Here is a 121,896-nt window from a genome sequence, read left to right as displayed (position 1 = left end):
TTAGTCAAATTTCTGACCTGCTAGAGCTACCCCGGTCAACTGTAGGTGCTGTTATTGTGAAGTGGAAACATCTAGGAGATAGGGCTGGGCGATATGACGATATATATCGTGTGACGATAGAGAAACGTCTATCGTTTCATATTGTGCTCTATCGTTTATTTTGTTTTGTCGCAAATCACACTCTTTACGGCAATATTTTTCGTCAATTGTTTTGCATTTTTCCACATGAAAATTTGCAACACAAACAAACGTGACACAGAGCACGGAGACACGGAACTCATGCCTGAAAGAGGGGCAATTTCAGTCGCATGGACGTGGTTTGGGTATGAAAAGTCTGACACGGACCAGTAAACCGTCCACTGCAAAATATCCCGCAGGCCGGTCCCGACAACAGGCTCAAACACCACTAACTTATTTTACCACCTACGCAAGAATCATGTGAAACAGTAAAGAGAGAGTCTACGGATGAGACCCAAAAAAGTACAGTCGAGTGCTCAAAACAAACCCCCGACTCAGACGTTGCAAGAGGCTTTTGCCCACGGCACACTATATGGCAAAGAACCATGAAGATGGAAGGAGATAACCACTGCCGTTACAACTTACATCTGCAAAGACATGGCCCCAGTTTACACGGTCGAGAAACGGGGGTTTCGTGAGTTGGTGCTAACACTCGACCCAAGGTACTAAATGCAAATTGATATGTGACACGTATTAATGCCAAAATAACATGCAAAACAGGCAAGCCCCCCCAAAAAAATATATATTTAATTTGTTTGCAACTATAACTTAAGTGTTTTCTATTTACCTTTTTTCTATTTTATACTTTCATAATTTATATTTTGTTACATGCTTAATTTATAATTTGCACAGGTTCTAAATAAAATAAATAATCAAATATGAGTAAGTACCTTTTTTATTTGTTGAGTATAATTCAAAATGTAATAAGAAATAGGCCTTTACATGTGGTCATTTTATATAAACTATTAATTCATTGAATTGACAGAAAATGTGTTATATCGTGATATGTATCATTATCGGGATATGAAATATGGCCAGCCCTCCTAGTAGGGCTGGCCATATCGCCCAGCCCTACTAGGAGCAACAAAAGGCTCACAGAACGGGACCACCGAGTGCTGAAGCACGTAAAAATCATCTGTCCTTGGTTTCAGCACTCACTACCAAGTTCCAAGCTGTCTCTGGAAGCAACGTCAGCACAAGAACTGTTCGTCGGGAGCTTCATAAATTGGGTTTCCATGGCCGAGCAGCCGCACACAAACCTAAGATCACCATGCGCAATGCCAAGCGTCGGCTGGAGTGGTGTAAAACTCGCCACCATTGGACTCGCGTTCTCTAGAGGGATCTGGCAGTCTTACACCATCTGGAAGTCTTACAGACAAATCTGGGGTTGGCGGATGCCAGGAGAAAGCTACCTGCCCCAATGCATAGTGCCAACTGTACATTTTGGTGGATGAGAAATAATGATCTGGGACTGTTTTTCATGGTTCGGGCTAGGCCCCTTAGTTCCAGTGAAGGGAAATCTTAACGCCACAGCATACAATGACATTCTAGACGATTCTGTGCTTCCAACATTATGGCAACAGTTTGGGAAAGGCCCTTTCCTGTTTCAGCATGACAATGCCCCCGTGCACAAAGTGAGGCCCAAACAGAAATGGTTTGTCGAGATCGGTGTGGAAGAACTTGACTGGCCTGCACAGAGCCCTGACCTCAACCCCAACAAACACCTTTGGGATGAATTGGAATGCCAAATGCGTCCAGGCCTAATCGCCCAAAATTTGTGCCTGACCTCAATAATGCTCTTGTGGCTGAATGGAAGCAAGTACCCGCAACAACGCTCCAACATCTAGTGGAAAGCCTTCCCAGAAGAGTGGAGGCTGTTATAGCTGCAAATGGGGGACCAACTCCATATTAATGCCCATGATTTTTGAATGAGATGTTTGACAAGCAGGTGTCCACATCCTTTTGGTCATGTAGTGTATTTTCCTTCTTTATTATTTTCCTCTAACCCTACCAACCCTCTCCCTAATTGGAGTAAACTAATGGAGAACAATACTTAGGCTTCTACTTCCAGGTTATACAGTTGAAGTCGGAAGTTTACATACACATAGGCTGGAGTCATTAAAACTCATTTTTCAACCACTCCACAAATGTCTTGTTAACAAACTATAGTTTTGGCAAGTTGGATAGGACATCTACTTTGTGCATGACACAAGTAATTTTTCCAACAATTGTTTAGACAGATAATTTCACTTATAATTTACTTTATCACAATTCCAGTGGGTCAGAAGTTTACATACACTAAGTTGACTGTGCCTTTAAACAGCTAGGAAAATTCCAGAAAGTGATGTCATGGCTTTAGAAGCTTCTGATAGGCTAATTGACATCATTTGAGTTAATTGGAGGTGTACCTGTGGATGTATTTCAAGGCCTACCCTCAAACTCACTACCTCTTTGCTTGACATCATGGGAAGTATAAACATCATTGGACCACGCAGCCGTCATACCGCTCAGGATGGAGATGCGTTCTGTCTCCTAGAGATGAATGTACTTTGGTGGAAAAGTGCAAATCAATCCCAGAACAACAGCAAAGGACCTTGTGAAGATGCTGGAGGAAACAGGTACAAAGTATCCATATCCACAGTAAAACGAGTCCTATATTGACATAACCTGAAAGGCCGCTCAGCAAGGAAGAAGCCACTGCTCCAAAACAGCCATAAAAAAGGCAGACTACGGTTTGCAACTGCACATGGGGACAAAGATCGCACTTTTTTGGAGAAATGTCCTCTGGTCTGCTGAAACAAAAATAGAACTGTTTGGCCATAATGACCATTGTTATGTTTGGAGGAAAAAGGGGGAAGTTTGCAAGTCGAAGAACACCATCCCAACCGTGAAGCAAGGGGGTGGCAGCATCATGTTGTGGGGGTGCTTTGCTGCAGGAGGGACTGGTGCACTTCACAAAATAGATGGCATCATGAGGGAGATAAATTGTGGATAGATTGAAGCAACATCTCAAGACATAAGTCAGGAAGTTAAAGCTTGGTCGCAAATGGGTCTTCCAAATGGACACTGACCCCAAGCATACTTCCAAAGTTGTGGCAAAATGACTCAAGGATAACAATGTCAAGGTATTGGAGTGGCCATCACAAAGCCCTGACCCCAATCCCATAGAACATTTGTGGGAAGAACTGAAAAAGCATGTGTGAGCAAGGAGGCCTACAAACCTGACTCAGTTACACCAGCTCTGTCAGGAGGAATGGGCCAAAATTCACCCAACTTATTGTGGGAAGCTTGTGGATGGCTACCCAAAATGTTTGACCCAAGTTAAACAATTTAAAGGCAATGCTACCAAATACTAATTGAGTGTATGTAAACTTCTGACCCACTGGGAATGTGATGAAAGAAATACAAGTTGAAATAAATCATTCTCTCTACTTTTATTATGACATTTCACATTGTTAAAATAAAGTGGTGATCCTAACTGACCTAAAACAGGGAATTCTTACTAGGATTAAAAGTCAGGAATTGTGAAAAACTGAGTTTAAATGTATTTGTCTAAGGTGTATGTAAACTTCCAACTTCAACTGTACATACTACATACAGTACATTTCACAGACAGCATATTTTACATGAGTTATCTTTTGTTTGTTTTTAGTCCTAGTCTTCAGCTACCCTCAACCCCTCCCATCTATCTCTGAAGGCCATCCAGTTTTAATTTCTAGCTGACATATTTTTCTACTGTGCTGTGATGTTTCTGAACCTTTCTCATAGTCTCTACAGATTGTAAATGAAAGAAACAATTTTTCTAAGAGTATTATTATATTATTGATGGATTGACTATGACTTTTCAAATCACCCAGCAGGGCTATTTGCAGAGTTGGCTCCAAGTAAATGTTGCAAAATGGTGGCGATCACACTAGTTGACTGTCCCTCATGTACTGTTTCTACAGCATTAGTGGATTCCGGTGCCGCAGGAAACTTTATTGACCAGACCCTTGCCTTCTCTCTCAACATCACCTCATATCCTCTCCTTTGCCGGTTCAAGCCCTCGATAAATCGGCCATTAGGTTCCGAGACCATCACACACATCACCAAACCACTCACCCTCACCGTGGTGTCCATCCATCAGGAGAACATCACCAGCTCACAAGATCCTCCTTGGCTTCAATGCCACAACCCCACCATCTCATGGTCATGGATGAAAATCAGACTCTTTACCCGAATGCCGGAGGACCTGCTTCCCCATCCCCTGTGGTTCCATGTCGGTTGAAAGTCCTCTGGTTGCCCTTCAGCCCAACATCCCGGAGGTAAACCAGGACCTGTGGGAGGTATTTTCCATAACACACGCCACCTGTCTCCCTCCTCATCGCCCCTGGGACTGTGCCATCGACCTGCTTGCAGGCTCTGCTCCCCCGCGCAGACGCATCTACCCTCTGTTGGTGGCTGAAACCCAGGCCATGGAAGATTACATTCATGAGGCGCTCCAACAAGGTTTCATCCGCACGTCCTGCGTCAGCAGGTTTCTTCTTCGTGGCCAAGAATGATGGAGGGTTAGGCCCATGAATTGATTACAGAGGACTCAATGAAATTACCAAGTACAGTTACCCTCTCCCGTTGATGCCGGCAGCCATCGAACAGCTCCACGGTGCCCGGTTCTTTACCGAATTGGACCTGCGGAGTGCATACAATCTCATCTGCATCCGGGAGGGGGATGAATGGAAGACAGCTTTTAGCACGATGTCTGGTCACTATGAGTTCTTGGTGATGCAATTTGGCTTAGCCAATGCTTCGTCAGTGGTCAAGGCATTCGTTAACGAGGCGTTCCGGGACATGCTCGGACGCCAGGTGGTCGTGTATATCGACGACATCCTGGTCTACTCGGCTACCTTGGAGGATCACATCGCTCATGTCCGAGTAGTCCTGGGATCAGTTTCAGGAGCTGAGTGAGCAGGTGATGGCTCGGGTGGATATGAGAGGGGATGTGGATAGTATGAATAACTGGGTGAGAACAGTGTTAGTGGGGGCATCTACTGAGGCTGTACCTAAGAGTTCAGGAAGGAGGAGGAAAGCAGTCCCATGATGGACAGAGGAGTGTGGGGCAGTGGTGAGGAGTAGGGACAGGGCATTTAGAATACTGAAAAGGACGTATAACTTCCAACATCTGATTCAGTATAAGCAGGCCCAGGCCCTGGTGAGGAGAACTCAGGCAAAGAGGTCATGTTGGCATCGGTTCTGTGATACTATTGGAAGGGCAACACCTGTGGGAGAAGTGTGGGGGATGATTAAGAGGATGAGCGGGGTCAGAAGGGAGTGCGATTATCCAGTGTTGACGAGGGGGAAGAATGTGGCAGTAACAGATGAGAAGGCAGAGACGATGGCCAAAGCATTTGTCCAAGTGCATAGCTCAGCAAATTTGTCAGAGGAGGGGAGAGAGAGAATGAGAGAAGAGCATCCCGGAGTGCTGGATAGGAGGGAGGATGTAAATGATGCATTGAATGCACCATTTCATGGTAGAGGTGAAAACGGCAATAGGTAAGGCTGGATTAACTTCACCTGGGAAAGATGAGGTGTGCTATGCTATGTTAGCCCATTTTAGAGATAAAGCACTGGATAAGGTATTGGTGTTGTACAACAGAGTGTGGGAGGAGGGGAAACTACCAGGCAGCTGGAAGGAGGCAGTAGTGGTACCAATCCGGAAGCCAGGGAAAGACCCAACGAGGCCAACAAGCTATCGGCCAATAGCTTTAGCATCACATGTCTGTACGATTATGGAATGCATGATTACGGAGAGTCTAACTTTCTTCCTGGAGAGCAGGGCGCTGGTACTTCCACATCAGTGGGTTCATGAAGGGTAGAGGAACTACGGACCCAGTACTCTGCTTAGAAGCAGAGGTCAGGAAGACTCGGGTGAACAAGGATACTTTTTTGATTATTTGGAGAAGGCGTATGATAGGATGTGAAAGGAGGGGTTGTTAATCAAGCTTGATATTATGGGGGTAGGAGGAAGAACGAACAACTGGATAAAGGATTTCCTGTTTGGAAGGTCTATCCAGGTGAGGGTGGGGAAGTCTCTATCAGGCAGCTACCTGGTGGATTATGGTTCACCTTAGAGGAGCGTGATTAGTCCTCTGTTGTTCTCAATCATGATCAATGATGTTTACTCTCAGGTACAGACGGATATTGGGAGGTCATTATTTGCAGATGATGGGGCCTTGGAAGAGGGGAAGAAATGTGCCTTACATAGTCAGGAAGGTACAGGAAGCAATTGATGAAGTAGAGCGGTGGGCATTAATCTTTACCAGGAGGAAGATGAGGTATGCTTGAGGTTATATGGGAGAAACTTGGAGAAGGTGACACTAGACTGACCTGGGCAGAACACATTGAGAGAGTGGTGGGAAAGTGTTAGAAGGTGCTAAATGTGATGCGCTGTATGACGGGGAAGGAGTGGGGCTGGGCGTTCCTCATTGAGGACCATGTATGTTGCATTAATCTGATCTGTAATAGACTGTGGCAGTATAGCGTATGGTTCGGGAGCCCAGACATCATTGGAAAGGCTAGATGTCATACAGGGGCAAGGACTCAGAATATGTAGTGGGGTGTTTCGGACCTCCCCAGTGGCTGCACTACAGGTGGAGATGGAGGATATGCCATTGAGAATTAGGAGACAGCAGCTGGCAATTAATTATTGGGTCAACCTACAGGGACATGGGGTGACTCATCCTGCAAAAGGGATTTTACAGGCATGCTGGGAACATGAGCGAAGACAGAACACAAGCTTTGGGTGGGTGGGTAATACCCAGACGAAGGAGATGTGACTGTATGGAAGGGAGTTTAGTCCAACAGTAGCTATTCCTGTAAATCCACCATGGCTACTCCTGACTCCAGTAGTTGATCTAGAAGTGTTGGAGAGACTACAGAGAGATAGGGAGGTGTTGATCCATCTGATCTGTTTAAGAGACATCTGGATACTGTGCATCAGGATTTTGTGGCCATTTACACAGATGGTTCAAAAGATCCAAGGACAGGATGTACTGGGTCAGCATTTGTAGTGCAGGAATGTGGGGTGGCAAAACACCAGTCTCAACTTCAACAGTGAAGAGGCGACTCCAGGATGCTGGCCTTCTAGGCAGAGTTCCTCTGTCCAGTGTCTGTTCCTTTGCCCATCTTAAGGTTTTATTTGCCAGTCTGAGATATGGCTTTTTCTTTGCAACTCTGCCTAGGAGGCCAGCTTCCCGGAGTCACCTCTTCACTGTTGACGTTGAGACTGGTGTTTTGCAGGTACTATTTAATGAAGCTGCCAGTTGAGTACTTGCGAGGCGTCTGTATCTCAAACTACACTCTAATGTACTGTCTTGCTCAGTTGTGCACCAGGGCCACCCACTCCCTTTTCTATTCTGTTTAGAGCCCGTTTGCGCTGTTCTGTGAAGGGAGTAGTACACAGAGTTGTACAAGATCTTCCGTTTCTTGGCAATTTCTCGCAAGGAATAGCTTTCATTTCTCAGATAAAGAATAGACTGATGAGCTTCAGAAGAAAGTTCTTTGTTTCTGGCCATTTTGAGCCTGTACTCAAACCCACAAATGCTGATGCTCCAGACACTCAACTAGTCTAAAGAAGACCAGTTTTATTGCTTCTTTAATCAGGACAACAGTTTTCAGCTGTGCTAACATAATTGCAAAATGGTTTTCTAATGATCAATTAGCCTTTTAAAATGATAAACTTGGATTAGCTAACACAACGTGCCATTGGAACACAGGAGTGATGGTTGCTGATAATGGGCCTATGTACATCTATGTATACATTCCATTTTTCTTTTAAATCAGCCGTTTGCAGCTACAATAGTCATTTACAACATTAACAATGTCTACACTTTATTTCTGATAAATCTTATGTTATTTTAATGGACCAAAAATGTGCCTTTCTTTCAAAAACAAGGACATTTCTAAGTGACCCCAAACTTTGAACGGTAGTGTATATTCTACAATAATCCTGAAAGTCACCATTTCAATATAAAAAATATATAAACCAAAAATGAACATGTTCACTCAGGTATCTTTACTCTCCAGAAAAAGCCATAATGTGTTTGATTCAATCGGTATGAAACATCTTGGCCGAAGCACTGCATTTGTCTGTGATGGGGTGGATCCCAGCCTGGATTGTTTGATGTATTTTTAATCAGAGAGGTGTGGCACCTGAAATGCTTAAATAAATATCTAGCTGTACAAATACAGTACATATGACAAAAAAAACTGTCAATGCCCCTGCACTGTCTCTCAACAAAAAATCATTTAAAATCCCTACAAGTACATTCATTATTGTGCCATCTTAGTAACAGATTTTTTTGATGATTCTGTCTCTTGATACTTTTTTGATTAATTTGTGATCCTTAAAAATAACAATAAAAACCTTAATTATTGGCATTCCTCAATCAATACCGCTCAGAGCACTTACGAGAAGAGCCAGATGACTTACACTATATATAGAAAAGTATGTGGACACCCCTTCAAATTAGTGGATTCGGCTATTTCAGCCACACCCGTTGCTGACAGGTGTATAAAAATCGAGCACACAGCCATGCAATCTCCATAGACAAACATTGGCAGTAGAATGGCCTTAATAAAGAGCTCAGTGACTTTCAACATGGCACCTTCATAGGATGCCACCTTTTCCAACAAGTCAGTTCAACAAATTTCTGCCCTGCTATAGCTGCCCCGGTCAACTGTAAATGCTGTTATTGTGAGGTGGATACGTCTAGCAGTGGTAGGCCACACAAGCTCACAGAACGGGACCGCCGAGTGTTGAAGCGCGTAAAAATCGTCTGTCCTCGGTTGCAACACTCACTACCGAGTTCCAAACTGCCTCTGGAAGCAACGTCAGCACAAGAACTGTTCGTCGGGAGCTTCATGAAATGAGTTTCCGTGGCCAAGTAGCCGCACACATGCCTAAGATCACCATTCACAATGCCAAGCGTCGGCTGGAGTTGTGTAAAGCTCGCCGCCATTGGAAACGCATTATCTGGAGTGACGCTTCACCAACTGGCAGTCCGACAGACGAATCTGGGTTGGGCGGATGCCAGGAGAACACTACCTGCCTCGATATAGAACATACTGTTCTATAGTTTGGTGGAGGAGGAATAATGGTTCAGGCTGGGCACTTAGTTCCAGTGAAGGGAAGTCTTAACGCTGCAGCATACATTCTAGACGATTCTGTGCTTCCAACTTTGTGGTAACAATTTGGGGAAGGCCCTTTCCTGTTTTAGCATGACAATGCACCTGTGCACAAAGCAAGGTCCATACAGAAATGGTTTGTCAAGATCAGTGTGGAAGAACTTGATTGGCCTGCAGAGCTCTGACCACAAACCCATCAAACACCTTTGGGATGAATTGGAACGCCGACTTGCGAGTCAGGCCTAATCGCCCAACATCAGTACCCAACCTCACTACTGCTCTTGTGGCTGAATGGAAGCAAGTACCCGAAGCAATGTTCCAACATCTAGTGGAAAGCCTTTAAATGTTTGTCATTTAGCAGACGCTTTATCCAGAGCGACTGACAGGGGCAGCTAGGGTTAAATGCCTTGCTCAAGGGCACAACGACATACTTTTCATCTAGTTGGCTCAGGGATTCTGCCACCTTCCCAGAAGAGTGGAGGCTGTTATAGCAACAAAGGGGGGACCAACTCCATATTAATGCCCGTTATTTTTGGAATGAGATGTTTGACGGGCAGGTGTCCACATACTTTTGGTCATGTAGTGTATCTTGAGCAGTTACTCTGCTGCTGCTGATGTTTGCTGCTCTCTGGATATCTGTCTGTAAACAATTAAAATTCAGGGAAATATTACACTTCACTCATCCAGTTAACGCCTATGCTGTTGCCCTAAATCAAATGTAAATTTTCAAAGCCTATGCTGTTGCCCTAAATCAATCACACAGGCACATATAGGTTTGTTTCTATTGTCCTGTTCCCTTCTGGGACCGTTTCTCAGTAGTAGTATCCTCAGATGTCAATGATGGCAAAGATCTCGGGCTTGTCGATGTCATGGATCTGCATGGCTGAGTAAGTGATGGCCTTCACTTCTGTCCCCTTTAGGGACAATATACACATAGTTTAGTGACACTTTCAAAAATACAAACTATTGTAATCAGATAACTCCTGAATCAATGAAAACAGTCTATGCTTACTAATCATGTATGTAGTATAATATTTCAGTAACAGAATACATACAGTGGGGCAAAAAAGTATTTAGTCAGCCACCAATTGTGCATGTTCTCCCACTTAAAAAGATGAGAGAGGCCTGTAATTTTCATCATAGGTACACTTCAACTATGACAGACAAAATGAGAAAAAGAAATCCAGAAAATCACATTGTAGAATTTTTAATGAATTTATTTGCAAATTATGGTGGAAAATAAGTATTTGGTCAATAACAAAAGTATATCTCAATACTTTGTTATATACCCTTTGTTGGCAATGACAGAGGTCAAACGTTTTCTGTAAGTCTTCACAAGGTTTTCACACACTGTTGCTGGTATTTTGGCCCATTCCTCCATGCAGATCTCCTCTAGAGCAGTGATGTTTTGGGGCTGTTGCTGGGCAACACGGACTTTCAACTCCCTCCAAAGATGTTCTATGGGTTGAGATCTGGAGACTGGCTAGGCCACTCCAGGACCTTGAAATGCTTCTTACGAAGACACTCCTTCGTTGCCCGGGCGGTGTGTTTGGGATCATTGTCATGCTGAAAGACCCAGCCACGTTTCATATTCAATGCCCTTGCTGATGGAAGGAGGTTTTCACTCAAAATCTCACGATACATGGCCCCATTCATTCTTTCCTTTACACGGATCAGTCGTCCTGGTCCCTTTGCAGAAAAACAGCCCCAAAGCATGATGTTTCCACCCCCATGCTTCACAGTAGGTATGGTGTTCTTTGGATGCAACTCAGCATTCTTTGTCCTCCAAACACGACGAGTTGAGTTTTTACCAAAAAGTTCTATTTTGGTTTCATCTGACATTCTCCCAAAAAAAGTATTTAGTCAGCCACCAATTGTGCATGTTCTCCCACTTAAAAAGATGAGAGAGGCCTGTAATTTTTATCATAGGTACACTTCAACTATGACAGACAAAATGAGAAAAAAAATCCAGAAAATCACATTGTAGGATTTTTAATGAATTTATTTGCAAATTATGGTGGAAAATAAGTATTTGGTCACCTACAAACAAGCAAGATTTCTGGCTCTCACAGACCTGTAACTTCTTCTTTAAGAGGCTCCTCTGTCCTCCACTCGCTACCTGTATTAATGGCACCTGTTTGAACTTGTTATCAGTATAAAAGACACCTGTCCACAACCTCAAACAGTCACACTCCAAACTCCACTATGGCCAAGACCAAAGAGCCGTCAAAGGACACCAGAAACAGAATTGTAGACCTGCACCAGGCTGGGAAGACTGAATCTGCAATAGGTAAGCAGCTTGGTTTGAAGAAATCAACTGTGGGAGCAATTATTAGGAAATGGAAGACATACAAGACCACTGATAATCTCCCTCGATCTGGGGCTCCATGCAAAATCTCACCCCGTGGGGTCAAAATGATCACAAGAACGGCGAGCAAAAATCCCAGAACCACATGGGGGGACCTAGTGAATGACCTGCAGAGAGCTGGGACCAAAGTAACAAAGCCTACCATCAGTAACACACTACGCAGCCAGGGACTCAAATCCTGCAGTGCCAGACGTGTCCCCCTGCTTAAGCCAGTACATGTCCAGGCCCGTCTGAAGTTTGCTAGAGAGCATTTGGATGATCCAGAAGAAGATTGGGAGAATGTCAGATGAAACCAAAATAGAACTTTTTGGTAAAAACTCAACTCGTCGTGTTTGGAGGACAAAGAATGCTGAGTTGCATCCAAAGAACACCATACCTACTGTGAAGCATGGGGGTGGAAACATCATGCTTTGGGGCTGTTTTTCTGCAAAGGGACCAGGACGACTGATCCGTGTAAAGGAAAGAATGAATGGGGCCATGTATCGTGAGATTTTGAGTGAAAACCTCCTTCCATCAGCAAGGGCATTGAATATGAAACGTGGCTGGGTCTTTCAGCATGACAATGATCCCACACACACCGCCCGGGCAACGAAGGAGTGTCTTCGTAAGAAGCATTTCAAGGTCCTGGAGTGGCCTAGCCAGTCTCCAGATCTCAACCCATAGAACATCTTTGGAGGGAGTTGAAAGTCCGTGTTGCCCAGCAACAGCCCCAAAACATCACTGCTCTAGAGGAGATCTGCATGGAGGAATGGGCCAAAATACCAGCAACAGTGTGTGAAAACCTTGTGAAGACTTACAGAAAACGTTTGACCTCTGTCATTGCCAACAAAGGGTATATAACAAAGTATTGAGATATACTTTTGTTATTGACCAAATACTTATTTTCCACCATAATTTGCAAATAAATTCATTAAAAATTCTACAATGTGATTTTCTGGATTTCTTTTTCTCATTTTGTCTGTCATAGTTGAAGTGTACCTATGATGAAAATTACAGGCCTCTCTCATCTTTTTAAGTGGGAGAACTTGCACAATTGGTGGCTGACTAAATACTTTTTTGCCCCACTGTATCACAACCACTGTTGGATAAACAATCTTCATCAGGTCATAAACAGTAATGATGCCTTATGGCCAGGAGGGAGTCAGACAGCAGACCTCTTTGTGGTCAGTTTGCTCACCTGTGGATGCTTGACCAAGTTGAACTCTTCTCCCCACCTACAACAGCAGAGGAAAACAATGTGAGGCATGGAGGGAAGCTGAGAACGAACCAGAACTCCAGGCATAGGAACTCGGGGAGGAAGTAATGATAACATGCAACCCTTGTCTTAGGGGTAGAATGTTCCAACTAAAACCAACCCACCAAATCCCCTCAGACTGTTTCATCTAGGAGTAATGTACATGGCTCAAAAGTCAATGATCAATCACATGCGAGTATAAATTAGCACCACCTAGTGAGCAAAAACTAAATCCTGACGTGTAACTTTAGATCAACTTACCCAATGGAGCGGATTTTGAAGTGCATCCTGTCAATGTGCAAAACTTTAACCTCCTAGAAGACATACATTAAGTTAGGCAATACCTTATTATTGTAACTGCTAAATGAAATTGGTAGTTGCCATGTCTTTTTGAAAGCTTATTACATTTGAAGCATGAGCTATTTGAAGCAAACAATAGCGCTTTGGTAATGAACTGTGTTGTAAGGGATACAAGATAAATAAACACTTCTGGTAAATGTAATGATATGTTATCTTTCAGTTGTAATCAGGTTTCAAACCCAATTTTTTTTTTGCAATGCAATTCTGTGCATGCTCCTTTGACATCATACAATTATACATACAGGCACCAAGAAATCTATACATCTATTGATCGGGGTTAGGAGAGAGAGAGCGAGCTCCATATAGCCTCACTGGAATTAATACGTTGAAGGCCCTTACTCTGGGAATGAAGAAAAGATCTGCACTGAATTTGAATAACCAGTCGTCTAGGAAGTGGAAGAGAAGAGATTCCATGTCATCACCTGGTCAGGAAACAAACAGACATAAGAAAGTATTCAATGCAATGGTAAGTAAAATATTGACCCATATGAAACATATTTACATTACATTTGTCATTTAGCAGACACTATTATCCAGAGTGACTTACATTAGTGAGTGCAAATATTCCCCCCCGTACTGGTCCCCCATAATGTACTCCAGACATGTACTGTCCCTATGAGTATTATGCCTGTTTTCAGTCTGTTATTCCATCTCACCTTCTGACTCCACTTCTACTGTGTCAATGGGCTCCACCGTCTCTGTATCTGTCATATACCCAAACATTGCCATGGCACACTGCTCAAAGGCCTCCTCCAGCGAGTCTCCCCAAGAGTGGAGCCTAGGAACATACATAAGAGTTATGACACAGATGCAAGACAAACACACTGGGTGTAACAGTTTAACTTTAGTCCGTCCCCTCGCCCCGGGCGCGAACCAGGGACCCTCTGCACACATCAACAACAGTCACCCACGAAGCATCGTTACCCATCGCTCCACAAAAGCCGCGGCCCTTGCAGAGCAAGGGGAACCACTACTTCAAGGTCTCGGAGAAAGTGACGTCACCGATTGAAAGGCTATTAGCGCGCACCACCGCTAACTAGCTAGCCATTTCACATCCGTTACACTGGCACAGACGTCAATTCAACGTCTATTCCACATTGGTTCAATGTAATTGAATTGAAATGACGTGAAAACAACGTTGATTCAACCAGTGTGTGTCAAGTTGGAAGCCACTCCGTACGGTCAAGTCACAGATTGCTGCTCTGCATTAACAGGTAGGCTTTGGGGATTTCACAATAAAGGTGTAACCACCACAGTTAAGGGTAGGAGCAGCAGTTGCTGTGGTTCATGGGTAGTCAGTCCACTTACTGTACATCAGCAGTGTGGTCCAAATCTAGAGAGAAACCAAATTACAAGATGAATAGATGGATAGATCAATTATTCAACTCATTTTACTACAATAAAGTAGAGTGGGCTATAGGTAAACATTCAATCCAATAGGTAAATATTCAAACCAATATGTGAGGGTATTAATCTACTAGGCCTGGCTACAATATAAATGTGTCAATGAAGCAATTTCTGATGGTAGAGCTGTCTCCTCCACTAAAGATACTCTTCCACTGAACATTTCAACAGAAACCCATTCATGTACTACCTGGTGAAATCTCAAATCAGACCAAAGCAAGCTAACTAGCTAAAGATGTAAGTATAGCTTGTTATCAAGCATGTTCATTACAGATTAGCTACACAAGTTCGCAACTCACATTCATACTTCTTGTTGATCGCCGGGTATTTCGACTTGGTAGCTTTCTGTGACTCGGTGAGATCAAGCTCACGATCATCCATTGTGATTTCTTTAGTTGATTTGAACCCTAAACTACTGAAACGTATACTTGCTGTTGCAACATGTATTGTTTCAGGAAGTATTGTCAGTGTAGTGACCAATCAGGTACCAAAGATTGCTCTCCTTCTACTTCTTTGATATAATGGCGTTCGCAACAATTATATGTGTATTCCGCCACCTACTGTGCGGGTGGATAATAAAGATCCCCGAAATGAAATAATGCGGGGTAAAAATATAGTTTTTTGCTGTGTCGTCACTAGTTACCACAGCCACGGAGCCATACCCCCTACCTTTTTAAAACAATTTATCTTATTAAGATTTGATTTTAAACCTAACCAATAACATTAACCACGCTTGCTAACCCGAGACTTAAACTAAGACCAAAAAGCGAATTTTGGTTTTCATTAATGTTTACTATATAGCCACTTTGTAGCTGTGCTATCTAGTGGAAACATTTTTGGTAACCCGGAATCCTGTCGGAGCCTTTTCTTTGACAAATACATATACGACATCTTCCGGTTTAGTTGACGGTGATTGGCTATTTAACCTCTATAGCGTTCCCGCCAAGGTAGCCCGGCTGCGTGCTTGTTCTCCGCGAAGCGCTATTTCTGAAAACAAAGCTACTTGTGTAATATTATCAACGCCATGGCTGATAAAGAAGGTAATTTCATGCTAAAGTGAATTAGCTAGCTACCAAGGTAGGCCAGGAAGGACGGGGGCTCCCGGCGTATTAATCGTGAAGATAATGAATTTATAATTGTATACAAAGAAAAGTACCTAGCTAGCTAGTTAGCAACCAAGGTAAATGTATTCAAAAGCAAAGCGTTGTTTAATGTCAGAGACACAACCTGTTTGGGGGAGTGTAATGAGTTAGCTAACTTTCGCTCAATTTGTCAGTACGTTTGCTAACATCGGGAAAACCCTACTCAATGGGCGTAACTATTAACTAGCTAAGTACGTTTGCTAACATCGGGAAAACCCTACTCAATGGGCGTAACTATTAACTAGCTAGCTAACACTTTCTCAATGTTAATAGGGTGCCCTCAACCACAACTATATTTCCTTTGAATGGGTTGCTGCTAGTATGAGTTACATTTAAATCTGTCTCGATTGACTTTCATTCTGTTTTACAGCAGCGTTTGATGATGCTGTGGAGGAGAGGGTGATAAATGAGGAGTACAAGATATGGAAGAAGAACACGCCCTTCCTCTATGACCTGGTGATGACCCACGCCCTGGAGTGGCCCAGCCTCACAGCACAGTGGCTGCCTGATGTCACCAGGTAAGGTTCATTTGGTACTTTCAAGACAACTGGGAACTTGAAAAAACGAGGTGAACACATGAGTGATCTTCAGGGAGGAAAGTCAGAGTTCTAGGAATATGCCAGAATTTCTGAGTTGGATGACCATTCAAAACTATTTTTCCCAGTTGTCTTGAATGCCGCAACTATCTGTGCATCTCAATATAGGAATACATAGCTAGCTATAGTTCCCATGAATACCAGATACTGGTGCTGATCACAAAAATGCCTTTGCTAGATTACTGAGAGTGCTAAGGTGTCTTTAGGAGGATTGTTTTTGGCCTCCATATGTGTTGCGAAGATATCCTTGTGTAGACCATGTTAAGTTTCTAATGCCCCCTATTACATGTATCTGTTTTGGAACACCTTTTTTCTATATTTTTAGACCTGAGGGGAAGGATTTCAGTGTACACAGGCTGGTTCTTGGCACACACACATCAGATGAACAGAATCACCTGGTCATTGCCAGCGTGCAACTGCCCAATGACGACGCGCAGTTTGATGCTTCTCACTATGATAGTGAGAAAGGCGGTGAGAGAATGTTTTTGATACAATTACAACCTTTCTGTGTAAATGTTTTATGGCTTTGGTTCATTCAAAATATTTTACTGTTGGTAATATACATTAGTCCTTTTTGCTGTAGCTCACTGATCTGACTCTCGCTCCCTTCAGAGTTTGGAGGCTTTGGCTCAGTCAGTGGTAAGATAGAGATTGAAATCAAGATAAACCATGAGGGAGAGGTGAACAGAGCCCGCCACATGCCCCAGAACCCCTGCATCATCGCCACCAAAACCCCAACCAGTGATGTGCTTGTCTTTGACTACACCAAACATCCCTCCAAACCAGGTGGGTCTGCTTACTGCACATTTAAAGTGTATGGCCAGGAAGTCCAAGTCCTGTTTTAAAAATGTTTGGTAATAACGTGTTTACCTGTGTACTACAGATCCATCTGGAGAGTGCACCCCAGATCTGCGTTTGAGGGGACACCAGAAGGAGGGTTACGGTCTCTCCTGGAACCCCAACCTGAGTGGCTGTCTTCTCAGCGCTTCTGATGACCATGTGAGTGACTTGTCACTTGACCCAGAGCAAGTGCTTGAACACTCTTCCTCCCTCCATGTCTTTTCTTTTCTCACCTTGTTTCCCATCTCTGCAGACGATCTGTATGTGGGACATCAGTGCAGTTCCTAAGGAGGGGAAGGTTGTGGACGCTAAGACCATCTTCACTGGACACACAGCTGTTGTGGAGGACGTTTCTTGGCATCTACTGCACGAGTCCCTCTTTGGATCTGTAGCTGACGACCAGAAACTCATGATGTAAGGCTCCATGAGTTAACTCCCCTACAACAACAAAAAACGACCTTTGAATGAGCAACAGCATTGTTTGGTCTTGCTCATTGAACAATAACACTGTTGGTTACTGTGTTTACTGTGCAGTTGGGACACGCGATCAAACAATACGTCAAAACCTAGCCATGCTGTGGACGCCCACACTGCAGAGGTCAACTGTCTGTCCTTCAACCCTTACAGCGAGTTCATCCTGGCCTCAGGCTCAGCAGACAAGGTGGGCTGGATCTCTTACTGCTCAATTCTTACAAGATTCTTTCATATTGTAGTTATTGAAGCAGTAGTGTGGATTTAACGGTTTCTCCCTTTTTAAGACGGTTGCTCTTTGGGACCTGAGGAACCTGAAACTGAAGCTGCATTCATTTGAGTCTCACAAAGATGAGATCTTCCAGGTATGTTAAGTCATGAAGAAGACAATTATTCCCTATGAAGTCTGTTTTGCACAAGCTGTGTGTTGAACCATCTATGACTAACTTGTGTCAAATATTTCTGCTCCTTTCCTCCCTTCAGGTCCAGTGGTCTCCTCATAATGAAACCATCTTGGCCTCCAGTGGCACAGACAGGCGACTCAACGTGTGGGACCTCAGTAAAATCGGAGAGGAGCAGTCGCCAGAGGATGCTGAGGATGGTCCACCTGAACTGCTGTTCATTCACGGTGGTCACACAGCTAAGATCTCCGACTTCTCGTGGAACCCCAACGAGCCCTGGGTCATCTGTTCGGTGTCTGAGGACAACATCATGGAAGTTTGGCAGATGGTAAGACCTTAGGGCAGACGGTGCTCTGTCAAACAGTGGGAGGCTATAGAGAATAGTTTATTCATTTCATGAGGCCTAAGTAACAGGTTTGCAGGGATGGCAGAAGCATTACCATCTTAGTACTACTAGTATTACCATCTTACTATAATATGTAGAATAATTGTTATTTTATTAGTAGGAGTACTAAGAATGTCTTTCCATTTTCCAGGCTGAGAACATCTACAATGACGAGGACCCAGAGGGAGCAGCAGACACTGAGGTCCAGGCATGAGTGAAACTGTTTAGTCACACAACAACCCTCCATTGATCACATCCTCAAATCACTTTTTTTTATTTTCTTTAAAAAACTAAATAGAACACAATGTTTAAATGTCTTTGAAAAAATACATGGTGCGTAAGAGTGGGTTGTTTTGCATTTTTGTAGGGGGAAACAAATGTAGGGGGGAAACAAATGATGCTCATTGTGTTAGTAACATTTATACAGTTTAATTTCATAAGAAATTACATAGATTTTCATTTCATTCCCTTGACAGCTGTATTGTAGGTTTCCCCAATCACCTTTGTATGACTAGTATCCCTGTCTTGCTTTGTATGCCACATCTGCATCGGATTTATTTTTGCTGTGTATGTGTATTCATAATAAACATTGTTTTTACAGTAGACCTTCCATGCACAGTGCAGTTTACAGTTAAGACATGCTGATCTCACAGCCAAGGCCAACTGTCATAATGGCAATGTTAATGTATTAAGAGCAGTTTAAGTAAACCAATCACTGACATTATTGGCTAAATGCACAATCAAGGACACTTGCAAACAATACAAGTTCGGTCTGGAGGGGTTGTGGATAGTCCAGCTGTTTTGTCAACTGTCCTGTACTTCCATGGAAAAGTTATGATTCCCCTTCAGCAAATGTCTTGCTTACTTCAATACAGCCCATGTAATAAAATCACCTTGAGACTCCCAGGAATGTTAATTGTACATGTCAGCCTATCTATACAGGCAATTGTAAGTAGTACAGTCTAAAAATATTAATTTGATAAACCTTCACCCTAAGGGTCAAACGTCCCTTCAATTCTTCCAATTGTCTGTTATGCCTTTTTCTAAAAATGAAGCTTCAGCTTCCTCAGTCTCCTGATGAGAAGAAATTAGAACAGTTACACTATACCTTTACTGGCTCAGGGTATCCTTCCCTGCGTCCTCCGGAGCAGGGCTAGCGGGCACGGCTCATACCAGCCTTCTAGATTCCTCATGCTGCTGCTGCAGGCACAGTGAGGCTTGTTGGCAGTGAGTGAAGTCGTTCACGGCCCAGTGATGGGATGGCGTCGCCCAATCCTTCAGGGTGTTCAGCTGGTTGTGCCGGGTCTCCATAAGCTGGGCTACCTCTGTAAGACTGGACATGGGCCTGGAGCTCCTCCTGGGGGCAGAAAAAAAGAAAAGCGAGTTTCCACTCATGCTAACAGTGATTAACTCAATGACAGGCAGCCGTTAACCGCAATAACAAATCTGTGGTAGCACCCATCAACATAACACATGTCAACACAATGAAACTTCACATCAAAGGGATGACAAAAGAAATCACAGGAAAATGCTGAGAAAATGTCAACACCCATCATACTGTAACCCTTTACTTGGGGTACATAAACTGCATTCTCACAACAGCTTACATGCAATAATGTTGTGGGGTTTCCACTCCACTTTACCTGTGTGACTGTACTGGGCCATCATACTGTTGTGCAGTCAGTGTTAGCTGGCTCTGAATACAGTCTGGCTGTGACAAATAGCTTACTCTTCACCTGTCCCACCTCTATCTGCACCTCTATGCACTCCTCAAAGAGCAGCCTCATACTGTCCATGCTACCCTCCAGCTGGACAAAGGTATGTTCCACCTCAATGATGCGTGCTTGAACCATATATCCGGCACTGTGCATGCTTCTCTCAGAGTGGGTTAGTGCTGCCGACAGGCTGCTCTCCACAGAATGTGCCTCCTACATATGCTCCTCTTCAAAGTGCAAGTCCTCTCTAGACTCAACTTCCCTCCCTCTCTGTAGATCCGTCATTGGTATCTCCATCACCTGTCAAAAGAAGTGGAAGTAGACAAGGATAGGAAGAAGAGGAAAGGGTAAGAGAGAGTTTGTGTTGCACTCACAGATCATCCAGACTGATAAGTCATGGGATCCACAGTGAAATAGCAAGACTTATGATTCATGGGAATCAGAGCTCTTTCAAAGCCAAACTTAATCTATGAAATTGCACAAGAATAGAGTGAGAAAAGCACAAGGATCCAGTCAACATTAAAGATCTGTTTTTGTGATTCCACCATCCTATGAGCTTCTGTCTAGACATACTGTATATTCTTCTCTTATCACTTCTACAGTACGCGTCTGTGCTCCTGATATCCAAGTCGGTCTATACTTACCTCTATCTGATCTTGATATGATATGGCATAGACAGTGACATTCTCAGACACTGTAATATACATGAAGTGTACAGGCAGCTGCATGTCAGAATTTTACCCATGTGTAATTCCAAATTGGACATGAAAACATCTCCTAAAATCATCTTTAATTCGCTTAGCGTATTTGTCAGATAAAGCTATTCTGAACATCGGTTTTATCTTTAAAGTTATTTGTAAAGTGAACGACAAACAGTGCAGACAAAAACAAAGTAAAAAGGTGTGCAGGTGAGGTTTGAAACCCAAGAGGGCTTATATGAAAACCGCACTCAAAAAATAACAATATACACTGTGTACAAAACGTTAGGAACACTTGCTCTTTCCATGACATAGACTGACCAGGGGAATCCAGGTGAAAGCTATTATCCCTTCTTGATGTCACCTGTTAAAATCCACTTCAATGTGTAGATTAAGGAGAGAATACAGGTTAAATAATGATTTTTAAGCCTTGAGACAATTGAGATATGTATTGTGTATGTGTGCCATTCAGAGGGTGAATGGGCAAGACAAAAGATTTAAGTTCCTTTGAACGGGGTATGGTAGTAGGTGCCAGGCGCACCGGTTTGAGTGTGTCAAGAACGGCAACGCTGCTGGGTTTTTCACACTGAACAATTTCCCGTGTGTATCAAGAATGGTCCACCCAAAGGACATCCAGCCAACTGTACACAACTGTGGGAAGTATTGGAGTCCACATGGGCCAGCATCCCTGTAGAATGCTTTCGTCACCTTGTAGAGTCCATGCCCCAACAAATTGAGGCTGTTATGAGGTCAAAGGGGGGTGCAACTCAATATTTGGAAGTTGATCCTAATGTTTTGTACACTCAGTGTATGCACAAAGGTTATAAAAGTGTCAGTGGCACCTTCAACTACAGTGGCAAGAAAAGGAACCCTTTGGAATTACCTGGATTTCTGCATAAATTAGTCATCAAATTTGATCTAAGTCACAAAAATAGACAAACATAGTGTGCTTAAACTAGTAACACACACATTATTGTATTTTTCTTGTCTATATTGAATACATAATTTAAACATTCACAGTGTAACTACAGTTGAGTTGTTTGGAAGAAACACACAACACTGTGTGGAGAAAAAAGGCACAGCACACCAACATCAAAACCTCATCCCAACTGTAAAGTATGGTGGAGGGAGCATCATGGTTTGGGGCTGCTTTGATGCCTCAGGGCCTGGACAGCTTGCTATTATCGACGGAAAAATGAATTCCCAAGTTTATAAAGACATTTTGCAGGAGAATGTTAGGCTATCTGTTCGCCAATTGAAGCTCAACAGAAGTTGGGTGATGCAACAGGACAACGACCCAAAACACAGAAGTAAATCAACAACAGAATGGCTTCAACAGAAGAAAATACACCTTCTGAAGTGGCCCAGTCAGAGTTCTGACCTCAACCCGATTTGAGATGCTGTAGCATGGCCTCAAGAAAGCAGTTCACACCAGACATCCCAAGAATATTGCTGAACTGAAACAGTTTTGTAAAGAGGAATGGTCCAAAATTCCTCCTGACCGTTGTGCAGGTCTGATCCGCAACTACAGAAAACATTTGGTTGAGGTTATTGCTGCCAAAGGAGGGTCAACCAGTTATTAAATCCAAGGGTTCACATACTTTTTCCACCCTGTACTGTGAATGTTTACACAGTGTGCTCAATAAAGACATAAAAACGTATAACTGTTTGTGTGTTATTAGTTTAAGCAGACTGTGTTTGTCTATTGTTGTGACCTAGATGAAGATCAGATCAAATTGTATGATCAATTTATGCAGAAATCCAGTTATTTCCAAAGGGTTCACATACTTTTTCTTGCCACTGTAAAAAACAATATAAATATACATATACATGTAAATATATATATACACATATAGAATACATATGTGTATATACAGTACTAGTCAAAAGTTTGGACACACCTACTCATTCAAGGGTTTTTCTTTATTTTTACTATTTTCTACATTGTAGAATAATAGTGAAGACATCAAAACTATGAAATAACAAAAATATAAATGCAACATGTAAAGTGTTGGTCACATTTTTATGAGCTGAAATAAAAGATCCCAGAAATGTTATATGCAAGGGCATTGAGACATTGCCCAGGCAAAACACAGACCAACAAACTCACCCATATGAAACAATTCACATTGTCACTAACTTTCAAGACAACGATCCAGAGAAATGTTTATCCCAGCAGGTAAATAGCCAGACTGTTTCCTCTTAGACCACCTTCTGTGTGGCTCGTATCTAGGCAAGCCTGTGCAGAGCTGTTACAGAATATTTAGGCTTTTTAAGGTCTGTCATTTATGATTAAGTAAGATAATCTTGATCTCATGGCCTCCATGTAGATCAGTATAAAGAATCATGCACCAATGGGACAAAATGCTGTCCAAGTTGTATGATCATTACCACACATTAGATTGAAGAGAAGCCTATTTGTGCTGATTTATCTGGTCCTTGTATATGCTGTTTTGGTGATAATGAGATTAGATAACTTAATGTATGGCACCTATGCTAAATAATTCAATTATGTGATGAAAATAAATCTAACCTTAATCACTCTGATAGCTGTCAAAATAAGAAGTTACACTATATTCATGTGTCAGAAGTATCTGTTATCATGCCAATCTAAAAGTCGTATCTACACACCAACAAGTGATAATGCAATCTTTAATAAACTTTTGTCGGTGGGCAATAATAGAGAAGAAAAGAGAACGATAACACGTTATATGAGGGATATTTTCCCCGCCACTAGGCGGCTGTCCTCAACATCATCGGTAATTCCTTTCATGTCCTCACCTGTGCGCGCACTACAGCCATAGGTAGGACAGCACAAACGCAAGCATTTTGTCATTTGTTGGAAACAATTGGAGCGTCCGTGTGCAAAACCGATTGCTGTAGTTTGTACAAAACAATTATTGTAGCGTCTCAGCAAAATATCACTAGTCTCCTCCTGTGGCACACTTTGCGGATATGGTTTACCTGGATTTTCAGTCCAGGTTCTGAAAATAAACTTGAGAGGAACGCAGTGGAAACGCTTCGAATGGAAAGCAGATAAAGAAGACGTATCTATCAAATCGGGACCTAAAACTTTTTTTCAAAAGGTAAAACGAATTCCTTTTGAATTCTTTATGTTTCTCATATTTTATGGTCAAAAAGGTTGTGTAACACTGCTGAATTTCGCTTGTGTGTGATAATGAGCAAAGGAATGCAACTTGGTGTTTTATCTCAGTCTTGATTTTATTTTAAAGAGTTCTGACAATTATTCAACTTGTAAATTCATAACTTTCATCACAGAATAACTTTCTTATTATATAGTGAGGAAACATAAGATCTCATTGAGGTATCAACCTTTTAGAATGTGTTAGGCTTTTTGAAATGTGCTACGATTGGCGGTTGATGGTACAGTACAGCTAGAGCGCAGACTAGCCTAAAGACCAGACGTTGAATACATTTGAATTCTACGTCAGGCATAATTGAACGTTTGCATAAGGAAAGTTTACTCTTATGACCTCTACAAGCAAGAATGTTGAATACAATTATATTTTAACTTACTTTACCGGCAAGAATGTTGAATACAATTATATTTTAACTTACTTTACCGGTTGTCTGTGTGGTTGGTCCCTTTACTGGTAGGAATGTGGAATGTGTGAGACAATATATGCACAGGAAAGTATAATTACATCAATTTTTCAAAGCACTGGTAGTGCATTCAAATTTCTAGCACAAGATAAAAATACAGAAATCTGAATGCGCTGTGAATGTTGTCTCACATTCCTACCTGCAAAAGGACCAACCGCACGAACAACCGGTAAAGTAAGGTGGATATTTTGTTTCACATTCCTACCTGCAAAAGGACCAACCGCACGAACAACCAGTAAATCTATTTTTATTCAACATTTTGTCTTGTGGAGGTCGCGAGAGGAAACTTAAAACGATCCAAACGTTAATTTATTTCCGACATTGAATCCAATGCAATTCAATGCTAGGTCTTCAGGCTAAGCACAAAAGAATCCTAGTCACTGAGTCAATACTTTAAAAAAAAAATAATAATCTTAAACCCTTACTGTGTACCTATGTTTGTCTTCTGTTGTTGCATGCCTTTCTGTGTTTTCTGAAATACATGCTTTTTAATTAAACGTTTCTCATACAACCACCGACTGTTTCCTCATTGCTGTTGCTCTAAAATGGCAACTCAGTACGAATGCGCAAATTGAATCTCAACAAGGAAACAGTCGGTGGGTGTATTTGATTAACATTTTATTATAAAGTTTGGATTCAAGCAAGGAAAGGCATGCAACAACAGAGGACAAACAGGTACACAGTAAGGGTTTTAGAATTTGTTTTAAGTATCGATGCATAGCAACTCAAAGGAGTCCGAGGTTCATTTAAAAAAAACTCCAGTCTTCGCTCAACTCAGTTGAGGTACTTGGCTAAGGTACAGCCAACCATGGGCATTTTTTATTTATTTTATTTAACCTTTATTTAACTAGGCAAGTCGGTTAAGAACAAATTCTTATTTACAATGACGGCCTAACCCGGACGACGCTGGGCCAATTGTGCGCCGACCGATGGGACTTCCAGTCACGGCCGGTTGTGATACAGCCTGGAATCGAACCAGGGTCTGTAGTCACGCCTCTAGCACTGAGATGCAGTGCCTTAGATCGCTGTGCCACTCGGGAGCCCAAAATTAATGTCAGAAGTGGGATGCAGGGTCAGAGGTGGTGGAGATTTGTGTAGCTTGGCCTTTGGTGATCCAGGAACAGTTAAACAAACGGGTAGAAAGACATAATCCTAAACAAGTTTTACTAAGGAGGTCTTCACAATGAAAGGCTAAATCAGAGTTTTTCTATTAATTATCTGAGCAGTACTCATGGACACTGACAATCTTATGGCACTGGTGATGTTGGTTGGTACGAGCTCTCCCAGTAAATGGCCACATGGCAGTCTAATTTATTTCCTATATCCTTTATCTTGAGTGAAGATAACCTGACATTCTCAGTTCCCCAGGGTCTCCCTCTGTTGACATACTGTACATTGCCTGTCCATAGACTTTGAACTGGAAGCTTAAAGCATAACATTGTTTTGACTGCAGATCAGTTGGGAAATGTATTGGTGTCTTTCCATGGATAAAGAGTCCTTTTGGAGACAAATTGGCCAGATTGATCAGTCGTGCTAGATGTCGTCACATAATGTCAGTTGCTTGTTCTTTCTCATTAATGTTATTATGGACAACTACAACCTGATAATTAGCAGTAATTACCAGTGTAGTCTGCTAATGAACATTGGCATATAGTCTCTTTCCTGACCATTTCACACAACCCCCCCCCCATCTAACATCTGCCCCTAATGAGTTCACCCTGACCTCTACTGAACAGTCTGAACTGTAGTAGAGACAATATACTTTTGTTTAGGAAGGGTTTGTCCTTTACTGGTGGTGCTTCCTTCTGACCTGGCCACAAGCCTCTGCACAGCTAGGGCCCTGACTTTCCCCCCAGGTTGGAACTTGACCATGAAAAACTCAGGACACTAGTAAGAGAGGGGTGAGGGCATGACAGACCGAGGGTGCTAAGAGGAAGAATAGATCAGTCTCTAGACTGTAGTCAGTGTTGGGAGTTTGCAGCAGTGGAAAGAGAACATCCCGCTATTATGATGGGCTGTAGACGTTCTAATCACAGTCTGGAATGGGCGACAGTCTCGTGAGTGTAGTGGAATCAGCAGTGACTCATGTCTGCAGTGTAGTGAGGAGCCTTCTGTGAGTAGACTGAGTGGCAGACAATAGGTTTAATCAGTGGGATTGGCTGAGTTACTCATCTGTCATCATTGAACCTTTTATCAATATTAATGATAAATCCAGTGAGTTAACTAATTGGCCCTCAATGTGTGTCTCATGTTCTCAGTCTGACTGTCCTTGACGGTGCATAAGTATAAGCTGGGGGACTGTGTTTCAGTAGTATTTGCCAAATGGGACATACTTTCTTTTAGTTGCCCATTTAAGCCTTCTGAAATGTAAAAAAAAAAAAAAACATTTACATAGAGAACATTTGCATCTTTCCACTGCTGGATTAGACTGTTCTCCTGTATTTCTGCATGTCCCATCTAGTTTCCACTATATGGTTTCCTAGTCCTCTCAGCATGCTCTCTGTGTGTGCGTGTTATTGTGGTCAGGGCACAGAGGGCTTGTTTTAACTGGCGAGAACAGAGGCTTCAGAGATGAGTGGCAGGAGAGGATGTATTTTAAGCCACAGCTGTGTTTTTTCCCAGTAGCCACTGTCACTACTGTCAAAATACTTATTCTCCCCTGGTTTTCTTCCAAAAATACAGAGGTCCAGGCTTAGGCCCACAGCAACACTGAGGAGGTCTAGAAACGGGCAGATTCAAGTGCCCAGTTGTGAGAAAGGAGAACAAGAGGAAGAGAGAGAGGCTGAAGGAGATTTGGAAAGGGGAGTTCCTCAGCAATTATCAATCTCTCAGGAATGCAGCCTCTACTCTTAGACAAGCTGCTGCATGGCTACAGTGTCCCAAAAGCACTCAGACTTGAACAAATTTGTGCTCGGCTCCACATATTCCCCCTTACAGCAACAATGACCCTGAATAAGAGTAGCAGAGGGGTGGGATTAAAAACCTCATGATCGGTAATAGTTATTACTGAAAACACTATGTATACTGAACAAAAATATAAACGCAACATGTAGTGTTCATTTCATGAGCTGAAATAAAAGATCCCTGACATTTTCCATATACACAAAAAAGCTTTTCTCTCAAATTGTGTTCACAAATTTGTTTACATCCCTGTTAGTGAGCATTTCTCATTTGCCAAGATAATCCATCCATCTGACAGGTGTGGCATATCAAGAAGCTGATAAAACAGCTTGATCATATACACAGGTGCACCTTGTGCTGAGGACAATAAAAGGCCACTCTGAAATGTGCAGTTTTGTCACACAACACAATGCCACAGAAGGCTCAAGTTTTACTTGAGCATGCAATTGTCATGCTGACTGCAGGAATGTCCACCAGAGCTGTTGCCAGATAATTGAATGTTTATTTCTCTACCATAAGCCACCAACTTCATTTTAGAGAATTTGGCAGTACGTCCAACTGGCCTCACAACCGCAGATCACGTGTAACCACGCCAGCCGTGGACCTCCACATCTGGCTTCTTCATCAGCGGGATCTTCTAAGACCAGCCACCCAGACAGCTGATGAAACTGTAGGTTTCATCAGCTGAAGAGTTTCTGCAGAAACTGTCACAGGGATGCTTCTCTGCATGCTCGTCATCTTCACTAGGGTCTTGACCTGACTGCAGTTCAGTGTTGTAACTGACTTCAGTGGGCAAATGTTCGATACTGGCACACTGGAGAAGTGTGCTCTTCACAGATAAATCCCAGTTTCAACTGTACCGGGCAGATGGCAGACAGCGTGTATGGCATCGTCTGGGCGTGCGGTTTGCTGATGTGAACATAGTGCCCCATGGTGGCAGTGGGGTTATGGTATGGGCAGGCATAAGCTACAGACAACTAACACAATTGCATTTTATCTATGGCAATTTCAATGTGCAGAGATACTGTGACAAGATCCTGAGGCCTATTGTCTTGCAATTCATTCGCCGCCATCCCCTCATGTTTCAGCATGATAATGTACGGCCCCATGTTGCAAGGATCTGTACACAATTCCTGGAGGCTGAAAATGTCCCAGTTCTTCCATGGCCTGCATACACACCAGACATGTCACCCATTGAGCACGTTTGGGATGCTCTGGATCGACGTGTACGACAGTTCCCACCAATATCCAGCAACTTCGCACAGCCATTGAAGAGTGGGACAACATTCCACAGGCCACAATCAACAGCCTGATCAACTCTATGTGAAGGAGATGTGTCCTGCTGCATTAGGCAAATGGTGGTCACCAGATTTTTAAGTGCTTAAAACTTTTAATTCTGTTACCAGATCGGTAATGGATTTTCCCAAAAAATCGGTAACAGAATTTCTGCAATTTAATTGGCTAAAGAGTTAAATCATAGTAGTCACAAACTACTGTTGGGTTCACAAGTTTGAACAATACAGTAGAGTAAAGAAAAGTAGAGTTCAGTATAGTAAACAGTAGAGCACACAAGAGTTGAGTACACTATAATGTACTGAACTCTACTGTGCTGTACTCTGATGTCTATGTTTCACAAATTTGGACGTCTATGATTAGTTCAGATTTGGTCCGGACCAACCAAATTTGGTCTGGTTTGGGGGAAGAGCTCAAATATGCAAAGGAGGATATTGCTTATTTCTACATTTGTGTACCTATTCAGGATACATCCCCATGAAGAGAATGACATTCATATCCATAACTATGCATTTCTGCGTAGCACAGATAAGGGACCCATGATGACATTTTGTTTCCGCTATTCCGTTACTGGGAGTAAATCTACTTAACTTACTGTAGTTCAATAACACTATTCTTTCTGCAGACACCATTGAATTCGGACCAAAGATTTGAGTTTTTTTGGAAAACGTTGGACTCATAAAAAAAAAACGGAGGGAAATTTTACAGAAATTCTGTTAACAACCTTTGCATCTGCACAGTTCTTCCAGTCAATGTGTTTTTTGTAAAATGTTCTGTGTAAATTAAGTCTTCCTTGTACATAGTTGTATGGTTTGTTAAACTTTGAAATCAATGGTTTTTGTTTGGCATACATTGTAAGTGAAAAATCTGAGTCTACCGTGGAATTGCCCATATGTAACAAAAATTTAAAGCAAAGTTACTTTTGTCCTCCAAAAAGGACAAAAGGATGGGCACCAAAAAAAGTACTAATAAAATAACAATGACCCTGATTCACTGTCGACGGACCTTATCTCACACTTCATTGGCATGTATTGTTGTGTTGCATTCTTATCACTATCCTGATCCACACATCCTTTAATAGCAACAACAAAACATACGTAAGGGATTTCCTCTCAAGAAAAATGCGTAGCTCTATACAGTATTCTTGAAATCCTGGCATTCAGCCTCTCTCTTTTGAAGGCCATTTGTGTCTTATCGGATGTATTTCAATGTTTCCTCTTTTTCTACTGTTTTGCACAAAAGGTAAATGGGAAGACCAGGAACTGCCCAGAGCCATGTGCACAACATAACAAAATGTTTTAGAAACCTTCACCTGCTGTTATTGCTTCGTGTGACTATCCTTCTTAGGAAATGGAATTCATTGGGTTATTCCAGTGTTCCCCTATAGTGGTGCCTCACCTACAGCAACCGACATACATAATGAATGCATGCACGTCTCTGGTTTAGAATGTGTATGGTGTTCTAATCGACTGCCTCTCTGTAGAATGCCCTTTACTTGAGTGCTGCTACTCTCCTTTGTTTGATAACGGCTACAGAATAAAGGCACACCCTGATTCATGAAAGAACAGTAAAGCCACTTTCACACTAATAAAATATTAACACTCAATTATTATAGCAGCATGTCACATTATTTCACAAAGTGTTACTCTATTCAAAACTGTAGCTTATACTACCCTGGGGAGCCGTTGGGTTGGAGGGGATGCTGTACTGAGTCTGACTAGATCTTAAACTCTGCGCTGCCACTTTAACTCCTGGAGCCCAGACTCCTATATAAAGGTGAATGTGCTCCTGCTTAAACCAAGCTATACTCACGCTTTAAACAAAGGTGTCTGTTTCACTGCCACACCCTTTTTGACTTGTCCCCACGGGCACATGTACCAGCCTGGTCTACTTCTTCACTCTGAGTCACTTTTGCAACAACTCCTGTAGTGTAAACTTATTCCAACCCTCACTTACACAATACTTCAGAAAGTATTCACGCCCCTTGACTTTTACAGTATTTTGTTGTTACAAAGTGGGATAAACATTTAATTGTCATTTTTTTGTCAACGATCTACACAAAATACTCTAATGTGAAAGTGGAAGAAAAATTCTAACATTTGTTAAAAATAAATACAATCATTAAAATAAGCCGCTAATATATCTTGAATAGATAAGTATTCAACTCCATGAGTCAATACATGTTAGAAACGCCTTTCGCATCGATTTACAGTTGTGAATCTTTCTGGGTAAGTCTACAAGAGCTTTCCACACCTGGATTGTGCAACATTTGCCTATTTTCAGAATTCTTCAAGTGCTGTCAATTGGTTGTTGATCATCGCTAGACAACCTTCTTTTCACTGTCAATTAGATTAATGTTGTGGAGTAACTACAATGTTGTTGATCCATCCTCCGCTTTCTCCTATCACAGCCATTAAACTGTAACTGTTTTAAAGTCACCATTAGCCTCATGGTGAAATCCCTGAGTGGTTTCCTTCCTCTCCAGCAACTGAGTTAGGATACCTGTATCTTTGTAATGACTGGGTGTATTGATACACCATCCAAAGTGTAATTAATAACTTCACCATGCTCAAAGGGATATTCAATGTCTGCTTTTTTTTACCAATAGGTGGCCTTCTTTGCGAGACATTGGAAAACCTCCCTGGTCTTTGTGGTTGAATCTGTTTGAAATTCACTGCTCCCTGCTCGACCTTACAATTATCTGTATGTGTGGGGTACAGAGATGAGATGGTCATTAGAAAATCATGTTAAATACTATTATTGCACACAGAGTGAGGCCTGCAACTTATTGTGTAACTTATTACTATTTTACTCCTGAATGTATTTAGGCTTGCCATGACAAAGGGGTGGAATACCTATTGACTCAAGACATTTCAGCTTTTCATTCCCCTTTGACGTTATGGGGTATTGTTTGTCACGGGCCTACACACAATCTTAATTTTAATCAATTTTAAATTCTGGCTGTAACGCAACAAAATGTGGAAAAAGAGTGAATACTTTCTGAAGGCACTGTATAGGTTGTGCTGTTGCATTACACTGGTCTGTATATGTCTGCCATAGCAGGTCTGGTTAACCAAACCAAAGTCGCACAAACTAGTCCGTCTTTGCTGTGTTACATTTGAACCAGGAAATATACACCCTTCAATAGCTGGATTGGGATACTCGTGATGAGCTGCACTGCAGGTTTACATACATAGTGGTGTATGGGTCTGATGGTTGCTTCAGGCAAAGCAGCTTTTCACTGCTTCACTCATCAGGCTTCCTCATAAAACTGGAGACCTACAGATCCCATGGAATTGATGTGGGTCGATGACATACGGTAGTGCAAACTGTCGGGGCCCTCACTGCTCCAGGATTTACAATCACAAGCCGTTCAGTTCTCAAAGAAGGGAGGCAAACACAACATTCTATCCTATACACTGTCTTGTAGTTACTGATGAGCTATTTTGCTGCTGTGTAGGACTGTTCAGTAGACGTTTCTCCTGGCCAATGTGAAAGCACCACATCTATTGTGAGGGAAAAGTAAACAACATGTCAGAGCACAGGCCTGCTCCAGCAGGATTGGGCTGGGCTGGAAAACCACAGGGGAGTCTAATGATTGCTCGTGTGTGTGTGTGGATGCAGGTAAATCAATAGCCACGTATTAATCAATGTTTATACCTTAGTCTCAAGGAACATGTGATTTTTGTCCTTAACCCTCTTTTTGTGCGTATTATTATGTGTGTATCGTTTGCGTCAACACCCAGCCACCATTGAGCTGTGTGGTTTGGAGTACTATAATTACAGTGCCAATGAAGCAACTGTGTAATTTTGGCAGGGGCAACTTTGTGTGACAGAGTTTTGGTGTGTCCTGATTCTTAATTTGTGTGTGTGAGAAAGATGGTCTCTATGGTAACGTCCCGACTAAAGTGTTCACAATAGTCCTAAGTGCTCTGTTGTATACTTAGGCAAACATGTATTTATCTACGGATTGGTCATGACTGCACAGCAACAGCATTGTGATTAGATCCACTGGAACGATATACAATGTTGTCATTAATGATCTCTTATGTGCAAATGTGAATGTGGTTTAGACTTCTTACTTATAAATGCATAAGCTAGTGATGCGCGGGTCAGCTGTTTGTTCACCTGCACCCGCCCGCAATTGCTAAGAACCTGTCCGCAACCGTCCAACCACAGTACCAGTCAAAAGTGTGGACACACCTACTAATTCAAGGGTTTTTCTTTTATTTTGACTATTTTCTACATTGTAGAATAATAGTGAAGACATCAAAACGATGAAATAACATATGGAATCTGTACTGCACCTGTCGACGACAAGTTGTTCTGCTTCCACGAGCACATCCAATGCTAACATCAGTAATTCTACATTTGATGTTAGCCCAGCTAGCATGGACACTGACAGTTGTGAATCTGATGCAGCCGAAGAGCTACTGCCTCCTTACCTGGAAAAGCGCCGAACAACAGACAGGGACGTTGGACCATCTAAGAGGCGCAAATATGATGAACTACATTGATTTGGGGTTCACTTATATTGGGAGTAGTGCCTTTCCTCAGCCACAGTGTGTTATATGTGCAAAAGTACTCTCTCACAACTTGATTAAGCCTTCACTCTTAAACAAAACATGCCAATTTGAAAAATAAGCCACAAGTTTTCTGTGCTAGAATTAAGATTACTTTTGAGTAGTAAGACTTGTATAAAAGCAACAAATACCATTAATAAGAAGGGGCTAGAAGCGTCTTGTATGGTGAGCTACCGAGTGGCTAGGACAGGCAAGCCCCATACTATTGTGGAGGACTTAATTCTTCCTGCTGCTGCGGTTATGGCTGGGGGAAAAGACCCCAAAAAACTATACAATGTCTTCATCAAACAACACTGTTTCACGATGCATCAGTGACATGGCAACAATTACTGCTTAGCATACAAGCCAGTGAATTCTTTGCGTTACAGCTGGATGAGTTAACAGATGTGGCGGGCCTGGCACAGCTCCTGTGCCAGGCCCGCCATGGCACAGGAGCTGTCCGTTACATATGTCCGTTACGTTTATGGGGGGTCAATTTAAGGAAGACATCCTCTTCTGGAAACAAGGACAACAGGAGAGGATATTTTTAAAGTACTGAACAGCTTTGTGACATCAAATGGACTTTGGTGGTCAAGATGTGTTGGCTTCTGCGCCATCAGTACAGATACCATGACAGGGAGACATAGTGGAGTGGTAACGCATGTGCAAGCAGTTGCTCCTGACGCCACTTGGGTACCTTGCAGCATCCACCGAGAGGCTCTTGCTGCCAAGAGAATGCTTGAAAGACCTGTTGGACACTACAGTGAAAGAACCACTTTCACCTCTACATGCTTTGTAAGTAGGAAAACATGCAAAACCGGCAGTGTATCAAATACTTGTTCTCCCCACTGTATATTCAATGTGCGGGACAAAATTGAGGCATGATTTAAGAAGTTTGAGCTCTTCTCTGTCTGCATTAACAAGGACTACACGGGTCTTTCCATCATTGTATGATTTTTTTTTTTGTGTGCAAATGCACTCAAGCTTATAGACAATGTCAAATGTGATATAGCGAAGCACGAGTGAGTTGGGTGCGTATTTACGCAGGTACTTTCCCGAAACGGATGGCACAAACAACTGGATACGTTATCCCTTTCATGCCCTGCCTCCACTCATCGATATCTGAACAAGAGAGCCTCATCGAAATTGAATTTAATCAGAAGCCACTGCCAGATTTCTGGATTGGGCTGCGCTCAGAGCATCCTGCCTTGGAAAATCGTGCTGTTAACACTGATGCCCTTTGTAATCACTTACCTATGTGAGAGTGGATTCTCAGCCCTCACTAGCATGAAAAATAAATACAGGCACAGACTGTGGAAAATGATCTACAACTGAGCCTCTCCAATACAACCCAACATTGCAGAGTTAGGCGCATACTTTTAAGCACACCCTTCTCATTAACCAGTGGTGAGTTATCCACAATTTTCGATTAACAAATAAGGTTTTATATGTAAGATGGTTAAATAAAGAGCTAAATTATTGATTATTATTTGTGCCTTGGTCCTATAAGAGCTATTTGTCACAACCCGGCTTGTGGGAAGTGACATACTCACACTCATTCTTATGTTTAATAAATGTATAGTGTGTGTGTGTGGCAGGTTTACAATGATGCAAAAAACAACATTTGAGTGCGCTGACCCTGGTGCTAGAGGGGGTACGCAGCTGGAGGTTGAATGTTTGAAGAGGTACGGAACTATAAAAAGTTTGCGAACCACTGCCGTAGAAGACTAAAACTCTTGCTCACCAGAATGTCATAAATCAATAGAATGCTTCTGTAACGGATGTGAAATGGCTAGCTAGTTAGCGGTGGTGCGCGCTAATAGTGTTTCAATCGGTTACGTCACTCGCTTTGAGACCTTGAAGTAGTGGTTCCCCTTGCTCTGCAAGGGCCGCGGCCTTTGTGGAGCGATGGGTAACGACGCTTCGTGGGTGACTGTTGTTGATGTGTGCAGAGGGTCCCTGGTTCACGCCCGGTTCGGGGCGAGGGGACGCCATAAAGTTAAACTGTTACACTTCAATCTAGTTAACATCGCTAAAGTTTCTCTTTCCTCTTTCATATCTGCTTCTCTCGCCCAGCAAAGACGTTTAGGGACCAGGGAGAAAATGCAATAACAAACAAAACGTGAAAGATTTGACCGGTTTAAAGATATTTCCTTTTTTTTTGTTGCATTTTAGACATCATTTCCAGACAGTTATGGTCAGAGTTCCATTCCTGAGATTTCTTTGGCTGATTTAGTTGCTTGCATGAGCCATGCAGTGGCCAGACTCACCCCCCCCCCCCCCAAAAAAAAAATTCTAAACGTCCCCACAAACTCGGGGAACTAGTGGTGTAAATGTGAAAAATCTGAGAAATTCAAGCCAAAATTGAATGTCTGTGCTGTTCCGATTGGAATTGATATTGCCAACCGAAGACACTGATGTCAATCACAGCACAACAGTCTGTGTGACAGATCATGCAGATCTCCTAGCCCTTATCAACCCAGGAGTAATTGAAATGTTTTTCCATGTTTTTCCAAATTAAAATAGCGACCATGTCCAGCTGTACCAAACGGGCAATGATTACATATCAATTTTAATGTATTATCTGTTTCATATAATGATCCATATAATGATCCCTTGTCCCTTGTTTCCCCTGTTCCATAGTCAATATTGTCTTGTTTCGCATTGTGATGGAATGGGCACTCAAGGGAGTAGCTTGGAAAAGGTAACAGACAGTATTACTCGTCATGCGTCATTGAGGCCATCTGTAGAAAGGATACTTTACCTTCAGGAGTATACGTTGGATTCAAGGAGTCTGCGGACGCACACCTGCTTCTCTGAACCACTTGATTCTGAAGAATGTATAAAGACTGAACTTGGTGTCATTACATGTTATTACACAACATGGGTATAACCATGTAAATACAAGGTGTATAACTGGCTATGTGTATGTGAACAACAAAGTTACTTGTTCTTCAACATAAAAACAAGCTTTTTTTGAACATGAGACAATTTTTTTCCCCAAATAAAGACACACTGTGCAGGTATGTGTTTTCGACAATACATTAGTAATATAAAGGTTATGAAAGTCAACACATACAACTAATAGAAAAATACACTTTTGAATAAGTTAAAGTACATATAAACATGTTATACACTACTACTTTAGCAATCCAACTACCTAATGTAGCTTCTTCGACATCTTGGCTATCCTTATCCCTGTCATAGCTAGGGACATCTAGGCTATCCTTATCCCTGTCATAGCTAGGGACATCTAGGCCAGCTGTATCCTTATCCCTGTCATAGCTAGTGCAATGCTGCCTGTTTTCTTTATCCGCTGTTGACAAGCGAGACATGACATGCCAACTCTGGAGCGTCATACTTGTTGCTCGTGCAAGCGGAACAACACTGGCAACGTACATCTGCTGAAATAGTTAGTCCTATATCACATTTTTCTACAGTTCCCCAGAAAACGTAATCTGTAGAATTTTATTTGGAGTCATTTTGAAGCAGGTTTTTGGGTGAGTCTCACCTCTACCACTATTTGGCTCATGCAAGCAACTAAGCCAGACGACACACATCTCAGGAATGGAACTTTGACCAAAACAACTGTCTGGATGATGCTTCAACACTAAAAGTAAACACTAAGAAATGAAATATCCCTTTTAAAGAAATTAAAAGCTGTTAAAACAACCCAACATGATTTATTTAATTTTTTATAAGATCTCAGTTCGGCTTCGATGCATAGTATTTCAACCATATAAAAATATCAGATTTTATGATGCTGATAAAGATGGCACCTTTACAGACGATCCTAACCACTCATTCATTCTCTCAAGATGCTGAAAGAAAGAAATATTTCTCCACTTCTGTTCCTGAGTCAAAATGTACGTTTTTGGTGTGTAATTTTATGGTAAGAAATGGTTCATTCTGCAGGAGTTCATATTAGGCTATCTGAGAGGTTATAGACCTAGAGTTATAGACCCAAGTGTTCGACAGCCATCCCATCTCTTCACTGCATCTGCACATTTGTCAAATGTAGCCACTGCTTAGATTAACGGATGTCACTCATTCCTAAATTACTGTGATTTGCATGGAGAGAAACACAGGGCTCACTGCAGATGGATGAAAGAGGCTGGGACTTTTCACTAAAGGATACCCACTTTACTGGCCTGTTGGCCTTTCACTGCAACTCAAAGTATGGCTTCTGAGTCTCATGTATTCTCCCTGTAATGTTTTCTTATGAGAAACATTTACTCATGAGCTCCTCCAGCTATTATCTTGATTCTTTCACAGAACATCCATGGGAAATTCCGCTCATTTCCGATTAGACAATCATGTGATATGAACTTGTATATGTCTCTTGACATTGCTTGTGAAATTCCCTGCTTGGGATGGCAGAGCCGAGCATGAGCAGTTTTGTCTGTGGTGTTAGTTCAGTGATGGTCACTGTCTGGGTGGGTGGGGATGAGATGTTTACCCATATTCTTACATTTAAGAGCAGTTGGAGGTTCCAGTGGTTGAATGCTGACGTTCCTCCAGGAAATTGGAGTGATTAACGGTTCATTTCTGACCAGTGTGAGGGGCGTCTGGCAGCCTGCATCTGCCTACAATCATTTAGTGTGTTATAGCCAAACCAGGGCCTTAATTACAGTACACCACTTCTCATTCCAGATCCTCAATACTTTATAACGGAGTGCTGTTAGAGAAGAGACCATTTTATCATCATTTTGAGACCCATCTTAGAGGGATTAGAGGCCTAAAGGCTCCTGGACATTTTGCTATTAGGGATGGATGTCAGTACAGGGACATCTTGCCAAGTGATTTTGGGGACTTATGTGTTGGTTTCATGTCTCAAGCACACATTCAATCTGAATAATTGAGATTTGGCTGATGTGCTTTGCATGTAACTTGGCTGGAGTCCCCAATCCTAGCCGCCAATCGGTTATAGTGAACTCCTTTGCCGCCTCAAAACCATCATCACATACGATAAAGGCCAAGGGTTGGGAGAGATTCTCTAATGCATGCTTCCCAAATCATAGCTTGTATGGCGATGAGTGTCAAAAAAAATCCTCAGCTGGAGTGAACCCAACACAATGGGTCACCAGGAGCAAGGTTGTGAAACCTGCCTTAGAGGAAAGAAGTTTGACAGGAAGGAAGAGGGGGTGGATGAGCTCATTGTATCGGTGTTGTTGAGAGAAAGCCAAAGAGAGACCATAACAGAGCGAGAAAAAGTGAGCTAGTTTTGGAGATGGATGCTGTCAGTTGTCTGGTATTGTGCTGGAGTATACGTGGGTGTGCATGTGTATATGTTTGTTTAGTGTCTGTGGGTATGTTTGTGTGGCTTTGGGTGGGGCACTGAATTATGACTACATGTTCAGGAATGAAGAGGGCGGTGCCAGTTCTTTGCAGAGGCAGTGAAGTTTGGTTGAGAGGCAGGATAGGAGGGGGTTGAGTGGGCTGGGCTCTGAGCTTCCCCACACCCTAACAGGGCATGATCAAATGTGTTGAAGTAAATTGAAACCAATGGTGCAATGCTTGTGTGCAATTGGAATAGACAATGGTGAAGTATTTATACAAAGGTTTTTCCTCAATGAGTGGAATTGCTAGTATTGTGTTACATTAATATGGTGGTGTTTGTCAAATTGACTCCTCTTTTCTCCATCTCCTTTTCTCTCTCTCTTAGGGAGTAAGTCCAGTGTGAGGTGGGATGTCTAGCCGTGAATCTGTGGGGGACCTGATCCCCCAGGACCTGGCGGAGGTATTTGCCCATGAGAGGCTCACCAAAGGGGGCCGAAGGAAGAAACGTCGGGGCTCCCTGGGCCGGGCATTCGGCTGGCTCAAAGGGAAGAAGAAGAAGGACGTCAATGCCAATGGACAGAGCCAGGACTTTAATCCAGGCCGGCCGATGACGGGCAAGACCTTGACACAGGGCCACAACCATGGTAAGATCAACCAGGGAACCAAAGAGATTATTGCCATGTAAATCTCACTCTCCACTTTGATTGCTATACAATGTTAAACATAGTCAATCACTATGTTTATTGCGCGCTCTCTCTCTCTCTGTCTCTGTTTCTCTCTCTCGACAGTATTTGAGGATGTGGCTATAAATGTTTTTTGTTTATTGGTATCATTTCAAGTAGGCTACATGACTATAGTCTAGTCTCTAGAAAGTGCACATCCCACAGTGGAGTTTGGTGTTCAGAAACAGTTCAATATCCTGGTCTTGCGCTCCAGGGCATGTTTGCTCTCTGGAGGACTGTTTGAACAGTCTCTGACTCACCAGCTGCCCTTTGACCTCCCCCAGCCATTGAATGCCGTGAACAAATCTCCATCGGTCCTGTTCTGTGTTACCCAACCACCCTCCAGCACTCAGTGTTCAGGTTACACACAGGTCGCGATTCCATACTGTAAAACAAGGAAGTAGACTCCCAGAGGGGATGAAATATGGCACGCACACACAGGTTAAAACATACAAAAATTTACACATTAAGACATGCGTAAACTTACACACGTTTAGACCATAAATGCATGTTTAAACATACAGAAACGTACCCCCTTTAAGACATAAACTAATACACAATACCTGCAGCTGGCTGAATATCCTACTCAGGCATAGTCTTATTCAGCAATGCATGTTGGAGCTTGTGCATGTACATTTTAAATGAGAGAATGTTGAATAATGTCAGTCCTTCAATGTTTTCTCAGTGTACTGTATCCTGTGGTATTGCCACGTTTTTAAGTGATGTTTCACTTTCAAATTCCGCTATAGGTTATGTTTTGAAAATCACACCTACAATCCAAATGATGCAAGCAGCACCACACAAACAAGTTCTAGTGCTGTTTCAGCTAATTGCTCCAAAGACTAGAGTGAACCCACCCTCCCTGCAGTCACACAGCTAGAAACGCAGAGCTGCTAGTTGAAGTGGAAAGGTGTTTGTGGATTTCCAGTGGGCCCTACGACCACACTGACTCACAATCAAAACATACTCACGCATGAACATAAATACACACACGGGTACGCACACTAGTGATGGGGTAAAATCTATAGTTACATATCACAGTATTATTTTGGGATGTTATATTGATATGACTCCAAGTAGGCTATCAATTTGTAAAAGTCTTTATTTTTGTTGCTACTGTAGGTAGCGTTACACGGAAACCAAACCGGCTGCGCTATCGTGCATACATTTATTTTGTCCCCCTACACCAAAAGCGATCACGACACGCAGGTTAAAATATCAAAACAAACTCTGAACCAATGACATTAATTTGGGGACAGGTCGAAAAGCATTAAACATGTATGGCAATTTAGCTAGTTAGCTTGCTAGATAATTTGTCCTATTTAGCTAGCTTGCTGTTGCTAGCTAGTTTGTCCTGGGACATAAACATTGAGTTGTTATTTTACCTGAAAAGCACAAGGTCCTCTACTCCACACATAAAATGGCCAACTGAATCGTGTCTAGTCATCTCTCCTCCTTCCAGGCTTTTTCATCTTTGAACTTATATGGTGATCGCATCCAAACTTTCATAGTATTACCATGACCACCGGCAAAACAGTTCGTCTTTCAATCACCCACGTGGGTATAACCAATGAGGAGATGGCACGTGGGTACCTGCTCCTATAAACCAATGAGGAGATGGGAGAGGCAGGACTTGCAGTGCGATCTGCGTCAGAAATAGAAAGGATTTCTATTTCATCGCAGATGCTCGAGCAGTGTGGGCGCAATAATTGAATAACATGGATTTCTACATTTATTTTGTGACGCTCGCGCACGCGATGTGTCCGGTCTGGTCAGCATGTTGGCTAGCGCCAGTCGGCTGTACTTGCGCCTCTTCATCTTTTTAAATATTGAGCTTTTTTTCCTTCACTGATTTATCAAAACTTGCTTTCTCTTGTCTCTGCAGCAGACATACACGCGCATGTTTGGAACGTTAAATCGAAATATAATCGCAGTATTGAATAGCAATACAAATAGAATCATGAGCCCTAGCGCGTGCGTGCACGCACACACACACACACACACGCACACACACACACACAGGCTCTTAGATGGTGTGCATATTAGGGGTGAATATTTTCCCGATTTTTTTTAATTTATTTTATTATTATAATTTTTTTTTCAAATGTTCCATCACGAGAATAAATCACTTTTCTCCCGGGTAACCTGGTATTTCCCGCCAAAACCGGAAGTGTCATTCAAAAGCATTATAAAGCATATAAATGTCTGGATTTGATTAGAGCTTTGATTAGCATGATCAAATTCTAACCTGATGCAACTGAGCCTGATGAGCCATATATTAAATGCGTTTTATGAGCCCTAGATTAACGGCATGTAATGAGCACAAGCCCAAAAAAGCCCAGATTGTGTCGTTATCCAAGTAACCCCCACAGTATGATATAGGCTACTGCACATTTTACGCATGAGAGAAAAACATAAACGCCAATAGATGTAACTAGCTATATGCTCTCTTGGGTAAATAAATGAAACTAGCTCCAGTTGGCTAATATTTTTTGAGTGTGAACTGTATCACTGTACTGTATGGACTGGAATTACGAGCATGATAAAGTATTCTGGTGAAGCACATGTGTATAGGCTAGCGAATTTGATTGTAATTTTTATATCTATGTCCTATTTGTAGTATAGTAAGGTGACGCATATTTACCTTTTCATAATGTTTCCCCTAATGTTATTAGCCTAACTTACTTCCCCTTTCTGTCTCTCTTGTTGCTTCATTCCTTCCTCGCTTTCAACAGTTAAATTTAAAAAGTTTCGTTGTCCTTATCTTAATCATTCTAATGGCATCCTTGAATAAAATAGGACTACAATTAGATGCAGAAGGCTTTCACTTCTCTTCACAAAGATTGAATGGTTATTGGTCTGAATAAATAACTGCTATAGCCTACCGCCATCGCCCGCGTTCGCTCTTCTTTCAAACTATTGGCTTCTGTATTTAACATTCAGCAAATAAGAGCTTGCGTCCCTATTCGAATAGTCTATTGGTATAAGAAATGCTAAAATAAAAATGTCCAGCAAGCTATTCTAATCTAGTTTTTCCTGCATTTGGACTCCAAGAGTTAATGAGCGTTTTTAACGGTGCTACAGGTACTTGCGTATTGAGCAAGACACAGATGCTATAATTTAGAAGCTTATTATGCGTAACTCATCATAATTAGCTAAATATAAGGCGAATACAGCATTGAATGTATTACCTGAAAGAGGTAGGCTAGGATATAGATAGATAGCGCTATATCTCAATCTAGAACAGGATTATTTATTTTGGATGCAATTTGAATGGAGTTGTTGGAGAGGGAGAGACTGCGAGAGAGTGCTCGCGCGCACACTGATTTTAAAGCAACGATATTTGAGTGATAGGCTGTTTTAAAACTCTGCAGCTGCAATTACAAAAATTAATCTTTACAATTAAAAAACAAGGTCACACTGAAAGCCAGATGGAGATTGGTAAATTAGACGCGCATTCGGTCTTTATATTACTCTAGCATCGGCTATGCTGCAGCAAATGTAAGCCTACCTGTCACAATAAAAAAAAGTTGCCATGAGATGATAGGTCTAACATGCATTGTGAACTGCGCTCCATACTGAGATGGGCTGCCTGTCCCCACCCTGAGCGTTGATTCATCATGCAGAGGCAGTAGAGAAGCAACATTTAGACATTGCATATAATTTAACAGTTCCATTTCACGCCATGCTGTTCACATAATTTATTATAATTTACCGGGTTTTCGCAGTTATTTATCCCGGGAAAATCCGTTATATCTCGGTAACCGGGTTCCTGCCATTAAATCCTAGTGCCTATTCATCATGTTAGTAGGGGGGTTGTTAATTAAGAGCTCTGTGAGAGAATGTAAACTGAGTGGGAGAGAAGGTATTTCTCCCCTGCCAAGGTCAGCACAGGATATCTCCCCACATTGTGCACAGCAGGGCACAGCCCTCCCATGGAAGGTTTTCCTCAGGTTTCCCCCTCAAATCTCTTTTAACCCAATTCAGAGCAAGTTTAGTGTTCTCATTTGTGTGTTACCAACAGGTGGGGCTACGAAATGAATGGACTTCTGCCATCCAGTGGTGTACAGCTGTAATACCTGGAAATGTTACATAATGTTTACCTATCTGTTGAAGGAGATTGAAAAGGGAAATTTCAAATTTGACCTGACATGTTGTGTGGCCTGAGCAGGGGCGCTGTTTCAAACGGTGGGATATTGCTGTTGTGCTACCTGTCTTGAGTGGATTACTCACAGATGCAGCAGTAATGAAGAGGTAGGCCTCAGGTAAAGCGTCCCTTCAGGTAACAGATACTATCAAAATAACAAAGTCTTTCTTTTTCTATGTAATTTATAGTCCAGATGTTATTACGCAAGTAAGCCCTCAGCGATGAACATGTGGCATATTCTGTGTTTGCCCTGGCAAGTAACTCCAAAAGGCAGCTTGCTTTTACCAACAGCGTGACTTGCTCAAATAAGAAAGCAAGTAACAATTTACAAGATAGCATCTAGAAGTATTGTGCCAGGCATCAGATACTGAAATGCTCCCGGAAAAGCTCACAGTATCCCCACAGAAGGTTAAATTCCTCCAGATAAGCCATATTAATTAAAATGAATGGCAGCTTATTCTGGAGGTGATTCACAGTCATACCAAAGAGGATGGAGCCTATTGCCTGGGCTGGTGTTGGCATGCACACAGTTAATTAAAACCCCAGCCAGAACACTTACAGTAAGTAGAAACAAGTGGTTCTGTTTCTTATTATGACCCAGCCCTCCCTCACATAGATCCCTCCCTCCTCACCCTCCTAGGAATGAGATGGAATGGGTTTCCATCAGAGATCAAAACGTGTCTGGCTGGGGATTGTGTGTTGTTGTATCCAAGCAATGTTACTATTATAAACCTCAGTCTAACAGACAGCTGATGTGTGTCCTGAAACAATATACTCCATGTAATGGGGAATGAGAGGGGATCTATAGTGGTTTGTTTAGCATTGTTAGGGTGTGATGGGCATATGGCCTCTTGTTCAGAACATTTGGTGAAAAATTGAGGATGTGATTTGTAAATCTTTCTTCCAGTGCAACTCCCTTAAAATAGTATGTTCACCCCACCTTTCCTCTTGGTGGGAATGTATTGGTAAACATGGACCATAGAGTTTGTCCCAGACATCATGTTTGAGTACATAGTAGCTAGCAGAGATAAGTGTGCTCCTGGACCCTCCATTGTGATGTGGGGTAACCCACTGGCCCAGTAAATGTGTTGACACAGCCTCCTGTGATGACCCGGACAATGCCTCACACGGTCCTGGGACACACAATCCCATAGGCTTCTGACCCTTTGTGTGTTTGCTGTACATGCGTGATTTACCTGTGGGTACTGCACACTTCACCTGCATGGGCCTCAGTGCTTCTACCGTGTGTTATTTGCCTGCATTGCTCTTGGCCCAGTTGATCCTGTAAGCCACCTAGTAAAGCCAGGCTGTTAGCTGGCCTAATGCTGCTGTTGTCGCTCATATCTTGTGCTCTCTACAGCTGAACTCTTTCAACAGGTTCACACTAAGCTGACTGATAGGGGTATAAGGAGAGGGGGAGTGATGCCAGAGTGATATGGTTCTACTGTTCACCTGGCACCTGGATTCTTGATCTGTAGACGTTATACTCTCACCCGGAGATTCCATGCATTCCTCAGCTCTAGACACACAACTCCTCTGAGCCCAGAGAATGGTCGCTCTTTGTACGGGTTTATCAAAAGTTATCACAGCGATTTTTGTCTTTCTAAAGTTTGCACGATTTTGCCACACCTGGGCGATGTCCTGCAATATTGTAGTCATACAGAAGCACAGGAGGAGTGCTGTACAGTATTTCAGCATGACTTTCAATGTTATCTTACATACAGTTGATTAGCTGCATTTATACACTGAGTATGGCATTACATATAGTTTCATAATGTGATGCTGTGTATGCATGGGTGTGGGTGACTCTGTACAGCATGAATAAACCTCTGAGCCTTGGATGAGCACATAAAGGCTGGGGAGAGCAGGAGAACCGGTTTTAGAGCCTGGATACTGTTTCTCTTTCCTCAGCTTATGGTGGGAATCAAACACACCGCCCTCCTCTGCATTGTTACATTGCCCCTGGCTGCTGCAGGAGTTTAACAGAACTTGCTGTGGTGTATGTGCTTGTCTTTCCTGCTTTGGTCTTATGGGAAGGCAAGGACCTCTGCCTTACCACTGTGTGTGAAATAAAAACACCAGTCTGCCTGAAAGCAGTCACCATGACACTTCCCAACGTCACCTCTCCAAGGTCATGTACAGGGGCAATGTATGCCTTGGCTCTTAATGACAGGGGCTGAAACACTCCTTTGGACATTGAGCTAGAGATGTCCATTATTTTATGTGCAACAGCTCAAGCACACCCTGTTGCTTGTAGGATTTTGCTTCCTGCCTACTATGCCAAGTAATTAACAATACAGATGAATGGGAAAAAGTTGTATGACCATAGCATGTAATAACATTTTCAATTAGAATAATTGGGAATATTAATCAGCACATCCTGATTTTTTAAAATAAAGTGCCAGCATGCATGTCCTCTAGTCCTATTTATATGATGTGTTGGATTCCATCACTCATTTCACTCTTTGTAAAAGTCTAATGCTTAGTCTAATCATTACCTGGTCAAGCCTCATGGCGTTCAGCAACTGTTATTATTCATGAAATAATATCGAATTTATTGTAATGTAACACAGATGCGTTATGTTACACCGGCTACTCACACCCTCCAGACTATTGTCATGGCAGGAAAACCATTTGAAACTCTGCCAGCCCACAAAAGTTGTTGATGATGAATGCATGACAGAAGTTGAGTGATAAATGGGTATTGTATCTTTTTGGATGACAGTATCTTTATACACGACTTCATGGCATGCTAGATGAATGGAATCATGCAGCTTTTGATCATGTCAGTTCCGCTTTGACAAAATGGTAGCTTAAAGTCAAGGTGGTTAAACTGGTAATAGTTTTCCCCTCCCAGAACGTCATGTTCTTTTCATGCCCTCTCAAAGACTGAGGTAGTGATAAGCAGCATGTGCACACAGAGCGAGACCTGCCCAGTGGAAACCACCTAGCACACCCACTGTGCTTATACTGCTACGCCCATGGTACCGTACTGAGCTTACTGCCTTCTGCAGGCGTTGTGCATGGTGGAGCAGGGGTCTCAAATCAGTTTTTGCTGGTCTTATATGCTCCCAGACTAGAGCTCCACACCATTTTCCAAACGAACAGGTAATATACTGTACGTAATAACATCCATAGACCTTCAATACAGAAAAAATGATGCTTTTTTTAATATAGCTAATATGAAGAGTTCTCCAAAAACCATATGTTCTTTACAGAACAGCTTGCCATAGGATATCTAGAAATCATGGAAGCCTAACACTTGTCCTTGAGGGCATAGTGTCTACTGCCTGGAAAATTCTCCCTGCTGGTCTAGTAATGTAGATTTTAAGCTCCTAATGTAGTGTGACCTGCCTGTCAGTAGGGGCCTACCAGAGCTGTGCCTTCCTGAAGTGTGCGTGCCCTAGCAGGTCTGACTCTGCATGTTTCACATTCTCTTTCATTCTCCTCCATTCTTTTTAATGGGATTTTATCCAGAGCTTATCACTAGCTAAGCCCTTGCTGTGGTGCTGCCTGGCAGGAAAGTGGGATACAGAAAGTTCTGTCACTCCTGACCTTTTTAAGTGTTTTTAATTCGAGAACCACAGGGAAGTACTCTGTACACATGACTTCTGGCCTTAATTGGTGTAATTACTGTGATTATTACATGTTTACTGTGCTTGGCTGCTAATTCTGTCTGTGTGTGTATACGTGCGCGGGTCACATGCGTTTGAGTGAAGTTTAATGTGTATGCTGTGCATGTGCGTGTACAGACGTGTTTAAATCTGAGGGATTGTTCTGATCTGTAGTGTCTGAAGGTGAAATGGACTGGAACGAGGCAGGACAGACATTTGTAAGTACACTATACAGTGCATTCGGAAAGTATTCAGACCCCTTCACTTTTTCCAAACAAAATATTTAATCCATCTACCCACAATACCCCATAATGACAAAGCGAAAACAGGTTTTTAGATATTTTTACAAAATAAAATATACCTTATTTACATAACTATTCAGACCCTTTGCTATGAGACTCGGTGCATCCTGTTTCCATTGATCATCCATGAGATATGTCTACAACTTGATTGGAGTCCACCTGTGGTAAATTCAATTGATTGGACATGATTTGGAAAGACACACACCTGTCTATATAAGGTCCCATAGTTGACAGTGCATGTCAGAGCAGAAACCAAGCCATGAGGTCGAAGTAATTGTCCGTAGAGCTCAGAGAAAGGATTGTGTCAAGGCACAGATCTGGAGAAGGGTAACAAAACATTTCTGCAGCATTGATGGTTCCCAAGAACACAGTGGCCTCCATCATTCTTAAATGGAAGAAGTTTAGAACCACCAAGACTCCTCCTAGAGCTGGCCACCCGGCCAAACTGAGAAATCCTGGGAGAAGGGCCTTGGTCAGGGAGGTGACCAAGAACCGGATGGTCACTCTGACAGAGTTCCTATGTGGAGATGAGCAGTCCTTCCAGAAGGACAACCATCTCTGCAGCACTCCACCAATCAGGCCTTTATGGTAGAGTGGCCAGACGGATGCCGCTCTTCAGTAAAAGATGCATGACAGCCCGCTTGGAGTTTGCCAAAAGCCATCTAAAGACTCTCAGACCATGAGAAATAGGATTCTCTGATCTGATGAAACCAATATTGAACTCTTTGGCCTGAATGCCAAGCATCACACCTGGAGGAAACCTGACACCATCCCTACTGTGAAGCATGGTGGTGGCAGCATCATACCTTGGATGTTTTTCAGCGGCAGGAACTGGGAGACTAGTCAGGATCGAGGGAAAGATGAACGGAGCAAAGTACAGAGATCCTTGATGAAAACCTGCTCCAGAGCACTCAAGACCTCAGACTTGGGCGAAGGTTCACCTTCCAACAGGACAACGACCCTTAGCACACAGCCAAGACAACGCAGGAGTGTCCTTGACTGGCCCAGCCAGAGCCCTGACTTGAACCCGATCGAACATCTCCGGAGAGACCTGAAAATTGCTGTGCATCGACTCTCCCCATACAACCTGACAGAGCTTGAGTGGATCTGCAGAGAAGAATGGGAGAAACGCCCCAAATACAGGTGTGTCAAGCTTGTAGTGTCATACCCAAGAAGACTCGAGGTTGTTACCTATTTTTACTTTGTCATTATGGGGTATTGTGTGTAGATTGATAATTTAATCCATTTTATAATAAGGCTGTAACAAAATGTGGAAAAAGTAAAGTGGTCTGAATACTTTCCGAATGCACTGTGTAGCCGTAGAAGCAGAGTGACATATCCTCAGTGTGGTCATATTTGTGGCTTATTGGGGGTGTGGCTTTCAGTTATTTTTGGCCACCCATCCCTTGAGTGAATTTCATTCCAGTTCATCTGAATGTCATTCCAGTGCACTGCTTGCTCTGAGGGTGTTTAAGATAAAAATACAAATGTCATTTTTTTGTTATTGCTTAATCTGATTGTGTGGGCCTGGCTCCCTAGTTGGTGGGCCCGGGCACACCCCACCCGTGTCTACTTGGCTGAAGAAGGGTTTTAACAGTTTGCGGTTGTGAGGTTTGTTACTACGCAGATAAATGACAATATCCATCTGGACCTTTGCCACTTAGGACATTTGTGTGACTGGACCATGGAGAACTGGAGTACCCCTGCTATAGTCCTACAACACATACATACAGTGGGGCAAAAAACTATTTAGTCAGCCACCAATTGTGCAAGTTCTCCCACTTAAAAAGATGAGAGAGGCCTGTAATTTTCATCATAGGTACACTTCAACTATGACAGACAAAATGAGAAAAAAAAATCCAGAAAATCACATTGTAGGATTTTTAATGAATTTATTTGCAAATTATGGTGGAAAATAAGTATTTGGTCAATAACAAAAGTTTCTCAATACTTTGTTATATACCCTTTGTTGGCAATGACAGAGGTCAAACGTTTTCTGTAAGTCTTCACAAGGTTTTCACACTGTTGCTGGTATTTTGGCCCATTCCTCCATGCAGATCTCCTCTAGAGCAGTGATGTTTTGGGGCTGTTGCTGGGCAACAAGGACTTTCAACTCCTGTTATTAATATGAACATAATTATAATAGGCTCAAATAAGTACAGATGACATGACCCCCCCCCCCCCTACTATTGACTATCTCTGAATGTTGTATTCATCTTTAAATCTATTTGTTATTTTGGCTGCACCTACATTTCCTATTTTCTCCTCCTGTACCTGTTTGTCCCTACCTACAAAGGTCTCACCTCTGTCATTCATAGATAAGAGAATGTCATGTTAAATAAAATAAATAAAATGGCCCACGTGAGTCATATTTTGTAAGAAAGTACCATCCATCCTGGTGAGATACCTGTAGCACTGATGTAAAGAGTTATAGCTACTGAGCATGACAATAACATGGAAATGTTTGCTTACTGCATCAGGAAGTAAATATACCACTTTCCCAGGCGCAAATTGAGGTTTGTGCATCACAGTAAAACACATTTTCAGACATACCCTTTATGCGAATAAGGAATGTCAATTCTAGATTTGCTAAAGGGATGTAAAGTAGTATGAGATATTAGCCTCCACAACATTTGTATCAGCAGTAAATCACAGGGAATGATGTATTCAGTTGATTATTTTAGTCCAGTGAGAGCCCATTGACTGTGTTGGTAGATAAAAGTAATTGGGGAACATGATACACAGTATTATATTGTGTAACAGACATAAGTGTTAAGAACATTCTCTCCCAACAGGATCTATCTTGTTTGAATACTGAAACCTTCATACTGTCTAGCTCCTTTACTCCACCTTGTGGGGAATGTGTGTGGTGAGAATCAGACTTCATGAGGAACTTGTTCTTCAAGGACTCCTATAGATCTCCTCTGTCAGTTAAACCACATTAGTTGTCAGAAATGGCACAGTAGCTAGTCAGTTTGATTAAATGGTTGCTTCAAGCAGATGAGAGCTTAGACTGTCTAACCACTATTTCCCTTCGTGTGTTTGAGCGAATGTGTCTGATCCCAGCATGGTCAGTGTCATAACCACGCTCTGACCAATCCAGGGTCAGCATGTCCACAAACAGAGAGCAGTGGGGATCAGTCACTCAGGGACATGAGGAAGGGGGTGCTTATTCAAGGGATGGGTAGAATTAGCTTTCTGGGATTAGTGTCAGAGTTTGCATTGTCTAGTGATGGAACCACTAGATCTGGGTGGTAATAACAACAACAAGGGAGATCTCTTCTATCTGGATCCACTGAATTATTTTGTCTGTATCGGATGATCTACCCTAAAACAAAATTAAACTCTTGAAAAAAACAAAACTCACTGGGATAGTTTTGAACTCATGTTTACTTTTGAAGGATAAGATCTGTTTTTATACATTTTTGGGGATTATATTACCATGGTATCTCAGAAACTATGGTGGTGCTTTTGACTCAGAATGTTTACTGTCTGGCAGTGCCTTTGCTTTTCAAGAGGAAAGGTGAGTTACAGTATAGGCTAAAGCAATGGGCTTAGTCCAGGATATTCTCAGTGTTTTCATTTATGATACATACCTTGAATTCCCTTCTTGAAGTTTTATGGCCAAGCTAGTGTTGGCCATAAAACCTTTATAGGTCCTTTCTAGGGGATAAGGGAAGGGTGGTTAACTGGTTCAATTGATATGAGTAAGACTGTAAAGTGACTAGTTCATACCTGTAGTCATGAAATGTGTTAACTGTTAGCTATTGGTGTGATACAGAGGCATTGCAAGCCCTAATGGACCATTCTATTTGATGTCTTCTTATGATGTTATTTTTGTGAATGTCTATCACTGAGAGCTTGTATTTCCTTACTTTGCTGGGGTACTGTCACTGTTTCTGCAAAACACTTAATTCATCAATCATTCTGACTGAATTGACAGTTTGTGTGAACTTGTTATTATTAGGAGGATATGGTAAATGTGGTCAATGGTATATTTCCAGAGAAATAAAGAGATGGTGATGTGTATAGCAGCGATCATTGAGAGCACATGGTTGACAGGACTAATTCCAGCATGGTCCTACTAGCCCAACAGAGCATGTACAGGACGTGGCTACATTTTAAAGCAGCTTTGTTTAACTAAAGATGACGGCTTACCACACGGCCACAGCTGCCCTGCACTCTTAACATTATCTCACTGATCCTAGATGTCAGGACTGCTGTTCTGGAATGGGTACTACTACTGTTCTCACGATAACCCTATGACACTGCTTCTCTGAATTATTATATGAGAGTAGGAATGTTTGGGGAATATACTGGCTGATAATCTCAATGAAGTCTGGTGGGACTTGTGGCTAATGTAGTTGATGAATACCATTTTAAATGTTGAGGACAATTACCCATTCTTTTGGGTTATTGCATTGTCTTTATTGCACATAGCAGCCATTGTATAGTGAGTTATATAAAGATTGTTTTGGAACAGGATTGATAAGTAGAGACATCAGTTCACATTCAACCTTTGTGGATATAATTAATATTCAATTATTTTGATACAATGTAGTTTTGTCATTGATATTGTGCATTTATTTACACATGCTGTAATGAAAATGCATGCATAGACATACACAGTATGTATGCATATCCACTCACATTCTCTCTCCTCCCAGCAGTCCCAAAGCATGAGGATGATGGGACTCGCGTCCCTCCACACTTCCAGGAGAATGTGTTCATCGAAGGCAGCCGGCCTAAGTACCTGGAGGACCTGCACACTGAGGCCCTAGAGGGACTCAAACTGCAGCAGCAGGAAGGTACTAAACACCCTGCAAATCCCGCCAAATACTGACACTTACTCCATCATCTACCACTGATTAGATTAATTAAGTAAATTTACTGTGGACACTTTTTTTGAAAAATGTTTACCTATATTTCAGAAACCAATAATTGGGTGGATTACCAGGATGACCAGAGCGTCACAGTAAGTTTCCCATTCTACATTTCAATCACGGTGCTACATCAAATCACTAAACATTATCCTGTTACAAGTTCACACCAAACCTGCTTTAATTAAGTGTATACTAATGGTTTACTGTTGAACTTTCTGGGATTCCTATAGTCGACAGTGACCCGGCTGCCAGACGACACTGAGAGTGACAGTGAGAGGAGAGGCTATCTGTCAGACAGCACCATACCAGACACAGCGTCACAGGTCTCAACACGCTCCACTGTCTCCACACGGTCCTCACGGTCAGGACTGACCCGCCAAGGTAACCTGACATGACCATAACCAGAGAATGATTCATACTGGAACCACTATAACACCTTGTCCAACCAGTGATTGTTTGATTGAAAGTGCCTGTTGTTGGTGTTGGTCATTTTGACCTAATATTTCTCTCCTGCTTTTTGTCTCCTTCCCCAGCATCAACCTTCAGGCCCCTGAAGCCAGAAAAGGCCAAGGCCAGGAGGAGACACAGGAGAACCACAGTTATGGGGATACCACATCATGTCCAGAGGGAACTGGGTATGCTACTCATTATTTATGCTTTAAGTGGATTGAAATGTGTCAATATAGGCCATTGTGAAGATGCCTGTGGATAATTGCACGCTTAATACAAGCACATACTTTTCTATTGGCTTGTGTAGCTGTATATGAACCTATCCTGATTTGTCCTGTTCCTCACTTAAGGGTTGGACAGAGCCTCATGGGCAGGTCGTCAGATTATAGATGAGGGTGGGCTCCCTAACGGTGAGAGTCTGGACTTCCCCACCATCGATGGGCCTCAACTGGCTGGTTCCCAAGAGGGGGTGAGGATGTACCTCCAGTCCGTAGAAGGCCTGCAACCTGTCTGTGAGGACCAGATCCAGAAGGTCCCCTCCCGGGCCAGACACAGGGACGACCTGGCTCTCCTCCAGCACATGGGCCCTCAGCTGTCCGACCTGAATCGGCCCAAGTCCCTGGCTGTCCCCTGGATGACCACAACCTCTAGCCTGCTTCAGCTGCACCCCGGCCCCGTCATGTCCATGTCCCCCCAGGCCACCTACATGTCTAAGATCATCCCCAACGCTGTGCTGCTACCCTCCATAGACGTGGTGGAGATCACCCGGAACCGTAGTCGGAGCAGCGTTCGTACTGTCAGTAAGAGCAGCCTGCTGCTGGCCAGCCCTGCCTCCTCCCGTGCCTCCTCCCGTGCCTCCTCCAGAGCCTCCTCCAGAGCCTCCTCCCACGCCTCTACCATGTCCTCTGCCTCCCGCTACAACCCACCACACTTCTCTGACAGCTCTGGATGGAGCCACTCTGAGTCCTCTGAGACCCTGGTGTCTGACTCTTCCACCATCTCCTCCAACAGCACCACCAGACAGGGGGGCTCACAGGGTGGGGGTGGGGAGGGTTCATCCAGGGAGACGTCCCTGGACAGCAAGAGTATCCACTCCTCTGTCAGTAAGGCCTCCAGGACCTCCGCCACCAACGGCAAAGGGAAAGCTAGAGGGGATGATGGCAAACAGGAGGGGCCCTTCGCCCGGAGCATGTCTGTGATGAAGTCCAAGAGGGCACCGGCCCCACCCAGCCGCTCCTACTCCCTACACAAGGACAACATGAAGAGGCACTCGCGAGACCTGATTGACAACATGGTTACTGCCCCTCCCCAAAGCAGCCCATTCCAGGGCGGGGAGGTTAAGGCTGTCGGTGCTGGGGAAAGTAACAACAGTAGCCCTGGCTACACAGCAGACACCAGCTCTCTGGATGAGTCTTCAGGCTCTGTGACAGCCAGCCCCTTCAACACCCCACAACAGGCAGCCAGGGAGAAGGTGAGGAACGAGCAGCCAGGCTCCACAGGCTCCTCTCCCCAGAAACAGACCCCCCAGGAAAATGGCCTGAAGAATGTCTCTCCCTCCAGCGGCTACTCCAGCCACGGTGGCACGCCCACCCTCCTTTCCAAACAGACCCATAACCCATCTCCAGGGAAAAAAAGAGGCATCCGAGCAATCATCTTCCCAATGGCACCATCGCTGGCAGCTTCAGCCCCATCACTTGTCATTCAGCCCCAGGCCTCTGACAGCAGCAAGACGCCTGAGCCAGTCGCCACTGTAACTCCCTCACCTTCAGTCATGTCACTCAGAGAGCCGTTCAACATCCCGCCCCCACCCAAGGTGTCTGCCCCCTCTCCTCCTCCCCCGGAGGTATGGGCACACAACAAGTGCACCTTTGAACTGCTGCTAGGTCCCCCGGCCCCCAACAACACGGATACGGTGGTGCGAAAGAACCCAAAGGATCGACGACAGCAGAGGCAGTCTCCTTCCACATCAAGAGAGGGTTATGTTAAGAACGCGTCACCTGAGAGGAGAAATGAGGAGGCAGCACCAGAGCAGGAGGCAGGAAGTGTGTTGGAGAGGGTCACTGAGCCTCAAGCTAAAGAGCAGACAGGTCCAGCAGACCAGGAAAGGGTACAGTCTTCCGTTGTGGAGACTAGTAATCCAGCAGCACGTACGTTTGAGTCAGGAAAGGGTCAGGAGAGTGAAGTAGCACAGAAGGTTGAAGAGAGGGTCCAAGGAAGTCAGTTGGGAGTTGAAGAGAAGGTGCAGGGAAGTCAGTTGGTGGTTGAACCAGAGAGGGTCATTGTAAATCAGTTGATAGGTAAACTAGAGAAGGTCCAGACAAGTCATTTGGTAAATGGAAAATCGGTGAACGCCGCAGTAGCTCCAGGAAAGGGCCTAGGAAAAGTAAAGACAGAAATACAGACTACTACTCCTGCTGCAGCCAAAAAGACTGAATTCCAACCTAAAATGGACACGTCTATGGTAAGTCCTGCTCTAGCACACATCTCCCCATCTCCGTCTCCTCCCCCAGCACACTATCCTCCCCTTCCCCCTTCCAAACAGACCCCACCTGTGGCCCCCTCAGACTCTATGCCTGCTCCAGAGCCGCCACTAGTCTCCACCACTGGGGAATCCTCCTGGCCCCCTCCCCCTTCTCCCATGGACTTAGCCACCCTTGGCAATGAGCTTGACCTGCCCATTCCCCCACCACCAAGGGTAGTTATGACAGAACATGTGCCCCCTGTTTCATCTGTACTACAGGGAATCCCACCTCCGCCCCAGGGTATCCCACCTCCACCTCCCCAAGAAGCCCCACCTCCACCAAAAGCAAAGTTTGGTCCTCCCTCCTACATCCCTCCACCTCCCCAAAGTATTCCACCCCCACCTCCACTGGAAAACATACAGCAGCACAGTCCAGTGACCACAGAGAGACAGAACCAAGAGAAGTCCCTCAGCAAGAGCTCTTACTCTCCCACTCCCACTCCCACAGAGGAGGGCTCCACTCCCGTGGTCACCCCCACCCTTCTGCAGACGGTCAAGCTGAGGTCTGCCAATAATGGTGACCAGGATCAGGAAAAGGACCAGGGACAGGACTGTACAGGGGTCACTTTGAGGGCCAAAAAACCCAGTAACGGTGAGGCTCCCCAGAAGCCTATTCGAAGGTCTCTCTTCATGACATCTCCCCCTCCCACTGTCACATCCCCAACTACGACTGTTATCTCACAATCTCCCATAGCCCAACCCCCACAGGCAGCCCCAGCCACAGAGGCAACCCCACAGGCAGACTCAAAGCCTGCTGCAGCCCCCGTGGCAGACACAGCCACAGAGGCAACCCCACAGGCAGACCCAGAGGCTGCCACATCCCCAGAGGCAACCTCAGCCCCGGAGGCAGCCACAGCCTCAGCTCCAGAGGGAGCCACAACCCCAGAGGCAGCTGCAGAAACAGCTCCAGAGGGAGCCACAACCCCAGCCACAACCCCAGAGGCAGCTGCAGAAACAGCTCCAGCCACAGTCCCAGCTGAGGCCCTGGAGGTAGCCACAGCCTTAGCTGAAACCCCAGCCCCAGCCAAGCCCCAGCCCAGCATACTTAATTTACCCTTAAAGTCATCCACTGTCACCTCTCCTACGAGGAAGTCACCTCCTGCCTCAGCCATCACCCCCTCCATGAGGATGCAGGAGGCCATCCGCTTGAGGACAGCATCCAGAAGTAAAGAGGGGCCTCCCTCTCGTCTCAGTCTGCACTCTCCAACAAGTCTCAAGTCTCCCTCCTCCACCGCCAGTTTCATCTTTGCCAAGAGCACAAAGAAGATTGTCATAGAGACCCCCTCATCCCCTGAGGCCCAGGCCAATCTCACAAAGAACCTGATAGCTGAGCTTTCATCTGTGTCTATTCCAGCCAAGTCCACAGACACACAGAAGGTGGTGGTCAAGGTGCCTCCACCTGTGTCAAGGAAACCCAAGTCTAAGGTCAAAGAGACAGAGCCCAGTGTGGAGACTGAGCATGTGCAAACTGCGGGTCAGGAAGCATAGCCAGCAGACAGCACTGAGGGTAAGGTGATTGTGACACAACCATACTTGCCTAATTTGTTACAGCTATTGTCCATTTGCCTGCTTGTTGATCTGATCTGACTGATCTTTCTCTCCTGTCAAAGGTGTTCCAGAGGCTCCAAGCGGGACAGCAGTGCCACCATTATCCTCCACATGAGCAACACTGCCACTAAGCAAGGATTAATCATTCACAAAGACATTGACTTTTATCTGTACATTGAGAAGACACCATATGTCAAGCACAATATGCAAGAGGGAGAGAGATGGATAAAAAAAAGAAGTGAGCGGATGACGCATACAGAACAGAGCCTTCTGAAGACAGGGCAACTGGACATAACTAAATGTAACCCTCTCACATAAGAGCTCTTTGAGTTTGAAATCCTTTGAGTGTATGTTAAAATGGTGTTGGTCTTTAATTTTTCTAATAATCTTGTTGTATTTTGGAGCATTTTTCTTTGGCAGAGGGACTTCTTACTGGTCTGATTTAATAATGGACAGTCAGTCAGTCACAGTGCATGCTGGTCTAGAGGTTGCCCTCTAGTGTCAACTATGGAATGTCACAGCTACTGCAGTTGGGTACGGCAAACACTTGTCTGGATTATATACCACAATGTTGGATTTTTGATATATTCATATCGTTATAAGATAATGCACTATTAGAATGTGTTGAGTTCTTATTTCATCCATGTTTGTTGTAATAAAATAATTTACCTAAATTATTTGTCCTGTAGACATCTTCCCATTTAGATTTTGTGGGAAATGTGATGTTATTTTATGTTTTCTATGTCAATATGTGGCAATCTTTCCTGATGTTATCATATTTCCTTATCTACTTAGCTACTAAAATGCTATCATCAGAGCTGGGTGATGCCACTAGTTCTAGAATGAGGATGAGAATCATATTCATGATGAGAATCCCAATTTTCATGGTCATGTTTTGTTTTTCTTTTGTTGGTATGAATGTACACAGACTTTTACAGGAATCTCACCCTGCGTGTAAATCAAATCACAGATTTCATCTGAAGCACAGTTTATGAACGTAACTGGTCATTTAAAAAGACTATTGGGGCAAATCTTTGTCTTGCTTTTAGTTATATCCTGCAAATGTTGATACATTTCCTTTCAACCAGATGGGAGCTACATTATACATTGCATTTATGTTACTAATTTGTACAGAAATTGGGATATTGCTCAACAATGAAACATCTGCTTTGAAAGTACATATTATTTAGTGATTTCAATGATTGTAGAAAAGTAATCTGACATGATTATGTATAGTTTCATTTATTTCAAGATAACAGAATAAATGAATTTCTTCACAATGAATTCATTCAGCCATTTCTTTATTTCTACCTTGTTTCTGAAACCTTTTGAGAAATCTTGCATCAATGTTTTGTGAGTCAATTAGGCTTCTCTAGATTCCGTTTATGCAACACACACACAAACACCCTGTTTCCAGGTTTCCACCTTTTGCGTCTTATCAGGATGTCTTGAAACCTCCAATGTTCACACACGTCTGGGTTTTCAGTATCCATCTTAGACATATCTGTATGTTGAATTACAGTCCAAACTAAGACTATATAAAATAGATTTTGACTGAATACAGTGAGCTCCAAAAGTATTGGAACAGTGACATTGTTTTGGCTCTGTACTCCAGCACTTTGGATTTGAAATGATACCATGACTATGTAAAGACTGTCAGCTTTAATTTGAGGGTATTTAAATCCATATCGGGTGAACCATTTAGGAATTACAGCACTTCTTGTAGATAGTCCCCCCATTTTAGGGGACCAAATGTGGATGCTACCATGATTACAGATAATCCTGAATGAATAATGAGTGAGAAAGTTGGAGGCATAAATATCATACCCCCCCAAAAATGCTAACCTCCCTTGGTCTTGGGGGTATGATATTTGTGCATCTAACTTTCTCAATCATCATTATTCACGATTCATTCAGGACTATCTGTAATTATGGTAGCATCCACATTAATGTAGAAGTCTTTAGAAACATTCTATTCTTATTTACAATAAAAGTGACACACTACATTATTTACCATTAATTTCTATTGGGCACAAAATTATCTGAAACGCAAACAAAAGAAACAGCAAATGCATCCAAGTTTGTAGAGTCACAAGCTTGACGTAATCATTGCGTGCTAGGAATATGGGACCAAATATTAAACTTGACTATTTTAATACACATAAAGTGCCTTCAGAAAGTATTCACACCCCTTGACTTTTTCAACATTTTGTTGTGTTATAGCCTCAATTTAAAATGGATTATTGGATTTTGTCACTGGGCTACACACAATACCCTATAATGTCAAGGTGGAATTATGTTTTTTGAAATGTTAAATTAATAAAAATGAAAAGCTGAAATGTCTTGAATCAATAAGTATTCAATGCCTTTGTTATGGCAAGCCTAAATAAGTTCAGGAGTGAAAATGTGCTTACAAAGTCACATAGTAGGTTTCATGGACTCTGTGTGATATAGTGTTTGTCATGTTTTTTTTATGACTACTTCATCTCTGTAACCCACACATACAATTATCTGTAAGATCCCTCAGTCGAGCAGTGAACTTCAAACACAGATTCAACTACAAAGACAAAGGTTTTCCAATGTCTCACAAAGAAGGGCAGCTATTGGTAAACATTTTAAAAAGCAGACATTGAATATCCCTTTGAGCATGGTGAAGTTAGTAATAAGACTTTGGATAGTGTATCAATACACCCAGTCATTATAAAGATACAGATGTCCTTCTGAACTCAGTTGCTGGAGAGGAAGGAAACCACTCAGGGATTTCCCCATGAGGCCAATGGTGACTTTAAAACAGTTACAGAGTTGAATGGCTGTGATAGGAGAAAACTGAGGATGGATCAACAACATTGTAGTTACTCCACAATACTAGCTTAATTGACAGAGTGAAAATAAGGACGCCTGTACAAAATACAAATATTCAAAAACATGCATCCTTTTTGCTACAAGGTACTAAAGTAATACTACAAAAAATGTGGAAAAGCAATTCACTTTTTGTCCTGAATACAAAGTGTTATGTTTGGGACAAATCCAATACAACAAATTACTGAGTACCACTCTTAATATTTTCAAGCATAGGGTTGGCTGCATCATGTTATGGGTTATGGGTGCTTGTAATCTCTTAAGGACTGGAGAGTTTTTCAGGATAAAAAAGAAACGGAATGGAGCTAAGCACAGGGAAAATCCTAGAGGAAAACCTGGTTCAGTCTGCTTTCCACCAGACACTGGGAGATATTCACATTTCAGCTGGACAATAACCTAAAACACAAGGTCAAATCTACACGGGAGTTGCTTACCAAGAAGACAGTGAATGTTCCTGAGTGGCCGAGTTACAGTGTTGACTTAAATCTACCCGAAAATATATGGCAAGACTTGAAGTACAGAGCCAAAACAACAACAAGAATGTGTATAGCCGAATCCACTAATTTGAAGAGGTGTCCACATACTTTTGTATAAATAGTGTATCATCACGTGGCTCCAAGTTTACTTCGATATAATGGTAATTATATCAACATCTGTGCATAAAGGAGTTTCCACTGACATTTCTCGCATAATTAATTTTACTCGCAAAAAAAGATTCCACTATGTGGAACAACCAAATTGTCTGTCGGCATTTATAAAATTGTACCGGTATATCCTGTTTCCATCAGCCCGGTCATTACTTTTTTAATGCTTCGTCTGCAAGAAATGGTTGGATGGAAACTTGGTTACTGTCCCAATGCTTTTGGAGATCACTGTATGTATACAATGTATATTTTAGTATTGATATTATTTTGAGTTTATATAATACATTATTTATATTGGAATTTCAAATGTTTTTGTCACCTGGGTAATGGGTCAAACAATTGGCTTGACCAATACTTGGGGGTGCTAAGAAAATAGTTGATTTTCATGACTTCAGAGTTATAAGGAAGTTCTCGTTTTTTCAATAAAAGCAGATATGGCACACAGCACATTCGATATAAATGTAGTTTTTAATTGAATTTGGCCAAAGAATATTCAACAAAATAGCTATAAGCATAATACAAGTGACCACAAGGCAATGACAAAAACGTCTTTCACGTGCAAAGGTGAAAGACTTCAGCTCATCCTCATTCTCAAGTCTTTTAGCAATAACAACACAATACATCCAAAATGCGACAACAACAAGAAGTGCATTTATTCCATATGCATAATCAGACAACTGTGCATTGGTAATAATGTTTCGGATGAAATGGCTATCATAACGTCCAAAATGAAATTAATAATATCCAAAGCGCAGCCACAACGAGAAGTGCAGTGCATTTAGCCTACGCCTATTAACTGTGCACACACTTGTAAAACTAACTGGCTATCACAATCTTAGTGATTATATTTCTATTGCAAAAATACATGTAGGCCGACAATACGCATGCGTCTTCTTGTTCCATCCAGATCAGCGCAATTTAATCATGTTCCCGCCACCGGACAGGCGCGCTCTGTCAATAAATAAAAGGCCTTTCAGTTGCAAATTTAGAATAATAGATGAGGCTACGACAGGCGCACAATATACAAAATTACCCAACTTAATACCACATAATAATTTATCCTATGGCATATTTATAATAAATGAATCAGTTACTCACCAAGTGTTGTTTTATAGAAGGACGATGCGTCTGTTGTTGTGGTTCAGTGCAAATGAGCCTATAATTTTCTGGACATCCAGGGCCTTGGTTCTTTCTGCATGTATGGACAGGAAGGCAAGGTTGCTGAGTGGAGGGTTTGCCATTCTGTTTCTCAGGTAGGTTTTTACACGCCGCATGCAGGAAAAACTGCGCTCACATGACGCGGAGGTTACTGGCAGTGTGACAGATACGTGTGACAATAAAATCCCCCGCTGGCTTCACGTTTCTGACACAGTCCACCAAAACAAGATTGAGACGGTGTGCGTGGCAATGAATGTAGATTGCCTGAGGGACCTCTTCTCTGAATTTCTCCTGGGCCCCGTTGTGAACGCCGGACATGACGGCGCAGTGTGATCAATGTTACATTTACTAAGAGTCTCTTTGATCGTAGCGAAAAGCGACTCGGGATCTAAAGAAATTCCTGAGGTCCTTACTCTCATCTACCATCAATGCAAATAGCTTAGCATCTTGTATTTCACCACTTATCTGATCCCTAATCTTATTTGCCATAATGTCTAGTATTTCATTCTGTATATCATGATGCGTGTATTTAGCATTTCTAGGATTATCTGATATTTTCCGTGCAACCGTTTTGTCGAATTTGCCTATGACCTGTAAAAGGTCAAGGAAGTTTCCCTGGTTGACAGCCATGTCGTTTTCTATGTCTCCTCTCTGTGAAAGTCCCTGGTATGCAGTGTAACGCAATGACTCCACAACTGCTCTCATATACTCTCTGTTGTCTCGGACTATTTTCGAATGTTCATCACTTAGAGCATTGCATATTGTTGAGCCAGACACTTTCTGAATAGTCCACTCATTCCACGCTGTCATTGCATATTTATGCTCCACACTAGCATTGTGTGGCTTGAACGAACTTGTCGCCTTCTTCCAGTTCTGGTTGCCATCGTGGGCAAATGTCGCTTTCTCTCCACCATGGTTTCCTGGACGTTGAAAGTGGCGGCATGCAAAGCAGAAAGCATGCTCCTTTGAAATATAATATTTCAGCCATTTGTAATCCTCATACATCTATGATTGAAGTAGCGATCCTGCTGTCTAACTTTTGTGGCTGGAAAACGCCGAAGAAGAGGGCGCATTGGTTCTTCAACAGGTGACTGGCTTAAATCGAAGGGGGCGGTGGCTGTGCTAACAGTGCAGCTAACGGTGGCTGACGAACTGCTCTGGTGCTCACCCCTCACGTCGTGGCTCACGAGTTTCTCTCTCCGACTCCTTTTTCTTATCTCCCTCTTCTTCTTTGGCCCCCTCGGAGACAGGATCTGGATTTTCAATTTCTACCCGAACTCTTCTCTTGATCAGAAAACAGCCCATTGTAACGGGGCGAGATGGGCGACTAACAAGCTAGAAGTTAGTTCATATAACGTAGCCTAACGTGCGCGAGCACACACACCAGACCTAGGTGATTATTGAGTTGCGGCTGTCAGTGAAAAGCATCTGAAATATGTGTGAAGATAATGTGTCTCGAGTCTAATTTAAAATGTTGAGACAAGAAGATGTGAGGCGAAAGATAGTTTATAGGCGCATCTCTCTCCAGAATGCATGCGCTCAGCTCTCCAGAATCCACTAAACTTTCTCCCGACAATTATTGCGCATTGTTATTTAATTTAACTAGACAAGTAAGTTAAGAACAAATTCTTATTTACAATGACGGTCTACCCCGGCCAAACGCTCCCCTAACGACGCTGGGAAAATTGTGCGACGCCCTATGGGACTCCTGATCGCGGCTGGTTGTGATACAGCCCGGGACCAAACCTGGGTCTATATTGACACCTGTAGCACTGCGAAACAGTGCCTTAGACCGCTGCGCCACTCGGCCCCCTGAATTAATTGTTTCATGTGAATTGTTTGCTCTTTGATTGTTTCATTTGTATCAATTCCCCATTAAGTCACCAGTAGTAAATGTATTTTAACCATTAATTAGTTTTGGTTTATTTCATAACCATAATTTACAAGTTGTAAATGTTTCATTTATTTTGTTTGGAGTGTGTGCAATGAGCATGGGTTTGGTTTCTCTGTCTTGTTAATGTTGATGGAGCGCGCACACCTGAGTACACAGAAAGAAGTAGCCGACTTGGCCTGCTGCGCGCAAATCTAGGAACATTTGATTTATTATGGTCTTAGTCACCACGTCCACAACTAATACGCTGAACTTCTCAGTAATTTTTTCTTCACCTCACACATTGTCAACGAAGTCCGTTTTTTAAAATTACATCCATTGGTAATGATAGCCTAATAGTTGCTCACAGTAGGCCTCTTTAAAAAATATTTCCAACAATCTCACCTTGATAATCACCAAGCCTCGGTGTGAAAGAGCAAAATATAATCATCTGATTATCCCATATATACAGTGAAAGGTCATAAAATACATTTCTTTCCCTTGCGCAAAAACAGCTGTCTGTCCGGAGCTCACTGGCGCATGAAACTGTTGTCCCGGAATAGGCTAGTTGATACAATGTTGCAATTTTGCTAGCGATAACTCAAGTCAAGACAGATCAAAAGGGAGGAAGACAGGCTGAGTAGAGAGATGAATGTGATTGAAATAACCAGAATTTTAATCAGTATATTTCCTACTGTGTTTTGATTTGTCGGCTTCATGTAGGCTATTTTTACTTATTTGACAATACATGTTTTAGGCCAACAGCTGCATTGACCATCTCTGAGTTCCATGCGCTCATTTAGGCCGTTTAGCCAATGATCACAGTGTATCAATGTGTCCGTATGACAGAGGCTAGTGCTTTCACATTAGTTAAATTTTACTTCGATATTTGTGTCATTTGTAGTAAAATGTTTATGATTAACCACGTGAAACCATTGTCACATGGTTAATCATAAACATTTTACTACAAATGATACAAATAAAACTAAAACGTTATTATTGAAATGGAACTGTTCCACATATGAAAATCAAAACTGACACACATTGAGGCAAATTCAACACAATACATTACTGGTGTTAAAGAAATTAAGAGAGTTGCATTCACTTTTTAAATTGACTCTCTGAGGTCATTAAAGATCCCATGGCACTTATCGTAAGAGTAGGGGTGTTAACCCCGGTGTCCTGGCTAAATTCCCAATCTGGCCCTCAACCATCACGGTCACCTAATAATCCCCAGTGTACAATTGGCTCATTCATCCCCCTCCTCTCCCCTGTAACTATTCCCCAGGTCGTTGCTGCAAATGAGAACGTGTTCTCAGTCAACTTACCTGGTAAAATAACGGTAAAATAAAAAAAAATACAATTTTGTTTTCCGGTCCAACTCATCCCAAACCATCTCAATTGGGTTGAGGTCAGGTGATTATGAAGGCCAGGTCATCTGATGCAGCATTCCATCACTCTCCTTCTTGGTCAAATAGCCCCTACACAGGAGGTGTGTTTTGGGTCATTGTCCTGTTGAAAAACAAATGATAGTCCCACTAAGCGCAAAGCAGATGGGATGGCGTATCGCTGCAGAATGCTGTGGTAGCCATGCTGGTTAAGTGTGCCTTGAATTCTAAATAAATCACAGACACTGTCACCAGCAAAGCACCATCACACCTCCTCCTCCATGCTTCACGGTGGGAACCACACATGCAGAGAGCATTCGTTCACCTACTCTGCGTCTCACGAAGACACAGCGGTTGGAACCAAAAATCTCACATTTGCACAGATTTCCAGCGGCCTAATGTCCATTGCTTGTGTTTCTTGGCCCAAGCCAGTCTCTTCTTATTATTGGTGTACTTTAGTAGTGGATTGTTTGCAGCAATTCGACCATGAAGGCCTGATTCACACAGTCTCCTCTGAACAGTTGATGTTGATATGTGTCTGTTACTTGAACTCTGTGAAGCATTTATTTGGGCTGCTTATTCTGAGGCTGGTAACTCTAATGAACTTATTCTCTGCAGCAGAGGTAACTCTGGGTCTTCCTTTCGTGTGGCGGTCCTCATGAGAGCCAGTTTCATCATAGCTCTTTGTTTTTTGCGACGGCACTTGAAGAAACTTTCAAAGTTCTTGAAATGTTCCTGATTGACTGACCTTCATGTCTTAAAGTAATGATGGACTGTCATTTCTCTTTGCTTATTTGAGCTGTTCTTTCCATAATATGAACTTGGTCTTTTACCAAATAGGGCTATCTTCTGTATACCACCCCTACCTTGTCACAACACAACTGATTGGCTCAAATGCATTAAGAAGGAAAGAAATTCCGCAAATTAACTTTTAACAAGGCACACCTGTTAATTTAATTGCATTCCAGGTGACTACCTCATGAAACTGGTTTAGAGAATGGCAAGTGTGTGCAAAGCTGTCATCAAGGCAAAGGGTGGCTTGTCGGAAGAATCTCAAATATAAAATATATATTTTGATTTGTTTAACACTTTTTTGGTTACTACATGACTCCATATGTGTCATTTCATAGTTTTGATGTCTTCACTATTATTCGACAATGTAGAAAATAGTGAAAATAAAGAAAAACCCTTGAATGAGTAGGTGTGTCCAAACTTTTGACTGGTACTGTATATATACAGTGCATTCGGAAAGTATTCAGACCCCTTGACTTTTTTCTCATTTTGTTACGTTATGGCCTTATTCTAAAATTGATTTAATAGTTTCCCCCCCCTCATCAATCTACACACAATACCCCACAATGACAAAGCAAAAGCAGGTTTTTAGTAGACATTTTTGCAAATGTATTAAAAATAAAAGACTGAAATATCACATTTACATAAGTATTCAGACCCTTTACTCAGGACTATGTTAAAGCACCTTTGGCAGCGATTAGAGCCTCTAGTCTTCATGGGTATGATGCTACAAGTTTGGAACGCCTATATTTGGGGAGTTTCTCCCATTCTTCTCTGCAGATCCTCTCAAGCTCTGTCAGGTTGGATGGCGAGCGTAGCTGCACAGCTAGTTTCAGGTCTCTCCAGAGATGTTCGAACGGGTTCAATTCCGGGCTCTGGCTGGGCCACTCAAGGAGGTTTGGTGGTTCCAAACTTCTTCCATTTAAGAATGATGGAGGCCACTGTGTTCTTGGGGAACTTTAATGCTGCAGAAATTGTTTGGTACCCTTTCCCAGATCTGTGCCTTGACAATCCGGTCACACACCTTTCTATATGTGGGGTGGCAGATAGCCTAGTGGTTAGAGCATTGGGCCAGTAACCAAAAGGTTGCTGGATTGAATCCCTGGGATGACAAGGTAAAAATCTGTCGTTATGCCCATGAACAAGGCAGTTAACCCACCTGGAAGGCCGTCATTGTAAATAAGAATGTGTTTTTAACTATCTTGCCTAGTTAAATAAAAGTATAAATTATTCTTTTTAAATATAAGGTCCCACAGTTGACAGTGCATGTTTGGGCAAAAACCAAGCCACGAGGTCGAAGGAATTGTCCGTAGAGCTCCGAGACAGGATTGTGTTCGATGCACAGATTTGGGAAAGGGTACCAAAAAAATGTGTGCAGCATTGAAGGTCCCCAAGAACACAGTGGCCTCCATCATACTTAAAAGGAAGAAGTTTAGAACCACCAAGACTCTTCCTAGAGCTGTCCGCCCAGCCAAACTGAGCAATCGGGGGAGAAGGGCCTTGGTCAGGGAGGTGACCAAGAACCCAATGGTCACTCTGACAGAGCTCCAGAGTTCCTCTGTGGATATGGCAGAACCTTCCAGAAGGACAACCATCTTTGCATCACTTTCCGTATGCACTGTAAATGTAAAATAAATAGTAATTTATTCGTATAACAAATCCCTAATTTTGTGGATTAGTTGCATCTCAGATTAGCTCTGTCTCTTGTAAGTAGGCCTAGAAGTTTGTTGAAACTGCTATAATATTGTAGTTGCACTGACCATAAGGATTGCTGTGATGGCTGCTGGACCTGCTGATGTCCTCTTACCACGGAGGAAACATATTTTGGACCATCACAAAAAAATATCGCCTTTCAAACAAAAAACATTTACTGCACTTCATAAAGCAGAAAAAGGGAACACATTTATGAATTGATTAATTCATGGATTTATTGGCTTTATATAATTTTACACTGTCTGCAATATTTTTCCTACAGTATGAGTAACTGCTGTATTATTTTATTGTTTGTTTCAAACAAAACAATGAAGAATAGAGGATGGTGATTGGCTTGACAACGAAACCAATGGCATTGGGAAGAGAACAAACAGATCTGGAACCAGGCTAGCTAGTCTGTTCACATTCTTATCTAAATGTGTTGCCATGGGTGCACATTTTATCCAGTTGTATCTGATTACTGATGGTGGGAAGTTGTTTGCTAAGGAGTGGACTCAACTCATTCACTGTTAACTGTAATTTTTAGATAAAAAAAGAGCGAAAAAATCCCATGGAATCGACGGTAAATGTTATTTTACTGAGCAAGGGGTCTTTTTGAAAGCTGAAAGGGTCCTACAGTATCAACCAAAAACTCCTGCTTCAAGGTTTTACCCAGAATTGTAATATATTTTCAGCATGTCTTGGTTCACATGATTTTGTCATGTGCTGGTGTCACAGGTGATAATACAGTTATGTTTTTTTTTAAACAAAGTTGTATGTGTTCTGAGTCCATCTTTGACACATCTATGTGTTGACTCAACATAACTAAAGCATAATATGAAATTGAGTTTGACAATGGTATATGTCAGTATGCTTAATGTCAAACATGTTTTGTCAGTCCAAGCTGTCATTTGTCCACTTGCTCTTAGTTGGATGTAAATTCATATACAGTTGAAGTCAGAAGTTTACATACAACTTAGCCAAATACATTTAAACTCAGTTTTTCAAAGTTCCTGACATTTAATCCTAGTAAAAATTCCCTGTCTTAGGTCAGTTAGGATCACCACTATATTTTCAGAATGTGAAATGTCATAATAATTGTAGAGAGAATGATTTATTTCAGCTTTTATTTATTCCATGACATTCCCAGTGGTCAGAAGTTTACATACACTCAATTAGTATTTGGTAGCATTGCTTTTAAATTGTTTTAACTTGGATCAAATGTTTCGTGTAGCCTTCCACAAGCTTCCCACAATAAGTTGGGTGAATTTTGGCCCATTCCTCCTGACAGAGCTGGTGTAACTGAGTCATGTTTGTAGGCCTCCTTGCTCGCACACGCTTTTTCAGTTCTAACCACAAATTTTCTATAGGATTGATGTCAGGGCTTTGTGATGGTCACTCCAATTCCTTGACTTTGTTGTCCTTAAGCCATTTTGCCACAACTTTGGAAGTATGCTTGGGGTCATTGTCCATTTGGAAGACCCATTTGCGACCAAGCTTTAACTTCCTGACTGATGTCTTGAGATGTTGCTTCAATATATCCACATAATTTTCCTGCCTCATGATGCCATCTATTTTGTGAAGTGCACCATACCCTCCTGTAGCAAAGCACCCCCACAACATGATGCTGCCACCCCCGTGCTTCACGGTTGGGATGGTGTTCTTCGGCTTGCAAGCCTCCCCCTTTTTCCTTCAAACATAACGATGGTCATTATGGCCAAACAGTTCTTTTTTCGTTTCATCAGACCAGAGGACATTTCTCCAAAAAGTAGGATCTTTGTCCACATGTGCAGTTTCAAACCGTAGTCTGGATTTTTTATGGCGGTTTTGGAGCAGTGGCTTCTTCCTTGCTGAGCGGCCTTTCAGGCTATGTCGATATAGGACTTGCTTTACTGTGGATATAGATACTTTTGTACCTGTTTCCTCCAGCATCTTCACAAGGTCCTTTGCTGTTGTTCTGGGATTGATTTGCACCTTTTGCACCAAAGTACGTTCATCTCTAGGAGACAGAACGCGTCTCCTTCCTGAGTGGTATGATGGCTGCGTGGTCCCATGGTGTTTATACTTGCGTACTATTGTTTGTACAGATGAACGTGGTACCTTCAGGCGTTTGGAAATTGCTCCCAAGGATGAAACAGACTTGTGGAGGTCTACAATTATTTTTCTGAGGTCTTGGCTGATTTCTTTTGATTTTCCCATGATGTCAAGCAAAGAGGCACTGAGTTTGAAGGTAAGCCCTGAAATACATCCACAAGTACACCTCCAATTGACTCAAATAATGTCAATTAGCCTATCAGAAGCGTCAAAAGCCATGACATAATTTTCTGGAATTTTCCAAGCTGTTTAAAGGCACAGTCAATTTAGTGTATGTAAACTTCTGACCCACTGGATTTGTGATACAGTGAATTATAAGTAAAATAATCTGTCTGTAATCAATTGCTGGAAAAATTACTTGTGTCATGCACAAAGTAGATGTCCTAACCGACTTGCCAAAACTACAGTTTGTTAAGTAGAAATTTGTGGAGTGGTTGAAAAATGAGTTTTAATGACGCCAACCTAAATGTATGTAAACTTCCGACTTCAACTGTAGCCTATATGCTGTTCATATTGCATTTGTCTCCTGGGTATTTAGTGGTACAAAGCTCATCTATGTTGAGTTGCAAGGCCAAATGTTTATTTGTCATGGTTACTAAGCTGCCAACAAAACTGGGAGGGTGTGTGTGTCTAGTTCAAGGGAAAGAAACCTGTTCCGACATGAATAGTGGTTGAAAAATGAGTTTTAATGACGCCAACCTAAGTGAATGTAAACTTCCGACTTCAACTGTATGTTGAAGTATGCACAACAGAGAATTCTTAAATGTTTTTACAATAATGGATGCGTCTCTGTTGGGGCTATAAACTAAATTGTTTTTTATGATCAAAATATAATGGGGTTGGATCTTGATTTACAGCAAAAACTGAGAAGAGAAGTCATACAGGAAACACTACCTTTTAAGGAATGGAATGGAGCGTCATGGAACCTGTTAGAGGGTGCAGTCAAGGTGTGAGAAAAAGAAGAAAAGTACAGTAGATGGCGTAGATCTGTAGTTCATTCATTCTTCAAGACACTTTGTAAGACACCAGTGTCTGGACTGCTGCCGATTCATTGAAGGACTTGAATTTGATACTGGTTAAATACAGTGAACCCTGTCATGAGCTGGAAATCCTGGGTCGCTCAAAGATGTTTTATTTCTCTCCTCATCATCAAGGCATCCTATTCTGGTAAGACACTTCCATGGTACACCTTCTTTTACGGTCAATGGTGACTAACTACTTGAATGTAATGAGTAATGTATCTAATAGAAAGGGTCACTGTAATCATGCCATCTCTTAGATGGGGTAGTAAGATTGTCTGTGTCCCTCTGTTTATAGTTGAATTTGAGATCAGTGTTCCTCGTGAGCCTCAACTTGCCATCGTGGGGCAGTATGTGGTCCTAGACTGCAGCTTCCCTGTGGGAAAGGCCTGGGACCTGGACAACAGTGTGATTACATGGCAGAGAGGCCTGGAGGTGATACACAGTTTCTACCACGGACAGGACCAACTGAACAGACAGAGCAGTCACTATACCAACAGAACCAGCCTGTACCACTCTGAGATGGAGAGGGGTAATGCCTCTCTCAGGCTGGACCGTACCAACCTAGGGGACAAAGGAGACTATACCTGTTCCGTGAGCACACAGCTGGGCAGTGAGACGAAAACCTTTGCCCTGAAATTAGCAGGTGTGATATCATATTAAACATGGGTTTCTGCTTTGTGGACTGAGAATTTACTGATGTACTAGAAAATTTGTAATTTGACACACTAATTAGGGTTCCTTGTGATGTACTGTATAATGCTTACTGAGATACTTGTATATTCTTTCATGCCATTAAACTGTGTCCATTGCCTCTTATTTCAGCATACTACCCTGAGCCACACCTGAAGTTCACAGCATCTCCAAGAGATGTGGAGCTACTCTTGACCTCACAGGGAGGGTACCCGCGACCCTCAGTGCATTGGCTGGATGACAGCGGTGATGATGTCACCAATAACACAGTCACAAACATCTCAGAGGACACACAGGGACTATACACTGTGTCCAGTACACTAAATCTACAGGGACAAGTCAACGAGACCATCACCTTCGTCTTAAAGAACAAGGACCTGGGACAGGAGATCAGGAGAGAGATCACACTTCACTCAGGTACATAGACAATATCCTGGATTTGAAAAACACTTGACATTGCCTCTTTACTGAACGAGAGAGAGAGGAGAGAGAGCGCGAGCGAGCGAGCGAGCAAGAGAGAAAAATAGAGTTCAGTTGTTTAGACATACAGTATAATCACAATGTCCTAAATTTCTCTTCACAGCAAATGAGAGGTCGTCAGTGGAAAAAGGCAGAATTTCTGGAGACAACAAGAAGAGATGGACAATTCTTGTTCCTATAGTGACATTTGTACTGCTGTTGTTTGTACTATTAATGCCAGCACTGAGAAAAACATGCCATGGCCATCACAGAAACCATCACCTGTCTACCAAACACCATCAGGCTCATCAGTCATTACGAATGCCTTTTAATGTACTTTATAACGGAGAAAAAGACAAGACATGTAGGAATATATAATGAATGGATCTATGGCGTCAATATGATTCTTGCCAGTGTTTGCAATACAGCCCGTAGTATCTTTCCAAGGAGTTACTGCCATAGTACTTTATAGTTTACCATGTAAATGTGGGTGCTACATAGTTTCTTTTCAAACACAGACATGTTTGCTAATTTATTTATTCAGAGAAAGAGACAAAAAGCTGAATAATACATATTTATTTAAATGTATGGATTAAGTGCATCACAACCTTTACTGCGTCTCAGTAAAGGTTGTTAAAGACGCAGTAAAGGTTGTTAAAACTGAATTCTTATAGTGAATAGATGTACAATATATCCAGTTAAAAGGTACAGTGTTTGTATTTTACTTAACCTTTATTTAACTAAGCAAGTCAGTTAAGAACAAATTATTCTTTACAATGACGGCCTACCTTGGCCAAACCCTAACCCAGACGACGCTGGGCCAATTGTGCCCTATGGGACTCCCAATCACAGCCAGTTGTGATACAGCCTGGAATTGAACCAGGGTCTGTAGTGACGCCTCTAGCACTGAGATGCAGTGCCTTAGACCGCTTCGCCACTCGGAAGCCCCTGTATGACTCACTCACATTTCAGACCAACCGTCTCTTCATGTCATGTTAATGGAATGTGACAACGGTTATGCATAGCCTACTGTACCTGTATAGTACACACATAGTCATTTTATTATGGCACTTATGAAGCACTTAGTGGGGATATTGTGGAGACCACTTATCTACACGTGGTTTGTTATCCCATCATAAGTGTTGTGGTTGAAACAATGTTGCACTTTAACACACATTAAGCTAGTCATAGGATGTACAAGCAAATATTGAGGCCAATTGTCTGACTGGGAAAATAATGGTATCTATTGATGACTGTAGAGGCAGTTAGTTACCTTATCAACATTCCAAGGACAAGGAAATTACTGTTGTAAGTTTAGCTAAACATACTTTGCTTCTTTCATAGATGTTAGTTCAGAAAGTATTATTTATCAGGGAAATGTCCTAACCAAATCCATTTATCTTAAAAATTTAAGAGGAGTTGTATTGACTTTATTTAAATTTTGTTTTTACTTGAAATTAGTCAGGTGTACAGTGGTATAGAAGTCTATGGTGTTGAATGAACCACTGTAGGGTCTCTCACTGACTCTACCGCCACTTGAAACGCCAAACCCAGGCAAGTCTATTCCACCGACAATCCCGGTCTCTACCAGTTCATCATACAGTGGGGAGAACAAGTATTTGATACACTGCCGATTTTGCAGGTTTTCCTACTTACAAAGCATGTAGAGGTCTGTAATTTTTATCATAGGTACACTTCAACTATGAGAGACGGAATCTAAAACAAAAATCCAGAAAATCACATTGTATGATTTTTAAGTAATTAATTTGCATTTTATTGCATGACATAAGTATTTGATACATCAGAAAAGCAGAACTTAATATTTGGTACAGAAACCTTTGTTTGCAATTACAGAGATCATACGTTTCCTGTAGTTCTTGACTAGGTTTGCACACACTGCAGCAGGGATTTTGGCCCACTCCTCCCTACAGATCTTCTCCAGATCCTTCAGGTTTCGGGGCTGTCGCTGGGCAATACGGACTTTCAGCTCCCTCCAAAGATTTTCTATTGGGTTCAGGTCTGGAGACTGGCTAGGCCACTCCAGGACCTTGAGATGCTTCTTACGGAGCCACTCCTTAGTTGCCATGGCTGTGTGCTTCGTGTCGTTGTCATACTGGAAGACCCAGCCACGACCCATCTTCAATGCTCTTACTGAGGGAAGGAGGTTGTTGGCCAAGATCTCGCGATACATGGCCCCATCCATCCTCCCCTCAATACGGTGCAGTCGTCCTGTCCCCTTTGCAGAAAAGCATCCCCAAAGAATGATGTTTCCACCTCCATGCTTCACGGTTGGGATGGTGTTCTTGGGGTTGTACTCATACTTCTTCTTCCTCCAAACACGGCGAGTGGAGTTAGACCAAAAAGCTCTATTTTTGTCTCATCAGACCACATGACCTTCTCCCATTCCTCCTCTGGATCATCCAGATGGTCATTGGCAAACTTCAGACAGGCCTGGACATGCACTGGCTTAAGCAGGGGGACCTTGCGTGCGCTGCAGGATTTTAATCCATGACGGCGTAGTGTGTTACTAATGGTTTTCTTTGAGACTGTGGTCCCAGCTCTCTTCAGGTCATTGACCAGGTCCTGCCGTGTAGTTCTGGGCTGATCCCTCACCTTCCTCATGATCATTGATGCCCCACGAGGTGAAATCTTGCATGGAGCCCCAGACCGAGGGTGATTGACCGTCATCTTGAACTTCTTCCATTTTCTAATAATTGCGCCAACAGTTGTTTCCTTCTCACCAAGCTGCTTACCTATTGTCCTGTAGCCCATCCCAGCCTTGTGCAGGTCTACAATTTTATCCCTGATGTCCTTACACAGCTCTCTGGTCTTGGCCATTGTGGAGAGGTTGGAATCTGTTTGATTGTGTGTGGACAGGTGTCTTTTATACAGGTAACGAGTTCAAACAGGTGCAGTTAATACAGGTAATGAGTGGAGAACAGGAGGGCTTCTTAAAGAAAAACTAACAGGTCTGTGAGAGCCGGAATTCTTACTGGTTGGTAGGTGATCAAATACTTATGTCATGCAATAAAATGCAAATTAATTATTTAAAAATCATACAATGTGATTTTCTGGATTTTTGTTTTAGATTCCGTCTCTCACAGTTGAAGTGTACCTATGATAAAAATTACAGACCTCTACATGCTTTGTAAGTAGGAAAACCTGCAAAATCGGCAGTGTATCAAATACTTGTTCTCCCCACTGTAATCAAATCAAACGTTATTTGTCGCATGCACCGAATGCAACAAGTGTAGACCTTACCGTGAAATGCTTTCTTACAAGCCCTTAACTGACAGTGCAGTTCAAGAAGAGTTAAGAAAATATTTACCAAATAAACTAAAGTAAAAAATAATGGAAAGTAACAATAAAATAACAATAATGAGGCTATATACAGGGGGTACCGAGTCAGTGTGCGGGGGTACAGGTTATTTTGTTAATTTGTACATGTAGGTAGGGGTGAAGTGACTATGCATAGATAATAAACAGCGAATAGCAGCAGTGTACAAAACAAATGGGGTGGGGTCAATGTAAATAGTCCAGTGGCCATTTGATTAACTGTTCAGCAGTCTTATGGCTTGGGGGTAGAAGCTGTTAAGGAGCCGTGCGGTAGCAGAGAAACCAGTTTATGACTTGGGTGACTGGAGTCTCCGACAATTTTATGAGCTTTCCTCTGACACCGCCTATTATATAGGTCCTGGATGTCAGGAAGCTTGGCCCCAGTGATGTACTGGGCCGTACGCACTACCCTCTGTAGCGCCTTACGGTCAGATACCGAGCAGTTGCAATACCAGGCAGTGATGCAATTGGGCAGGATGCTCTTGATGGTGCAGCTGTAGAACTTTTTGAGGATATGGGGACCAATGCCAAATCTTTTCAGTCTCCTGAGGGGGAAAATGTTTTGTTGTGCCCTTTTCACAACTGTCTTGGTGTGTTTGGACCATGATATTTCGTTTGGACCCGACCACTACAGCCCCATCGATGTTAATGGGGGCCTGTTCGGCCCGCCTTTTCCTGTAGTCCATGATAAGCTCCTTTGTCTTGCTCACATTGAGGGAGAGGTTGTTGTCCTGGCACCACACTGCCAGTTCTCTGACCACCTCCCTATAGGGGTCTCATCGTTGCCGGTGATCAGGCCTACCACTGTTGTGTCGTCAGCAAACTTAATGATGGTGTTGGAGTCGTGTTTGGCCACGCATAAGCCACGATCTCCCCACAGACTCCGCTCTTCGTTCCTTCCCCTTATCCACTAGCTGCTCCTCGCCCACCCAAAATCCCTATTCCTTCATGGACTGTGAAAGCACCTCTTCCTGTGATACAGACTTCTTCCCCATCCCTGATCACAGGGATCAGGACTCTTCATTCCCTCGCACTAGAGCCCTCCTCCTCTATCAACACTGATCCCTCCCTCTCTCTTTAAACTCTGCCCCCTCCTCAGCTCTAAACCCTGACCTTCTCCCCTTATCAACTCTAAATCCCTCATATCTTCCCCTTTCTAAATACCATCTGAACTACGTCTGACTCCTCACCCTCTAAGGGCACGGCTTCATCCTCCTCTAAATGTTGTTCATTTTCCGTGGAACGAGTGTAGCGCAGCTCTTCCTTATCACAATACTTCTCCACATCAAAGGTTCCATTATATCCTTTGGGTTGTCAAACATCCATTTTCCCATCCATTTTGATGTCAAACCAGACAACATCTTCATCATCATCATTGACCAGTGATGGACTGACTGGTAGGAAACAACCCTTTGGTGTGGATAGCTAATCTGAGAGCAGCAGAAGCCATATGCTGGCAAACCCTAAAGGATATGTGTCACGCCCTGACCGTAGAGATCCTTTTTATGTCTCTATTTTGGTTGGTCAGGGCGTGAGTTTGGGTGAGCATTCTATGTCTGGTGTTCTATGTTGTCCTTGTTTTGTATTTCTGTGCGTTTGGCCTGGTATGGTTCTCAATCAGAGGCAGCTGTCTATCGTTGTCTCTGATTGAGAATCATACTTAGGTAGCCTGTTCCCACCTGTGTTTGTGGGTGGTCGTTTTCTGTTTTGTGTGTTCACCTTACAGGACTGTACGTTTATCGTTTTTGTTGTTTTGTCAAGTGTTTCATATTTTAATTAAAATAATGAACACTTACCACGCTGCACCTTGGTCCTCCTCTTCTTCTCTATACGATGATCGTGACAATATGGAAATAAACAGGGTTAGAAGTGTTATCACCACTGGAGGACTTATCATCACTACTCCCGACAAATCACTTAGTCCCATGGCCTATTTGAGCACAAGGGAGATGTCAGTGCTGTTTACCCAAACCAAACAGAAGTAGTGTGATTATGGGTTGTTAGGTTGACAGTCACTCACCATCCATCATAGCTCTTTTGGGTTTGGACGTCACACATTTGGAGTCTGTAATGATGTACGCTGAGAGTCGGGAAGCAAGTTCAGGGAGTGAATACATTTAATAAATAAACGAACACAACAACAAAAACAAACAGCGCACCGACATGAAACAGCAACAATGACGACTGGGGAAGAAACCAAAGGGAGTGACATATAAAGGGCAGGTAATCAAGGAGGTGTTGGAGTCCAGGTGAGTGTCATTATGAGCGTAATGCTGGTGACAGGTGTGCGCCCTAAAGAGCAGCCTGGTGACCTAGAGGCCGGAGAGGGAGCACACGTGACAGAGTCACAGCAGTCACATATGGAATCCTCTTCCATGAGAGATCTCCACATACAGAAGGGGAGTCAGAGACTTACATTTACATTTTCGTAATTTAGCAGACACTCACCCAGAGCGACTTACAGTTAGTGCATTCATCTTAAGGTTTATAGGTATGACAACCACATCTCACAGTCATAGTAAGTAAAACGTCCCTCAATAAAGCAGCCATCACCAAAGTCAGTGCTAGTAAGAAAATGCAAGTGTTAGTGCATGAAAGGTGTGTACGGATGTAAAGGGCAGACTGTACATTTCCTAGAGTGCAACATTTACCTTGCGTCAGCATACCTGTTCGCTCGGTAGGTGCATGAGTTGTGCATGGGGCCGGGGTCCCCTGATGTCACATACAGTGAAGGAAGACCAAGAGGAGATGAAAAGATTACCTTTGATACAAGAAATTGACCAATTCGTGTCAATTATTTTATTGGTCAAAGGCTGCAATTTGCTTTATTCTTTACAATAAAGAACACTGTGTATTGCATAGATGCAACAGAAAAGTCCAGAGAGTGATTGAAATTCAATGATAGATTATAAGTCTCCCATGCTCACCGGTGTGTCTGGGTTAGAGGTAAACTGGAAGGCGCTGAGGGAGAACCGGAGGGCGCAATCAGTTCTGGGGGTGAGAAACAGAGCCACCAGGGTTATTTTGGCTCTCCAGCATGCAGCTGTGGATCAGAACAGAATGGGTTTTGTTATGGGATTTTTATGAATAATGACTAAATTATGTATACATTTAAATGAGAAATATAACTAAACAGAATACTACTATGTTACTGTATGGATGTATGAATCTTATTATAATCATAATACTGAATATAATGTGTGTAGTTTTAGTCAAGAATTAGAACAAGGACTTTCTGTTCCTTGTTAGAAACTAATGGAGCTATCGTCAGACCGGCTGGAATGCTGTGTTCCTTACAGGACATTCTGTCTCTACCCAGGGAGGGGAGAGACCTTGGGCTAGTAGTAGATTGTTTAACAGGTGGCAGACAATGTGGGAAGGCTTGTGAACTATATTGCCATTGTATCCGAGAGGAGGAAGGACATTTTAAAACCTATGACGTCAGTTTTATTATATAACCTGATGTAAATTGTACTATGATCAGTACTCTCGAGAATAAACACTATTGATAGATTGATTTTGAGACTGGTTTCTGTCCATTTTATACAAATAAGTATCTTACAAATTCTTAGGAATGGACAGAGTGTTTTAATTGAATTGGTTGATGAACATATAGGAATAAAATTCCTTTAACAGGTTTGCACTCAGGTCATGAATAATAATAATTTATTTATTGTGTCCTTTTTGGGAAAGGTGTATTCCCAGTGAGCACCGTCCGACACCGATGTCCATGTTGGCTCTGGCATTGATTTCAACGTCCACAGAACAAACACAGACGTCTATAATTGGATCAGATTTGGTCCGGTCCAGCCTTGATTTCAACGTCCACCAACGTTCTGGTCTAGACCGGCCTTGATTTCGCCCAAACATAGAGATCTATGATTGGTTCAGATTCGTTCCGGACTGGACCAAATCTGAACCAATCATAGATGTCTATGTTTCACAAGTTTGGACAGCACAGTACAGTAGTGCACAGCACAGTACAATGAGTAGCCAGCCAAATAGAAAAAGTAGTCAGCCAGGAAGTTCCGGCCTGTGAATTTTGGATATCACCTAGGCCTAGATGATCAGGACTATTTTCTAAGTAAGAGAACCTTTAACATTAAACCGGTCTTCTCTTGAGATTCAATTCATATTTACAGTTTTTCTGAAAGATATGAATTGCCACAATGATGATTGTCCTTCAAATTAGGGTATTTGGTTCCGCTGCTGTGGACACTTAAGCTAAGGAAACCAATGTGTCATTTTGTAATTTGAGTGAATTATCTCTAACAGTTTGGCCTCTCAATCAATCACTGTAGGTGGGATTGTCAGGGAAGGGGGCAGGATATTTGTGAGTCAGAGTTGGTAGGGTTTAAGACCGGTCACTGTGGGTGGGACTGAGGGAAGGTGATATATTACTGTTTTGTCAAGAAAACATCTATTCCCTGTTGAGAAACAATATAGAGTTGCAGAGAATTGCATCTTTAATAATATCTTATAAGTATTATCACATTAGCTTTTATAACCTTTAATCTGTTTATCATATTTTGGACCAGAATGAGGCAACTCTTCACTACCTATTGTTCCTGCAGTGAGGATTCAACATCTTCATCGAATGCAGATAATAGCCAAAAAAGCAGTAGTAGCCTACCAGTATGCAAATTAGAGAGCCTCTCTCACCGATGCGATCCGTTCAAAAAGAGCTGTTCGTTTGCGAACAACCCATCACTAGGCTGCACTGATGAGTCACTTTAGCGGTCACTTGCAAGTCTCGACATGGGCTTTGAATCCTAGGAAAATACAAAGAAAACCTTTAGTTTACGTGTCCTGATGCAATACCATGGACATATAACTACGTTGTTTGATTGGTTTATGAATAGCAAAGGGGTGTAGGAGATTGACTTTATTCAGTCAGTTCAACCCCTTTCATAAACTATTCAACACAAGCTGTTGGTCCTCAATAAATGAACAGTACATTTTGCCCCCGATTCTGAGGCTGGCTAAAGAAATATGGAACACGCAAAGAAAATAAATGATTGTGCCACAAAACAATAATTAAGTGGAGTTCAACTCATTGTTACCGCTTACATTACATGGAATGTCTAAATTCAGACATGATTATGAAGGTAAAATAATGTTATAAGTGTACAAGCATGTAAAGTATGATTTGCACATGTAAAATATGAGTTGCGTCTGTATAATTAGTTTAGTAGTTGCAAAAAATATTTGCAAATATGTAACTTATTTTGAGAATAAATGCAACTACACTTGCAAACATGGAACTTGATATGTGAACAAATCCAAATCCAATAAGATTTTGCGACTGGTGAATCTTCTTCTGTAAATCAAAACGGAATTTTCCTGCTAGCTTTGTCAATGCTTTTCCTAGAAAATGTCTATCTGATACTGTAGCTAACTAGTTGATATTGTTCTAGCTATCTCACCCAAAGCAGGCATTTCTACTCCTTGCTGGTCTGCAGATGCATGATCATGATGTTGTGGTTGTAACATTTAATGGACATTGCACTAGAACAAAAACTAGCTAGCTATATCAGATAGACAGTGCATTCAGAAAGTATTCAGACCCCTTCAATTTTTCCACATTTTTGTTACGTTACAGCCTTATTCAAAAATCGATTAAATCTACCCCATCATGAAAAACCCAAAACAGGTTACAATGATTTTTGCAAATTTAGTAAAAAGAAAAAAAAGAAATAGCTTATTTACGTAAGTATTCAGACCCTTTGATAATAGACTCGAAATTGAGCTCAGGTGCATCCTGTTTCCGTTGATCATCCTTGAAATGTATCTACAACTTGATTGGAGTCCACCTGTGGTAAATTCAATTGATTGGACATGATTTGGAAAGGCACACACCTGTCTTTATGAGTTCCCACAGTTGACAGTGCATGTCAGAGCAAAAACCAAGCCATGAGGTCGAAGGCATTATCCGTAGAGCTCCAAGACAGGATTGTGTCAAGGCACAGATCTAGGGAAGGGTACCAAAAAATGTGTGCAGTATTGAAGGTCCCCAAGAACACGGTGGCCTCCATCATTCTTAAATGGAAGAAGTTTGGAACCACCAAGACTCTTCCTAGAGCTGGCCAAACTGAGCAATTGGGGGAGAAGGGCCTTGGTCAGGGAGATGACCAAGAACCCAATGGTTACTCTGGCAGAGTTACAGAGTTCCTCTGTGGAGATGGGAGAACCTTCCAGAAGGACAACCATCTCTACAGCTTTCCACCAATCAGGCCTTTATGGTAGAGTGGCCAGACGGAAGCCACTCCTCAGTAAAAGGCACATGGCAGCCTGCTTGGAGTTTGCCAAAAGGCACCCAAAGGACTCTCAGACCATGAGAAACAAGATTATCTGGTCTGATGAAACCAAGATTGAACTATTTGGCCTAAATGCCATGCGTCACATCTGGAGGAAACCTGTCACCATCCCTACGGTTAAGCATGGCCGTGGCAGCATCATGCTGTGGAGATGTTTTTCAGTGGCAGGGAGTGGGAGACTAGTCAGGATTGAGGGAAAGATGAACGGAGAAAAGTACAGAGAGATCCTTGATGAAAACCTGCTCCAGAACGCTCAGACTGGGTGAAGGTTCACCTTCTAACAGGACAATGACCCTTAGCACACAGCCCAAAAAACGCAGGAGTGGCTTCAGGACAAGTCTCTGAATGTCCTTGAGTGGACCAGCCAGAGCCCAGACTTGAACCCGATCGAACATCTCTGGAGAGACCTGAAAATAGCTGTGCAGCAATGCTCCTCATCCAACCTGACAGAGCGTGAGAGGATCTGCAGAGAAGAATGGGAGAAACTCCCAAATACAGGTGTGTCAAGACTTGAGGCTGTAGTCACGGCCAAAGGTGCTTCAACAAAGTACTGAGTAAAGGGTCTGAATGCTCATGTAAATGTGATATTTAAAAAAAATATATATATTTTTTAATTCTAAAGAAACAAAAAAAAATTTAACTTTGTGATTATGGGGTATTGTTTGTTGATTGATGGGGGGGTGGACAATTTAATCAATTTTAGAATAAGGCTGTACCGTAACAAAATGTGGAAAAAGTCAAGGGGTCTGAATACTTTCCGAATGCACTGTATGTAAACAAGTGCAAAGTTCATGGAGAAGGCCATTCAAGCAGTTGAACCCCCTTGCTTGCGGGAACAATAGAGGAGCAATAGAGAACAAAAGAGGAAAGGCCCACCCCCCAAGTCATGAGGGTACCTGGACCACCTATTGAGATGTATCTTTTGTTAAGTAAATCAGGTGATACATGAGGGGAAAAAGAGACTGGAGTGAAAATTTAAGCTGAGAAGATAGGTGTGTCTGAAATGTTGACTTGTCTTATACCAACCTGGTCTCAGAGCATTTCATATTATTCTATACGTATATCAGAGGTTCTCCATTTAGTATGATATGTTATGTTTCGTATGGTATGTATTAATTTGTGGATGTCCATGATCCAATTCATATGATATGTTTCGAATTACAATTCGTATGAAGTTACAAATTTGCAAAACGTACAATATGTTACGAATTCCAAGCTAGGTGTCTAACGCTAGGCTAGGAGTTAGGGAGCATGGTGCGAATTACGGGAGCCAGGGGAGGGGCTCAGCTCCCCTGAATGATACGTTAGCTCCCCTAAATGCTTTTTTTTCAGGTGCTTGCAGGTGGCATGTGTTCTCCATGCCATCCATGGTCAGAAGAAGTAGACCATTTATTTAGCTTTAATATTTTCTATATATATTTGTTTTCCTTCCTAGATCGCCTGATGATGGTCGACAACATAACTAGACAACTAGCCTACAGCTAGACAGCAACGCGCTTCCAATCCATCCAACAACAATACCTTAATGACAGCAGGCTTATAGTTGACTTTCGGTTAGAAGTATTCGATAATACATCATTTATGTGCCCATGAGAACTGTTTACACAGTGAAACATAATAACATTTTACACAGGCATAGTTACGTTCAACATTTTCTCATCGCCCACCCCCCTTCTAATGCGACTAGCCCCGATACTCCTCCCTCTTTTTCCCCTACCCCGCTACAAAGTTTCTTCCTGCAGGCGGTCACTGAGTCTGAGGTGCTAAAGGAAAAAACATACGGGTCAGATGGTTTAGACCCTTTCTTCTTTAAGGTTGCTGCCTCTATCATCGCCTTTCTCTGACCTTTTTAACCTGTTTGTCCTCTCTTGGTAGGTTCCTATTGCTTGGAAGGCAGCCACACGCGTTGTATATTTAAAAGGGGAGATCCTAACTGTTATAGGCCAATTTCTATTTTGCCCTGTTTATCAAAAGTGTTGAAAAAACTTGTCAATAATCAACTGACTGGCTTTCTTGATGTCCATAGTATTCTCCCTGTTATGCAATCTGGTTTCCGTTCAGGTTATGGATGTGTCACTGCAAACTTAAAAGGATTGGACCTTTTTTTCCATTTTCGCCTAAAATGACATAAATAAATCTAACTGCCTGTAGCTCAGGACCTGAAGCAAAGATATGCATCTTCGTGATACCATTTGAAAGGAAACACTTTGAAGTTTGTGGAAATGTGAAGTTAATGTAGGAGAATAACACATTAGATCTGGTAAAAGATAAGACAAAGAAAAAAACTAGTTTTTAAATTTATTTTTGTTCAATCAACTTTGAAATGCAATAGAAAGGCCAAAATGTATTATTCCAGCTTAGGCGCAATTTAGATTTTGCCCACTAAATGGTAGCAGTGCATGTGCAAAGTTTTAGACTGTCGTAAAATTCTTGGTTATCTTCATGAACCCTGGCTAACAAGTTGAATCAGCAATACAAAAATTGGCTTAATTATTTATTTACTAAATAATCACACATAATTACATATACACAGGATGGATAATACATCCATTACTAATCATGTCATAAAAGTAAAAGTCTCTAGCGGACGAAACATATGACAGCTGGTTACACAAAAAAAGGGGGTTGGGTTTGAAAGAAAGAGCGGGAAGACTGAGGGACAAATGGAATTAGGTCTCTATCGGACCTTGAGAAGCTATGCTAACGTAAATACAGAATGTTATGCATTCTAGTAACCGCCCATTCCGAAAAGGAAAATGCAAGATACATATTTACACTGAGCTGCGCTTCGATAGATGGGTCGAAGATGGAAGATTGGTTTGCCCAGCAGAGATTGCCCTTGTCCTTTGTAGAATATTTCTGGTTGTAGTGTTGTAGAGAGGATACGTTGAAGTACCCTGTCGTTCTCATAGGAGATTGTCTGTCCTTTCCTAGGCCAGATACATTTACAGCTGCAGCTGATAACTAGACTTCTAGGATGTATCACTTCTTCTTTAGTGAATAAGAGTTCAAAGTTCATACCATTTTGCCATAATCAGTTAGCGCTGAATTCTGGCTGGTCTAGTAGAAATTCATCCTTCATCCTTGATCGTCACCTCCACGTTGAAATGAGCCCTTTTAAAAGTATATGGACACCAGTCCTCACGTCGTCGTGAACTAAGGTTGCCTTCCGTCAACGGGCTTTTGTATTGGGGGAGAGAAGGGCGTTTTTCATAGTTCTCAACCAATGTCAGTTCACTTGGGCGTGGCCACTGAGTGAGCATAGTTCACTTATGAAAACAATTCTCTCATTTAGAAGCTAAAATTACATTTAATCTTTTCACAAATAGTTTATTTAAACATTTAAATTGCACAACAATTCCATGTGAATCTGATAACTAGGATATGTAGACTTTCCAAAATCCAATTTATGTCGTCCTATCTTCAGATATAATGACCCATACACCAACTAATCTGACATCATATTCTTTAAGTACCAACGGACACTTTCAACTGGTTGGATTACAGAAATATTGTACCTTTCCCCAACCTTTTGATGTTAGCATACTCTCTCTATGTTAACAAAGGGCTTTCCAAGAGTCCATTCTGTAGGGTGGAGAGAAAAATGGGAAAGGTATTGATGGTGGACATAAACCTCATACAACAGGGCAACGTCATGACACTACCATGTTGTTGTCATGTGTTGCTACCATGCTATGTTGTTGTCTTAGGTCTCTCTTTATGTAGTGTTGTGGTGTCTCTCTTGTCTGATGTGTGTTTTGTCCTATATTTTTTTTCCAGTTTTAATCACAGCCCCGCAGGAGGCCTTTTGCCCTTTGGTAGGCCGTCATTGTAAATAAGAATTTATTCTTAACTGATTTGCCTAGTTAAATAAAGGTTAAAAATAAGAATAAATAACACTTAGTGAATTTTCCGAGATCCATAATTCGTACAGGGCTTAACGTCAATGTTCTAACTCAACTGTTAAAGGTTTAATAATGACAAATAACATTGTCAGAAATGTCATTCTTAATGTAAGGAAAGGTAGTGTTTCATGTCAAACGATCTGTGAAGACTCCAAGCATTAACTCATGAATTATGGACAACTCATGAAGTTGTAAAACATGTTTTGATTCAACTCATCATGTAATCAATGTAGGATACCTATTTTGCCTGTGTTCATGTGTTTAAAATTGCTTTGGCTGAGACGGTAGGCTACCCGCAGTGGTGTAGGCCTACACTAGGCCTACGCAAGTAGTAAACGCTTAAGTAAATGCATTGAAAGTATATGGAGCATTCATTTTTTTCACCGCCACCGGCAGAGTTTACCCACTTATTATTATTTATTTTTTTACACATCACTGGCTACCGGTAGGCCTATTTGAAGTTCATGTTAATACACATTGTAGCATAGTTTATTAAGTTGACGTGTATGTTTGTGTGCCTATCCCGTTTTTCCCTGCACAGTTTCAGACCCATTTTAGGTGTCCCGATTTTTCAGGCTACAATTTAAAAAAACATTTGTCAGCAAGACGCATCAGTTAATGTAGGCCTAATCAATGGCACACTTTTTTGGTGTTTTTTAACAGATGTCTATTTCCATTAATCAAATGGTGCCAGTTTGGATGCTGGATTTATTAGAGTGGATGAACTTTTTGAAGTGATTTGTTTGACAATCAAAAGAAAATATCATGATTGGTTGTGTTCATGCCACATTAAATGGTAATAAATTTTTACAGTTTAAATTAAGTATTTATTAGGGCCATAAAAAATGTGCATGCGCAAACATGTAGGCCTACACCAAAACAGCACCCTTTTTACTTGAGAGAGGAGCACATTGGATAAGTCCCTTAAAGTAAGGGTTCAAAGTTCATACCATTTTGCCATAATCAGTTCGCGCTGAATTCTGGCTGGTCTAATGGTCTAGTAGGCCCTTAATAAAGTGTACTTAATGTTACCACATTGTAGACTACTTACTAGCCAAAGAAAATTCGCCTGGCTACCCAAACTCCTTGCTGCGGCCAAACAACAAGCCACGCCCACGGACGTTAGCTTCTTCTCCGCAATGAGACTTGATCCGAGTAGGCTACCTCCCAGACGATTTCTGAAACTCAGTCTAACCGTTCTGATTGAACTCAGAAACTGATGGGTTGGATCAGAACACACTTGGGCAAAGCGGCGTTTTGAAAATGTGTCATTGGCTTTGATACTCCGATTGGTTTGAAATGATCCATTCGCTAATGACTGTTTTGAACAACACCTTTCATTTTTAAATAACCACAAACGTTTTTACAAGACCAGTTGAAACATGGGGAGGGGTAACGCTGACAGCGTGGCCACTGCCCTTGAAGCAATTAGTGACGTATTTCAAGACACACCTCGCCACACCCACCAAACCGGAGCAAATGCCGAGTTCAAAACAACTGGGAACTCCGGAATCTCCGACTTCCGAGAGTTCAAAACTACTGGGAACTCTGAAAAAAACGAGCTCCGACTGGAAAAAAGAGACTTCAACGATCATCCAACTCGGAATTCCGGGGCTCTTTCTAGAGCTCTGACTTTCCGACCTGGAGATCACCGACGTCATTATTTGACCTTGTATTTTTATTTTGAATGTGGCATAACTACCTCAAAGTCTGTTCAAGAATGTACAAGAATATTTTGGGGAAACGTGTCGTTATGTACAAACCGTTCCGCAACGTAACAAACGTTAAGGCGAACTGAATGCGCCTTCATAGTAAGCTATGCAGCGAACAGAGCAGCGGAATAATATCGTCAGGAAAAAATAAAGACACGGTTTAGGATTTGTCAAAGTTAAATATTACAGTACTTGAGACATTCAAGAGTAAAAATCGTTTTTAGAGTTCTGATATGTCATATAAACAGTGTTGAGTAGTACGCTACATGCAATTCAACTAGAAATGTAACTACATTTTGCAGTAGCTTGGTAGTAGTTGAACTAACTTTGATCTTGGTAGTATTTTCAGTAGTTCATTACTTTTTGCCATGTATCCAACTACCGGAACTACAAACGACTTTTAAAAAAGTATTTGTGAAGTAGGCAATCATTTCCATTCTTTTTCTGAATCAGACCTACAGGATTCTCACTTGAAGCATAGTTTGTAAATTTAATAGGCGAAATGATTATGTTATGACATTGTTAACATCTGACTGCAGAGTGATCTATATTTCAGATTAATTTCCCAACACTGCTGATAAATAGAAAACTTGGCTTGGGTCTGCTCAAAGATTCATACAAGAATAAATACAATCAAAAGGATTGTTTGTCACATTACACACAACATTCACAAGATCAGGACACAGCCTCAACTGACAATACTTCTAAATAGGTAAACAAGTTAGGACTTTTTAAATACAAAAATCAGCCCATTACCTTCTAATAAAAGTCACATAATTCTGATTATCATACAACACACATGCATGTTGTATACACACACACACTATACACCCATACCCAAATAAACTTGTCTATACAAAAATGCACACATCCATATTCACAGACAAGTGTGTACAGATTACGTAATGTGCCAAATTAGTAATGCGTGTACTTTCTTTAACTAGTTTCAATAAATAGTTAGTGAAAATGCTGTGCTATTAGGCTCTAAATCTCTCCATACAGTTGAAGGCATCAAACATTTCAAGTTAGAAGTGAGATCGTTAACTCAAACTCGTTAGAAAGCGTTCCCACTCTCCAAGAAAGGCTCTACTTTTTAAAGGTTGACTTTGGGAGAAAAACTGTATATTAATGCACCATGATACCAGGTCAATTAATGCTTAAAAACAAAAATGTTTTATAAGACATTTGGCTACAGAGATGCCATTTCTTACCCATCTGTCAAAAAACTAATCCTGTGAAATGTCATCACATACTGGAGATTGCGTTCAAAACAACTATGAACTCAATTCTCAAACTTCAGTGCATTCAAAACGGGGAAGAAAAAAAAAACAAGCGCTGACTGGGAAGAAAAAAAATATCGATTTGAGTGGTCATCCAACTCAGAATTCCATCTCGGGAACTCGGGCCTCTTTCTAGAGCTCCAACCTGAAGATCACTGACGTCATGAGTTGACCTTGTGTTTTTCCGAGTTCCCAGTCTAGCTCAAGTGGCTAGCTTAGCTGACGAACTATACTGAACAAAAATATGAATGCAACATGCAAAATTGTTACTGAGTTACAGTTCATATAAGGAAATAAGTCAACTGTTATAAATTAATTTGGCCCTAATCTATGGATTTCACATGACTGGGCAGGAGTGCAGCCATGGGTGGGCCTATGCCCACCCACTTGGGAGCCAGACCCAGCCAATCAGAAGAAGAAAAAATCCCCACTAAAGGGCTTTATTACAGACAGAAATACGCCTCTGTTTCATCAGCTGCCCAGGTGGCTGGTCTCAGACTATCCCGCAGGTGAAGAAGCCGGATGTTGAGATCCTGGGATGGGGTCTGCGGGTGTGAGGCCGGTTGGATGTATTGCCAAATTCTCTAATAACATTGGAGGCGGCATATAGTAGAGAAAATAACAGTAAATACTCTGGCAACAGCTCAGTTGGAAATTCCTGCAGTCAATATGCCAATGGCAAAGTTGGACTGTTCTGCTCAGTCAACCTTTAAAAAAGGGAATTCTTGGCACCGTGTGAGAGAAACAACTTTGACCAAATAGAATTTAGTAAAACTGTTATACAGAAAATCTCATTGCAATTACAAGGTTTCCAAAGTACAAGATGTGTTGTTAAGGCAGTAATAATGTGGAATTCAGCTAGCCTAGATACAGTAAGTCTGAAATCCAGACATCATTGGCAATGTTAATGAGTTCATTAAGGTTAGAGTTTCTTTTTCAAGATTCCTTTTCCCCACAAGACACCAATATAATTCCAGTGAATGGATGAGATTGTCTGAAATGGAACAGTTTTTATGTGCTCTCCACGTCCCTAAAGAAAGGTATTACTCGAGATAAGTGACAATTATTTACATTAAAACGTAACCATATAAACACAGTCTAGATAGAACAAGTTACTGGTATGCCCTAAAAATTAGGACTGAAATCTTCCCTCTATGAGGACCATCCTATCTGGATGGAAAGTCTTATTTTTTTCCTCTACTGAGAAAGGCTTCCCACCCTTTGACCTAGTACTTGGTTCGGGTAGACAAACATCATTCAAATGATAGATTTGAAGGGTAAATGCCCCCCCCCCCAAAAAAAAAATCCCAAACCAATGTTTGTTATGCAAACAAACAGACACAAAAACCAATACCACAAATACATAGTACAGTAGGCAATAGACAGGGCACAGAGAGAGCGATGACTCAGAATGTCCAATAGGGGTCTCTAAGCCTGTTGAATCCTTTGGAGACTAGGGCCATTCATGTAGAATCAGGTAGGAAGCAACCACAATGTGGTCTGGTTTTTCTACTGTTAGTTCCAATTACACCCAAAACACTCCAGCCTGCCAGTGCAAACACGCGGGACAGTTGTGGCCTTTCGGCTGGACCCCCTCCTCTCCCAGGGCTCCTACACAACGCTCCCAAGCTCTGTATCGGAATCCTGATTGCGGTCCCTGTTTCAGAATAGGAACACAGCCAAGAGTTAAACAAAGGACTTGGCTTGTTCAAGATGGTTCTTATTCATGGCAGAGAGGCTAATGCATAAAGCGTGTCCTTTGCATTTAGCTGAGGTATAGAGAAAGATGCCAGAAAGGAACTAAGTTCAGTGTCCCCCTGCAAGATCATTTAGTTCGCTAGTGCATTTAATTTAGGAAAAAAATAGCTTGGGTCGTGCATGAACACTGTTCTATGACAATGAATGTCTGGCTTAGATACCCCCAATCAGCCCTAATCGTGGGTGTTTGGCCCGACTCACCGCATCTCCTGCAGTAGTTTCCTGTTGCCTTGCCTCCTCTCCTCGTCGATGGGGTAGGTCTTGAATATCAACAGCCCTAGGAATATCAGAACAACAGGAGCAGCTGAGACCAGCACCTTCAGGGTTAAATTCACTGCATCAGGTTGCGAGCAGCTTCTTGTCACATAGCCGGCAAAGCTGAACAAAATTTACAGGGAGAGAGAAGAAAAGAAAGCGGACATAAGGTACAGTTAGGCTTGATTATGAATGTGAGGATTATGTTATGGTTCACCACACGAGTGGCCCGGTGGCCCAAGGAAAATGAAGCTATTCTACAGTAGAATTTAGGAAGTAAAAAAAAAAAAAAAGATTCACTAAGCTGTTAGGAGTCCTGCAAAATAGAGTTAGATTTCAAACTAAGCTCAGCATGCTCAGTTTATCATGTACAATACAAGCAAGAGAGCGAAACCCACTTACTCGAGACTGAGAGTGGAGATGCCGAGGGAGATTCCTGAGGCAAACTTGGTGAAGAAGACATAGAAGGAGTAGAAAATGGCCTCGTGGCCACTAGAGTCTGGATTCTTCACTTTGAAATCATCCACCACATCTGGGAGCATTGACCTGAGAAACAGAGAAAGACGTGAATGTATACAAAAAAGGCAAGACCCACCATAGACTGGACATGCGTAAAGAGACACTGGAGATATGACAGAGATCTATAGGTTGCTGTGGGTATACAGAGGTACATTCAGACAGTAGGCTACTTACCAGGGTAGGAGGAAAGCTGCAGCCACACTGACTCCTGCTGCCACAGAGACCACATAGGCCACAATCAGACTGCTCTCTATGCAGACGATCAGGATCATGAAGGGCACTGCCCACTGCGGAGAGAGACATGAATAAAACAAGCCATAAGAGAGCACCCCATACACACAAACCAGCTTTGAGATGAAGCGCCACAACACACACTGCTTACCGTGATGCCAATGTAGACTGCAGTCTTTTTCCCAAATCTGGTCAGGAACCATTGCCAGAATGGAATGGACAAAGTCCCAGAGAGCTAAAAATGAAACACCAAAGAAGAGCATTAAGATATGTAACGTTTTGAACCATTTCCATAAAAATACTAATCTAAGCACTGAGGGCAATGTGGGAACAGAAAAGGTCAGACTGACCAATAGGCTAAAACATAAAGTGAGAAGGACACAATGTGAAAGGGCTCTTTATTTAAACCTGCAGGGGGTCTATGACCCTTGACCTCTTATAGAGGTATGGTCAACCCATGTGTCAAATGACCACACAAGGTTTAGCTAGCGGCTGAGCACTCAGCAGTATTAGAAATATCTAACACTATGCTGACCAAAACCAGCCTTGCATGTATGGCAGTTGGAGGAGTTGGCTAAATCACAAACAGATCTGGTGACCGGGCTACTAAGGACCTTTCTAAACTCCCACATTTCCTGCTCCAGTGGCCAGGGCGGTGCAGGGCAGGTCTACATCCTACTCAGGCAGAGGGAGAAGCGACGGTGCAGAAAAAAGGGAAAGGTAAATTGGAAGGAAATGCCAAAGCATGTTCGTTCCCATGGCAGTGCTGACAGATTGCCTGAGCAGCAAAGTCCCCTCTGTGCTCCTTTCTCACCCCTGCTCTCTCTAATAGTGTGAGAGGGTGACAGGTTCCCAGGCACCACAACCACCTCTCACCCCCAAAAAATGTGCCCTTTCCATTCGGACCTGTCGTGGTAATTTCCTGTATTACTAAATGAGGAGAGTTTACAAACCACACACAAGTCAGAGTTATATTTTAAAGTCCATCTTTAATTATATGAGCTTCACCATAGCCCTTTGACTCTCAGATCAATTCAGTGTCTATAAATTATTTCTGAGAGTGCTTACAAAACAATTCTTAGCATCTTTTATAGCCAAGATACACCCCTCTCAACTTACATAACGAACCACAGATCTTAGGAACTTCACAAAGGGCCTTTTACTTGAAAGAGGAGTATCCCATAGCATAAGCTATAAATTATCGTTCAGTTTGGTCTCTTAGACAAGTTTCTACTTCTCGTTCTTGGTACTTCCTAGTACCAAAACATTACCTCATCCAATGGCATATATCAATTGTCAATTCTAGATACTTCCATCTCAAATACACCCCCTCTTCCCCCCACTCCTGGAGAAGCCCACTAAGGGGAGTGAACCTCTAGGTCATATACTATGAAAGATAAGTTCAACATCAGAGGGGTAATACAATGTTTCCAGACACTGCCATACTACTCCCCCCAATGGGAAAATGAGGGAGTGACTGGAGTACAGACATAGTGGAGCCCTTCACATGGTTTCACAGATATATTAACATATGCAAGACAATGTTCAAACCTGACTTCTCCCCTTCTGATATTCTGCATATTACCAGACATGTAAAAGACAAGCCTGACCTCTCCCCTCTCTGGGCCCCAAGTGACTTTTCCCTAGAGGAGAAAGGAAAATGCAACTGCCAACAGTATAGTCCAAAAGAAGACATTCTAATGACAAGTATAAAATAAATCAAACATCTTATTTATCTATGTTACCTAACTAATTCAGCTACGACAGACCCCCCCCCCCAAAAAAAAACAGTCACGGAAACACCATGGAACCACAGACGTTACGCCACCCCACAAGGCAACCTTTCAGTCAGCACAGAATGTACAGGTCTTAATTAATGTACAGAATATACATTCACTGATGCCTTTGTGTTACGCCTCTAGTGGGAGGGATCCCTAGACTCACCATAATGACCAGGAGAATGTTCTGGAAGTCATTTCTGAAGCCCATGGTGTAGCTGATGAACAGGGCAAAGTTCCCCTCCAGGAGCTGCAAGGAGAGCAATGACATGCACATCAACCACTGAACATACAGGAAGTCATATACTGTTGATGTCGGAAGTTTACATACTCTTAGGTTGGAGTCATTAACACTCGTTTTTCAACCACTCCACAAATTTCTTGTTAACAAACCATAGTTTTGGCAAGTCGGTTAGGACATCTACTTTGACACAAGTAATTTTTCCAACAATTGTTTACAGACAGAATATTTCACATATATTCCACTGTATCACAATTCCAGTGGGTCAGAAGTTTACATACACTAAGTTGACTGTGCCTTTAAACAGCTTGGAAAATTCCCGAAAAGGATGTCATGGCTTTAGAAGCTTCTGATAAGCTAATTGACATAATTTGAGTCAATTGGAGGTGTACCTATGGATGTATTTCAAGGCCTACCTTCAAACTCAGTGCCTCTTTGCTTGACATCATAGGAAAATCAAGTCAGCCAAGACCTCAGAAAGAAAATGTAGACCTCCAGAAGTCTGGTTCATCCTTGGGAGCAATTTCCAAAAGCCTGAAGGTACGCCGTTCATATGTACAAACAATAGTACGCAAGTATAAACACCATGGGACCACGCAGCCTTCATACCGCTCAGGAAGGAGAGATGAATGTAATTTGGTGCAAAAAGTGCAAATCAATCCCAGAACAGCAGCAAAGGACCTTGTGAAGATGCTGGAGGAAACAGGTACAAAAGTATCTATATCCACAGTAAAACGAGTCCTATATCGACATAAGCTGAAAGGCCGCTCAGCAAGGAAGAAGCCACTGCTCCAAAATCGGCATAAAAAAGCCAGACTACGGTTTGCAACTGCACATGTGGAAAAAGATCCTACTTTTTAGAGAAATGTCCTCTGGTCTGATGAAAAAATAGAACTGTTTGGCCATAATGACCTTCGTTATGTTTGGAGGAAAAAGGGGGAGGCTTGCAAGCCCGAAGAACACCATCCCAACCGTGAAGCACGGGGGTGGCAGCATCATGTTGTGGGGGTGCTTTGCTGCAGGAGGGACTGGTGCACTTCACAAAATAGATGGCATCATGAGGCAGGAAAATTAGGTGGATATATTGAAGCAACATCTCAAGACATCAGTCAGGAAGTTAAAGCTTGGTCGCAAATGGGTCTTCCAAATGGACAATGACCCCAAGCATACTTCCAACGTTGTGGCAAAATGGCTTAAGGACAACAAAGTCAAGGAATTAGAGTGGCCATCACAAAGCCCCAGTGGTGGGCCGTCAGGGCCTGCAAGGCCTTCTCTGCTGGCCTAAACATCATCAGAATATATATTTTTTTTAAAAATATATTTCCCCACAAATATGTATTAAATTATTCCCCAGAGTAAGAGTTATACTCTTCATTTCATAGCTTTCCTCTTGGTTGCACTGCTTCCAGCCCCAGGTTGAGATTTGGAGGGCTGGTCTTTATGTTAGATCTTTTATCCAATCATATTCAGCCATCATGTGTTGCCAGGGGTCTAAAATCTGCCCTCAGGCCTTCAGAATCAACAGTGCGGGCGCTTGTAGCTTATAGTGAATGGAAATTAAAATTGTGTCAACCAATCAGCTTTAGAGTTGGCTATTGTACGCCTGCTGGCTGGCTCCAGTGTTACACAGGAGCCAGCTAGCAGGCGTAGTGCGTGCACGTCTTTTGATTGGATTACCAATATTGAGAGGCAGGTCCTATGGGCAGGTCTATCTAGGAAACTGAATTTGATAAACAAATTAATTTGCGTTCTACTAAGCTGTTTTTTCAACCCACAATGGCGGAAGGAGGAGAAGATATCGATTTGGTCGAGGATATAATTATAACGCCATTCTCAAGACGAACTTTTCAAGAAAAGTTAGACATTGTAAGGAGAGGTCGCCCGACGCCACAAAGCCTGTCACAGGCGGGAAAGGGGTTCGTTCGCTCGCCACTTTCAAAGTTTCAACTACGAGCGCTGTCAATGGCTCACAGGCTCCGAGAAGCACTGCAAACTGTACTGCTGGGAATGCCTATTATTTGCAAGTGATCGATTTGGTGTTGAGCCACACTGGCTTTGCAAACTTGAGTTGTCTGTTAAACACTGTTTACCCAAAAATGTCAATTTGTCAATTTCAAGGTGACGCAACGCCTGGTTATACTGCGTTTCTGTCTAAATGTATAGTGTCTAGAGCAATGGCATCATAATGATGGTAATAAGAGGTGGATTAATTCGGGTGTGACTGTGTAGTACCTCACTGAAGGCCTAGGCCCCAGGCCCACGGCACGCCACTGCAAAACCCTGACCTCAATTCCATATAAAATTTGTGGGCAGAACTGAAAAAGTGTGTGCGAGCAAGGAAACCTACAAACCTGGCTCAGTTACACCAGCTCTGTCAGGAGTAATTGGCCAAAATTCACCCAACTTATTGTGGGAAGCTTGTGGAAGGCTACCCGAAACATTTGACCCAAGTTAAACAATTTAAAGCAATGCTACCAAATACTAATTGAGTGTATGTAAGCTTCTGATACATTGGGAATGTGATGAAAGAAATAAAAGCTTAAATAAATCACTTATTCTGACATTTCACATTTTTTAAATAAAGTGGGGATCCTAACTGACCTAAGACAGGGAATTTTTACTCGGATTTAATGTCAGGAATTGTGAAAAACTGAGTTTAAATGTATTTGGCTAAGGTGCATGTAAACTTCTGACTTCAACTGTACATACAGCAAACCAAACACCAGGGGTACACAGCCTATAGCTTGTCATAAATCATTTTTGGTGCAACTGTATCCCATTCTAGTAGTATGAGTCACCATGAAGGCCAGCGACGTGAAGAGGAATCCCATGACCAGTTTGACATACGGCCCATATCCCATCACCATCCTCATGCCCTCAAAGAACGACATGGGCTCTGTCTTCAGACGCCCACACTCTATGACCAAAACAAAGATGGTGATTAAAACTGATTAGATGCACTGTGCCAAACATCAGCTGAAGACTTATCCGATGTGCTTATCCCTCGTCTATGACATTTACTGACTGCCAAAATGTGGCCCTCTCCTAGTTACTTGTAACATTTTAGGGTTGAGAGGAAAAGGAAAAGATTTTCTGAGGATAACATACAAAGCTGTTGTACTCTAAATATGAGAAAAGTATATTTGATGTAATTAATGTAAATAAAATTATGTAAACAATTTCCATTAATCAATTCACACCTTCCTGCTCTCTGACGCCCAGGAACAGGACTGCTGCACAGAGAACGTACATGACACAGATGACTGCTGAGGCGATGAGGTAGGCTCGTTTCTGTTAGAGGGACAGGAGGAGCAGGGTTAGGGTCAAATTACACTTTAAACATTGCCATTACAATGTTACACAACATGTCATCCCTGGGGTCCCCCTCTCACCGTGTCATCCAGGGATATGTGGGAGATGTTGACGTCTGACCCCAGCAGTGTGGTGTTACTGTTGTCAAGGACATCCAGGTCACCCGGGAGACAGGGTGCGATCGCCCCACCCACAATCTGCCCCTGGATCGCTGTGCCAACCACCGTGCCCAGCACCTCCACCGTCATACCTGAACAAGAGAGAAGGGATGAAGAGAGCGAGTAGATTGAAGACCTCATATTACAATCATATGAGATGCGACATAACTGCAAAGATGTACAGGATGACTTACGGTAGGCCGTGGCAGAGTCTCGCTCTTTCTGGTCCGTGCTGATGAACATGGTGAGCGCTGAGTATGGCACATGGAAGCACTGCACACAAAAACAATCAATTCCTGGCACAAAATAGCTGTATGTAGAAGTAGAAGTATTGTTGCCTGTTAGTTTACGCCAATCAGGGTAGGGAAAAAGTATTACAAAGGGATTAGAAATGACAAACAATTATACTGATAGAACCCACATAATTAAAGCAGATCTACCCCCCCACACACAAATATATTGTTTAATTACAACCATATCACAGTTCAATGGGGATTGAAGAGCAATGTATTGTAACATGTGCCCCTTCTTATTAATAACACATTTGTTCACTAACAATAGTGTGTGTATAGGGGAGACTGACCGTCTGCAGAGACTGGAATAGGCAGTAGAAGATCAGATACCACAGGACCTTCCACTGCTCCACTTGAGGGACATACCAGATCAGGAAGTACGCGAGTACTGCAAAGGGAGTGGAGATGAGGATCCTGTGAGGAAAACAGAGGAGCATTTTAATGTTTTGGTGTCTAAGTAGGTCTATTTCATCTCTGACTGGAGAAAATATGATATACTATTTTTTTTAAAGAAGAGTTTACAGTATTGAAGCAGTAAATATTTGTTCTCTCAATTATGATTTCCATGAGTCCCTGTCAGGCTAAGTGTGGCACCTAGTAGTGATGGCAGTAGTGCTACCAGATTTTGGGCACTAACTTGTCATCTGCATAGGGTTGAGATATATAAACACTGAACAAAAATATTAGAAACAACAATTTCACTGAGTTACAGCTCATAAGGAAATCAGTCAATTGAAATAAACTCATTAGGCCCTAATCTAGGGCTTTCACATGACTGGGCAGGGGTGCAGCCATGAGTGGTCCTTGGGAGGCATTTTTATTTAACAATGCAAGTTGTGATAGAGCCCGGGATTGAACCAGGGTCTGTAGTGACACCTCTAGCACTGAGATGCAGTGCCTTAGACCACTTGATATGCAACACCTGTCAGGTGGATGGATTATTTTGGCAAAGGAGAAATGCTCACTAACAGGGATGTAAACACATTTCTGCACAAATTTGTAGAGAAAAGCTTTTTGTGCAATTTTCTATTTTTATTTCAGCTCATGAAACAAACAATAAAGTATCTAACTTTATTTAAACTGGGCAAGTCAGTTAAGAACAAATACTTATTTACAATGATGGCCTACACCGGCCAAACCCGGACAACGTTGGGCCAATTGTGCGCCGCCCTATGGGACTCGCAATAACGGCCAGTTGTGATACAGCCTCGAATCATGGTGTCTGTAGTGATGCCTCAAGCACTGAGATGCAGTGAGTTAGACTGCTGCGCCACTCAGGAGCCCTTGAACCCTGTCGTTTTCTAATTTTCTTACATTCACCTTTTTATTCTTTCTTTCTCTGCATTGAGATCTATAACCCTTAATCCCCTGTTTGGGGCTGTGTATGAAGGGGCTCAATGTGGCCCTTCTCTCTGCACTATGCCTGCCGACGGGGAGACTGGTGGGCTGTCCTTATGGTGGCGCCATACTGACTCGCCTCACCCCACAGGCACAATACACCTGACCAGCAAACCAATCCACTCCAGCTAGAAAAGCAGAACATCCATAGAGAACAAAGGATCCACTACTGCAGTGGTCTTCCAACACGTAGACCAGTAACTCAACAATCAATTCTGAAAGTACATGCATTCTATCTCAAACATAAAAGCTCACAGCTACCATCCAATCAAAGCAACATTGACATTATCCCACCCCTGATTAGCCACTATTGGCTTAAAAAGCCAAATGTAACAATATCTGCCAATTAATTTCCAGCAATATTGCACTTCTGTCTGTTTGGTGCGTACAGTTGTCCATCAGTCAGTATGTAGCCAATTAGCGATGTTAATGATACCCAGCATCTTGTGGGTAGACGGTCTTTCCCCAAAAGCCTTCTCAATTAAATGTAAACTGCAAAGTTGGCTTCCCTGACAGAACTATATCATTATATCACTATATCATATATCACTATATCATGATTAATTAGGTCATTGTTTTGCAACCTCTGCCATGACGTGTACTGCAGCAGTAGGCCTTATTGCTAAACCGACACATTACTATTTGATCACGCGGACTGGGATATGTTCAGAGTAGCTTCAGAAAATAATAGACACGGTGAATGAGTTTCAGGAAGTGCATAGGAGATGTTGCACCCACCGTGACTATTTAAACCTACCCCAAACAGAAACCGTGTATAGATGGGAGCATTTGCACAAAACTGAAGGCGCGAACCACCGCATTTAACCAGGGCAAGAAGACTGGGAATATGGAATAATACAAACAGTGTAGTTATTCCCGCCGCAAGCAATCAGGCTAAACGTCGGTATAAGGACAAAGTTGAGTCACGGTTCAACGGCTCAGACACGAGACGTATGTGGCAGGGTCTACAGACAATCACGGATTAGAAAAGGAAAACCAGGCACGTCACAGACACCGACATCTTGCTTCTGGACAGGCTGAACACCTTCACTCGCTTTGAGGATAATACAGTGCCACCGACGCAGCCCGCTATCAAGGACTGTGGGCTCTACTCCGCCGTGGCGGCCGTGAGTAAGACATTTAAGCGTGTTAACCCTCGCAAGGCTGCCGGCCCAGATGATATCTCTAGCCGTGTCCTCACAGCATGCGCAGACCAGCTGGAGGGCGTTTCCAGCTATATTCAATCTCTCCCTATCCCAGTCTGTTGTCCCGACATACTTCAAGATGGCCACTATTGTCCCTGTACCTAAGAAAGCAAAGGTAATTGAACTAAATTACGATCGCCCCGTAGCACTCAGCTCTGTCCTCATGAAGTGCTTTGAGAGACTAGTCAAGGATCATATCACCTCCACCTTACCTGCCACCCACTTCAATTTGCTTACCACCCCAATAGAGCCACAGAGAATGCAATCGCCACCACACTGCCCTGTCCCATTCTATGTAAGAATGCTGTTCATTAACTATAGCTCAGCATTCAACACCATAGTACAAGCTCATCATCAAACGCGAGGCCCTGGGTCTGAACCCCACCCTGTGCAACTGGGTCCTTGTCTTCCTGACGGGTCACCTTAAGGTGGTGAAGGTAGGAAACACCTCTTCGGTGATCCTCAACACTGGGCCCCCACAAGGGTGCGTGCTCAGCCCCCTCCTGTCCTCCCTGTTCACCCATGACTGTGTGGCCAAGCACACCTCCAACTCAATCATCAAGTTTGCAGACAACAGTAGTAGGCTTGATTACCAACAACAATGAGACTTCAGGGAGGTGGTGAGGGCTCTGGGGGTGTGGTGCCAGGAAAATAACCTCTCACTCAACGTCAACAAAACTAAGCAGATGATCATGGACTACAGGAAACAGCAGAGGGAGCACCCCCTTATCCACATCGATGGGACCGCAGTGGAGAAGGTGGAAAGCTTCAAGTTCCTCGGTGTACATGTCACTGACAAACTGAAATGGTCCACCCACACAGACAGTGTGGTGAAGAATGCCTCCTTAACACCTATAGCACCCGATGTCACAGGAAGGCCAAAAAAGATCAAGGACATCAACCACCCGAGCCACTGCCTGTTCACCCCGCTACCATCCAGAAGGCGAGGTCAGTACAGGTGCATCAAAGCTGGGACCGAGAGACTGAAAAACAGCTTCTATTTCAAGGTCATCAGATTGCTAAACAACCATCACTAGCACAGAGGCAATTGCCTATAGACCGATTAGGAATCACTGGCCACTGTAATAATGTTTCTGTATCTAGCATTACTCATTTCATATGTATAAACTGCACTCCACCCCATCTTAGTCACTTCTAAATTGTGTTTACATGTTGCGTCACCCATTTCATATGTCTATACTGTATTGTACTCTTATACTACACCACTGACTGTTAAACAGCCATCTCCATCACATCAGAGGCTGCTGCCTATAGACAGATTAGGACTCACTGGCCACTTTAAAGAAATGAAACACTATCCACTTTAATAATGTCTCCGTATCTTGCATTACTCATCTCATGTGTAAACTATACTCTATAATATCTTAGTCACTTTAATTGTGTGTAAATATTGCATCACCCATCTCATATGTATATACTGTACTCTATAATATATGCCACTGTTTTAGTCCAATGCAGCTCTTACATACATGCACAGTTGAAGTCGGAAGTTTACATAAACTAGTTTTAATGACTCCAACCTAAGTGTTTCAACCACTCCACAAATTTCTTGTTAACAAACTATAGTTTTGGCAAGTCGGTTAGGACATCTACTTTGTGCATGACAAGTAATTTTTCTAACAATTGTTTACAGACAGATTTCACTGTATCACAATTCCAGTGGGTCAGAAGTAAACATACACTAAGTTGACTGTGCCTTTAAACAGCTTGGAAAATTCCTGAAAATGATGTCACGGCTTTAGAAGCTTCTGATAAATAATGTCAATTAGCCTGAGTCAATTAGAGGTGTACCTGTGGATGTATTTCAAGGCCTACCTTCAAACTCAGTGCCTCTTTGCTTGACATCATGGGAAAATCAAAAGAAAAATCAGGCAAAAAAAAAAATAATGTAGACCTCCACAAGTCTGGTTCATCCTTGGGAGCAATTCCCAAATGCCTGAAGGTACCACGGTCATCTGTACAAACAATAGTATGCAAGTATAAACACCATGGGACCACGCAGCCATCATACCGCTCTGTCTCCTCGAGATGAACGTACTTTGGTGCAAATCAATCCCAGAACAGCAAAGGACCGTGAAGATACTGGAGGAAACAGGTACAAAAGGATCTATATCCACAGTAAAACAAATCAAATGTATTTATATAGGAAAAAGGGGGAGGCTTTGCAAGCCGAAGAACACCATCCCAACCGTGAAGCTCGGGGGTGGCATTATCATGTTGTGGGGGTGCTTTGCTGTAGGAGGGACTGGTGCACTTCACAAAATAGATGGAATCATGGAGGGAAATTATGTAGATATATTGAAGCAACATCTCAAGACATCAGTCAGGAAGTTAAAGCTTTGGTCGCAAATGGGTCTTCCAAATGGACAATGACCCCAAGCATACTTCCAAAGTTGTGGCAAATGGCTTAAGGACAACAAAGTCAAGGAATTGGAGTGACCATCACAAAGCCCTGACCTCAATCCTATAGAATTGTTTTTGGCAGAAGTGAAAAAGCACTTGCGAGCAAGTAGGCCTACAAACCTGGCTCAGTTACACCAGCTCTGTCAGCTGGAATGGGCCAAAATTCACCCAACTTATTGTGGGAAGCTTGTGGAAGGCTACCCGAAACATTTGACCCAAGTTAAACAATTTAAAGGCAATGCTACCAAATACAAATTGAGTGCATGTAAACTTCTGACCCACTGGGAATGACAAAATAAATAAATCATTCTCTCCTATTATTCTGACATTTCACATTCTTAAAATAAAGTGGTGTTCCTAACTGACCTAAGACAGGGAATTTTTACTAGGATTAAATGTCAGGAATTATGAAAACCTGAGTTTAAAATGTATTTGGCTAAGGTGTATGTAAACTTTCGACTTACACTGTATATTCTTAATCTATTCCTTACTTAGATTTACGTGTACATGTTGTGAAACTGTTAGATATTACTGCACTGTTGGAGCTAGAAGCTACACCCACAATAACATCTGCTAAACACGTGTCTGTGACCAGAAATTTTATTTGATAGATTTACAATTATAAAAAAGGGGAATTACACACCCAAAAATCTAAATGTGATTGTTTTTTTCTAAACCGCAAACAATTGTCTTCTGATGCGATTTCAGCATTGACATGACTCAGAACATCCCTTTCCGCTGTTTTTCTATGAATAATTGTTATATTGAGTAAAAAAATAAAAATAAAAACAGGAAGAAAACTCGAAATTCAAAAAATACTAAAGATAATTTGGCATGACAGGCCCCATAAAATGATTTATTAACCATTAGATTACCAGGTATATTGATAGCAAACACATTATATACTAAAGACCCAGGGAAGAGTTGCAGGGTAAAGAAGAATGTGCGTACCTGAAAGTAGCTACCATGCTAGAAAAGGTTGGAGATCCCAGCACTACTGGGTTTCCAGCAGACCAGTCCACTCAAAATAATAGAAGTCAGGGGCATTGCTGGCAGGGTATTCTGGAGACAAATATTTATCAACAAAGACATTTCTATGCCTGCAGGGCAGTGGGCGTTCTATTTGTCTCATCCTCTCACTAGTCTCCGCAAAAGCCACAGTTGAGAACAGTGGTTGCTGTAACATTGCATGCTCATCTGCCAAGTGTTTTAATCACTACAACTGCATTAATACTTTATAACAATCTCTTGCTAATAAGTAATGTTTCTTTCTATCCATAATCTATGCTTGACATGCAATTATGGTGCCTACAGTCCTCAGGGGGCCCATCAGCTAAATTAACTGAAAATGCATGTTTGTCTGACATGATGACCCCACTCACAAAATGGTGAGTCAATGGGAATGGCCCATCCTCTGCAGCCCACACCAACTGAACTGGATAATCCCCCTCCATCTTCTTCCTTAGCCTATGTGGGCTGACAATGGGGTTAATGAGTCTCAATAGGCTGATCTGACTCGAAATAGGAGATCAGATTTCTCCTTGATTGTCTGCATTTTTTAAAACCGTCACTCCGGTTTAATACACAAAGCTCCCAGCATGAGCACGACGGCAGCCCAACACCAATGACCTTGAAGCAAAGACATACACAACCCACCTCAGGGGGTAGGGTAAGACGAGAGGGGAAAAGGCTCAAGGTTTTATTTTGCAGACTGGATCATCTGCCTGTGAGAACCATTCATGTGCTTGTTCAAGTTGTCAACATTGTCTTATCAATATCATAATACTTAAAAAGCGAAACTATTAAAGTACTGATCAGCAGAGCCCATTAAGATAACATTGTGTTCCCTCTCTTTTATTTTTTTTTATTTTACCAGGTAAGTTGACTGAGAACACGTTCTCATTTGCAGCAACGACCTGGGGAATAGTTACAGGGGAGAGGAGGGGGATGAATGAGCCAATTGTAAACTTATAACAATGATCCTTTTGCAGGCGGATACATGGAAGAGGTTCTAGAATTCCACAGAGTTTAGGACTAATGAATACAATTCTGGGAAAAACCTCTTCCACATATAGTGCCAATTAAAAAGGCTGGAGCATTCAGATGGGAAAAGATCTTTAGTCAAGGTTTAGTTAAGAAATGCATTATTGATAGTGGGGAAGACCTCTAAAATCGCCTAGTCTGTGCTAAGGTGCGGATAACATGCTTGGGGCTTTGTGGTGGTTTGTACAGGCCAGAAAACTGCCACCTAACAATGACCCACCTCATTGACAAGCAGCCAAGAATCTCCCCTCTACTTGACCTGTGGTAACTTCTCTGAATTAGGCAAGCTCCCTCCCCAACTGCCATTCTGGAGTCACATACACTTCAGGCCCCCCATTGGCCTAAATCCAGTGGTGTGTTGAGGGTTGGACCAATCAGAGCGGGAGAAGCCAGTTGTCTCCACCTGGAATCCTACATTACACGCCCAGGGTCCTAAGATATCAAGCGAATCCAGCTACCTTATCATGAATCATCTGTCAACAAGAATTCCTGGACAGTCACAGTATAATGCCAAATATACATTTTAACCACAATTTCACTCCGTCCTCTTGTAGAGGAGTATGTGGAAATATACATTAGTGTGTTATATAGCAGTGGTCACCATGTTCCCTCCGGTTTAAATAACTTTGGTCTGTGCAGGGTCACACAGTCGCAGCACCCAAAGGCCAGAGAGGTGTCAGGGATCAGTGTTTCTCTTGACCACATGGGGTCATATAGTTTCACAGGTGCATATAAAGTAGGCTGCAAAGTGCTAGGTAGCAGGATGCTGTTAGAGGATCTAACACCATCGAGATCATCTCTTTACAAACAGTCTCACAATGTTAAATACCTCCCATTATGGAATTCCTACAACCAAATGTCAAATAAAAAGACTATTGCCTTGATAGAGCAATAGCAACAAAACAGTAACGGTTAACAATGGCGTTTTTTGACGCGAGGATTACTTTAGCAGTAGCATTGCCGAATCTTATATGCAACGCTCATGTGTTTAGATGATCAGTGTGTGACACTGGAGCTCTGGTTTCATCAACTAGCCATTCTGGGCGGTTGTACTCACTCCAAAACGCACTCCTATTACTTTAGAGGGGGAACTCATCGCTTTCTTCCATTCCTGACACATACCACCCACCACTTGGCTTAACAGTCTCGATTAGGGCACCTGGGGCAAAAATCATAGCATTTTTACCACCCAGAGCTTTCCGTGGAACCTCACAGTGGTAGCTCAGAACAAAAAAAGAAAGCACCTGGGTATTCTAAAACTAACTAAAATAAGATTTAGCCTCATTCCAGTCTGTCCTGGTTTGCACCCAGAGGAGAAGTTAAAAGCTACTACAATCCAAGACAGACAGTACCCAACTGCAGATAAAGATAGAGTAACAACTGCAGATAAAGATAGAGTAAGTGTCAGTGGATACTGAGGTCGAATAGAGAACAAGTTATGCATATCAGTGACAGCCTGTTCTCTCTATTCAATCTGTTTCATTTCAGCTTCGTTGTCACGATTACCACCTATATTTCAATTACTGTTCTCCCTCGAGGCGTGATGAGAGGTTATGCTTTTAATTTCTGAATGAATCTCCTCTCCCCCTTCCTCCATTCAATATCCTATTCTTGTTTATGTCCCCTTTTTGTTTTCATTTCCTCTTTCATTCCTGCCTGCTGTAAGGATGTCCACTGGGTGACCGAGGCGGAGACACCTACCAGGGCATCATCCGGCCACACCGGGTCCATCTGCTCCGGCTCACCAGGAAGCCCACAGTTGGGTCTGTCACTGCATCCCAGGCCCGGCCCACAAACAAAATGATAGAGGCATAGAAGGGGTCCAGCTATGGAGAGACGGCGTTAAAGGGAGAGAAATAATTAATTGTCTGTCAGACCACTACAACCACAGACATCAGCCATCCCCTCTCCTCACAGAAGAGTGGCCATTGACACAGAAATAAAAATAAGCCATCTTTTGCATCTAAGCAACAAAATGACTAAGAGGATATTTGGAGATTTGCCAAGATTGTGTAAGAACAGTCAGGGATACATGGCGTGGCCACATTGACAACATTACCATCGGAACATTGTGGTGTTTAAGACAATTCCAAGGAGCTCATTATCTCTGGTTGAATGCGTTGTATTCAGTGTGCACAGTTTATCACTTGCTAATTGAGACACAAAGCAAAGCAGTGGGAGTCAGAGTTAAACTGCTTCACTAGATGAGTCATGCCAGAGGCTGGCAAAATGAAACCAGCTCTTTGGCCTTCCCCTTAAAATCATCAGTTCCCCTTTTACCTTTTAGTGACAGTGAGCTCAGAAATTTGACAGTATTCAGAAAATAAATGACAAAATATATACACTACTTTATGTTATGCTTTAAATGACAATTTCAAGACAAGGACTGATACAGTACAAAGCTCATTAGATGGATACCGAAATGCTGAACTAGAATATTCAGTTCTGCCCTAGACTGGAACACGGATGTACTGTGCTCTTTGTCTTGGGGATTTATTACAGTGCCTATATAGAGATCAGTGGTGGAAAAAGTTCCCAACTATCATACTTGAGTAAAAGTAAAAATACCTCAATAGAAAATGACTCAAGTAAAAGTCACCCAGTAAAATTCTACTTGAGTAAAAGTATTTGGTTTAAAATATACTTCAGTATCAAAAGTAAAAAGTCATTTCAAATGACTTACATTAAGCAAACCAGATGACATCCATTTATTTATGGAAAGCCACAGGCACACTCCAACATTCAGACATAATTTACAAACAAAGCATGTGCGTTTAGTGAGTCGGACAGATCAGAAGCAGTAGGGACGACCAGGGATGTTCTCTTGATAAATGCGTGAATTTGACTATTTTCCCATCCTGCTAAGCATTCAAAATGTAACGAGTACTTTTGGGTGTCAAGGAAAATGTATGGAGTAAAAAGTAGAATATTTTCTTAAGGAATGTAGTGAAGTAAAAGTAGTCAAAAATCGAAATAAAGTAAAGTACAGATACCCCCCAAAAATGACTTAAGTAGTACTTTAAAGTATGTTTACTTAAGTACTTCACACCACTGATAGAGATGCCTAGCTTGGGACTTCTAACCCAAGCCTAATATGTCTCCCACCCTGGTGTTGCCCTCTGGCTCAACCCCCATCTCACTCACCTGGGCCACATCCAGCAGGTAGATCTGGAAGAAGAAGCCCAGAGCACTGCCAGTGATCTGATAGGGAGCCCCTCCAATGGCATAGCACAGCTTACTGCACACTGACAGACGGCCGCTTTCGTCCCGCCGCTGGAGAATAGGGAGAGAAGACTCACATAGCAGGACGATAGGACAATGTTTTGTTATACACTAAATACAGAAATTAAGAACACTGGATTTTAATAGGTTGCTATTGATACACAATTTAGCTGTGTTGTGATGCGGGGCTCTTTGTATGTCCACATCCAACTCGGACTTTGTATTAAAAGCTGACAAAATGTGGGAGGCATTTCATTTATTTAGCCATGATAGTCCACTAACAATTGCTACTGCTTTCTAGGGAGTCCTGGATTCCGTTTAAATCAATAAAAACACATAACACACCATACAGAGAAGCATACATACAACAGCACAGCTAAAATCACAGCATACACAGTAGCACACACCTCATACTTGGTTGGAGACTCCCACCTGAACAGGTCTGACATATATTCATGCAGTTTGTGCTGTGTCACCTTGGAAACAGTCACTAGTGTGTTGTAATGGATCATGTTCGTCAGTGGTTTGATTCCAGCTTTTTGCACAAAAAAAATAAGTCTGTGTTCCCTCCGTGAATACCCAGTCATGATAGAAGCAGCCCTACTGATGATACGTTGTAGCTGGTTAAGACCAGTCGTATTGCACTGATGCATGGTGGGAAGCCACACTGTGGTTTATCACTTAATAATGAACAAACTTGATCAGTAAAAACTAACTGGTAGGTCTAGCTTTACTTTTGTGAACTGTCATCATCCTCCATTAAGGATGTGGGTTTTTGGTAACGGCACAAGGCAACGTTTCTTAAACATACAGTATGCAAACAATTCATCCAAAACTAAATATAAGTGTTGATATTAGTTGGTAGGGGTATTTACGTCAACATTATGTTTGGATGTATTTCTAATACCTTAAGACTTCCTGCTAGATGTCATCTAAGACCCATTTTCCATCTGTTTGACCAGAAATCATAGCCTTTGCTTAGTCCTAATTTTTTGGATGGAAAATGGTTGAAAAATGTAAATGCCTTAATTTCTCAAAAATAGACTTCACTTTCATTTAACATGCTCCTAGACGTTTCCGCTTCACAATAATAAAAATAGTAACAATGTCCATTTGACATGCTCCTATGAGCTTCACATGTTGGTCCTCATGGGTCCTTTTAGATAGAAATTCCCTAAAACAACATTGTGAGGCCAACATTGGCCAACCCTCCTCACCCCATTTTTATCATCAGATTAGCACCAAATCCCTCTGACTATGCAGTCTGGGCCACAAGGAGTTTAGAAAGTGGTGTGAGACTGGGAGGTCACTGCACAACTCTGCTTGGTGCCGTAGGCAGAGATTGGCTCTGGCTATGTGATGAGGCATTCTGACGTTCCATTAGCGGCCTGAGTGCCCCAGCAGTGTGCAGACAGTCAGGAGCGCACACACACTCCTCCTTCCAATCACAAAAACATCCTACTGGTCAATGAGTAAATAAACCCAGTCCAATAGCCAATCAATAGTAAATAGTATCTATTCTGACACTGTCCTGTCAGTGTTGTTATAAGCACCTCTGACCTATTCATAGTACTTTCTCAGGTGAAATATGCCCGCATAGAACAGGAATTACATCCCACATTGCTTTCAGGAATGCAGCCTGAAGATATCCTGTGTAGGACAACTTGTATGGAACATACTTTTGTTTATGCGGACACCCCTTCAAAATAGTGGATAAGGCTTTTCAGCCACATGCCTTGCTGACAGGTGTATAATATCGAGAACACAGCCATGCAATTTCTGCCCTGCTAGAGCTGCCTCGGTCAACTGTAAGTGCTGTTATTGTGAAGCGGAAACGTCTAGGAGCAACAACGGTGAAGTGGTAGGTCACACAATCTCACAGAATGGGACCGCAGAAGCGTGTAGCACATAAACATTGTCTGTCCTCAGTTGAAACACTTACAACCGAGTTCCAAACTGCCTCTGGAAGGAACATCAGCACAATAACTGTTCGTATGGACCTTCATGAAATGGATTTCCATGGCCGAGCAGCTCTACAAGCCTAAGATCACCATGCACAATGCCATGCGTCAGCTGGAGTGGTGTGAAGCTCGCCGCCATTGAAGCAGCAGAAACGCGTTCTCTAGAGTGATAAATCACGCTTCCCCATCTGGCAGTCTGGGTTTGGCAGATGCCAGGAGAATGCTACCTGCACCAATGCATAGTGCCAACTGTAAAGTTTGGTGGAGGAGGAATACTGGCCTGGGGATGTGTTTCATAGTTCGGGCTAAGCCCCTCAGTTCCAGTGAAGGGGAAACTTAATGCTACAGCATACAATGACATTCTAGACAATTCTGTGCTTCCAACTGTGGCAACAGTTTTGGGAAGGCCCTTTCCTGTTTCAGTATGACACAGCCCCCATGCACAAAGCAAGGTCCATACAGAAATGGTTTGTCGAGATCGGTGTGGAAGTACTTGACTAGCCTGCACAGAGCCCTAACCTCAATCCCATCGAACACCTTTGGAATTAATTGGAACGCTGACTGCGAGCCAGGCCTAATCTCCCAACATCAGGGCCCGACCTCACTAATGTTCGAGGCTGAATGGAAGCAAGTCCCTGCAGCAATGTTCCAACATGTAGTGGAAAGCCTTCCCAGAAGAGTTGAGGCTGTTATAGCAGTTGGGGACCAACTCTATATTAATGCCCATTATTTTTGAATGAGATGTTCAATAAGCAGGTGTCCACATACTCTTGGTCATGAGATAGATATCTATGCACACACACTCCAAAAATATAAATGCAGTACCTCTGCATTTGGCAGAGGTACTTCCAAATGCAACAAGCTAATTTCTCACATTTTTGTGCACAAATTTGTTTACATCCCTGTTAGTAAGCACTTCTTTGCCAAGACACTGTAAATCCATCCACCTGTCAGGTGTGGTATATCAAGAAGCTGATTAAGCTGGGTACAATAAAAGGCCACTTTAAAAATGTGCAGTTGTCACACAACACCACAGATGTCTCACATTATGAGGGAGTGTGCAATGGGCATGCTGACTGCAGGAATGTACACCAGAGCTTTTCCCAGAGAATTGAATGTTCGTTTCTCTACCAACATCATTTTAGAGAATGTCAGTAGGTCCAACAGGCCTCACAACAGCAGACCACGTGTAACCATGCCAGCCCAGGACGTCCAGATCAGGCTTCTTCACCTGCGGGATCGTCTGAGCCCAGCCACCCGGACAGCTGATGAAACTCTGGGTTTGCACAACCAAAGAATTTCTGCACAAAGTGTCAGAAACCGTCTCAAAGAAGCTCATCTGCGTGCTCGTCGTCCTCACCAGGGTCTTGACCTGACTGTAGTTCGGTGTTGTAACCGACTTCAGTGGGCAAATGCTCACCTTTGATGGCCACTGGCACGCTGGAAAAGTGTGCCCTTCACGGCTGAATCCCAATTTCAACTGTACCTGGCAGATGGAAGACAGCGTGTATGGCGTTGTGTGGGTGAGCAGTTGGGTGAGCAGTTTGCTTATGTCAATGTTGTGAACAGAGTGCCCCATGGTGGCGGTGGGGTTATGGTATGGACAGGCATTAGCTACAACAAACAGAATTACATTTTATCTATGGCAATTTCAATGCATAGAGATACAGTGACGATAGGCTGCCATCTGGGCGGCAGGTAGCCTAGTGGTTAGAACGTTGGACAAGTAACCAAAAGGTTGCAAGATCGAATCCCAGAGCTGACAAGGTAAAAATCTGTCGTTCTACCCCTGAACAAGGCAGTTAACCCACTGTTCCTAGGCCATCATTGAAAATAAGAACTTCTTCTTAACTGACTTGTCTAGTTAAATAAAGGAAGAAAAAATATGCTGGAGGCCCATTGTCATGCCATTCATCCGCTGCCATCACTTCATGTTTCAGCATGATAATGAACAGCCCCATATCACAAAGATCTGTATACAATTCCTGGTAGCTGAAAATGTCCCAGTTCTTCCATGGCCTGCACGCTCACCAGACATGTCACCCATTGCGTATATTTGGGATGCTCTGGATCAATGTGTACAACTGAGTACCAGTTCCCGCCAATATCCAGCAACTTTGCACAGCCATTGCAGAGGAGTGAGACAACATTCCACGACAATCAGAGACACCTCTTTCTACAATCAACAGCCTGATCAACTCTGTGAAGGAAATTTGTCACACTGCATGAGGCAAATGGTGGTCACACCAGATAGTGACTGGTTTTCTGATCCATTCCCCTACTTAAAATCAGCCAATTTATTTACATTGACTGATTTCCTTATATTAACTGTAACTCAGTAAAATATTTGAAATTGTTGCGCTTATAAATTCTCAGAGAATATAAAATTCAAAAACAAACCCAATTTTGATACACTCCCATATCTACTGGGTGAAATACCAATGTGCCATCATAGCAGCAAGATTTGTGACCTGTTGCCACAAGGGCAACCAGTGAAGAACAAACACCATTGTACCCTTTTGTACATTGTTACAACACTGTATTTAGACATGACATTCGAAATGTCTTTATTCTTTTGAACTTCTGTGAGTAATGTTTACTCTTCATTTTTATTGTTTATTATCTACTTAACTTGCTTTGGCAATGTTAACATATGTTTGCCATGCCAATAACGCCCTTAAATTGAAATTGACAGACACAGACAATCAGAGACACCTCTTTTCCTTGTAACAGGTTGATTAACGGTGTGTAATGTTTTGGCTGTTCCGTCAAAGTTTAGCCTCATCTCCGGTCCCATGCCAGTCTCAGCTGCTTGATGAGCTCAAAGGCTATTTACCTTCCATTCTGACTGGCAGGGAGGTGCAATGTGTTACAACACCATTTTAGAGGTTAATCAACCTGTTACAAGGAAATCCAGTGCGACGGCACATCACAGATGCTGCGTTCAAACACTAGTTGGGACTAGGAAACTCAGAAATGTCCAACTTGCTAACTGGTTAAACGCAGCACATGTAAGTAGCAAGTTGGAAATGTCTGCGTTTCCTAGTTGCTACTAGCACCTGAACGCAGCATTATGGTGCTTTCAAGACAACAGGGAACTCAGAGGTTGAATCATAACATCAGTGATGTGTGAGGTCGGAGCTCTAGAAATAGGCCAGAGACCCGACTTGGAATTCGAAGTTGAATGACCGTTAAACACATTTTCCCGGTCGCAGCCAGTTTTCTTCGGAGTTCCCAGTGGTCTTGAACGCACTGAAGTCAGAAATTTCCCAGTTCCGATTTCCCAGTTATTTTCAACGCGGCCCATCGAGACAATTACTGACGTCATATCAGTGAACGTCAGTAAATCATTTGTCTTCGGTTCTTATTATAGACACATTTAGTGCATTCAGGACAACTGGGAACTCGGGGGGGGGGGGAAATCTAGCTCCGATTGTGAAAATGTGTTTTGAATGGTCATCCAAGTCCGAATTCCAAGTCGGAAACTCTGGCCTAGTTCTAGAGTTCCGACTTTCCAACCTGAAGATCACTGATGTTATGAGTCAACCAATTTCCCCCCCCAGAGTTCCCAATTGTCGTGAAAGCACCAATAGGTGTTATTTTGAGAGTTTGAGTACGTCAGCTGGTCAACATTATCCTTCAGACAAAATTAATCATAGCTAAAATACAGGTTTAATGAATGCATGTCCCTTTAAAACCGGTAAAGTTTTTTTTCTCTGAAGACCTACACTCAGATTGCTCTAACGTGGTGAAATTCAAGCCCCATCAACGAAACTGGAAGGCATTAGTGTGCCATGTCAGCTATGGTTTAGTCACAATTGCACCAGTAACCTAAGCCACTCATTGTAAATGCCTATCATGTGAAGGCTATTTGACGTTTGAAACGTGACTGCAGTAAGTAACTAGCCCAATTACAATAGCATCACATGCCCTCACTGCCAATTACAGCGGCTTTCTTAATAGCCTAATCAAACCGGCCTCAATTTTATCTTGAGATCACGGTCTAAATATTTCTATGTTTGTGTGCGTTGAAAAACCCATGATAAAAATGCCTATTTAAGCTACAATACAGCTCATATTTATCCATGTGGATATGGTAGTAAAATAATACCCTGCAGATATCCGTATAGCCTACATAACAGTATTGTGAAGATAATTTTAGGCCATAAATTAATAGAATTCCTCGCACTTACCTTGGCAATTTTGATTCCATCTTGACTTCTTGTTTTTTTGGGTAATAGATTTGACGCGGAATATTGCTCCGCGCCCTCTCCTTTTACCATATCGTTTTAAATCGATAATTTCTTTCAAAAGCCTTTAATTTTTTTTTGCTCCTCACTCAGTATTGAAACTGCACGAGTAAGCCACGGTTCAAAGCTCTGTGTGTTGCCCACTCAATTTGGGGGGCTGGTCTCCTTGGTTTGATATGGATGGATAGAGCGCGTCTCTGCCCTCCCCCACTCATTCATCCACGCTTTTAAATACTACGCCTCCGACGTCATGTTAACCCTTTAATTGACTAATATGCTGACGCGACTAATGCAATTCGATGCAAGGTAGCCTACAGTAAAGGAAACATAACATACCAACAATATAGGCAGAAATATTTGCCTGCATCAATTTTATATTATGACATAGTGCACTTTGGGTTTTAAAAGTGTGGGGGGGACATGACCTGGCGGGTGGGAGGGTCCTCCCCCAGAATTTTTGTGCCATCTAAAGCAAATTTCTGACATTTTTACACAATCAAATATGTCATCTCTATTTGCAACTAAAAGTCAGCAAAAATTCCCACAGTCATGACTGGGAAAATTTGTTTTGAACGGTCATCCAACTCCGGATTGAAGTTGGGAACTCAGGCCTCTTTCTAGAGCTATGACTTTCCAACCTGAAGTTCACTGATGTTATGATTCAACCAAATTTTGGGGGTCATCTAAAGCTAACTTCCTGTATTTTTACACAATCAAATATGCCATCTCTATTTAGAACAAAAAGTCAGCAAAAATGGCCATAGTCATCAAGCTAGGTAAGAGATCATTACTAAACATGTTTAAGTGATTAATAAGACTGAACTAGATCAAAGGTAATTCAATAATAAATATTGTGTTACACCTTTAACCAATAGCCTAACATATGAACAACGCTTGAAAAAATACAAATACTTTTAATTGTCTTTATTAAGACATCCTCTATATCAACTTTCAGCCAGACCGACCAGCCAGCCCGAGCCGCCTGCACCTCCGACCCCCACCAGCCTAGTCAATAACTCAACTTTCTTCCAACACAATTTCCTTCCCAGTTCACACCTTACATTTTTTTAATTCCCAAGGAAAAGGATTGGAAAACAAAAAACAAAACACCCACATACACCTCAAATATGCATTAACACACAGAAACAGCAAATCCTCCATATAACTAATATCATAGGACTAATAGTACTGTAGAGCTCTTTTTACTTGCACACAAATAGCTTGGTCGTCCAGTCCTGTCCCTAGGGGTCCACCACTCTGCAGGGCCCCAACCAAACACACCCCACTCAGCGTTAGGATCTTAATGAAACACTCCTTATTGGTTTTAGGTGTGTTAGGCCAAGGCGAGAGTGACAACCCACAGGATGGCAGAGCCCTGGGCCCAGGACTGTGCAGCCCAGCAGCTAGTGATTGCCTAAATAGGTGCAGTGCATTCAATAAGTATTCAGACCCCTTGACTTTTTCCACATTTTGTCAGGTTACAGCCTTATTCTAAAATTGATTCAATTGTTTCCCCCCCTCAATCTACACACAATACCCCATAATGACAAAGCAAAAAAGTTTTTTAGAAATTTTGCAAATATATTAAAAATAAAAAACGTAAATATCACATTTACATAAGTATTCAGACCCTTTACTCAGTACTTTGTTGAAGCACCTTTGGCAGCGATTACAGCCTCGAGTCTTCTTGGGTATGACGCTACAAGTTTGGCACACCTGTATTTGGGGAGTTTCTCCCATTCTTCTCTGCGGATCCTCTCAAGCTCTGTCAGGTTGGATGGGGAACATCGCTGCACAGCTATTTTCAGGTCTCTCCAGAGATGTTCGATCGGGTTCAAGTCCAGACTCTGGCTGGGCCACTCAAGGACATTCAGAGACTTGTCCCGAAGCCACTCCTGTGTTGTCTTGGCTGTGTGCTAATGGTCATTGTCCTGTTAGAAGACGAACCTTCCCCATAGTCTGAGGCCCTGTGCGCTCTGGAGCAGGTTTTCATCAAGGATCTCTCTGTACTTTGCTCCGGCCCCGTGATCATCCGTCTCCCAGGGTAGGCATGAGTACTTCATCATCATCATCATCGTTCTCCACCAAACCCTGCCAAACCCTTCCTGGTTTCCATTTCACTGGCTGGCTGTCCCTCAGGTTTTGTATTTACTGCTCGAGTGGACTCTGGTGCCACGGGGAATTGAATAGACCAGGCCCTCGCCTCCTCCCTGAACATCACCTTGTACCCGCTCTCCTCTCCTTTTCCGGCTGTTGACCTGGGCGCACACATCCTTCGCGGCTGGACACCCAGGTATCACCCGCACCCGCACCAGGTATCACCATCATCGCTAAGTACTGGTGGCACCTCTTGGCACAGGACGTCGCCCACTATGTCAACTCCTGCTCCGTATGTGCCCAAATCAAATTTCCCCGGCACGCTCCAGCAGGGAAACTCCTTCCCCTTTCTGTGCCTCAGCGGCCTTGGTCCCATCTGTGCATAGATTTCGTTACTGATCTGCCTCCGTCTGATGGTTTCACCACTATTATGGTTGTTGTGGACAGGTTCTCTAAATCTTGCCGTTTTATCCCTCTCTCTGGTCTCCCTACCGCTCTCCAGGTCACTGAGGCACTGTTCCAGCAGGTCTTCTGGCACTATGGCCTTCTGAATGACATTGTCTCCAACCGTGGCCCCCAATTCACGTTGCAGAGCCTTCATGGAGAAGCTAGAGGCCACGGCCAGCCTCGCATCCGGGTACCGGCCTCAGTCCAATGGGCAGGTGGTGAGGAACAACCAGGAGCTGGGGAGGTTCCTTAGGAGTCACTGCCAGGACCAGCAGGGGTAGTGGGCCCGGTTCCTTCCCTGGGCAGAGTATGCCCAGAACTCACTTCGTCACTCCTCCACTGGGCTGACTCCCTTCCAGTGTGTCCTGGGATATCAGCCGACTCTAGCCCTGTGGACCCTGAGCCAGACCGAAGCCAGAAGGAGCAGGCAGACCACCACCACAGTGAGGCTCTCGTGTCCCATCCTGGTAATTGCGTCTGACTCTCCACCAGGAACCTCCCGCTCCGACTGCCCTGCCGGAAGCTGAGCCCCTGGTTTGTGGGGACCTTCAAGGTCCTATGGAGGGTCAACGCGGTAACATACCATTTACAACTCCCCTCAAACTACCGGATCTCACCCTCTTTTCATGTTTCCCTCCTCAGTCCGGTGGTTCCTGGTCCCGTGGCTGATGCCGTCTCCCGTGACAGCCCTCCGCCTCCACTGGACATTGAGGGGACCCCCGCCTATGCCGTTAGGTCCCTCCCTTATGCGCACCTGGACCTCATTATCACCTTGATTACTCCCCCTTTATTTAGCTCTCGGTAGCCTCAGTCTTCAGGCAGTAATGGTTTTGTCTCGTTCATGACTGGGCATTCAAACATATCTGTATCCATTCATCATCATCTATAGCTTATATCAGGTCTTCCTCACATTTTTGTTTTATATATTTTGTGTCATCGGGAAAAGCCTCTATCAACCCGTGATACAGTTTAGAAATCAACTTTGGAGGTTTGTCAGACTGCCTTAAAATAGCATCTGGCTTATCCAGTGTTTGCTGCACAGAGAGAATAAAGTGTTGTATCTGCAAAAATTCACCAAAAATCTGTCACAGACTGGTCCTCTCTGGCTGCCTGACCCTGCTGAGACCACTGTCAACATCTGATCCTCCTAAAACGAGGCATGACAAAGAATTATCTTGGTGTAAATTTACAAATTATATTATCCAAGAATATAATCAATGGTTCAATAATTGAAATTACCATTATTCCCAGATCACAGACTGTAACTTTGAACTTAAGCTGCTGTCCTGTTGCTACTGATGGTTCTACAATTCAAGATGGGACTTGTATAATTCGCTGATATTGTAAATATACTGCAAAATTCACCTGAGCTCCGTAGACTGGTCTTCCCTGGCTGTCTGACCCTGCTGGGACCCCTGTCACCATCTGATCCAGCTAAGCCATGATGAAAATAATGTTATGTACAGACTGCACTAGACGGCCGCATTCCTGTGGGATGCCTGCGAGACCTGCAGGTCCCGACAGAGATCATTGCGGGCCCTCGTGGCCATGCTCCAGTCTGCATTTTTCATCCTGATGGTGGGAGCGGGCAGTCAGACAGACGACTTTGGGGTGAAAATATTCAATGTGCGGGGGTACAGGCTAGTCGACATAATTTGTACATGTAGGTAGGGGTAAAGTGAGAATGCATATAATAATAAACAGCGAGTAGCATCAGTTTAAAAGGGGGGGGGGGGGTTTCTACGTAAATAGTCCGGGTGGCAATTTGATTAATTGTTCAGCGGTCTTATTTTTTATTTTTTTATTTCACCTTTATTTAACCAGGTAGGCTAGTTGAGAACAAGTTCTCATTTACAACTGTGACCTGGCCAAGATAAAGCATAGCAGTTCGACACATACAACAACACAGAGTTACACATGGAATAAACAAAACATACAGTCAGTAACACAGTAGAAAAAAAAGAAGAAAAAAAGTCTATGTACAGTGAGTGCAAATGAGGTAAAATTAGGGAGGTAAGGCAATAAATAGGCCATGGTGGCGAAGTAAATTGCAATATAGCAATTAAACATTGGAATGGTAGATGTGCAGAAGATGAATGTGCAAGTAGAGATACTGGGGTGCAAAGGAGCAAGATAAATAAATGAATACAGTATGGGGATGAGGTAGTTGGATGGGCTGTTTACAGATGGGCTATGTACAGGTGCAGTGATCTGTGAGCTGCTCTGACAGCTGGTGCTTAAAGCTAGTGAGGGAGGTATGAGTCTCCAGCTTCAGTGATTTTTGCAGTTCGTTCCAGTCATTGGCAGAAGAGAACTGGAAGGAAAGGCGGCCAAAGGAGGAATTGGCTTAGGGGGTGACCAGTGAGATATACCTGCTGGAGCTCGTGCTACGGGTGGGTCCTGCTATGGTGACCAGTGAGCTGAGATAAGGTGGGGCTTTACCTAGCAGAGACTTGTAGATGACCTGGAGCCAGTGGGTTTGGCGTCGAGTATGAAGCGAGGGCCAGCCAACAATAGCGTACAGGTCACAGTGGTGGGTAGTATATGGGGCTTTGGTGACAAAACGGATGGCACTGTGATAGACTGCATCCAATTTGTTGAGTAGAGTGTTGGAAGCCATTTTATAAATGACATCGCCAAAGTCGAGGATCGGTAGGATAGTCAGTTTTACGAGGGTATGTTTGGTAGCATGAATGAAGGATGCTTTGTTGCGAAATAGGAAGCCGATTCTAGATTTAATTTTGGATTGGAGATGCTTAATGTGAGTCTTGAAGGAGAGTTTACAGTTTAACCAGACACCTAGGTATTTGTAGTTGTCCACGTATTCTAAGTCAGAACCGTCCAGAGTAGTGATGCTGGACGGGAGGGCAGGTGCGGGTAGTGATCGGTTGAAGAGCATGCATTTAGTTTCACTTGCATTTAAGAGTAGTTAGAGGCCACGGAAGGAGAGTTGTATGGCATTGTAACTCGTCTGGAGGTTAGTTAACACAGTGTCCAAAGAAGGGCCAGAAGTATACAGAATGGTGTCGTCTGCGTAGAGGTGGATCAGAGAATCACCAGCAGTAAGAGCGACATCATTGATGTATACGGAGAAGAGAGTTGGCCCGAGAATTGAACCCTGTGGCACCCCCATAGAGACTGCCAGAGGTCCGGACTACAGGCCCTCCGATTTGACACACTGAACTCGATCAGAGAAGTAGTTGGGGAACCAGGCGAGGCAATCATTTGAGAAACTAAGGCTGTTGAGTCTGCCAATAAGAATGTGGTGATTGACAGAGTCGAAAGCCTTGGCCAGGTCGATGAATACGGCTGCACAGTAATGTCTCTTATCGATGGCGGTTATGATATTGTCTAGGACCTTGAGCGTGGCTGAGGTGCACCCATGACCCGCTCGGAAACCAGATTGCTGAAACGCCCTGACCTTAGAGATCCTTTTTATGTCTCTATTTGGTTTGGTCAGAGTTTGATTTGGGGTGGGTATTCTATGTTCTATTATTTGTATTTCTATGTTTTGGCCGGGTAGGGTTCTCAATCAGGGACAGCTGTCTATTGTTGTCTCTGACTGAGAACCATACTTAGGTAGCTCTTTTTCCCACCTATTGTCACGTTCCTGACCTGTTTTCCCTTGTTTTTGTATTTGTTTAGTATGGTCAGGGCTTGAGTTGGGGTGGGCATTCTATGTTATGTGTTTCTATGTTTAGGTTCATTGTTATTTAGCCTGATATGGTTCTCAATCAGGGGCAGGTGTTTGACGTTTCCTCTGATTGAGAACCATATTAAGGTAGGCTGTTCACACCGTTTGTTTGTGGGTGATTGTCTTCCGTGTCAGTGTTGTTACCACACGGGACTGTTTCGTTTGTTTTGTCGGTTCCTGTTCGTGCGTTCTTTGTGTTCTATAAGTTCTCATGTTCAGGTCTGTCTACGTCGTTTTGTAGTTATTCAAGTGTGCTTCGTGTTCGTCTTGTTTAATAAATCAACATATATTCATCACCAGCTGCGTTTTGGTCCGATCCATGCTCCTCCTCAGACGAGGAGGAGAACAAGCGTTACACCTATCTTTGTGGGAAGTTGACTTTGTGGCACATAGCCTTAAGCTTCACGGTTTGTTTTGTATTGTTTATTGTTTTGTCGGCGTCGTTTCTAATAAAAATTAAATGTACGCTCACCACGCTGCACCTTGGTCCACTTCATTCAACACCCGTGACAATTGCATAGCGGAGAAGGTACGGTGGGATTCTAAATGGTCGATAATCTGTTTGTTAACTTGGCTTTCGAAGACCTTAGAAAGGCAGGGTAGGATAGATATAGGTCTGTAGCAGTTTGGGTCTAGAGTGTCTCCCCATTTGAAGAGGGGGATGACTGCGGCAGCTTTCCAATCTTTGGGATACTTTGGGATACAACACTTCCGGGTTGGAGCGAGCGGTCGCACTTCGCACTTTGGTCCGCAGGTAGTATAACTTTTCATTACATTTCATTATAGTACAACGGTTTAATTTGTCTAATCTTAGCAATTTCTTCTTAGCTAGCTACATAGCCGTCTTTGTATCAAAGATAATTGCGTAATTATCGTATTTCGTCGTCCTAACGCAGTCTACACTGCTATCTGCCATCTGCCCAGCAGCTAGCCAGCTAGCAAACGTCCACCGTCTACCGAATAGCAGCACTTTGGTCCGCAGGTAGTATAACTTTTCATTACATTTCATTACATTTCATTATAGTACAACGGTTTAATTTGTCTAATCTTAGCAATTTCTTCTTAGCTAGCTACATAGCCGTCTTTGTATCAAAGATAATTGCGTAATTATCGTATTTCGTCGTCCTAACGCAGTCTACACTGCTATCTGCCATCTGCCCAGCAGCTAGCCAGCTAGCAAACGTCCACCGTCTACCGAATAGCAGCACTGTAGCAACTATTACACCCAACTGAACGACTTGATTAGTGTAGTGTTAGCTAGCTACATAGTTGTCTTTGCTGTCTTCGTATCCAAGATAATTGTGTAGTTTAGAGTGTGTAGTTTTAGAGTGATTATCTTAATTTACCGAGGCTAGCTAGCCAGCTATCTGTCGTCCTTAACGTAGGAGACACTGCTAGCTAGCCAACAGCTAGCCAACGTCTACCGAATAGAACTTCTGCACTCAACAACCCGGTCGCATTCCGCTTCGCTCCACAGGTAGTATCACATTTTCATTTCATTTCATTACAGTACAACGGTTTGATTTGTTTGATCGTAGCTAGCTACATAGCTAGCTACATAGCCGTCTTTGTATCAAAGATAATTGTGTAGTCTAGAGCGATTTTCTAGGTTAGCTAGCCAGCTATTGTCGTTCTTTTAACGCAACGTAACGTAATCAACACTGCTAGCTAGCCAGCTAGCCCCCGAATAGCAGCACTGTAGATACTATTACACTCAACGGAATGACTTGATTAGTGTAGTGTCAACAACGCAGCCACTGCCAGCTAGCCTACAAAGTCAACAACTGCCAGCTAGCCTACAAAGTCAACAACGCAGCCACTGCCAGCTAGCCTACTTCAGCAGTACTGTATCATCTTAATCATTTTAGTCAATAAGATTCTTGCTACGTAAGCTTAACTTTCTGAACATTCGAGACGCGTAGTCCACTTGCCACTCCAATCTCCTTTGCATTAGCGTAGTCTCTTCTGTAGCCTGTCAACTATGTGTCTGTCTATCCCTGTTCTCTCCTCTCTGCACAGACCATACAAACGCTCCACACCGCGTGGCATCGGCCACCCTAATCTGGTGGTCCCAGCGCGCACGATCCACGTGGAGTTCCAGGTCTCCGGTAGCCTCTGGAACTGCCGATCTGCGGCCAACAAGGCAGAGTTCATCTCAGCCTATGCCTCCCTCCAGTCCCTCGACTTCCTGGCACTGACGGAAACATGGATCACCACAGATAACACTGCTACTCCTACTGCTCTCTCTTCGTCCGCCCACGTGTTCTCGCACACCCCGAGAGCTTCTGGTCAGCGGGGTGGTGGCACCGGGATCCTCATCTCTCCCAAGTGGTCATTCTCTCTTTGTCCCCTTACCCATCTGTCTATCGCCTCCTTTGAATTCCATGCTGTCACAGTTACCAGCCCTTTCAAGCTTAACATCCTTATCATTTATCGCCCTCCAGGTTCCCTCGGAGAGTTCATCAATGAGCTCGATGCCTTGATTAGCTCCTTTCCTGAGGACGGCTCACCTCTCACAGTTCTGGGCGACTTTAACCTCCCCACGTCTACCTTTGACTCATTCCTCTCTGCCTCCTTCTTTCCACTCCTCTCCTCTTTTGACCTCACCCTCTCACCTTCCCCCCCTACTCACAAGGCAGGCAATACGCTCGACCTCATCTTTACTAGATGCTGTTCTTCCACTAACCTCATTGCAACTCCCCTCCAAGTCTCCGACCACTACCTTGTATCCTTTTCCCTCTCGCTCTCATC

The 121,896-nt window shown here is 42.7% G+C and overlaps 5 protein-coding genes and 2 long non-coding RNA genes across 13 annotated transcripts; 3 read left to right on the top strand and 4 right to left on the bottom strand.

The window, feature by feature from the left end:
* Positions 1–7,617: 7,617 nt before the first annotated feature.
* Positions 7,618–15,166, bottom strand: LOC139530737 (protein archease). Of its 3 annotated transcripts, none has more exons than XM_071327399.1 (7): positions 14,846–15,062; positions 14,451–14,475; positions 13,799–13,920; positions 13,482–13,564; positions 13,044–13,096; positions 12,726–12,762; positions 7,618–10,094 (listed from the first exon to the last, which is right to left on the bottom strand). In XM_071327399.1, exons 1-7 carry the CDS (start codon positions 14,925–14,927, stop codon positions 10,008–10,010), a joined length of 489 nt encoding a protein of 162 aa, XP_071183500.1. In that variant the 5' UTR covers positions 14,928–15,062; the 3' UTR covers positions 7,618–10,007. The 3 variants fall into 3 exon arrangements, with proteins under 3 accessions (XP_071183500.1, XP_071183501.1, XP_071183499.1); XM_071327398.1 differs by lacking the exon at positions 7,618–10,094 and adding an exon at positions 10,437–10,869 and having other exon boundaries at positions 14,846–15,166; XM_071327400.1 differs by lacking the exon at positions 13,044–13,096 and having other exon boundaries at positions 14,846–15,145.
* Positions 15,167–15,434: 268 nt separating this feature from the next.
* On the top strand, positions 15,435–19,287 carry LOC139530736 (histone-binding protein RBBP4). Its single transcript, XM_071327397.1, has 10 exons — positions 15,435–15,586; positions 16,059–16,206; positions 16,610–16,755; positions 16,897–17,070; positions 17,168–17,283; positions 17,378–17,538; positions 17,659–17,785; positions 17,883–17,960; positions 18,079–18,324; positions 18,533–19,287. The coding sequence occupies exons 1-10, from the start codon at positions 15,571–15,573 to the stop codon at positions 18,593–18,595; spliced, it is 1,275 nt and encodes a 424-aa protein (XP_071183498.1). The 5' UTR covers positions 15,435–15,570; the 3' UTR covers positions 18,596–19,287.
* LOC139530738 (uncharacterized) lies at positions 18,582–24,959 on the bottom strand. The gene is made up of 3 exons (XR_011666114.1): positions 24,851–24,959; positions 20,025–20,396; positions 18,582–19,738 (listed from the first exon to the last, which is right to left on the bottom strand). It is a non-coding gene; the product is annotated as an uncharacterized lncRNA (long non-coding RNA).
* Positions 23,592–57,925, top strand: LOC139530735 (NHS-like protein 3). Of its 3 annotated transcripts, none has more exons than XM_071327396.1 (8): positions 23,592–23,880; positions 38,840–39,098; positions 51,910–52,047; positions 52,171–52,214; positions 52,353–52,503; positions 52,656–52,757; positions 52,923–56,600; positions 56,704–57,925. In XM_071327396.1, exons 2-7 carry the CDS (start codon positions 38,864–38,866, stop codon positions 56,579–56,581), a joined length of 4,329 nt encoding a protein of 1,442 aa, XP_071183497.1. In that variant the 5' UTR covers positions 23,592–23,880; positions 38,840–38,863; the 3' UTR covers positions 56,582–56,600; positions 56,704–57,925. The 3 variants fall into 3 exon arrangements, with proteins under 3 accessions (XP_071183497.1, XP_071183496.1, XP_071183495.1); XM_071327395.1 differs by having other exon boundaries at positions 51,907–52,047; positions 52,923–56,605; XM_071327394.1 differs by having other exon boundaries at positions 23,593–23,880; positions 51,907–52,047.
* A 2,668-nt stretch (positions 57,926–60,593) lies between these two features.
* On the bottom strand, positions 60,594–62,290 carry LOC139584079 (uncharacterized). The gene is made up of 2 exons (XR_011676692.1): positions 61,243–62,290; positions 60,594–61,095 (listed from the first exon to the last, which is right to left on the bottom strand). It is a non-coding gene; the product is annotated as an uncharacterized lncRNA (long non-coding RNA).
* A 7,823-nt stretch (positions 62,291–70,113) lies between these two features.
* Positions 70,114–72,017, top strand: LOC139530734 (CD276 antigen-like). Its single transcript, XM_071327393.1, has 4 exons — positions 70,114–70,305; positions 70,456–70,803; positions 70,983–71,267; positions 71,434–72,017. The coding sequence occupies exons 1-4, from the start codon at positions 70,236–70,238 to the stop codon at positions 71,685–71,687; spliced, it is 957 nt and encodes a 318-aa protein (XP_071183494.1). The 5' UTR covers positions 70,114–70,235; the 3' UTR covers positions 71,688–72,017.
* Positions 72,018–87,049: 15,032 nt separating this feature from the next.
* Positions 87,050–113,112, bottom strand: LOC139530733 (sodium-dependent lysophosphatidylcholine symporter 1-B-like). Of its 3 annotated transcripts, none has more exons than XM_071327391.1 (14): positions 112,851–113,112; positions 106,619–106,768; positions 105,176–105,300; positions 96,695–96,818; positions 96,306–96,384; positions 96,034–96,203; positions 95,842–95,932; positions 95,440–95,558; positions 92,567–92,650; positions 90,774–90,857; positions 90,566–90,678; positions 90,275–90,418; positions 89,819–89,894; positions 87,050–89,516 (listed from the first exon to the last, which is right to left on the bottom strand). In XM_071327391.1, the coding sequence occupies exons 1-14, from the start codon at positions 112,938–112,940 to the stop codon at positions 89,385–89,387; spliced, it is 1,581 nt and encodes a 526-aa protein (XP_071183492.1). In that variant the 5' UTR covers positions 112,941–113,112; the 3' UTR covers positions 87,050–89,384. The 3 variants fall into 3 exon arrangements, with proteins under 3 accessions (XP_071183492.1, XP_071183491.1, XP_071183493.1); XM_071327390.1 differs by having other exon boundaries at positions 89,819–89,995; positions 112,851–113,110; XM_071327392.1 differs by having other exon boundaries at positions 89,819–89,995; positions 106,619–106,747; positions 112,851–113,109.
* Between the last annotated feature and the right edge of the window lie 8,784 nt (positions 113,113–121,896).

The sequence above is a fragment of the Salvelinus alpinus genome, chromosome 9, assembly GCF_045679555.1.
Source record: "Salvelinus alpinus chromosome 9, SLU_Salpinus.1, whole genome shotgun sequence".
In the NCBI taxonomy this organism is placed as follows: Eukaryota; Metazoa; Chordata; class Actinopteri; order Salmoniformes; family Salmonidae; genus Salvelinus; species Salvelinus alpinus.
The sequence above is the reverse complement of the archived record's forward strand: the minus strand, read 5'-3'. Positions and strand labels throughout refer to the sequence as shown.

Bases quoted from the DNA above. Each gene is read 5' to 3' on its own strand.
- LOC139530736 (XM_071327397.1), top strand. The intron at 16,756-16,896 runs GTGAGAGAATGT...CGCTCCCTTCAG, and splicing joins CTATGATAGTGAGAAAGGCG to AGTTTGGAGGCTTTGGCTCA. The intron at 17,284-17,377 runs GTGAGTGACTTG...CCATCTCTGCAG, and splicing joins TCAGCGCTTCTGATGACCAT to ACGATCTGTATGTGGGACAT.
- LOC139530734 (XM_071327393.1), top strand. From the start codon at position 70,236: ATGAGCTGGAAATCCTGGGTCGCTCAAAGATGTTTTATTTCTCTCCTC. The intron at 70,804-70,982 runs GTGTGATATCAT...CTCTTATTTCAG, and splicing joins CTTTGCCCTGAAATTAGCAG to CATACTACCCTGAGCCACAC. The intron at 71,268-71,433 runs GTACATAGACAA...TTCTCTTCACAG, and splicing joins AGAGATCACACTTCACTCAG to CAAATGAGAGGTCGTCAGTG.
- LOC139530733 (XM_071327390.1), bottom strand. From the start codon at position 112,940: ATGGTAAAAGGAGAGGGCGCGGAGCAATATTCCGCGTCAAATCTATTA. The intron at 96,819-105,175 runs GTAGGTGTCTCC...TTTTCCTCACAG, and splicing joins TGTGGCCGGATGATGCCCTG to GATCCTCATCTCCACTCCCT. The intron at 90,858-92,566 runs GTGAGTCTAGGG...TTTCATTTTTAG, and splicing joins ACATTCTCCTGGTCATTATG to CTCTCTGGGACTTTGTCCAT.
- LOC139530735 (XM_071327395.1), top strand. From the start codon at position 38,864: ATGTCTAGCCGTGAATCTGTGGGGGACCTGATCCCCCAGGACCTGGCG. The intron at 52,215-52,352 runs GTAAGTTTCCCA...GGATTCCTATAG, and splicing joins AGGATGACCAGAGCGTCACA to TCGACAGTGACCCGGCTGCC. The intron at 52,504-52,655 runs GTAACCTGACAT...CTCCTTCCCCAG, and splicing joins GTCAGGACTGACCCGCCAAG to CATCAACCTTCAGGCCCCTG.
- LOC139530737 (XM_071327398.1), bottom strand. From the start codon at position 14,927: ATGGATGATCGTGAGCTTGATCTCACCGAGTCACAGAAAGCTACCAAG. The intron at 13,565-13,798 runs GTGAGATGGAAT...TTTCCTGACCAG, and splicing joins AGTAGAAGTGGAGTCAGAAG to GTGATGACATGGAATCTCTT. The intron at 10,870-12,725 runs GTGAGCAAACTG...TTTTCTGCAAAG, and splicing joins ACTTGGTCAAGCATCCACAG to GGACCAGGACGACTGATCCG.